Here is a 144,179-nt window from a genome sequence, read left to right on the forward strand (position 1 = left end):
CGAAAGAAGTGAGTGGGAGGAAAGTAGAACTTGATGAGGTAACTTTACCTGCTCCCTTATTGGAAAGTAGTTCATCACAGAAATCTGTTCCTGTGACTCCTACACCAATTAGTGAGGAAGCTAATGATGATGATCATGTAACTTCAGATCAAGTTACTACCGAACCTCGTAGATAAACCAGAGTGAGATCCGCACCAGAGTGGTACGGTAATCCTGTTTTGGAGGTCATGTTACTTGACCATGACGAACCTACGAACTATGAGGAAGCGATGATGAGCCCAAATTCCGCGAAATGGTTTGAGGCCATGAAATCTGAGATAGGATCCATGTATGAGAACAAAGTGTGGAGTTTGGTTGACTTGCCCGATGATCGGCAAGCCATAGAAAATAAATGGATCTTCAAGAGGAAGACGGATGCTGATAGTAGTGTTACTATCTACAAAGCTAGACTTGTCGAAAAAAGTTTTTTTTGAAAAAGTTCAAGGTGTTGACTACGATGAGATTTTCTCACTCGTATTGATGCTTAAAGTCTGTCCGAATCATGTTAGCAATTGCCACATTTTATGAAATCTGGCAAATGGATAGCAAAACTGCAATCCTTAATGGATTTATTAAAGAAGAGTTGTATATGATGCAACCAGAAGGTTTTGTCAATCATAAAGGTGCTAACAAAATATGCAAGCTCCAGCAATCCATCTATGGACTGGTGCAAGCATCTCGGAGTTGGAATATACGCTTTGATAAGTTGATCAAAGCATATAGTTTTATACAGACTTGCGGTGAAGCCTGTATTTACAAGAAAGTGAGTGGGAGCACTACAGCATTTCTGTTAAGTATATGTGAATGACATATTTTTGATCAGAAATAATGTAGAATTTTCTGGAAAGCATAAAGGAGTATCTGAAAGGAGTTTTTCAAAGAAAGACCTCGGTGAAGCTGCTTACATATTGAGCATCAAGATCTATAGAGATAGATCAAGACGCTTGATAAGTTTTTTCAATGAGTACATACCTTAACAAGATTTTGAAGTAGTTCAAAATGGAACAGTCAAAGAAAGAGTTCTTGCCTGTGTTACAAGGTGTGAAATTGAGTAAGACTCAAAGCCTGACCACGGCAGAAGATAGAAAGAGAATGAAAGTCATTCCCTATGCCTCAGCCATAGGTTCTATAAAGTATGCCATGCTGTGTACCAGATCTATTGTATACCCTACATTGAGTTTTGCAAGGGAGTACAATAGTGATCTAGGAGTAGATCACTGGACAACGGTCAAAATTATCCTTTGTGGAATAAGGATATGTTTCTTGATTATGGAGGTGACAAAAAGGTTCGTCGTAAAGGGTTACGTCGATGCAAATTTTGACACTGATCCAGATGACTCTAAGTCTCAATCTGGATACATATTGAAAGTGGGAGCAATTAGCTAGAGTAGCTCCGTGCAGAGCATTGTTGACATAGAAATTTGGAAAATACATACGGATCTAAATGTGGCAGACCCGTTGACTAAACTTCTCTCACAAGCAAAACATGATCACACCGTAGTACTCTTTGGGTGTTAATCACATAGCGATGTGAACTAGATTATTGACTCTAGTAAACCCTTTGGGTGTTGGTCACATGAGATGTGAACTGTGGGTGTTAATCACATGGTGATGTGAACTATTGGTTTAAATCACATGGCGATTATTGACTCTAGTGCAAGTGGGAGACTGAAGGAAATGTACCCTAGAGGCAATAATAAAGTTATTATTTATTTCCTTATATCATGATAAATGTTTATTATTCATGCTAGAATTGTATTAACCGGAAACATAATACTTGTGTGAATACATAGACAAATAGAGTGTCACTAGTATGCCTCTACTTGATTAGCTCGTTGATCAAAGATGGTTATGTTTCCTAGCCATTGACATGAGTTGTCATTTGATTAACGGGATCACATCATTAGGAGAATGATGTGATTGACTTGACCCATTCCGTTAGCTTAGCACACGATCGCTTAGTATTCTACTATTGCTTTCTTCATGACTTATACATGTTCCTATGACTATGAGATTATGCAACTCCCGTTTACCGGAGGAACACTTTGTGTGCTACCAAACGTCACAACGTAACTGGGTGATTTTAAAGGTGCTCTACAGGTGTCTCCAAAGGTATTTGTTGGGTTGGCGTATTTCGAGATTAGGATTTGTCACTCCGATTGTCGGAGAGGTATCTTTGGGCCCACTCGGTAATGCACATCACTATGAGCCTTGCAAGCACTGCAACTAATGAGTTAGTTGCGGGATGATGTATTACGGAACGAGTAAAGAGACTTGCCGATAACGAGATTGAACTAGGTATTGAGATACCGACGATCGAATCTCGGGCAAGTAACATACCGATGACAAAGGGAACAATGTAGTTATGCGGTTTGACCGATAAAGATCTTCGTAGAATATGTGGGAGCCAATATGAGCATCCAGGTTCCGCTATTGGTTATTGACCGGAGACGTGTCTCGGTCATGTCTACATTGTTCTCGAACCCGTAGGGTCCGCACGCTTAAAGTTCGATGACGGTTATATTATGAGTTTATGTGTTTTGATGTAACGAAGGTAGTTCGGAGTTCCGGATGAGATCGGGGACATGACGAGGAGTCTCGAAATGGTGGAGACGTAAAGATCGATATATTGGACGACTATATTCGGACATCGGAAAGGTTTCGAGTGATTCGGGTATTTTTCGGAGTACCGGAGAGTTACGGGAATTCGCCGGGGAGTATATGGGCCTTATTGGGCTTTAGGGGAAAGAGAGAGGAGAGGCTGCGTGCTCCCCCAAGGCCTAGTTCGAATTGGACTAGGGGAAGGGGCTGCACCCCCTCCTTCCTTCTCTTCTCTCTCCCCTTTCCTTGACTTCTACTCCTACTACTTGGAAGGGGGGAATCCTACTCCCGGTGGGAGTAGGACTCCTCCTAGGGCGCGCCATAGAGAGGGCCGGCCCTCCCCCTCCTCCACTCCTTTATATACAGGGAGTGGGGCACCCCTTGCAGACACAACAATTGATTATTGATCTTTTAGCCGTGCGCGGTGCCCCCCTCGACCATAGTCCACCTCGATAATACTGTAGCGGTGCTTAGGCGAAGCCCTGCGTCGGTAGAACATCATCATCGCCGCCACACCGTCGTGCTGACGAAACTCTCCCTCAACACTCGGCTGGATCGGAGTTCGAGGGATGTCATCGGGCTGAACGTGTGCTGAACTCGGAGGTGCCGTGCGTTCGGTACTTGATCGGTCGGATCGTGAAGACGTACGACTACATCAACCGCGTTGTGCTAACGCTTCCGCTTTTGGTCTACGAGGGTACGTGGACACACTCTCCCCTCTCGTTGCTATGCATCACCATGATCTTGCATGTGCGTAGGAATTTTTTTGAAATTACTACGTTCCCCAACAGAACTTGCATGGATGGAACTTGTTATATGGATGGATGGATATAGGTGTTGGATGAACAATGTGAAACTTATGTAATATGTATGGATGGAACTATGTGCTGGTTATGTATGTATATATGATGAAACTTGTGTGTTGGATATGTCTTCTGTGAAATTTGTGTGTTGAAATTTGTTTGTTGATACTTGTGTGTTGAAATTGAATGAATTTAAGAAAAAAACAGGGGCTATACAGGATCTTTGTCGTCCGCTGGCAGACGGCAAAGAGATTTGCCATAAGCCAGCAGACGGCAATGATGCCACATGGCTGCTACCTGTGCAACCTAGGGGCTGGCCTATTTGGTTACTTTCTCGTCCGCTGGCAGACGACAAAGGTGCAATGGTCTTTGTCGTCTGCCAGCGGACGGCAAAGCACACCGTTAACCCCCTAACGGCCATAAGCTGTCACTTGTGCCGTCCAGGACTTTGCCATCTGCCGGCGGACGGCAAAGACCATTTCATCTTTGCCGTCCGCCAACGGACGGCAAAGAAGCCTTCGTCGTAGCCTATTCACCCGGACTTGTTGCCGTCTGCTAACGGACGGCGAAGGCCTTTTGATGAGGACATCCCAACCATGGGCACCACACCACCAACCATCAACGGTCCAATCACAATAAGTCCCGCAATGCAAATACATGATCAGGTTAACGCTAACTTAAGTCTATCATTTGACCTTGAAAACATGGTTCTGCCTTCACCTCCTTTGTTGTTGGTTGAACTCAGGTGCGATGTCGAAGAAGGCCAAACACATTTCAGTCCGTGCAAAACAATGTTTTATGGCGAGGAAACAAAGTTAGGAATTCATGAAGAATGAGTTGTCTGCTGAAGAAACATTGTTCCGATTTTGACGAAACAATGTTTTGCACGAGTTTGGATATCCCAACTTGCGAAAGGTTTCCAGAACTCGAGTTTTCTACTGAAGGAAACATTGTTCGACCCGAGTGAACAATGTTTGGTCGGGAACTGCCAACCACCTCCAACGAGAGTTTTCCAGAAGCTACCTCATTAAGTCTTCAAGCCATTTGGTCAAATAAAGCTGGTTCACTATCACACCTAAGCTGGTTCCAGAAGCTAGTTCTCTTTCACACCTATCCAGGGGGGTTGTCCCGATTATAAATAGGCTAGCTCTTCCCTTCGTTGGGGACTTTTGCCATTTCTATCAAAGACCAAAGACATAGACTCCTCCTGAGATTGGAGAGCTCTTGTTATCCTTATTCTCGTGATTCCTTGAGAAATTGCTCCTAATTGGTGCCTCATGACTAGATCGTGTTGTGTGGGTTAGAGTTCGTGGTTTCCCTTGCGGATTGCACCTATCCCGTGCTCCACGACTTGAGCATGGTTGTGTGGGGTAGTATTGCGGGTTATGGATCGGCGAATGTTCGGATTGCAGGCTTGGGTAAGCATCCTCCTCGTCGGGTCATAATCTCTTATTCCATTTTCCAGCTGCTTGCAGCTAGTTATCCCCATCCTTTTTATCGATCCTACGCCATGAAGATCAGACCTCCCCTTGTACTCCCTCTTCTCCGAAGACGGGGTCGCATCATCTGGTATTCAAAGCAAGGTTTACACGGCAGGATCTGTATCTTTGTTGCTAAATCTATCCTTTTTAGTTCGGTTTTCCCCGTCCTAGAGTCCAAAGCCAAAAAAGCCACAAAAAATCCAAGCCTTTGTTGCTGAGATCTAGTTGTTTGCTTTCCTCTTTGTGTTTGCACCAAGTTCTATCCAAAGTTGCTGTTGTTTTTCTTTGAGTCTTGTTGTTGGATCTATTGTGCTGCAAAAAAAGAGAGAAAAAAAGCGAGAAAAAAGAGTGAAAAAAGAGCAAAAAAAAGAGAAGGGAAAGTGTTGAGCAATTGTGCAATCATATTCAGTTTGGTGAGAAATTTCAGAAGTTGAAGTGGCAAGTGTTGTAGCTCAAACGTGGTGCAAGGATCTACAAATTTTTTTCTTGTTCATTTGTTTGCATCGATTGGATCTCAGCACTAGCCCTCCCTTTTTACCCCACCCAGATCCACCTAGAAACCGTCACCTTCCTTCCTTTCATTCGCCCGTCCACTCCTGATTTGCTACTTCCGCACAGCCGCCAAGGAATCATTAAAATTTGGGTAAGCAAGAAGGTGAGCTGAGTGTTTTCCACATATATTTTTCTTTTTCCACTTGTTTCCAAGAGTTAACATGACAGGGTCCAACTCGAGTGTATATGGACATCAACATGTGGAAGATGATCTCCCAAAAACTCGCGCAACACTTGGTGATATGATTGAGGAGAGTATAGTTGCAGCTATGCCAAGGATGTTCGGTGGTCGTCTTCCTATCGCGGGTAATGGGGATCAACACCAACACAGCCCCGCTGCCTCGCTGGCTGCCGACAACCGGCAACGTCAAGGAAACGATGATCGCCATGTTGGTCGTGGAAGACCGGCAGGAGCTGCTGCCCATGGCGCCCCTGCTATTGGTGCTGAACGGAGGCGTGGCGACTTTGCTGCCCCCTGTGAGGGTGGGCTGCATGGAGGAGAAGCTTGCGGGTGAGGCCATGACCCCCGCGGGTTTGCTGCGGATCACCGGCGACGAGCAACACATGATGGTGATGCCATCTTCCTTAAAGATCTCTCCAAGCATGGTGACGAAGATGAAGGCATGGGGGACTATGAACCCTACTCCCCGCCTCGCCGCAGTGCTGCTTTTGGTCACAATTAATGGTCATCATTATGACCGTCGTGATCAGGATGACCGTGACAACCAAGCGAGAGTGAAGCTACATGTGCCATCATTCATGGGAAAAGAGGATCCACATGCATATATTGAGTGGGAAGAGAAGTGTGATCAAATATTTCGCATCCATGGTTTTTCTGAAGCCAAGAGAGTTGATCTTGCTGTTATGGAGTTCTCTGGTTATGCTCTTACATGGTGGAATTAGCTGCAAGATGATTGGTTGATGTCCGGCAATAATCATATCCGAAGCTGGACTTTGATGAAGGAAGTCATGAGGCGCCGTTTTGTTCCATCATACTATGAGAGGAAATTGTACAAGTAGTTGCAGGGGCTCACTCAAGGTTCCCGCACTGTTGAGGAGTACTATAAAGAGATGGAGGTGCTGCTAATTCGGACAAGAACCCGTGAAAGTGATGATGCGAAAATGGCAAGATTTTTACTTGGGCTGAATGATGAAATATCAGATTTTGTGGAGATGTTTCCTTATGATACAATAAAAGATGTGGTACATCAAGCTATAAGAGTTGAGAAGAAGAATATGCGTAATGGTCGTACTCATGCTTTCTAAGGCCGCACCACCACACGCTCATGGCAGCGAACACAACAGCCATATGGTTCTCAGTTTGAGGGTGCACCACCTAGGCACCCACATGCCTTGACGGCTTCCTCACCTGCTATTCGCAATCAAGATAAGAGGCCATCAGCTACAGTGGGAGTATCCTCTGCTCCACCTCCAGAAAAGAGTTCTACATGCAACAGCGACATTCAATGCCACAAGTGCAAAGGAAGAGGTCATATTTCTTCGAATGTCCATGCAAACGAACTATGATAATCAATCAACAAGGTGAATGGGAATCTGAAAGTGACCTTGAAGGTGGGAATAATGAAGTGGAAGAGGAGCAAGGTTGGGAAGTAGGAGGAACTATTTTATCTCACGAAGAACTTCATGGTGAAGCTTTGGTTGTATGTCGTTCAATTAATGCCCAAGTTGTGGAGGAGGAAAAGGGGCAGCGGCATAATCATTTCCACTCAAAGATATGTCGAGTGATTGTTGATAGTGGCAGCTGCAACAATATTGCAAGCACGGAGATGGTCAAGAAGCTTCAATTGCAAACAAAACATCACCCACATCCATACTGCATGCAATGGCTGAATGATTGTGGCGCAATTAAGGTGATTAGCAGCATGCGAATACCATTTTCAGTAGGGACATATACAGATGATGTTGAGTGTGATGTGGCGCCAATGCACGCTTGTCACTTGCTTCTTGGACGACCGTGGTTGCATGACCGTGATGTGCAAATCAGTGGGCGTGCGAATCGCTTACGTTTTGTCCATAGAGGAGAAAAGTTCACTTGGCTGCCCATGACACCCGAGGAAGTCCATCTTGATGAGATGAAACGAAAAGGAAAGAATAAGGGAGAGAGTGATCATACACAACGAGCGAGCCACCAACATAGTGAGGGAGTGTTTCCACAGCCAAAAGCTCCACAGCGAAATATGGCCAAGCCCCGGGAAAAAGAGGGATTAGTTATGACAGCTAGGAAAAGGGATATGCGGGAATAGAGAGAACCTAAACTCCATTCTTTGTACTCCTGTACAAGGAAACTTTATTGGCTACTAACGATTTACCCTCGCCTCTTCCTAGTGCTGTTTTTGATCTTTTGCAGGAGTATGAGGATGTGTTTCGCAAGGAGGTACCACCTGGTTTGCCACCGAAGCTGGGCATTGAGCACCAAATCAACTTGGTTCCGGGTGCCCCACTACCAAACCGGCCACCATATTGAGCAAACCCAGAGGAGATGAAGGAAATTCAGAGGCAAGTAGAAGATCTTCTTAACAGAGGGTATGTAAGGGAAAGTCTTTCTCCTTGTGTTGTTCCCATACTTTCAGTTCCAAAGAAAGATGGTACCATGCGCATGTGCAATGATTGTAGATCCGTTAACAACATAACTGTGAGATATCGGCACCCTATTCCTAGGCTCGATGACATGCTTGATGAACTTTGTGGCTCCACCATATTTTCCAAAATTGATTTGCGAAGTGGTTACCATCAAAGGATGAAAGAGGGTGACGAATGGAAAATTGCATTTAAGACAAAATTTGGCTTGTATGAATGGTTGGTTATGCCTTTTGGATTAACAAACGGACCTAGTACTTTCATGCGATTGATGAATCATGTGCTTAGATCCTTCATTAGCAAGTTTGTAGTGGTTTACTTTGATGACATATTGATTTATAGCAAAACTTTGGAGGATCATGTTGTACATATAAAATGTGTGCTTGCTGTCCTACGGGAGGAAAAGTTGTATGCTAACGTGGAAAAGTGCACATTTTGCGCAAACAAGGTTGTGTTTCTTGGCTTTGTTGTTTCAGCAAAAGGTGTGGAGGGCGATGAAGAGAATATCAAGGCTATTCGTGAGTGGATGCCTCCACAAAATGTGAGCCAAGTACGTAGCTTCCTCGGACTTGCAGGTTTCTACTGCCGGTTCATGAAGGATTTCAGCACCATTGCTGCACCAATGAATGAGTTAACGAAGAAAGACACTCCATTCCAATGGGGTGATGCCCAAGACAAGTCCTTCCAAGAACTGAAGATGAGATTGACATCAGCCCCATTGCTTTCACTTCCTGATTTTGGTAAGACATTTGAGATTGAATGTGATGCAAGTGGTGTTGGCATTGGTGGAGTACTTATGCAAGAAGGTAAACCCATCGCCTATTTTAGTGAGAAGCTTAATGGTCCAACTCATAATTATTCTGTCTATGATAAAGAATTGTATGCACTTGTTCGATCTTTGGAAACGTGGCAGCATTACTTGTGGCCAAAAGAGTTTGTAATGCATTCTGACCATGAATCTTTAAAACATCTAAAGGGCCAACTAAAACTGAACCGTAGACATGCAAAATGGAGTGAGTTCATAGAGTCTTTTCCTTATGTTGTCAATTACAAGAAAGGGAAGGATAACGTTGTTGCCGACGCGTTGTCTAGGCGTCACATTTTACTTTCCCAACTTGATGTTAAAATCCTTGGTTTAGAAAGCATCAAAGAATTGTATGCTACCGAATCATACTTTGCTGAACCATTTTCAAAGTGTAACAAGGGAAAAGGATGGGAGAAGTTTCACTTGCATGCTGGATTTCTATTTCGAGCTAACAAATTGTGCATCCCAGATTGTTATGTTCGTTTGTTGCTCTTTCAGGAGGCTCATGCTGGTGGTCTCATGGGACATTTTGGAGCCAAGAAAACTGAAAGTGTGCTCGTTGATCACTTCTTTTGGCCGCGCATGAGACGTGACGTGGAACGCTACGTGATGAGATGCGAGATTTGTCACAAAGCTAAGTCTCGCTTGAATCCTCATGGTTTATATACTCCTCTATCTATTCCGAATAATCCATGGGAAGATATTTCTATGGATTTTGTTCTTGGTTTACCACGGACTAAGAGGGGGAGTGACTCGGTGTTTGTGGTAGTTGATTGTTTTAGCAAAATGGCACATTTTATCCCATGTCATAAGAACGACGATGCTTCACACATTGGTGATCTGTTTTTCAGGGAAGTTGTGCGGCTACATGGAGTACCACGCATGATTGTGTCAGACCGTGACACCAAATTTCTGAGCTACTTTTGGAAGACCTTGTGGGGAAAACTCGGCACCAAGCTTCTATTTTCCACGACATGCCACCCAGAAACTGATGGACAGACTGAAGTTGTCAATCGGACGTTGTCCATGATGCTGCGAGCAGTCCTGAAGAAGAATTTGAAGATGTGGAAAGATTTCCTACCTCATGTGGAGTTCGCGTATAACAAGGCTGTACATTCGACCACTAAATTTTGCCCATTTGAACTTGTTTATGGCTTCAAACCTATTTCTCGCATCGATCTTTTGCCTTTGCCACTACAGGAACGAACTAGCCTTGATGCCAGTAAGCGTGCTGATTCATCAAGAAACTTCATGCCCAGGCAAAGGAGAACATTGAGAAAATGACTGAACACTATGCGAAGCGGGTAAACAAGACCAGGAAGAAGCTGGTGTTCGAGTAGGGCGATTTGGTATGGGTACACCTTCGAAAGGACCGTTTTCCTGAGCAACGCAAGTGCGAGTTGCAGCCACGCGGTGATGGACCATTTGCGGTGCTCGAGCGAATCAACAACAATGCTTACAAGATCGATCTTCCAGAAGAATATGGTGTTAGCCCAACCTTCAATGTCTCCGATCTTTCCCCATACTTTGGGCCTTTAGAGTCGAGGACGACTCCTTCTCAAGAGGGGGAGGATGATGAGGACATCCCAACCATCGGCACCACACCACCAACCACCAACGGTCCAATCACAAGAAGTCGCGTAATGCAAATACATGATCAGGTTAACGCTAACTTAAGTCTATCATTTGACCTTGAAAACATGGTTGTGTCTTCACCTCCTTTGTTGTTGGTTGAACTCAGGTGCGATGTCGTAGAAGGCCAAACACATTTTAGTTCGTGCAAAATAATGTTTTATGGCGAGGAAACAAAGTTAGGAATTCATGAAGAATGAGTCGTCTGCTGAAGAAACATTGTTCCAATTCTGACGAAACAATGTTTTTCACGAGTTTGGATATCCCAACTTGTGAAAGGTTTCCAGAACTCAAGTTTTCTGCTGAAGGAAACATCGTTCGACCCCAGTGAACAATGTTTGGTCGAGAACTGCCAACCACCTCCAACGAGAGTTTTCCAGAAGCTACCTCATTAAGTCTTGAAGCCATTTAGTCAAACAAAGCTGGTTCACTTTCACACCTAAGCTGGTTCCAGAAGCTAGTTCTCTTTCACACCTATCCAGGGGGGTTGTCCCGATTATAAATAGGCTAGCTCTTCCCTTCGTTGGGGACTTCTGCCATTTCTATCAAAGACCAAAGACATAGACTCCTACTGAGATTGGAGAGCTCTTGTTATCCTTATTCTCGTGATTCCTTGATAAATTGCTCCTAATTCGTGCCTCACGACTAGATCGTGTTGTGTGGGTTAGAATTCGTGGTTTCCCTTGCGATTGCACCTATCCCGTGCTCCATGACTTGAGTGTGGTTGTGTGGGGTAGTATTGCGGGTTGTGGATCGGCGAATGTTCGGATTGCAGGCTTTGGTAAGCATCCTCCTCGTCGGGTCATAATATCTTATTTTCTATTTTCCGGCTGCTTACAGCTAGTTATCCCCATCCTTTTACAGATCCTACGCCGTGAAGATCGGACCTCCCCTTGTACTCCCTCTTCTCCGAAGACGGGGTCGCATCACCTTTGCCGTCCACCAGGTATGCCTTTGCCGTCCTCCATGGCGGACGGCAAAGTGCCTGATTCCTGTAGTGTATGTGCTTCACTTATATCTTTTGAGCTAGGCAATTTTGCTCTAGTGCTTCACTTATATCTTTTTAGAGCACGGCGGTGGTTTTATTTTATAGAAATTAATGAACTCCATGCTTCACCTATATTATTTTGAGATTGTCTAAACAACATGGTAATTTGCTTTGCTTATAATATTAGTCCTAATATGATAGACATTTAAGAGGGATATAATAAAAACTTTCATATAAACTGCTATCTTGAGAGAAGCCTCTAGTCAAACCTATGGCCCCCGGGTCTATTTTCCATCATATAAGTTTCCGATCTACTATTTTTTAACCTTCTACTTTCCGATCTATAAACCAAAATACCAAAAATATTTACTTTATCGTTTGTTACTATCATCTATCTCTATCAAATCTAACTTTTGCAAGTAACCGTGAAGGGATTGACAACCCTTTATCGCGTTGGGTGAGAGTTGTTTGATTGTTTGTGCAGGTATTCGTTGATTTGTGCGTAGTCTCCTACTGGATCGATACCTTGGTTCTCGAAGTGAGGGAAATACTTATCTCTACTTTGCTGCATCACGCTTTCCTCTTCAAGGTAAAAATCAATGCAAGCTGAAGAAGTAGCATAGTACCGCCCTAGTACTACTCCGCGGCAGGAGGCCGGGTAGTACCGCTCGAGCGGTAGTACCGTGGGGCTCGGCGGTAGTACCACCCAGACCCCACCGGTAGTATCGCGCAGACGAGAGCAAGCAAGATCAAGGTAAAAGGGTGGCTTATGCAAACTATAGAGAGGCTTGGGATGGAGACTCGGAAACACCAGCATAAGGGAAGAGGCACTCCGTGTTCAAAAAAGGCAAACAAAGAGAGAGCAAACTTGGAGTGGCTCAAATCACGATCAAAGCCCTAATGACTAGACAAAACCAAATAGAACCGAAATGAGGAACCACCTCTCAACAAGAGGGCGGTGGCCGAAGCCACCTGTGTTCGAGTCAATTAGTATGGCACCGCGAAGATTTTAACCTTGGGCCCATGACCAAAACTCATCTTTGCAGCACAAGTACCACTAAAATGGTAATGCGAAAGACTTGATTGATTTATGCATAATGGGGGGATGGAGAGTTCATTGAGAGAACAACACTGCCCCTATGTCCATGCCTACATCTAGAACAAGTTAAAATGATGAATGTGGTGGAGTGTGCCTAGATTCAAGCCACATTGCTCGAATCAATGATATTTAGCTCATGCCTTAGGTTGCAAAATCTTTGCTTCATCCAAAGGCTACGTGAAGAAATCCGCTAGTTTCTCATTAGTGTTGACATAGATAATCTCAATCTCCCCACGCTTGATATGATCCCGGATGAAATGACGATGAATCTCAATATGCTTCGTCTTACTATGTTGAACCGGATTGTAGGAGATCTTGATAGAACTCTTATTTTCACATACAAGAGGCACTTTGTCACAAGTGACACCATAATCCTTTAAAGTTTGCCTCATCCATAGCAATTGTGCACACCAATTTGCGGTTGCTACATACTCTCCTCGGTGGAGGAGAGAGACACACAATTTTGCTTCTTCGAAGACCAACTTACCAAAGAGCGACCAAGAAATTGGCACCCCGCGGAGGTTGACTTCCTATCCACAACATCTCTCTCCCAATCCGAGTCTGAATAACCCATTGATACGTCTCCAACGTATCTATAATTTTTGATTGCTCCATAATATATTATCTTCTGTTTTGGACATTATTGGGCTTTATTATTCACTTTTATATTATTTTTGGGACTAACCTATTAACCGGGGGCCCAGCCCAGAATTGCTGTTTTTTGCCTATTTCAGAGTTTCGCAGTAAAAGAATATCAAACGGAGTCCAAACGGAATGAAACCTTCGGGAACGTGATTTTCGGAACGAACATGATCCAGAGGACTTGGACCCTACGTCAAGAAAGCTACCAGGAAGCCACGAGGTAGGCGGCGTGCCTATCCCCCCCCCCCCCCCGGCGCGCCCTCCACCCTCGTGGGCCCCATGTACCTCCACCGACGTACTCCTTCCTCCTATATATACCTACGTACCCCCAAACGATCAGATACGGAGCCAAAAACCTAATTCCACCGCCGCAACCTTTTGTACCCATGAGATCCCATCTTGGGGCCTGTTCTGAAGCTCCGCTGGAGGGGGCATCGATCACGGAGGGCTTCTACCTCAAAACCATAGCCTCTCCAATGAAGTGTGAGTAGTTTACCTCAGACCTTCGGGTCCATATTTATTAGCTAGATGGCTTCCTCTCTCTTTTTGGATCTCAATACAATGTTCTCCCCCTCTCTTGTGGAGATCTATTCGACGTAATCTTCTTTTGCAGTGTGTTTGTTGAGACCGATGAATTGTGGGTTTATGATTAAGTTTATCTATGAACAATATTTGAATCTTCTGAATTCTTTTATGTATGATTGGTTATCTTTGCAAGTCTCTTTGAATTATCAGTTTGGTTTGGCCTACTAGATTGATCTTTCTTGCAATGGGAGAAGTGCTTAGCTTTGGGTTAAATGTTGCGGTGTCCTTTCCCAGTGACAGTAGGGGCAGCAAGGCACGTATTGTATTGTTGCCATCGAGGATAACAAGATGGGTTTTTTTATCATATTGCATGAATTTATCCCTCTACATCATGTCATCTTGCTTAAAGCGTTACTCTGTTCTTATGAACTTAATACTCTAGATGCATGCTGGATAGCGGTCGATGTGTGCAGTAATAGTACTAGATGCACGCAGGAGTCGGTCTACTTGTCTCGGACGTGATGCCTATATACATGATCATACCTAGATATTCTCATAACTATGCTCAATTCTATCAATTGCTCAACAGTAATTTGTTCAGCCACCGTAAAATACTTATGCTCTTGAGAGAAGCCACTAGTGAAACTTATGGCCCCCGGGTCTACTTTCCATCATATTAATCTTCCAACACTTAGTTATTTCCGTTGCTTTTATTTTACTTTGCATCTTTATCATAAAAATACCAAAAATATTATCTTATCATATCTATCAGATCTCACTCTCGTAAGTGACCATGTAGGGATTGACAACCCCTTATCGTGTTGGTTGCGAGGATTTATTTGTTTGGGTAGGTGCGAGGGACTCGCGTGTAGCCTCCTACTGGATTGATACCTTGGTTCTCAAAAACTAAGGGAAATACTTACGCTACTTTGCTGCATCACCCTTTACTCTTCAAGGGAAAACCAACGCAGTGCTCAAGAGGTAGCAAGAAGGATTTCTGGCGCCGTTGTCGGGGAGGTCTACGCAAAAGTCAACATATCAAGTACCCATCACAAACCCTTATCTCCCGCATTACATTATTTGCCATTTTCCTCTCGTTTTCCTCTCCCCCACTTCACCCTTGCCGTTTTATTCGCCCTCTCTTTTCCGTTTGCCTTCTTCTTTCCTTTTTGCCCCTCGCTCTTTCTGCCGTTATGTCTGAAATTGGGGAAATTATTTTCGATATGGACAATAATAATATCATGGAAAATTTTGATGCTCCTGCTGAAGAACCCCTACCTTGCATACAAAAAGATTTCGAATTGGTAGTGCTAATATTATTGGTAAAGGAGTTATTCAAGATTTCTTTACTTGTGTCGGTGCTTTGCCTTCTATGGGTAGTTCCATTATTCATGGAACTAGTAGTCTTGCGGACGCTATTGCCATGCTTATAGTTGAACTTGAAAGGCAATTTATGCAGTTGCACCCTTGCATACAAAGGATTTTCCTAGAATTTTCTAATATAGAGCATTCTTCTGTTAAGCGTGCCGCTACTATCTTTTTGGCTTATGAGTTCAGATTTATAATAAAAGAGGCCAAAGAAATCTTTGCGCATTATAGGGTGGACGCTGGCCATCCTCCCATAGAGGCTATCCTCTTTGATCAAGAAGAAATAATGCGTTTTCAATCTCTAGACTATGTTGCTTTCAATGAAAACCTTAGAAAAAAGGTCCCTACCAATGTTCTAGTTGATAAAATTTCTGAACTTAATGATGATTTGGCTATTACAAATAATGAGCTAGGATATTCTCTCGAGTATAGGCTCACAAAGTTCTGTCAAAAGAATGCTTATAATGATGAATTGGTTGTGCAATACGAAGGGCCGAAGGAGGAACCTATACCTCCTAAAATTGATCTTGGGGACTTTTGTCCCATTAAATTTAGCCCTTTTGATTACTTTTGCTTGCCTCAAAGGAAATTTGCTGCTGAACGTAGAGAATACAAAATGAGTTTTAATGATCTATCCTATTACTATGGCACTACCTAGACCTATCCTTGCTTTTATGCCTAGCTAGGGGTGTTAAACGATAGCGCTTGTTGGGAGGCAACCCAATTTTATTTTTTAGTTTTTTTCTTTTTGCTTCTGTTTAGGAATAAATTTTTGCTCTAGCCTCTGGTTAGATGTGTTTTTATGTTTTAATTAGTGTTTTTGCCAAGTTAAACCTATAGGATCTTCCTGGATGATAGTTATTTGATCTTGCAGAAAATTCCAGAAACTTTCCGTTCACGAAAATAATTGTTAAAAATCACCAGAACGTGATAAAATATTGATTCAAATTTCTGCTGATCAATAAACAAATTGTATAGGTCTTATTATTTTGGCTGATTTTTTGGAGTTCCAGAAGTTTGCGTTAGTTACAAATTACTACAGACTGTTCTGTTTTTGACAGATTCTGTTTTTCGTGTGTTGTTTGGTTATTTTGATGAGTCTATGGCTAGTAAAAGAGTTTATAAACCATAGAGAAGTTGGAATACAGTAGGTTTAACACCAATATAAATAAAGAATGAGTTCATTACAGTACCTTGAAGTGGTCTTTTGTTTTCTTTCGCTAACGGAGCTCACGAGATTTTCTGTTAAGTTTTGTGTTGTGAAGTTTTCAAGTTTTGGGTGAAAGATTTGATGGATTATGGAACAGGGAGTGGCAAGAGCCTAAGCTTGGGGATGCCCATGGCACCCCCAAGAAAATCTAAGGACACCAAAAAGCCAAAGCTTGGGGATGCCCCGGAAGGCATCCCCTCTTTCGTCTACTTCCATCGATAACTTTACATGGAGCTATATTTTTATTCACCACATGATATGTGTTTTGCTTGGAGCGTCTTATATGATTTGAGTCTTTTATTTTTAGTTTACCACAATCATCCTTGCTGTACACACCTTTTGAGAGAGACACACATGATTCGGAAATTATTAGAATACTCTATGTGCTTCACTTATATCTTTTGAGTTATATAGTTTTTGCTCTAGTACTTCACTTATATCTTTTAGAGCACGGTGGCGGATTTGTTTTATAGAAACTATTGATCTCTCATGCTTCACTTAGATTATTTTGAGAGTCTTAAATAGCATGGTAATTTGCTTAAATAATCCTAATATGCTAGGTATTCAAGATTAGTAAAAACTTTCTTATGAGTGTGTTGAATACTAAGAGAAGTTTGATGCTTGATGATTGTTTTGAGACATGGAGGTAGTGATATTAAAGTTGTGCTAGTTGAGTAGTTGTGAATTTGAGAAATACTTGTGTTGAAGTTTTCAAGTCCCGTAGCATGCACGTATGGTAAACTTTATGTAACAAATTTGAAACATGAGGTGTTCTTTGATTGTCCTCCTTATGAGTGGCGGTCGGGGACGAGCGATGGTCTTTTCCTACCAATCTATCCCCCTAGGAGCATGCGCGTAGTGCTTGGTTTTTGATGACTTGTAGATTTTTGCAATAAGTATGTGAGTTCTTTATGACTAATGTTGAGTCCATGGATTATACGCACTCTTACCTTTCCATCATTGCTAGCCTCTTCGGTACCGTGCATTGCCCTTTCTCACATTGAGAGTTGGTGCAAACTTCGCCGGTGCATCCAAACCCCGTGATATGATACGCTCTTTCACACATAAACCTCCTTATATCTTCCTCAAAACAGCCACCATACCTACCTATTATGGCATTTCCATAGCCATTCCGAGATATATTGCCATGCAACTTTCCACCATTCCGTTTATCATGACACGTTCATCATTGTCATATTGCTTTGCATGATCATGTAGTTGACATAGTATTTGTGGCAAAGCCACCATTCATAATTCTATCATACATGTCACTCTTGGTTCATTGCATATCCCGGCACACCGCCGGAGGCATTCATATAGAGTCATACTTTGTTCTAGTATCGAGTTGTAATCATTGAGTTGTAAATAAATAGAAGTGTGATGATCATCATTTTCTAGAGCATTGTCCCAAGTGAGGAATAAAAAAAGAGAGACAAAGGCCATAAAAAAGAGAGAAGGCCCCAAAAAAATGAGAGAAAAAGAGAGAAGGGACAATGTTACTATCCTTTACCACACTTGTGCTTCAAAGTAGCACCATAATCTTCATGATAGAGAGTCTCTTGTTTTGTCACTTTCATATACTAGTGGGAATTTTTCATTATAGAACTTGGCTTGTATATTCCAACAATGGGCCTCCTCAAGTGCCCTAGGTCTTCGTGAGCAAGCAAGTTGGATGCACACCCACTTAGTTTCTTTTGTTGAGCTTTCATATATTTATAGCTCTAGTGCATCCGTTGCATGGCAATCCCTACTCCTCGCATTAACATCAATCGATGGGCATCTCCATAGCCCATTGATTAGCCTTGTTGATGTGAGACTTTCTCCTTTTTTCTCTTCTCCACATAACCCCCATCATCATATTCTATTCCACCCATACTGCTATATCCATGGCTCACGCTCATGTATTGCGTGAAGGTTGAAAAAGTTTGATATTACTAAAGTATGAAACAATTGCTTGGCTTGTCATTGGGGTTGTGCATGATGAGAGCATTCTTGTGTGGCGAAAATGGAGCATGACTAAACTATATGATTTTGTAGGGATGAACTTTCTTTGGCCATGTTATTTTGAGAGGACATAATTGCTTAGTTAGTATGCTTGAAGTATTATTATTTTTATGTCAATATTGAACTTTTATCTTGAATCTTTCGAATCTGAATATTCATACCACAATTAAGAAGAATTACATTGAAATTATGCCAAGTAGCATTCCACATCAAAAATTATGTTTTTATCATTTACCTACTCGAGGACGAGCAGGAATTAAGCTTGGGGATGCTTGATACGTCTCCAACGTATCTATACATTTTTATTGCTCCATGCTATATTATCTTCTGTTTTGGACATTATTGGGCTTTATTATTCACTTTTATATTATTTTTGGGACTAACCTATTAACCGTAGGCCCAACCCAGAATTGCTGTTTTTTTTGCCTATTTCAGAGTTTCGCAGAAAAAGAATATCAAACGGAGTCCAAACAGAATGAAACCTTCGGGAACGTGATTTTCGGAACGAACATGATCCAGAGGACTTGGACCCTACGTCAAGAAAGCTACCAGGAAGCCACGAGGTAGGGGGCACGCCTACCCCCCCCAGGCGCGCCCTCCACCCTCGTGGGCCCCACGTTGCTCCACCGACGTACTCCTTCCTCCTATATATACCTACGTAACCCCAAACGATCAGATACGGAGCCAAAAACCTAATTCCACCGCCGCAACCTTTTGTACCCACGAGATCCCATCTTGGGGCCTGTTCCGAAGCTCCGCTTGAGGGGGCATCGATCACGGAGGGCTTCTACCTCAACACCATAGCCTCTCCAATGAAGTGTGAGTAGTTTACCTCAGACCTTCGGGTCCATATTTATTAGCTAGATGGCTTCCTCTCTCTTTTTGGATCTCAATACAATGTTCTCCCCGTCTCGTAAGTGACCGTTTAGGGATTGACAACCCCTTATCGCGTTGGTTGCGAGGATTTATTTGTTTGTGTAGGTGCGAGGGACTCGCGCGTAGCCTCCTACTGGATTGATACCTTGGTTCTCAAAAACTGAGGGAAATACTTATATAGCAACCCCTTATATTGCGAGAAAGAAACAGTTAGTGTGAGTTTTGGGGATATGTCTCATGATTTTAATTTCTCCAAGACAACCCCGTGATAAAGAATTGCCTAGTAAGGATGAAATTATTGGTCTTGCTTCTATTGTCGTACCCCCTACTGATCCCTTAGAACAATATTTGCTAGATCATGAAAAATGATATGTTCATGAATGAAAGAAAGGAATTAGACGAGATTTTCTTTAAATAGATGCCTGTTTTGAAACACAATTTGCAAGTTGAGACTCTTGGAGATCCTCAACCACCCAAGAGTGATCCTGTGTTTGATCTTAAACAATTACCTGATACTTTGAAATATGCCTATCTGGATGAGAAAAAGATATATCCTGTTATTATTAGTGCTAACCATTCAGAGCATGAAGAAAAGAAATTATTGAAAACTCTGAAAAAGCACCGTGCTGCTATTGGATATACTCTGGAGGATCTTAAGGGCATTAGTCCCACTCTATGTCAGCACAAAATTAATATGGAGCCCGATGCTAAACCAGTTGTTGATCATCAGCGACGGTTAAATCCTAAGATGAAGGAAGTGGTAAGAAATGAAATACTAAACCTCCTGGAAGCAGGTATAATATATCCTATTGCTGATAGTAGATGGGTAAGTCCTGTTCATTGTGTCCCAAAGAAGGGAGGTGCTGGGGATATAACTACTGGGTATGACCTGCCCAGGAGGGGCCCGGTCATGCCACTGGCGGCTTAAGATGAAGAGGCCCAAGAAGATATGAAGATGGAGGTTCATAGAGCAAGCTTATTGAAGGCCCAAGACCTGGGGATGACTTGAGGCCCACAGGTGTGAGCCGACATATGTTTAACTTGTATTGTAAGGCAAGCTTAGTTAGTTACTGAGCCAGACACATTGTGTATGAGCCGACCGAGACTCTGTAAGCCCCTGGGTATCAACCTGTATATAAAGGGGTGACCCGGCGGCGGGTTAACTCAAGAAACAACTGATCGAGAACTAGGTTAAGCATATTCGTGAAGGAAATATGCCCTAGAGGCAATAATAAAGTTATTATTTATTTCCTTATATCATGATAAATGTTTATTATTCATGCTAGAATTGTATTAACCGGAAACTTGATACATGTGTGAATACATAGACAAACAGAGTGTCACTAGTATGCCTCTACTTGACTAGCTCGTTGATCAAAGATGGTTATGTTTCCTAGCCATAGACATGAGTTGTCATTTGATTAACGGGATCACATCATTAGGAGAATGATGTGATTGACTTGACCCATTCCGTTAGCTTAGCACTCGATCGTTTAGTATGTTGCTATTGCTTTCTTCATGACTTATACATGTTCCTATGACTATGAGATTATGCAACTCCCGTTTACCGGAGGAACACTTTGTGTGCTACCAAACGTCACAACGTAACTGGGTGATTATAAAGGTGCTCTACAGGTGTCTCCAAAGGTACTTGTTGGGTTGGCGTATTTCGAGATTAGGATTTGTCACTCTGATTGTCGGAGAGGTATCTCTGGGCCCACTCGGTAATGCACATCACTATAAGCCTTGCAAGCATTGTAACTAATGAGTTAGTTGCGGGATGATGTATTACGGAACGAGTAAAGAGACTTGCCGGTAACGAGATTGAACTAGGTATTGAGATACCGACGATCGAATCTCGGGCGAGTAACATACCGATGACAAAGGGAACAACGTATGTTGTTATGCGGTTTGACCGATAAAGATCTTCGTAGAATATGTGGGAGCCAATATAAGCATCCAGGTTCCGCTATTGGTTATTGACCGGAGAGGTTTCTCGGTCATGTCTACATAGTTCTCGAACCCGTAGGGTCCGCACGCTTAACGTTACGATGACAGTTATATTATGACTTTATATGTTTTGATGTACCGAAGGAGTTCGGAGTCCCGAATGAGATCAGGGACTTGACGAGGAGTCTCGAAATGGTCGAGACGTAAATATCGATATATTGGACGACTATATTCGGACTTCGGAAAGGTTCCGAGTGATTCGGGTATTTTTCGGAGTACCGGAGAGTTACGGGAATTCGTATTGGGCCTTAATGGGCCATACGGGAAAGGAGAGAAAGGCCACAAAGGGTGGCCGCACCCCTCCCCATGGACTAGTCCGTATTGGACTAGGGAGAGGGGGCGCCCCCTTCCTTCTTTCTCCTTCTCCCTTCCCTTTTCCTACTCCAACAAGGAAAGGAGGAGTCCTACTCCCGGTGGGAGTAGGACTCCCCCCTTGGCGCGCCCTCCTCCTTGGCCGGCGGCCTCCCCCTTGCTCCTTTATATGCGGGGGCAAGGGGGCACCCCATAGACACAACAATTGATCATTGATCTCTTAGCCGTGTGCGGTGCCCCCTTCCACCATATTACACCTCGATAATATCGTAGCGGTGCTTAGGCGAAGCCCTGCGTCGGTAGAACATCAACATTGTCACCACGCCGTCGTGCTGACGAAACTCTCCCTCAACACTCGGCTGGATCGGAGTTCGAGGGACGTCATCGAGCTGAACGTGTGCTGAACTCGGAGGTGCCGTGCGTTCGGTACTTGATCGGTCGGATCGTGAAGACGTACGACTACATCAACCGCGTTGTGATAACGCTTCCGCTTTCGGTCTACGAGGGTACGTGGACAACACTCTCCCCTCTCGTTGCTATGCATCACCATGATCTTGTGTGTGCGTAGGAATTTTTTTGAAATTACTACGTTCCCCAACAATTCGCATCCTGGTAATCGAAACTCAAGCAATACAACTTAATGCAGGAGTAGGTTTTTACCTCATTGAGAGGGGCCGAAGCTGGGTAAACTCTCTGTGTCCTTTGTCCCGTTTAACCCCTTAAAAAGCTAACCTAGCTACGATGGCTCCACACCTAAGTCCTTTCGCTAGGGCATCTGCCGTGTTAAGTCCACGACAGTTGGCGCCCACAATGGGGCCAACGCACAGTGGTTTCGAGTTCTTGAAGGGCAGCTTCGCAAAGATCAAGGGATACGCCGTTGGCCGAATGGCTAAAAGCCGCCGCGGCAAGCTCTACATCAACGATGCAGGCTGGGGCCCCGAGGCCGGCTCAATCGAGTACGAGTACCGGGTCCCCTTTGGCGGAATCCATGTCTTCATCGGCAAGATCGGCGAGTCGGATCCTGAGCCGGACACCTGCACCGACATCGTCAAGACGGCTCAGCGCGCATGACCTGCCAAGGTTCAAGCCGCCGCGAAGCATGCCTTTGTTGGTTTCATCCATGGGGCGGATCTTGAGGAAGAATCTGTGTCCAGGGGAGAGACGGTAATCTATTCTGATGGTGAGTCTTCAACTGGTGAGACCAATTCAATGTATCAACTGCAGGACGGCAGGCTTGGGGGCTTTTCTGATGGTGACAGTATTCCGGACCCCTATGAGCCGCCGAACAGGGTTGCGATCTTCATGGCCGGCACACAACCGGTGCTCGGTTCGACACCTAGTGCGACTATGACCTCCAGCTCAACGGCTGCAGCGACGGCTTGTGCTAGCGGCTCTGTGCGCCCGTTGGCTTAGGTATTATTCGAGCTCTTGGAGGCTTTGGCGACCTTATATGCCACGGAGGTGACACCAGAGAATCAAGCACATCATAAGGTGGATGTTGCGAAATTGCGAGATGAGGTAGCTCAAGCCAAGGAGGAATTCAATGCTGAGAATGCTAGGATGGCAATGGAACGAGCTGATTTGGACGCTCAGGCACAACGGATTTAGGCAGAATCGTTCCGGCTTACCTTGGATCAGAACGCTTCAAACGCCGTTATGAGGAGGAGGCATCAGACCCGTCTACCCACAGAGTTTGAAGCTAGGAACCTTTTCAATACGCCTGGGGTAGGAACTAGTGACCCGCCCGTGGTAAACCGGGTTGTTGAGGCACCCGTGACCAGAGCACCGGTTCAGCCACGTGTTGTAGACCCGCCTCGTTTGAATTTGACTCTGCCTCAACATGTTCCGACACCACTGGGTCATTATTCTAACCCTCTGGACAATATGATTGCTGCAGCTACGCGATTGGCAACTCACCCCGTTGAAGGCAAGTCTCCAGCCTCGATGGAGATACGGAGGGCTGGAGAGCTTCTTCAGACAGCGGTGGCTCAACAGGCGGCTTACTCATACAGTCGCGAGCGGGTTCATTCAACCATGCGTCCAAGCCGGAGTTATAGCACACATATTGATTTGCCAGCAGTTTCAAGCAGTGAGCGGCACCATAACCAGCCTCATAGGCATGACCCACCACGTGCTGGTAACGATGCTCAGGCTTTGGTGGATCAGGGCAGGGCGCGTCGGGAGGCTGAGCTGGCGGCTCAGTTGGCGGCTCAACAACAATCTCCGGCTTACCCAACAGTGTCTGTGGAGGTAGGAGTGACCTCTAGAACCCTTGGTGTGCCATGTTTAGTGTCGGCTCTATGTAACGAGTGCTTGCCTAAGGATTTTAAGGGCCCCCACAAGGTGCCTAATTACACAGCGGATCAGTCCCCGGAGGCCTGGGTTGAGAGCTATGAGATGGCCATGGAGATATTGGATGTTAGTGATGCTGCGTGTGCTAAATACTTCACCATGATGTTGGATGGGCCGGCACGCACTTGGCTGAAAGGATTGCGCCCTAATTCTATCAGATCATGGGCTGAATTGAAGACGCATTTTGTCCAAAATTTCAAGGACAAGTGCAAGCAGCCTATGTCGATTCTTGACTTAGAATCTTGCGTCCATGGTGAGAGCGAGTCAACAACCAATTGGGTGCGTCAGATCTCGGCCGTCATACACTCATTGGATAGAATCAATGTCGGTTCAGCCATCCTAATGTTGGAAAATAATTGTCGTTTCCTCCCCCTTAAGCAGAAGCTGGGGCGGCTTAAGCGCCACTGCAATGATATGGGAGAGCTCATGGCGGCTCTCGCTAAATACGCCGACTCTGATTGTACTAAAGACCCCAAGTCTGATGAGGAGAAGGCTGGCAAGGGGAAGAAGAGTGGCAATGCAAAGGGATAACAGCATAATATGGCGGGTCAAGGTGGTAACGGTAAGCGCAAAGCTGACGACGGTTTAGACTTTGTGGCTAACACCAATACACAGAATAATAATCAGCATCTTAAGGGGAAGTCGTCAGTGCCCTGGTTTGGCGGGCCAAAGTTCAACCTTGAGGCGATGATGAATCAGCCTTGCCCGAAGCGCGGTAAGCAAGAGAAGCCAGCCAGTCATCTATGGAAGGATTGCTTCATCATGAGGGAGTACAGAAATTCTAGTTTTTTCCAGAATAATCATGGCCCGAATGGCGGCTCACGGACCTGGCTTTGGGGGTGGTGGCTCAAGCTCTGTTTTTCAGGGCCAAGGCAATCAAGGTGGTTTTAAACAGCAATCTGGTCAAGGGAAACAGCAGCAGCAGTCTGGTTATCAGAGCAATCCGAAACAGCTGAATAGTGGTTAGTATCATGTGTTTACCACGAGCTTGTGCAGACGAGATCAGAAGATTCATAAGCGGGCAGTGAACGCCATTGAGCCGGCAGTCCCTCGATACTTGCGATGGTCTGAACATCCTATTGTATGGAGCCGTGAGGATCACCCACCCTGGGTTGACAATCTGGGTCAATTGGCTTTGGTGGTTGCTCCTCAGGTTGGAGGGTACAAGTTTACCAAGGTGCTTATGGATGGAGGTAGTATCAATATGCTTTACTATGATAATTTTCGCTGTATGAATTTGACTGACAAAGATCTTAAGCCATCTTCTACTATTTTCCATGGGGTGGTGCCTGGTAAGTCGGCATACCCGATGGGTAAGATAGCTTTGGAAGTAGCCTTTGGCGATGATCATGAATACAGAGCTGGGACATTGACTTTTGAAGTAGTCAAGATCAAGAGCTCTTATCACGCCCTATTTGGACGGCCGGCTTATGCTAAATTCACGGCACGACCTTGTTATGTTTATCTGCAGCTTAAGATGCCAGGTCGTAAGGGCACTATCACGGTACACAACAATAGGAATATAGCTTTGGAGTGTGAAGAGGGCGATGCTGCATATGCTGAGTTTGTTTGTGCAACAGAGGAGTTGAAGTTCTACAAGGATAATGTTGACACGGCAGATATGACACCTTTGAAAAAGCCAACCACAGAGCATGACCCATGTTGAAGTTTAAGTCGGCAGATGACACTAAGATGGTTGACTTTGTTCCTGGCCACTCATCCAAGCAGTTCAGTATCAGTGCTAATATGGATCCGAAATAGGAAAGCGCGCTCATCGAGTTCATCCGTGAGAACCGGGACATCTTTGCATGGAAGCCTTCGGACATGCCAGGTGTACCGAGGGAACTCGCTGAGCACACTCTCAATGTTGATCCAAAGTTTAAACCGGTCAAGCAATTCCTTCATCGTTTTAATGAAGAGAGGCGTAAGGCCATTGGTGAAGAAGTGGCCTAGGTCTTGGCGGCTGGGTTCATCATTGAAGTTTTTCATCCTGAATGGTTGGCTAACCCGGTGCTGGTACTTAAGAAAAATGGCACCTGGCGTATGTGTGTGGATTATACATATCTTAATAAGGCTTGCCCGGCTGACCCTTTTGCTCTCTCTCGTATTGATCAGATTATTGATGCTACGGCGAGTTGTGAGCGTTTGAGTTTTCTGGATGCTAATTCCGGTTATCATCAGATCAAGATGGCAGTTAAGGACCAGGAGAAGACAGCTTTCATCACTCCCTTTGGAGCCTTCTGCTATGTGTCTATGCCTTTTGGGCTCAAGAGTGCCCAGGCGACTTATCAACAGTGTGTTCAGAATTGCCTTCATGACCAGATTGGGCCCTATGTTCATGCTTATGTGGATGATATTGTTGTGAAATCCAGGAAGAAGGAGACCTTGATAGATGATTTGAAAGAGATCTTTGACAATATCCGGGTCTATAAGATGATGCTTAACCTGGCCAAGTGTGTGTTTGCTGTGCCAGTAGGCAAGCTCTTGGGTTTCTTGGTTTCTGAAAGAGGCATTGAAGCTAACCCGGAGAAAATCAAGGCTATCACTTCTTTGGCTAAACCGGTGTGTATTAATGACGTCCAGCGTCTGGCGGGTCGTATTGCGGCTTTAAGCCGGTTTATAAGCCGTTTGGGCGAAAAGGCTATCCCTCTGTATCAGATGATGAAGAAAACAGATCATTTTGTTTGGAGTGATGCTGCCAATCAGGCGTTTGAGGAGTTGAAAAAGCATTTGGCTAAGCCGCCAATCCTTGCAGCTCCTATTGATAAGGAGCCCTTGCTATTATATGTAGCTGCTAATAGCAGAGCCGTCAGTGTAGCGGTTGTTGTGGAAAGGAAAGAATCAGGCATGGAACATCTGGTTCAGCGGCCGATTTATTATGTCAGTGAGGTACTCATTGAATCCAAGCAGAGATACCCACATTGCCAAAAGCTAGTTTATGGAGTGTTCATGGCTAGTCATAAGTTAAAGCAGTATTTCCTTGGTCATCCCATCACTGTGGTCAGTTCTGCTCCTTTAGGGGATATTATTCAAAACAGAGAAGCCACAGGCCAGGTGGCCAAGTGGGCCATTGAGCTTGGACCCCATGGTTTGAAATATATGCCTCGTACAGCTATCAAGTCTCAAGCACTTGTGGATTTCATCGATGACTGGACAGAGCTGCAAATGCCTGAGGAGAAGCCGGATAACACATATTGGACTATTCATTTTGATGGATCCATGCAATTAGAGGGCTCGGGGGCTAGAGTTATTTTGACTCCCCCACGAGGTGATAAATTTTGTTATGTGTAAAGGTTGATGTTCCCTTGTACTAACAATGCAGCTGAGTATGAAGCCTTGCTCCATGGTCTTCGGATGGCTAAAGAGATGAATCTAAGCCGGGTGAGGTGCTTTGGCGACTCAGATTTGGTGGCTCAGCAAGTTTCAGGAACTTGGGATTCCAAGGATCCACTCATGGCGGCTTATCACCGCGAGGTTGATGCTATTGCTGGTCATTTCAAAGGCTATCAAGTGGAACATGTTGATCGCAGGAAAAATGAGGCAGCTGATGCTTTAAGCCGGCTAGGGTCCCAGCGTAAGCCGATACCGCCTAATGTTTTCCTTGATGCTTTGCATAATCCTTCAGTTAAATTGCCTACGGAGGAAGATCTTGCTGTTCCTGACCCGGAGGCACAGTTGGTGGTTGCTCTTCATGCTATTCCTGATTGGATAGTTCCATATTTGGCTTATATGACCCGCGTGAGTTACCTGAAGACGAAACTTTAGCCAAACAGATAACCCGGCAGTCTAAATCAATGACTATTGTCAATGGAGAGTTGCACCGATGCATTGTCACAGGGGCGTTTCAGCGTTGTGTTTCTCCTGAGGGTCGTGAGATTCTATGAGAGATTCATGAAGGCGATTATGGTCATCATGCCGACTCTAAGTCTCTCATGGCTAAGGCTTTTCTTCATGGGTTCTATTGGCTGACGGCTCATGCTGATGCAGAGGATTTGGTGAGCAAGTGTGATGGTTGCCAGAAATTTTCAAGACGAGATCATGTGCCAGCTCAAGAATTGAGGACGATTCCAATTACTTGGCCGTTTGCAGTTTGGGGGCTGGATATGGTCGGGCCTTTTAAGCGATCCAAAGACAAAAAGACTCACCTCTTGGTGGTGGTTGACAAGTTTACAAAGTGGGTTGAGGTAGAGCCGGTCAGCAAGTGTGACGCGGCAACATCGGTTCAATTCATCAAAAAGGTGATTTTCCATTTTGGCTACCCTCACAGCATCATAACTTATAATGGCACTAATTTGTCTAAGGGTGCTATGAAAGAATTCTTTCAACGAGAGCATATTCGTCTTGACATTTCATCAGTGGCTCATCCCCAGTCCAATGGTCAAGCTGAAAGAGCCAATCAAGAAATCTTGAGAGGTATAAAACCCCGGCTTATGGTCCCTTTGCAGAGGACACCGGGTTGTTGGGTGGAGGATTTTCCCTCAGTGTTATGGAGTATCAATACTACCCCCAACGGATCTACGGGTTACACGCCTTTCTTCATGGTTTACGGAGCAGAGGCGGTTCTCCCTAGTGACATCCGTCACGACTCGCCCCATGTGGCGGCTTATGTTGAAGCTGATAATGAAAAAGCACGTCAGGATGCTCTTGACCTTCTAGATGAGGAGCGTGACCTTGTAGCGGCTCGTTCGACAATTTACCAGCAAGATCTGCGTCGTTATCATAGCCGCCGGGTTAAAACTCGGACCTTTCAAGAAGGTGACTTGGTGCTCCGGCTTATCCAGGATCAGACAGACATGCACAAGTTTTCCCCACCTTGGGAAGGGCCCTTTGTGGTCAGTAAATATCTGAACAATGGGTCATACTACCTCATTGATATTCGAGAGCACAAGGACTCACACAAGTCTGAGGAGGAGACCCGTCGGCTGTGGAATATTGCTCATCTTCGGCCTTATTACACCTGAGCCACCGGCTCTTGTGATGTACATATTTCTACCAATGTATATACTATGATTAGTATAATAAAGCCGACATCCCTGATAATTCAGGGCCTCTGTTGTTTCATTTCTGAAAATCTGAGTCTTTATTGTCAATTCATAAGATCACTTGGGGGCTTCCTGCTCATTGAGCATAGCTGTGACTACCCTCTTGATCTGGCTTGTACGCCTTGATAAAAATTACTTGGGGGCTTCCTGCACATTGAGCATAGCTGTGACTACCCTACTGATCTGGCTTGTGTGCCTTGATTACAAAATACTTGGGGGCTTCCTGTTCAATGAACATAGCTTTATTTACCCTTGTGATCGGCTTGGACGCCAGGTATATTCACCAAAAATCCGGGTTATCCTGCCTTTGTATGTCTGCCACTCCGCCCAGTTAATCCTGGAATGACTCGCTGAACTCTTGACAGTCAATCTTATAAAGACCCTGAACTTGTCAAAGTTAAAACAACGATTGGTCATGTGAGGCCCGGCTTACAAGTTTGAATAAAGGTTTAACTCAGTGGTTGTGTGGCCCTTGAATAACACTTGATATTGAGGTTTGGCAACCTATGAAAGCCTTGTTTTTTCTTGTTTGTTTTTATGTGAACATTTTTTGGGTTCATCTTTTGTACCATATTGACATATGGTTTAAAACGATTCAGGCCATGTACCCTTAATCTTTGTGGCTCATATTTGAGCATATCTGAGGGCTTTGATAACCCAGCCTGGCTTTGGACAATAAGTCGCCAGTATGTTTTGATTGTGCATTCAGAGTGTTGCACTCTAAGTCTTTGGGCTGTTACCCTTGCTGCATATGGCGTGGTAAGCCAGCAGTGTGAACAAATATAATGGGTATGTTATTCGTTTAATCTATGAATATGCGAGGTTTTGATAACCCGCCCTGGTTATGGACTATGCTAGTCACCAGCGGCTTTCATATGGGACATCATGACCCGCCCTGGTGTGAACCGCCAGGGCACATGTTGTTTACTTGTGTACAGGGATTATGATAACATGATCAACATGGTTGATAAAAATTATGAGCATACGCAGAGGATCTTCAACATCAGATTGGGCGGCTCAAAATGTTATACGCTTAAACATGCATGATGGCATGACAGATCATGGTTTTTCATCTAGCCTATTACATGGCTCCCTGACCCCAAATGATTAAGTGTTTTTTCAAGCACAATACGGTGCTGCAGATTAAGGTACCGCCCCACGGATCAAGTCTCCTGGTCTTGGCGGGTTGAGACTTCCGGGTCATCCTGCGCCGGTTCTTTTTCTTCCTCCGTCTTCTGGAAGTTAGGAGATGACCAATCGATCCTAGTCAAAGCTTTGAAAACAGCTTCATCATCTATAAGGGTTGACGGGTCAATGTCAGGAGCGAAGGTGTGCTTACGTGTTGGCGGGATAAGGTCCTTGGCCTCATGAACCGGCGCCTTCACTTTGGCATTTTCAGCATCATAAACCGGATGATATTTGGAGAGATTAGTTTCTTCGGCCAACTTGCTTGCGAAGGGACGCATCTCCCTTACTATTTTTGTGAAGTCCTCGGTGCTGAAGGGAGACCCGTCTTCTTTTAAACTCGGGCAGCTGGTGGCTAATTCTTCCGCATCAAGCTCTGGTTGCCATGCTTTTGCCCGGCTCAGGGCAGTGATGGCACCGGCTCTGGCAGCTGATCATTTCAATTCTTCAACTCTTTGTGGCAGCACAGATAGCTTCTCCAACACTTCCTTGATGAGGGAAGGCAATTGTTTCTTGTGGGTGGCAGCAGAGATAGCCCGTTGAGCACCAGTGTACAACTGCTCCACAAGAGTATATACGGCTTTAAGCCTGATGCGCATATCTTGACCCAGCTTGGAGCTTCTGGAGCCTGCGTTACCAAAGATATGTATAAACCGGCTCAATGGTTGATCAATGTTGATGATGAAAGACTAAAAACAATGTTACTTACCAAAGATGTCCACTGTCATGCTGTTGATTTGATACTTTAAACCAGACAACTCGACGGTTACCGGCTTAAGGGCAGCTTCGGCATCTTCGGCTCTTTTCATTAGAGTTTCCTTCTCGGTCTCCCAGCTGGTTCTATCAGCACTGAAATCCTTTTGCCTTTGAAGTCTTCCCAAGCGGTCTTCAGCTCTGATTTTGCCTTTGAAGTCTCAGATTGCTAGGTTTGAATGTTTTGCCTCAGATCATTGACTTGGGATTCCTTCATATTTAGTTCGGCCTGCAACATGAACAAGATAGGCAACATTATGATCATCTTATTTGAAGTCCCAAGCACAATACAAGTATTTTCACTAGTACAACGAGGTGCTATTGCTACCTCTTGAGCACTGCGTTGCTTTTCACTTGAAGAGGAAAGGGTGATGCAGCAAAGTTGCGTAAGTATTTCCCTTAGTTTTTGAGAACCAAGGTATCAATCCAGTAGGAGACTACACGCAAGTCGCCACATACCTACACAAACAAATAAGAACCTTGCAACCAACGCGATAAAGGGGTTGTCAATCCCTTCACGGCCACTTGCAAAAGTGAGATCTGAAAGGGATAATAAGATAAATATTTTTGGTATTTTTATGGTATAGATTGAAAGTAAAGATTGCAAAGTAAAATAGATTGGAAACTTATATGATGGAAAGTAGACTCGGGGGCCATAGATTTCACTAGTGGCTTCTCTCAAGATAGCATAAGTATTACGGTGGGTGAACAAATTACTGTCAAGCAATTGATAGAAAAGTGCATAGTTATGAGAATATCTAGGCATGATCATGTATATAGGCATCACGTCCGCGACAAGTAGACCGAAACGATTCTGCATCTACTACTATTACTCCACACATCGACCGCTATCCAGCATGCATCTAGAGTATTAAGTTCATAAGAACAGAGTAACGCATTAGGCAAGATGACATGATGTAGAGGGATAAACTCAAGCAATATGATATAAACCCCATCTTTTTATCCTCAATGTCAACAATACAATACGTGCCTTGCTACCCCTGCTGTCACTGGGAAAGGACACCGCAAGATTGAAACCAAAGCTAAGCACTTCTCCCATTGCAAGAAAGATCAATCTAGTAGGCCAAACCAAACTGATAATTCGAAGAGACTTGCAAAGATAACAAATCATACATAAAAGAATTCAGAGGAGACTCAAATATTGTTCATAGATAATCTTGATCAAAAACCCACAATTCATCAGATCTCGACAAACACACCGCAAAAAGAATTACATCGAATAGATCTCCAAGAAGATCGAGGAGAACTTTGTATTGAGATCCAAAGAGAGAGAAGAAGCCATCTAGCTAATAACTATGGACCCGAAGGTCTGTGGTAAACTACTCACACATCATCGGAGAGGCTATGGTGTTGATGTAGAAGCCCTCCGTGATCGATTCCCCCTCCGGCGGAGCGCCGGAAAAGGCCCCAAGATGGGATCTCACGGGTACAAAAGGTTGCGGCGATGGAAATAGGGTTTCGTGGTGCTCTCGGATGTTTTCAGGGTATATGAGTATATATAGGCGAAAGAAGTCGGTCAGGGGAGCCACGAGGGGCCCACGAGGGTGGGGGTGTGCCTACCCCCTGGGCGCGCCCTCTTGCCTCGTGGCCTCCTCGTTTCTTTCTTGACGTCCACTCCAAGTCTCCTGGATTGCGTTTGTTCCAAAAATCACTCTCCTGAAGGTTTCATTCCGTTTGGATTCCGTTTGATACTCCTTTTCTGCGAAACACTAAAATAGGCAAAAAACAACAATTTGCACTGGGCCTTTGGTTAGTAGGTTAGTCCCAAAAATAATATAAAAGTGTACAATAAAGCCCATGAAACATCCAAAACGGATAATATAATAGCATGGAACAATCAAAAAGTATAGATACGTTGGAGACGTAACATCCCACACAGTCAGTCCCCGCTAAATGTTTCCGTTCGTATGTACATCCCACACTGTCGCTCGAAGGGAAACGTTTCCGTTCACAGGTACATCACACTCAATTTTCCCCGTTAAATCGTTTGTGATAGCATTGCCATTGCACACGATATTAACAATTTAATCGTTTGCATTATTGAATGCATCACAGACGGTGCGTAGAAGAAACTGTGTGGCAAAGGCTGTCCATCACACAAAGTTTTTATGTGGTAAACGTTTGCGCAAGGTGGCCTAACACAAACAGTTTTCAAGAGAAGGTCGTGTGTATTGATCCAACACGGTTTATTCCTAGAAACTGTGTGCGTTGCCTGAGGTCATAGCCCACGGTATTCTCTCAATAACTGTTTGCAATAGCAAAACCCAATTAGCAGGCTAATTGCCCTATTATTAATAATCCATTTATTAATCTAATTGACATTCATATTAAGCACATAATGTATTCCATTTCCATATTAAGGAAGCAGGATTTCATAATTGAAAAACATCAGAGTACAACATGATATAGCTTCAGCACTCAGCTACCCCATTACACAACTGCACCAGCACCAAGTTTCAAATGTAGCATGTACAACCTTTCGAAATTAGCATCATAGACGGTACATAGACAGATGCATCTCATCTGGAAAACTGCTGAAGCGGAAGGCGAATATTGAGCCTTCATTCATGTTGAAGGTCTTTGCAACTTTAGGCCAGTGCCTGTGGATGATTGACCGTCCGTCCTTCGTCCTCTTCAGGAACACTTCAATATTGAACCATGGGTGTTGTATGAAAACCTTCCTCGCCTCCTGACCATAGAGGTGGTTTGAGAGGTAATCATCAGTGAACTGCTTTGGAAAGGCCTGAAAACAAGGATGTGCATAAATATCTTCTCTATATTGGAAATGGGGCAAAGGAATAAAAAAAGGCAAGGTATAATAGTTAGTACCATCTTGTAGTGAACTGATGTCTTCTTCATTGTGCAGACAAAGATCTTGTTGTTTTTTGTCGCTAATTTCTTTATCCTAACAATCTTTCTGAGTTTCTTGACTTGATAGATATTCATGGACAACTCATTTCCTCATATGCAAAAAGGGTCGAATGGTGGGTCAAAACCTCTGACAGCAGGACCTACATGTGCAAGACCAAATTGTTAAAAACCTAAATATTAGAAAGGTTCCTGCAATTGCACAATAATGTGCTATTAGACAACGGACCATGCACGTGCTAACCTTGATTGTAAACCTCGGTGCTTCCCATTGTTTCCCTGCAACACATATAAGGTAGTTAGTCATCAGATTAAGTAAGGGTTCGCATGCTATCAGTAAAATATGTGGATGAAAAATAAGCACATTGCAGATTCATCAAATTAATTCAAGCCACATGGAAAACCCATTTATCCAAACCAAGCATGATTAAGAACTAGGAAATATAGCACTTGTATATGTTTCTCATGTATTAAGTGCAGCCAAATTCGATTTATTCCTCACATACACAACAATACAAAATTCTACCCACGACAATTGGACATCGCATTGCAGAATTGAACCAAGCAATTAACTAAACACCACAACAAATGAACCAAACATTAACTGAGCACCACATTGCACAATATAACATACTCCTAATAGAAGATCAGATAGTTAACCAAACCAAGCATCCTTAACAACTTGGAAATATTGCAACTGTATTTGTTTCTCATGTATTTACTACAGCCAAAATGAATTTATTTCTCACATGGTATACAATAACAGAATGCAGCCACAACAATTGAACATCGCATTGCAGAATTGAACCAAGCAGTTAACTAAACACCACAACAAATGAACCAAACATTAACTGAGCACCACATTGCACAATATAACATACTCCTAATAGAAGATCAGACAGTTAATCAAACCAAGCATGCTTAACAACTTGGAAATATAGCGATTGTATTTGTTTCTCATGTATTTAGTATAGCCGAATTTGATTTACTTCTCACATGGTATACAATAACAGAATGCACCCACAACTATTGAACACCGCATTGCAGAATTGAACCAAACAGTTAACTAAACACCACAACACAAATGAACCAAACGTTAACTGAGCACCACATTGCACAATGTATAACCAAACCAAGAATGCTTGACAACTTGGAAATATAGCAATTGTATTCGTTTCTCATGTATTTTGTAAAGATAAATTTGATTTATTTCTCACATGGAAGACAATGCAAAATTGTAGCCTGAAGAATTGAACATCACATTTGCATAATTGAACCAAACAGTTAACTGAAGACGACAACTAATTAACCAAAGAGTTAATAAGTGAGCACCACACTACACGACATATAGAACATATACACTAGAGCAACAGATTGCATGGTAAAATTAGATAGCACAATTCACTAGAATTTGTTAAGGAAAGGCAGGAGCAGCACATGCAACGGGTAAACTGAGCATGCTTAACCGGCGTAGCTAGAAAATGGCAAGGTGCTCCTCCAAGATCTGGGGGCCGGCACAAATGGCAGCCGTCACGACCTCATCCGCGCGTGCGGCCGCGATTTGCTTCTCCGCTGCCAAATGCTCCTTGAGCTCCTGGCTATACGACGTGCATCATGGCTTAGGGCGGCGCTTATTTGGTGGAGGGGTCGGTGATTTGGGTGGAAGGTGTCGCGCCGGTGGTCGGGGCATGTGGGATGTGGAAGGAGGAGGAGGATGGGGGTCGGGTGTGGATTACCTGCCTGGATAGACGAGGCCGAGCAGCGTGAAGGAGGGTCGCCGGCGAGGAGGTGATACGTCTCCAACGTATCTATAATTTTTTATGTATTCATGACATGTTTATAATATTTTTACATGATTTTGGTATGATTTGGTTAGAACTAACCCGGACTGACGCTGTTTTCAGCAGAACTACCGTTGTGTTGTTTTTGTGCAGAAATAAAAGTTCTCGGAATGCGCTGAAAATCAACGGAGATTTTTTCTGGAAAATATAAAAAGTACTGGAACGAAGAGTTACCGGAGGGGAGTCCCGTGGGCCCCATGAGGGTGGACGGCACGCCCACCCCCTGGGGCACGCCCCTGTGCCTCGTGGACTCTCCGTGGGGCCACCTGACTTGTTCTCGACGCCAACCTCTCCTATAAATCCCCAAACCTCCAGAAAATAACCTAGATCTGGAGTTCTGCCGCCGCAAGCCTCTGTAGCCACCAAAAACCAATCGAGATCATGTTCCGGCACCCTACCGGAGGGGGGAATCATCACCGTTGCCCATCTTCATCATCCCGGCGCTCTCCATGACGAGGAGGGAGTAATTCACCCTCGAGGCTGAGGGTATGTACCAGTAGCTTTGTGTTTGATCTCTCTCTCTCATGTTCTTGATATGACACGATCTTGATGTATCGCGAGCTTTGCTATTATAGTTGGATCTTATGATGTTTCTCCCCATCTATCTCCTTGTGATGGATTGAGTTTTCCCTTTGAAGTTATCTTGTCGGATTGAGTCTTTAAGGATTTGAGAACACTTGATGTATGTCTTGCGTGGGATACCTGTGGTGACAATGGGGTATTCTATTGATTCACTTGATGTATGTTTTGGTGATCAACTTGCGGGTTCCGTTACCTTGGGAACTTATGCATAGGGGTTGGCACACGTTTTCGTCTTGACTCCCCGGTAGAAACTTTGGGGCACTCTTTGGAGTGACTCTTTGTTGCATGTTGAGGGATAGTTATATGATCTAATTATGTTATCCTTTTTGAGAGAACTTGCACTAGTGAAAGTATGAACCCTAGGCCTTGTTTCAACGCATTGCAATACCGTTTGTGCTCACTTTTATCATTAGTTACCTTGTCGTTTTTATATTTTCAGATTACAAAAACCGATATCTACCATCCATATTGCACTTGTATCACCATCTCTTCGCCGAACTAGTGCACCTATACAATTTACCATTGTATTGGGTGTGTTGGGGACACAAGAGACTCTTTGTTATTTGGTTGCAAGGTTCTTTGAGAGAGACCATCTTCATCCTACGCCTCCCACGGATTGATAAACCTTAGGTCATCCACTTGAGGGAAATTTGCTACTATCCTACAAACCTCTGCACTTGGAGGCCCAACAACGTCTACAAGAAGAAGGTTGTGTAGTAGACATCAAGCTCTTTTCTGGCGCCGTTGCCGGGGAGGTTAGTGCTTGAAGGTATATCTTTAGATCTTGCAATCGAATATTTTAGTTTCTTGTTTTATCACTAGTTTAGTTTATAAAAGAACACTACAAACAATGGAATTGAGGGTGCCTCATATGCTTCATCTTTTAATATCTTTCGTGAAAATGATGGAAAGGAAAATTGTGCTCAAGTGTTAGAAGAAGAATGCATTAAAATGTTTGGCACTAAATATTTGAATGATGAGCATGATTGCAATGTTGTTAGTATGAATTCTTTGAATATCCATGATGCTAATGATATGCAAAGCCACAAGCTTGGGGATGCTATGTTTGATGAAGATGATATTTTTAGTCCCCCAAGTTTTGATGAGCAAATTTATTATGATGATAGCATGCCTCCTTTTTATGATGATTATGTTGATGAAAGTGGTTTCGGAAAGGTCATGACTTTATTTAGTGATGAATCCACTATTTCGGAAGAGGTTCCAATTGATTATGAGAACAAGTTGCTATCTATGATGATTATTGTAATGACATGTATGCTATAAAGAACAATGATAACCATGAAACTTGTCATCTTGATTTTAATTTTCAATTGGATTATGCCTCACATGATAGTTATTTTGTTGAGTTTGCTCCCACTACTATTCATGAGAAGAAATTTGCTTATGTGGAGAGTAATAAAAATTCTATGCTTGTAGATCATGAAAATAATGTTTTATGTGATGGTTATATTGTTGAATTCATTCATGATGCTACTGAAAATTATTATGAGGGAGGAATATATGCTTGTAGGAATTGCAATAATATCAAGTTTCCTCTCTATGTGCTTAAAATCTTGAAGTTATGCTTGTTTTGCATTCCTATGCTAGTTGATTCTTGTTCCCATAAATTGTTTGCTCACAAAATCCCTATGCATAGGAAGTGGGTTAGACTTAAATGTGCTAGTCATATTCTTCATGATGCTCTCTTTATGTTTCAATCCTTATCTTTTATGTGAGCATCATTGAAATCATCATGCCTAGCTAGGGGCGTTAAACGTTAGCGCTTGTTGGGAGGCAACCCAATTTTATTTTTGTTCTTTGCCTTTTGCTCCTGTTTAGTAATAAATAATCTATCTACCCTATGGTTATATGTGGTTTTTATGTTTCAATTAGTGTTTGTGCCAAGTAGAACCTTTGGGAAGACTTGGGTGAAAGTTAATGCGATCTTGCTGTAAAAAACAGAAACTTTGCACTCACGAGATTAGCTGTCATTTTTTTTAGAAGAGTGCTTTTAAGTTGATTCTTTTTGAAGATGATTAATAGACAAATTCCTCACGTCCACCAATTTATTTCAGAATTTTTGGAGTTACAGAAGTATTCTAGAGCTACAGATTACTACAGACTGTTCTGTTTTTGAAAGATTATGTTTTCTATGTGTTGCTTGCTTATTTTGATGAATCTATGAGTAGTATCGGAGGGTATGAACCATCGAGAAGTTGGAATAAAGTAGATATTACACCAATGTAAATAAAGAATGAGTTCACAACGGTACCAAAAGTGGTGATTTTATTTCCTTATACTAACGGAGCTTACGAGTTTTCTCTTGAGTTTTGTGTTGTAAAGTTTTCAAGTTTTGGGTAAAGATTCAATGGACTATGGAATAAGGAGTGGCAAGAGCCTAAGCATGGGGATGCCCAAGGCACCCCAAGATAATATTCAAGGACAACCAAGTGCCTAAGCTTGGGGATGCCCCGGAAGGCATCCCCTCTTTCGTCTTCGTTCATCGGTAACCTTACTTGGAGCTATATTTTTATTCACCACATGATATGTGTTCTGCTTGGAGCGTCATTTTATTTTCTTTTGTTTTGCTTGATGTTTGAATAAAATACCAAGATTTGAAATTCTTAAATGTTAGAGAGTCTTCACATAGTTGCATAATTATTCGACTACTCATTGATCTCCACTTATATCTTTCGGAGTAGTTTGTCATTTGCTCTAGTGCTTCACTTATATCTTTTTAGAGCACGACGGTGGTTTTATTTTGAAGAAATTGGTGAACTCTCATGATTCACTTATATTATTTTGAGAGTCTTGAACAGCATGGTAATTTTCTTAGGTTATCAATTTAGTCCTAATATGATAGGCATCCAAGAGGGATATAATAAAAACTTTCATATAAAGTGCATTGAATACTATGAGAAGTTTGATTCTTTATGATTGTTTTGAGATATGAAGATGGTGATATTAGAGACATGCTAGTGGAGTAGTTGTGAATTTGAGAGATACTTGCGTTAAAGTTTGTGATTCCCGTAGCATGTACGCATGGTGAACCGTTATGTGATGAAGTCGGAGCATGATTTATTTTTTATTGTCTTCCTTATGAGTGGTGGTCGGGGATGAGCGATGGTCTTTTCCTACCAATCTATCCCCCTAGGAGCATGCGCGTGGTACTTCATTTCGATAACTCATAGATTTTTGCAATAAGTACGTGAGTTCTTTATGACTAATGTTGAGTCCATGGATTATACGCACTCTCACCCTTCCACCATTGCTAGCCTCTCATGCGCCGCGCAACTTTCGCCGGTGCCATAACACCCACCATTACCTTCCTCAAAACAGCCACCATACCTACCTATTATGGCATTTCCATAGCCATTCCGAGATATATTGCCATGCAACTTTCCACCGTTCCGTTTATTATGACGCGCTCCATCATTGTCATATTGCTTTGCATGATCATGTAGTTGACATCATATTTGTGGTAAAGCCACCGTTCATAATTCTTTCATACATGTCACTCTTGATTCATTGCACATCTCGGTACACCGCCGGAGGCATTCATATAGAGGTATATTTTGTTCTAAGTATTGAGTTGTAAGTAAATAAAAGTGTGATGATCATCATTATTAGAGCATTGTCCCAGTGAGGAAAGGATGATGGAGACTATGATTCCCCACAAGGTGGGATGAGATTCCGGACAAAAAATAAAAAAAGGGAAAAAAGAGGCCATAAAAAAGAGAAAGGCCCAAATAAAAAATAAAAAAATAAAAAATGAGAGAAAAATAGAGAAGGGGCAATGCTACTATCCTTTTTCCACACTTGTGCTTCAAAGTAGCACCATGATCTTCATGATAGAGAGTCTCCTATTTTGTCACTTTCATATAATAGTGGGAATTTTTCATTATAGAACTTGGCTTCTATATTCCAAAGTTGGGCTTCCTCAAAGTGCCCTAGGTCTTCGTGACCAAGCAAGTTGGATGCACACCCATTTAGTTTCCTTTTGAGCTTTCATACACTTATAGCTCTAGTGCATCCATTGCATGGCAATCCCTACTCACTCACATTTATATCTATTGATGGGAATCTCCATAGCCCATTGATACGCCTAGTTGATGTGAGACTATCTTCTCCTTTTTGTCTTCTCCGCAACCACCATTCTATTCCACCTTTAGTGCTATATCCACGGCTCATGCTCATGTATTGCGTGAAGATTGAAAAAGTCTGAGGACATCAAAAGTATGAAACAATTGCTTGGCTTGTCATCGGGGTTGTGCATGATTAAATACTTTGTGTGATGAAGATAGAGCATAGCCAGACTATATGATTTTGTAGGGATAACTTTCTTTGGCCATGTTATTTTGAGAAGACATGATTGCTTTGTTAGTATGCTTGAAGTATTATTATTTTTATGTCAATATTAAACTTTAGTTTTGAATCTTATGGATCTGAATATTCTTGCCACGATAAAGAGAATTACATGGATAAATATGTTAGGTACCATTCCACATCAAAAATTATGTTTTTATCATTTACCTACTCGAGGACGAGCAGGAATTAAGCTTGGGGATGCTGATACGTCTCCAACGTATCTATAATTTTTTATGTATTCATGCCATGTTTATAATATTTTTACATGATTTTGGTATGATTGGTTAGAACTAACCCGGACTGACGTTGTTTTCACCAGAACTACTGTGGCGTTGTTTTTGTGCAGAAATAAAAGTTCTCGGAATGCGCTAAAAATCAACGGAGATTTTTTCTGGAAAATGTAAAAAATACTGGAATGAAGAGTTACCGGAGGGGAGTATCATGGGCCCCACGAGGGTGGAGGGTGCGCCCCTGTGCCTCGTGGACTCTCCGTGGGGCCCCCTGACTTGTTCTTGACGCCAACCTCTCCTATAAATCCCCAAACCTCCAGAAAATAACCTAGATCGGGTGTTCCGCCACCGCAAGCCTCTGTAGCCACCAAAAACCAATCGGGACCCTGTTCCGGCACCCTGCGGGAGGGGGGAATCATCACCGTTGGCATCTTCATCATCCCGGTGCTCTCCATGACGAGGAGGGAGTAGTTCACCCTCGGGGCTGAGGGTATGTACTAGTAGCTATGTGTTTGATCTCTCTTTCTCTCTCGTGTTCTTGATATGACACGATCTTGATGCATCGCGAGCTTTGCTATTATAGTTGGATCTTATGATGTTTCTCCCCCTCTATCTCCTTGTGATGGAATGAGTTTTCCCTTTGAAGTTATCTTATCGGATTGAGTATTTAAGGATTCGAGAACACTTGATGTATGTCTTGCGTGGGATACCTGTGGTGACAATGGGGTATTCTATTGATTCACTTGATGTATGTTTTGGTTATCAACTTGCGGGTTCCGTGACCTTCGGAACTTATGCATAGGGGTTGGCACACGTTTTCATCTTGACTCCCCGGTAGAAACTTTGGGGCACTCTATGTAGTGACTCTTTGTTGCATGTTGAGGGATAGTTATATGATCTAATTATGTTATCCTTGTTGAGAGAACTTGCACTAGTGAAAGTATGAACCCTAGGCCTTGTTTCAATGCATTGCAATACCATTTGTGCTCACTTTTATCATTAGTTACCTTGCTGTTTTTATATTTTCAGATTACAAAAACCTATATCTACCATCCATATTGCACTTGTATCACCATCTCTTCGCCGAACTAGTGCACCTATACAATTTACCATTGTATTGGGTGTGTTGGGGACACAAGAGACTCTTTGTTATTTGGTTGCAGGGTTGTTTGAGAGAGACCATGTTCATCTTACGCCTCCCACGGATTGATAAACCTTAGGTCATCCACTTGAGGGAAATTTGCTACTATCCTACAAACCTCTGCACTTGGAGGCCCAACAACGTCTACAAGAAGAAGGTTGTGTAGTAGACATCAGGAGGCAGCGCTGCAAGCAAGGAGTGAAGGTTTCAACTTGGAAAGGAAGGCGGGAATAGGGGAAATGTGGATTTTGGTAAGGGGGAGGGGGCGGGGAGGTAGATATTTCCGCGGAAGCTGAAAATTTGGAATTGCTTCAGCGAAAAAACTGGCGCGCAAAGTGTCATGAGACACGGTCCCTTATTCGGAACTATGTATGATATGTGAACATCACAAACGATTCAGATAGCTTAACCCGTGTGCGATGAGTTTGAACGTCAAAAATTTTGGTTCGAATTTCCCTGGTTACAGTGGTCATCCACGTAATTGTATAATTTGGGTACACAAAGGAGACTACAGCATACCCACACTTCTTAATCGAGCAAGTTTAGCAATTAAACACAGCTAGCTAGCCTAAACATTACTCTAATAAATAAAAGATCGGTGCTCTTAAGTAAACAAAACAAAGAGTACTACTACCGCTGGTGCTCGTCGATCTCCGCCGCCTCCTCCATGTCCAACTCGCGCCCGACGGTCTCCTGGGGAAGGGGCTCCATGGAATCCATCACACCATACTCTGCAAGCATCTCGCCATCCGCTCCGCCATCTCTTTGGAAAAGGCCACCACGAGCTAGGCGTGGGCGGCCGCTATCTGGGCTTGGACGGGCTCCATCGTCGCAAGGTATGCGGCGGAGGAACGGACGGCTGCTCGAACGTTCTCGGCGATTGCCAACTCTTCGGCCGTGGGTTGTTGACCGTTGTCGAAGAAGCTTCGTTCGATTTGTGCGGTGACCGCCACGAGCTGGGCGTGGGCGGCCTCCATCAGGGCTAAGGCCGCCGCTGCAAAACAAACAGCTGTTGTGCTGCTCTCGCCAGTTGCTATCCCTGAGGCAGATGTTGCTACCGCCATCTGAGAAGCAACAGCGGCCGTTTCGGCTGCCTTTGCCACCCGGTCGCAGATTGCGGCCGTGCTCATGCACCTTGTTAGCACGCGCATGGCGGCTGCGGCCGCGCTCTCACCGGAGTGGGCCGCCGAAGTTGCCCTCACGACGCGGGTCCACGTCCCCATCTTTCACCAGCGACGATTGAACAGTGAAATGATATTTTGGGAGCGAGCTAGTGTGCATGACACGCCGGCTGAGGACTGTAGCCGACGCACCTTCTCGCGTAAGCCATAGGCGTACTATACACTGACGGTGCTCCAGGATATTTTGTACTACATCTCACACGGTTGGTGATAACAAACAGTGTGGGATCTACTTGATTTTTCATCTTGATTTGAGTTACGTAATGGGGTCACAGCGGCAATGGATGGTGTTTGAATTGATATACCTTTTATCTGAAGTGAACATGCAACTATATGTGTGTCGTAAAAGAATTGGAATTATTCAGGGTTCGTTTGGACATTTTATACATTAAATTGGTTTTCTAGCCATTTCAGGTGCACAATTCAAAATTAAACTACATGCACATGCTCCGGTGCACCAACATGGGTTGTAAAATCATATATGTGTCAATTGGTTTATGATTATGTCCCATGCAAGAAATGGGGTTGAATTTCAAACACCACGGCAACGTGGCTCTCCGGCAAATGTCGACGTACTTGCTTTTGTAATTCTAGTAAATCCAAAAGTCATCAGAAATTCATGAAACTTGGCATGCTATCATGGAGCGGCATCAACATGCCGTGGTAAAAAAATTATCACATTTTCTGGCAGGTTTGGGTATACGCTTCTCACAAACCAGAGCTTCTCACAACAAGCGTGATGGTTTCGGTAGGGAACGTTTCACCTTTCTGGACGAAACGATGTCCGTTGTCTCTTCTCGATTTCAATTTTTTTCCTAGTGTCAAATAGAACAACAGGAGTGTTGTGTCAATTTTTGGGATTTTTCAGGGTTCGCTTGGACATTTTTATACATTAACTGAGTTTTCTATGCATTCATGTGCATAATTCAAATTTGAACTACAGGCACATGCTCTAATGCATATAAATTGGTTGAAAATTCAAATCTATGTCCTTGGTTGCATGCTTAGGTCCCATGCAAGAAATGGGAATGAATGTCAAACACCTTTCCACCGTCACTCAGCCGCAAACATTGAGATACCTGGTTTTTAAATTCTAGTAAATCCCAAGCTCGTCTGAAATTCATGAAACTTGGCATGCTATCATGGAGCGGCATCAACATGCCATGGCAATTTTTTTCCCATTTGGGGCAGGTTTGGGGATATGCTTCTCACAAACCAGAGCTTCTCACAACAAGCCTAATGGTTTCGGTAGGGAACATCCCACCTTTGGGATAGAAACAATATCCATTACCTATTATTGATTTCAAAAAAATTCTCGTGTCAACATAGAACAACAGGAGTGTTGTGTCAATTTTTGGGATTTTTCGGGGTTCGTTTGGACATTTTTATGCATTAATTGAGTTTTCAACGCATTTATGTGCATAATTCAAATTTGAACTACATGCACATGCTCTAATGCATATAAATTAGTTGAAAATTCAAATCTATGTCCTTAGTTGCATGCATAGGTCCCATGCAAGAATTGGGAATGAATGTCAAACACCCTGCCACCGTCACTCGGCCGCAAACATTGAGATACCTGGTTTTTAAATTCTAGTAAATTCAAAACTCGTCTGAAATTCATGAAACTTGGCATGCTATCATGGAGCAGCATCAACATGTCGTGGTAAATTTTTTGTCCCATTTGGGGCAGGTTTGGGTATATGCTTCTCACAAACCAGAGCTTCTCACAACAAGCATGATGGTTTCGGTAGGGAACGTCCCACCTTTGGGGACTAATGATATCCATTGCCTCTTATTGGTTTCAAAAGTTTTCTCGTGTCAACATAGAATAACAGGATTGTTGTGTCAAATTTTTGGGATTTTTCGGGGTTCTTTTGGACATTTTTATGCATTAATTGAGTTTTCAATGCATTTATGTGCATAATTCAAATTTGAACTACATGCACATGCTCTAGTGCATATAAATTGGTTGAAAAATTAAATCTGTGTCCTTGGTTGCATCGTTAGGTCCCATGCAAGAAATGGGAATGAATGTCAAACACCCTGCCACCGCCACTCGGCCGCAAACATTGAGATACCTGGTTTTTAAATTCTAGTAAATCCAAAACTCGTCTGAAATTCATGAAACTTGGCATGCTATCATGGAGCGGCATCAACATGTCGTGGTAAAGTTTTTGTCCCATTTGGGGCAGGTTTGGGTATATGCTTCTCACAAACCAGAGCTTCTCACAACAAGCATGATGGTTTCGGTAGGGAACGTCCCACCTTTGGGGACGAAACGATATCCATGGCCTCTTATTGCTTTTATTTTTTCTCATGTCAACATAGAACAACAGGAGTGTTGTGTCAATTTTTGGGATTTTCCGGGGTTCGTTTGGACATTTTTATGCATTGATTGAGTTCTCAATGCATTTATGTGCATAATTCAAATTTGAACTACATGCACATGCTCCAGTGCATATAAATTTGTGAAAAATCAAATCTTTGTCCTTGGGTACATGCTTAGGTCCGATGCAAGATATGGGAATGAATTTCAAACACCAGGGCACCGTGGATTGCCAGCAAAATGTTGAGATACTTTGTTTTTAAATTCTAGCAAATCCAAAACTCGTCTGAAATTCATGAAACTTGGCATGCTATCATGGAATGGCACCCGACATGTTGTGGTATTTTTCGTGTCCATTTTGAGAGAAGGCGCACTCGAATAACAACCAACAAAGGCATTTTGAAACAAATAGTTGCCACTCTAACATCGCAAACGTTTGTATAATTCAAATCGTGTGTGTTATGTTAACCATTCACGTGATGCCATGTGTCTTTGTTTTATGGCTATAGGAGGTGCCGTGCGGACAGCTGCTTGACTGAACGGGAGGCGTGCGAGCGTAGTCCGGTGCGCAGGCTGACCGAGAGGCGTGTAAGCTGTCCTCCAATGCGTAGGCTCACCGGGAAGCGTGCAAGCTGTATGCTGCGCAGGCTCACTGGGAAGCGAGCCCTTTGACTTCCATGGCCGCTCGCCTTCCTCTCCATTAATGGCGCCCTAGTCGCTGCTTAATACGGGCGGCCTTACTGTTCGCCTCCCATTCCCTCCCCTCCCTCCCGCAGACCTCCACCAACGCCATGGCGCAGAAGGATCATCTCCCACTAGTCTTCAAGTTTGGTGAAGTCGACTCCGAGCCTGAGGAGATAGAAAATATGGAGGAATGGGGCATCATGGACATGGCCCAGAACGAGCTGGCCGTGGCGGTTGCTGCCCGCGCTCCCGTCCCAGCTCCCATCCCCACGCCCGCGCCGGCGACCATCCCCATAGAATTGACGGGTTGGTCGCCGAGCACTATCACAGAGCTGGAAGCCGCGGGCGTCAGCGAGGTCTCCGCGGACCCGCGCGAGCTCGTGTACATGCCAGCGCCAGCGCGTGTGCCCGTGCCCGTGCGCGCCCCTCCACCCACCGCGGCGCTGGTCCCCGTGCGTTTGGCTGCACCCGCCGCGCCCGTGCCCGTGCGCGCGCCCCACTCAACGGCATGGGACGCCGCCGTCGACCACTACCTCTCAGCGCCGCCAGCTGCCGTCCTCCCGCGCCCCGCCCGTTGATTGCGCGACGACATGATGTTTGATTTACAAGTGAAGAACATTTTGTGCTGCATTGAAGACTTCAACAACGGCGTCTCAGAGGACGACAACGACGGCGTGGCACGCCGCCTCCGCCGCCACCGGAAATAGTTTTTTTCTTGGGTTTAATACTGTATCTCAATCATATGAATATAAATTCGCAGTATTACTGAATGAAAGATATGTTTTGAGCGAACTTGCGTTTTTATCTCTTAATGTACAGACTTATCAAACGATTTTCTTTTGAAAAGAAATGTCAATGGTTTTTAAATATAAAACACTCATTGCAAACATTTTAGTTAGAACACCTGTATGCAAACCGACAGCTTCCCCAGGAAGCCAAGGGGAAATGTGTCGAGCAGGATTTGTCCAGCTCTTGATCACAAACGTTTTAGATAGAACACCCGTATGCAAAGTGAGAGCAGGATTTGTGCATCTCTTCAACGCAAACGGTTCTGTTGGATGAACCATGTGCAACCACGTACAAACAATTTGGTAAGATTTGCATCTGTCATATTGGGTATGTTGCCATTTGTCAAACTGGAAAGATTGACATTTGTTGATCTAATAACATTGCCATTTGTCAACCTTGTAACACTGCGATTTGTCAAAATATGAAGCTAAAAATCGCTAGCAGTATCTAATTTTTGCAACTAAAATTCAGTAATTAAGCATAGATGGAGGCGAGGAGGCGTGTTCAGCCGGGCATGCAGCGGGCGGCGCAGTACTATTCGATTTGACACCGGGCGGTGCAGTTCCCGATACGGCTTTAATGCAGATGAGGGAGAGGGTAGCGGTTCCCGAAATGTTGAACGGCCAATGATGCATCCTCCTTCAATTAGCATCGTGAATGCATGAGGGAAGTAATGCGAGGAGGACCGGGAAAAGAGGTAGCACGATGTCAATGCAACGCAGTTTGCACTCATATAAAGGTGACCCTCCATTCCAATGCATCTACCACATCGTACGCACCTAAGAATTTGCCCAAGCACCTACACTAAGCGCAAAAGTGCTCACTCCAGACCCATGGCGGCGATGCATGGGAACGGCCAGCGGCTGTGCCCACTACTAGGAAAAGGCTAATTAGTGGCACACCTGTTTTGGCCATTAATGGCGCACTATAGGTGCGCCACTATCATCACGCCACTAGTAACAAGTACTAATGGCGCACCCCTGGTGCGCCATTAGTATACCAGACAATAGTGGCGCACCTGGCAGTGCGCCATTACTATGTCCCCTGGTGCGCCATTACTATGCCTCCTACGGGGCCATATTTACCTTCACGTATGCCCCCAAGTGCGCCATTAATATGCCCCACAATGCGCCACTGGTATTTAGCCCTGGTGCACCACTAATGCTCAACAAGGTGCGCCACTAATATGAATATTAGGATTTTTTTTGCTTTTCTGATATTTGCACAGGTTACAAAATACATTACAGCACAGAACATAAACAGCACAACATATAAACAGCAGATTTATCGAATACAATAGAAGATTAGTCTCCGAATACAATTCATCATATTAGTCTCCGAATTCAAAATACTGAACAAAGTTAGAACATTACAAGTCTCGAGACCGCGAGTAGCGAGTTTGTCTTCGCATTACAAGTCGATATCTAAACTACCATCACATAGAAGAGAGTTGCGGTCACGATGAGCATCATCGCGATGAAACTGGTCTTCATCCGGTTCCTCCTCCGCTCCCTCCTCTCTCCCGCTAGATAGCGCGCGTATCTAGCTTCCGCCCTAGTGGTGTACCCTTTGTAACTGTTACCGCTGAAACGGTGAACCTGTCTCCGACACTCCTCCCAGTCGTCGTAGACTCCGGGAACCTTACCCTTGTACACGACATACGACGGCATCTCTATGCACTAGACAAACAAAACGTTAGTAGCAATTCACAGACAATACATAAGCAATATATAAGTATGCAACAAAAGGATCGGAAGAGAAAAGCAACACATTAATAGCACGATTCATGGTCCTACTAATAAATAGCATCGATTACATATAAGTTGAACGACTGTCCAAACCAAAGAGACATACAAGTTCATTAAAGTTTAATTACAACATGAGCTAATCAATATTTCAGAACTACATAACATCACTACTTTCGACTCGACTCAGGGACCGGAGCGTGGGTGGAGCCGCCGTCTTTCGTGATGGTCATGAAATCGCGAGCGTTGTCAGCCTGCATTTGTAGAGTTGTTTCTATTTCACTGTTGGATGGTTGATATTTGAGGTAGAACTGCCCCGAGGTACGAAGGACATCTTGATGGATGATTTCCGCAAACTCCGACTGGATGCGAAAGAATTCTTGTCTGAGGTCCGCGTCCTGGATTGCCGACAAGCGTGCGGCCCAATCTTTGAGACTATTTGGTAGCAGAAGGTGATTATGGTCCCGTACGATCGCCCGCATGTGATGGAGGGCGTAGTAGGCATCCTTCTGACCGCCAGGCGGCGGCTTGACGCGGGGGAACGTCGTTACGTGGGTGAACACGTGCTTGCCGTACCTAAAAATTGGCCCCCTGAAGGTGCCTCCAGATTTGGCGTAGCCGGGGAGAACATCATCAAGAACTTTCTTGATATTTGTGTAGTCTTTCTTCGACTGACGGTCCGAGTCGAAATACGTGGCCATGGAATAGTTCGGGCTTAAGAGGATGAGTGTGCAATGTGTGTCACTGCACAAAACACGGAATGTTAGAAAAAAAAAAAGAACGATCGAAATCTAAGAAATCATATGTTACGGGGCAGTGAGGGGATGACTTACTTGGGAAAGTAAGGCACGAGGAAGTTATCCTTATCTGGGTTCACCAGAATGACGCCTTCGAGGTATGAACTTGCGACTTGCCGGTCCCCAGCGCTGCCCAAGATATTGGCACGCATGTAGAAGGGGTCGACTATCACAATGTCCGGGGTCTTGTCTCTAATGATCCGCATCTCCATACTCAGCGAAAATAGCCGAACGAAGGTGTAGTGCAGCGGATGAAGGTTAAACATAGCGAAGATGTCATCAAACCGCAGGACGATCATACCCCCGATGGCGCTATCCACAAAGCCCTTGCCCTCTGGCACCTTGGCCACGAAAACCGGGTATGCCACATCATTCTCGGAGAGACGCCGCTTCTCCAAAGAAAGAATACTGTCATGCAGACTCCGCATAGCACCGGTTGCAGCATTGAGCAGATTAGTCGGTAGCATCGACCTACCCGCCACATGCACCCTCCTCGAGATATCCTTAGGTGAAGGTGGCCCGTCCTGAGCACGGATCGTACTCGGTGCCGGCTGGCTCGCACCCTTGTTATTCTTTCTTTTTCGTCCCTTCTGCTTCTTCTGCTGTAATGGGATCGAGTTCTGCTCAGAGACCACCTTCTTGAGTGTGTTGGGGCTGATAATATTTCGCACCTCGGCTATCTGAGGCTCGGTGAAGGTGGTAGCTAGAGGCGTCTCCTGAGAACTGAACGCCAGATGACGCCTGTTGCAATTGGGTTTCTCCGCAGTACCAGCTAGATCGCGGTCGTCTTTTGCAGGGTTGGGTTCTTGAGAAGGAGGCCCCAAGAATTCGTCATCGTACCCATGTTCGTTGAAGTACTTATTGACATTGGTAAATGTACCGTCGTCGTCGTCCGGATCCTGTGCCATATGCATGTCCGGATCAGCGGACGGCGGTAGCGTTGCGGTGGTCTTGCCATGGCTTGGCGCTGGCACGACTAGCGTTGTTGTCTGTGGGGTGGTGTCCCCCGCCCCCAAACGAATCTGGCTCTTCGGCCAAAGCATGGGCCAGCTTATGCAGGCGCTGAGGGTCATCACATCATCTTCGTCGGCCCCAGGGGGTCGATACGGAGGTAACAAGTCGTCGAAGCCCCGCAGCACCCGAACCAGTTGAACCCTATACACGGTGGGTGGCATCAGATTACCGTGGAACACGCGGCTGCCCGGTTGAACGATTCTGGCCTTGCCGACATCGATCAACTTGCCATCCACGAAGTGTAGGAGAGTGCATGGAATGTCGGCGGCGCCCTGCGAAAACATGTAGGGCGTCAGGGATGCCCAGTCAAAGGCAAGGAGATTTAGTCATCGGACGAGAGGCTTAATTAGTTACCGTGATGGCGTCGAGCCCGGCTAATGTCGAGGCACCGCCAACGGCGGGAGTGCAAGTGACAGAGGGGCCGCTTGCTGCCGAGGTGCCGGCCGGCGTATTCTTCCCACACCCGGGTGCATTAAGCTCCAATGCCGGCGCCGACGCCGGAGACACCAATGCCGCCTCCGCCGAAGACACCAATGGTGCCGCCGGCGCGTTGTGCGAGTTGCTACCCGTGAAGCTGGGAATCGGGGGTGGCCCCTGTTGGCCGCCCACAATCCACGCCTGCAGCCCCTCAATCAAGGTAGGCACAATGGCGGTGATCGTCGCTCCCAGTTGGTCTCGCACTTTCTCTTCGACTATCTCCGGAATCCGCGCCACTTGTGCCTTGAGTTCTTGAACCTCGCGCTCCTGGCTTTCCGAGCTGGTCTTTCTCTCCTTTCTCCCATCGGTATAGTATTCCGACCATTCGTGGACAAGCCTTTGCCGGCCACACGACCAGCTGACGACGGCTTACTGAGCTTATCCTTGTGTTTCATTACGTTCAACGCCCTATTTAAAGTGGTGTCCAAGGCGAGCTCTTAGACGACCCCGTGCTACTGCTTTCAGTGTCCTGCAGAAGGAACGTGAACCATTTAGAAATTTGGCTTCATTAATTAGAATGCAACCATATGGAGCTAATTACGCGGGGGGTATTCCTTACCAGAACAAGCTCAAGCGCCTTGGCCTTCGGATCCGTGGTAAGCTCCTTTGTTACCGGGTCAATCTTGTACCGGGCCTTGACATAGTTCTCGGTCTGCTTGTCACGGTATTTATCGAAGAGGGGCGGTAGGCCTTGTTCGGCACGCTCCGCGTCCTCCTTGTCCCATATAGGTTCCGCCACTCTGTAACCGCCGGGACCGAGTTTGTGGACCCCTAAGTTCAAGTCCCGCATATCTTTCCCCCACTGACTTGATTCCGCGGTTGCGTTGCTCTCGCACTTGATCTTGAACTCCAGGTAGTCAGCTTCGCTGATCGAAGGATTTGTCTCCTTGATCTTCTCATAACTATCACCTTTTTCAATCCTTCTCTTCACCACGGCTCTCCAAGTAGCCAGGGCCGTGCTCATCTTTATGAGGGCGGCACTGTTCACTTTATTCCCTGAGAGGCGTGTGTTTGCGAAGTCACCGGGGAACTTGTATCGTTCGTGCAACTTCGTGAAGAGGAGGTTGTGCAAATTCCCTCGGTCACTATGCCTTAGGTTCTCGGTGTTGATCGAGACGGTGCTCGGGAGAATGCACCCGAGCTGTCCCGCGTACCCCTTGACTAATTCTTTGGGCGTCGTTGGATGCCCACTGGAGGACACTTCAGTAAATTCCTCCTTGACGGTGCCGAGCACGTTCAGGCGCCGGTCCTTCCGTTGCCTCTTCGGTTGGCTGCCATCTGTGTGTGCGCTGCCATCATCAGTGGTGGCATCCTCGGCGGCACCATCAGTGGTGTCATCCCCGACGCCACTAGGGGTTGTGTAGTCGGGATCGGTGTCTTCCGCGGCGTCCTCATAGTGGTGAGGTTCTTCCTCCATCTCCTAGGACAGCTCCCAGAATGCCTTGCCCGAACCGCCGGCCTCATCATTGTGGGCCATGTTTCACTCTAAATAGGAAAAAAGTTTGGTCAAAAAGTTGGTTATTGTCAAGGAACAAGATCTCTAAGTTGACCAAATAACCTAATTCTCGAGGAATGTCGCCAAAAAGTTGGTTATTGTCAAGGAACAATTGAGAGATGTTTGTGATATTGCCTAGGTGTTTTGGGTGGAACCTGTTAGTGTGTTGTTGCTAGGTGTTTTGGGATGGAACCAGTAGCTTCCTTGCAACCCACAAAAGACAAAGGAAAAGGGGTGAAAAGGGGGAGATGGTTAGCTTTGATGAGAAGGAAGCATCTTCCTAACCCCCTTCTTCTTGTCTCCTCTCACTATCTCTCTCACACACATGGCAAGCAAGGGTGTCTGAGTGTGTGAAAAAAATACTAAACTAATCCAACCACTAAAGCACTAGATCACTACTATTGGTTGATGTCAAGATACATGCTGATTAATTTTTGTTACGGTTGAGAATTGGGCACCTTCTAAGTCAAGAAAATTGGGCATGACCTTTGCTAATTTTCTTGACCTAGGAGTGCCCCAATCTCAACCGAAACGGAAATTAATCAACATTTCAGGAGAAAGGGGTAACGAAGTGATGGGGCAAATGTGCCAGGCACCACAAGGTGATCACAGAAAGAAAGCAGCACCACTCGTGTTGGATTCACAGTGTAAATGATGGATGAAAAGGCCACAGACCATATGGTCCTCTACTTTTATATGGACAAAATGAAAGTTCACATGAATGGCTACTTGACTGAATGGTGCCAGGTAAACAAACTCCCAAAGTCCATATCCATAACAAAATATAGCAAAATATTGAAACCTTTGGTAAGCATTATATTACAAAAAACAAGATATGCAGTACTATACAATATCCATGACCAGAAAACAAGACATGCATATTCTTAGGCAGAGTAAAATAATCCTGCATTCTTGCAAAGGTACTAATCCCCAAGAAAGACACCACAAAGCAACAAATAAACATCACATGCTTTACAGCCTGATGGAGGTCAGCTACTGAATAGTTTAACACACAGATTCTAGTAGCATTCTTGTCAGATCATGCAAGAAGAGTAGAGCACAACCACTTCCAACTAGAGTGTGGCATGATGAGGGCAGGTTTCTTGGAGGTGAACAACTCTGTTTGCATATGTGTTTTGTGAACATGCATCAATACAGAAGAGCCTTGAAGAATTATCACATACTTCAAAGCAGGTTTATATTACATTACATATTTTAGGGACCTAGGCACACTGACTTGCAAATGTCAGGTTTAGGTGACTTAAGCACATAACTATGTGGATGCTTATGTTACAACATATATTTTGTTCCTGTAAGACAACTTATGAAAGTTGCAAACTTATGGATTACCGCAAATGTCGTCCATTTTTGTATATGTTTCAGTTCTAAATATTTGTTTACTGTGATCATAGATAATACAAGGGTAGCATATGCTCCAGTTTTGCAATTCTGTAGATAATACAAGGGTCATAGTGTTCCTTGTGACAAGAAACAGGCTGCGGAAAGGCACATCAGTGCACAGAGCTAGCAATCGGCCAAGCAACGTCTACATGTACACACAAATTGGGAAAAAAATACAGTACAGATTTTACAAAGGAACGGCAGGTTTTACAATCAAGTTCAAAATCATAAAAGGAGCACTTGGGGTATAGATGCAGTTCAGAACTCAGATGCTCGGCACATGAGACAAATTCGTTTTCATGCTCCTTGGCCAAAACTCAGAACAACACAACTACAACCACCATCACCAGCTCTAACCCACTACGTTTTGCATTTCTACCAACTGCCTAACAGAAACACAGGATCATCAGCTCATTGCTGGAAAGAACTGCTGCATTTTTCATTTATACGAAGTGCATCCATCATTCAAAAGAAATGCAAGATCAACTCATCGCAAGCACCAACCACATCATAGAGATGAATGAATTGCAGAAGAGCAACACCCTGACGACTACTATAACCAGTTCACTAAAGAAACAAAAATGATCCATGGAAGAACTCACCTCGATGGACGCGGTCGCAGACGAGGTCGTAGACGGCGGCGGAGCAGAGACGAGGTCGCAGACGCGGTCGTTGTGCTCCGGTGGACGCGGCAGCATCAATCGTTTGAATTGACATTTAATCAAACACCTCACAGGCAAGAACAGAAGGTGGAGACAGAGAAGAGAGAGGATCGAGCAGAGAGGGAGAGGGCAAGGAGGGAGGAGCAGAGAGGGAGAGGGCAGGACGCGGTGGCTCACCGGTGACGCCGGAGGAGAGGCCCCGACAAGCCCGTCTACAGCGGCGAGCACGTCTACTGGGGGCGGGCGAGCATGTCTACAGCGACGAGTTCGGCTCTGCTTTCGCTTCGGCTCTGCTTCCCCGAGGAAGAAGAGGTGGAGGGGGTGGAGGGGTCGAGCGCCATCGCGCCCTGCTTCTGTGGCTCGCCGCCTTGCCTGTTGCCTGTCGCCTCGCACGGTGGAGCTCGAGCGGAGAGGCGCCGTGGGTTTCTAGGGTTTCGGGGGCTGGGAAGGCGAGGGAGGGGGTGGGTGGGTGCGGCGAAGACGAGGGAGGGGTGGGTGGAGGCGGCGGAGCCCGGGAGTGAGGTCGCCGGTGGGTGGCGGCGGCGGTGTGGTGTTCGAAGGGGATCGGCGGCGGTGGCGAGGGGCGAGGGGATGGGAGAAGGACGAACAGTTGGCGAGATGGACATCACACACATAGATACAGAGGGGGGAAGGTTAGCAATGGCACACCTTCTAGGGGTGCGCCATAAGTACCGTGATAGCAATGGCGCACCTTCCCCTGGTGCACCATTACTATTTTTTTTGGATTTTTAGTTGCATCTAATATTTTTTTAGAAAATGACGATCAAATTTGAAAACATTTATGAATGTGAAAAAATATCATCAAATTTGTTATTTGAAAATATTTTTTAATATGAAAAAATATCATCAAATTTGTTATTTGAAAATATATTTTTTGGATTTTTAGTTGCACCTAATAATTTTTTAGAAAACATTTATGAATATGAAAAAATATCATCAAATTTGAATAAAATATTCATGAATTCAAAAAGTGCCCATGAAATTTAAAAATATTCTCGAGTTCAAAAAATATTAACAAATTCATTACTTTTTGTGAGTTAGAAATTCAATACCAGAATAAACCTAAATAAAAATTGGTATACCAATGGCGCACCTCCTAGTGGTGCGCCATAAGTACCATGATAGCAATGGTGCACCTTCTCCTGGTGCGCCATTAGTAACTTTTTTTTGGATTTTTAGTTGCATCTAATAATTTTTAGAAAATGACGATCAAATTTGAAAACACTTATGAATGTGAAAAAATATCATCAAATTTGTTATTTGAAATATTTTTGAATATGAAAAAATATCATCAAATTTTTTATTTGAAAATATTTTTTTTGGATTTTTAGTTGCATCTAATAATTTTTTAGAAAACATTTATGAATATGAAAAAATATCATCAAATTTGAAAAAGTATTCATGAATTCAAAAAGTGCCCATGAAATTTAAAAATATTCATGAGTTCAAAAAATATTAACAAATTCATTACATTTTGTGAGTTAGAAATTCAATACCAGAATAAACATAAATAAATATTCATGAGGACTAGAACAGAAGAAATATCATTTCCATATGTCGAAATACAATCGAGAAATGAAGACTAGAATTTAAATACAATCGAGTTCCATCTTCTTGCCTTTCTTGCCCTTCTTTTTCGCAAATGGAGTTCTTCTCTTGAACGGACGTCCTTTAGGTAGGGTGGTCCTGCTTCTTCTTGTGGTGTATGGCACTTCATCGTCGTCGTCATGTTCCATCTTCGGGTCGCAAACGGGTCGAAGTCTTGCTCATTGGCGACTCCATCCATTCTGATGATCTTCCTTTTGCCTCTCCTCATGACAACACGACTGGGCTTTGACGGGTCGGTAATGAAGAAGCATTGGTCCACTTGAGAAGCCAGTACCCATGGCTCATTTTTCGCGGTGACGTTTGCGCCCACGGTCTTGGATTTGGCTTCGGGTATAACCATGGTGGTGAAATACCGGTCTTCTTTTAGGACGCTCTTGGCCCATCTGACACGGAACATCGGGACCTTCTCTCCAGCATAGCTCAGCTCCCAGATCTCCTCGATCCTTCCGTAGTATTTGTCCTTTACGTTACCAGTGTAGGATTCCATCGTTACCCCGGAGTTCTGATAACCATCGCTCTTCATGTCCTTGTCCTCGGTGTAGAATGTGTAGCCGTTGATATCGTACGCCTCATAGGTCATCAGGTTGTGCTCGGCGCCCTGTGACAAGGCGAATATGAGTTTTTCTTCCGTGGAAGAATCCTCATGTAAAGGGTACGACAGAAGCTTCTTCTTGAACCAACGCGTGAAACATGAGTTGTGCTCTTTGATTATATCTCCGTCCGTCCTCTGTTGGCCTCGGTCATTGTACGTCTTCTCAATAAAGGTTTTGTGCTCTACCACCCAAGGATCGACCACGTCTATGTGTTGTAGCGCGACTAGGTTTGCGCTTTCAAAGTCGGCGAGTCGACCCTTGAAGTCGACATGCATTTCACGGCGACCATCGCAGTGACCCCATCCAGCGAGCCTGCCGAGGTGCCTGTTGACGGGCATACCAACGGGGTTCTCGATGCCTAGATAATTTGTGTAGTAGGAGATGCACTCTACGATCAGAAAGCCCCTGGCTATGCTTCCCTCTGGACGTGACATGTTGCGAACGTATCCTTTGATGACACCATTCATCCTTTCGAACGGCATCATGCTGTGCAGGAACGTCGGCCTGAATTGGATGATATCCTCCACGATATGGACCAGCAGATGCACCATAACATCGAAGAATGCGGGCGGGAAGTACATCTCAAGCTCGCATAGTATCACCACGATCTCTTCCTGTAGCCTTCTGAGTTGCCTCACGCCAACCGACTTCCGAGAGATGACGTCGAAAAAGTTGCATAGGCCAAATAGCGTTTCACGGACGTGCGCGTCCATGATCCCACGGATTGCAACTGGAAGTATCTGCGTCATCAGCACGTGACAGTCGTGAGACTTCATCCCGCTGAACTTCTGCTTCGCTGATTCTAGGTATCTGCTTATCTTCCCCGCGTAACCGTAAGGAAGTTTTACTCCTACGAGGCAGGTGAAAAAGTGCTCGATCTCCTCCTTACTTAGAGTGAAGCACGCGGGAGGGTAGTCATTTCCGATCTTCTTGGCCTTTTTGCCTTTGCAACAACTTTCCGTGTCCTGCTTCGCCTCATCATCATCATCATCATTAGCGTGAAGCTCCTCCCTGATGCCCATTGATTTCAAGTCTGCCCTTGCTTTCGGCCCATCTTTGGTCTGCTCTGGCATGTTGAGCAGGGTACCAAGCTGACTCTCGCACACGTTCTTCGTGATATGCATGACATCAAGGCTGTGAGGCACACGGAGGATCTTCCAGTACGGCAAGTCCCAGAAAACAGACCTCGTTTTCCATACCTTCAGCAGCGGCTCTGGCGCCTTTCGCTTCTTTCCTGGCTCTGGCGCGTTTTGCTTCTTTCCCGGCAGTGGGCAATCTTTCCAATTTTTCAACAGCTCGTCTACTTCCTCGCCGCTCCTCGTACGCGGGCGTCTTCGGGGTTCGGTTGCACCATCGAACAGATCCTTGCGTTTTCTGCATGAGTCATCGTCGCGAAGCCACCTTAGATGTCCCATGAACACGGTTTTCGAAGACCCGGGATCTCTATCTAGCTGGTGATACGTTGTGTCATCCATGCACTTGACGCATCCAGAAAATCCGTGGACCACCTGCCCTGCGACATATCCGTAACCGAGATAGTCGTGCACCGTCGTGAGCAGTGCGGCTCTCATAGGGAAATATTCTTTCTCTGCGGTGTCCCACGTATTGGCTGGCGTTTTCCACAGCGTGTCTAGCTCCTCTTTCAGCAGCCCCAGATACAGATTGATGTCGTTCCCTGGTTGTTTCGGCCCTTCAATTAGCATACTCATGTGAATGTACTTCCTCTTCATGCACAACTAGGGGGAAGGTTGTACATCCACAAAAACACAGGCCAGGTGCTATGTGTGCTTCTCTGGCTGCCAAACGGATTGACTCCATTGGTGCTCGCGCCTAGCACGATGTTCCTTGGATCGTCCCCAAATTCTGGGTGTTCGAAGTTCAACGCTTGCCACTGGCTCGCATCCTTAGGGTGACTCAGCATCTTATCTTTTTATTTATCTCCGGATCATTTCCTTCATCTTCTCGCTTCTTCTCCTCCCTATCCGCGTGCCAACGCAGGAGCTTTGCTAGCTTAGGGTCCGCGAAATACCGCTGCAGACGAGGAGTGATCGGAAAGTACCACACCACTTTTCGAGGAGCTTTCTTCCTCTTCTTGTATCGAGTGACGCCGCACACCGGACATATGGTAGACTCCGTGTGCTCGTCCCAATAAATAATGCAATTGTTCATGCACACATGGTATTTCACGTGCGGTAAATCCAGTGGACACATGATTTTCTTCGCCTCCTCGAAACTGGTCGGACACTTGTTCCCCTTGGGAAGACGTTCGTGCCAGAATGACATGTTCTTGTCGAAGCATGCGTCGGTCATTTTGTGTTTTACCTTCATCTCCAGAGCCATGAGCGTTACTTTCAGGCGGGTATCCTTGGGCCTGCGTCCTTCATACAATGGAGTAACCGCGTCTATCTCCAGTTGATCCAGCTTGGCTTTCTCTCGGGCGGCAGCTCTTGTGTTATCCGTCTGCTTGAGAAGCAGCTCTTGAATATGAGGGTCCTGCACCCAGCCCATCGATGGTCCATCATCGTCTGCTCCGGCATCTTCATCTTCATGATCATGCCCTTCGTCTTGACCTTCCTCATCATCCTGTCCGGAATCTTCTACATGATGACTGTGTACTGCATCTACTTCGTGATCATGTCCTGGAGATTCTTCATCTTCTCGCCCGTCCTCGCTGCGGTTGTCTTGCTGCCCTTCCTCATTTCTTGCCCGGCCCCCATGGATGACTTCGTAGTCATCTTCATCACCTTGCCACCGATAGCCATCCATGAAACCACACAAGAGCAGGTGGTCCCGCACCTGTACGGAATCCGGGTCCATAAGGCTCTTCAGCTTGCATCTTCGACACAGACATGTTACCTCCGTCTTGTTCTTTTGAAGCATCTCTGCCTTCGCGGAGCTCAAAAACCTATTCACAATGCCTTCGGTCATCGTGCGGACCATGGTCGCCTGCGGGCTAGAGCAAAACGATATTTTAGAACCAAAGAAAATTTGGCATGACTTTGCCTAAAAATAGGACCAAAAAGAATGCATAGTGCCAAATTCTCGCCGAAACGGAAATGAATCAACATTCTGGCAAAATATTGGCAACTATCGCATTTCAAATACCGGTACCTGCAAACACAAACATATGCAACACCACAAACATACGTAGATCTAGGCCATAAAAAGTGTGTATGTTCTTGGAGGGAGAAAAAAGTAGATCTAGAACATAAAGAAAGCTTTCCCCTTACTTACCTATCAAAAAAAGGAAATTTAACCACTTAATTTGGGTGAATCTATGGTGCAAATGAGGTGAGGAGGAGGAGGCAGCCGAGACCAAGCTTGGTAGAGGTGGAGAGAATGAAGTGGGGAAAGTGAGTGTGGTAGGTGGCTGTCCAAAATATCTAGCTGCTCCCAGGTTACCAATGGCGCACCAACCCAAAATGCGCCATTAGTAACCAGGGTTACTAATGGTGCACCTAGGGAGTGGTGCGCCATTACTAGTTTTGAAAAAATACCATGTTAGTAGTGGCGCACCAGTGGACAGTGCACCATTACTAGTTAGAACTAGTAATGGCGCACTGTCCCCTGGTGCGCCACTGCTAACAATTTTTTATCTTTTTTTTTAAAATATAGTAGTAGCGCACCACATACATGGTGCGCCATTAATGTCCATATTAGCTATAGCCCTTTTCCTAGTAGTGGCCAGATGGTCCACGACGCCGGCATGTGGCATGGCACCAAGGATCGTCTCCAGACGGTGTTGGCGACCGGCTGGTGGATGGCCTCCGTCGACGCCAGCTACGACTCTCAGTTAGACCAGATGATCGTTGCCACCACCAACAAGTTCACCGCCGTCAAGAAGCTCGCGAACGACATCGTCGTACTCCTCCAGCCCGCTCGCTCGGGCTCCTCATTGCATGCCACCCTAATCGGCCTCCATGGCCAGAACCTCTTTCAAGAACTGGTGGCCTTGCGACTGCTCGCCGACGCCTCAAAGAAGTCCACCTGGAGGTCCCGCTCGCCGCGAGTCACCTCGCCCTGCAAGAATTCATCGACCTACACATCCACGTGTACGGGAAAATCATGTACATAGGTATCTACGAGTCCAGTGAGGACGCTACCATGTTGGCCTTCCTCAACCGGCTGGAAGCCTTTGATGCCTTTGCTAAGAAGCACCTTGACCTCGGCACAAAAGCCGCCGCTCCTTAGCCGCCGGTCGGTGGCCCGGCGCACTGAGTTGAGGAGGAGGAGGTCCTACGTTGATGGATGCATCTTTCTTCTTGCCTCCTGTAACCACCACTGCGATCGCATCATCGTGGCCTTACTTCTTATTGTGCTATTGCATTCTCATTCCAGTCAATACAGACATGTGTGATCCCTTTGCTTAATTATATGCATCACTGTAACTAGTAATCCATCCGTCAATTTAAAAGTTGTGCTACCAGTGTTTGGGGCCGGCGCACGATCACGCACGTTCGTGTGCACGTGGTTGCGACGGGCGTGGCGCGACGATGCAGTTACCCGCTGCAAAAACTGCCATGCGGACGCGGAGAGAATCCAGGCCGCCCGGCCCCCATTAATTGCTGCGGCCATTTACCTTCATCTCTCGCATCACACGACACAATATGCACACCCACGACGACACATACAGAGAGGACATCCTGCGGTTCCAGTGGTGATCCCCGTGGCTCCAATGGCGCTCCCAGCGGCCGACGACGACAACGGCAGGCAGTTCACCACGCATCAAGTAGTGGACACCCACGTGAGGGGGAAGGCCCTCTCGGTGGTGTACACGAATAATCCGGTCTCGGTGGAGAGCTCCATCCAAACTATGAAGCAGTTCCTTGCCGAGGACAAGTACCAAGTGGTCGGCTTCGATCTCGAGTACGCCATCGGTCGTCCCGGGCACGATCAGAAGGTTGTCGTGGCCCAGTTGTGCGTGCGACATGACATCCTCGTCTACCACTACCACCTGGCCACAAGGACTTGCGAGCGTTTCTCCAGGTTTATCAACAACTCCGACTACAGTTTCGCTATGGTGGACACCACCAACGATCTAAAGCGATCAAAATCTTGTCAACATCCAGCACCGCTGCAACGTCTGGGGCAGCGACAAAAACAAACTGAACTCCCTGGTTGACCTCGCCTCAGCCATCATCGACCCCTACTACATGAAGATGAAGAATGAGAGCAAGAAGGACAAGAACGCCTGGCACAGTGTGTGGCATGAGAGACTGGATGAACAACATGTCAAGTACGCGGCCAAGGACGCGTACACAAGCTACGAGATGTACAGGCGGATCATTGACATGAGAAAGTGTCTTCTTCCTGCCCCAGACGAGGGATCGAGCCACAGAGCAGTGGCGGGAGCGTCACAGGAAGTAGATGACTAGATGATCGTTTCTCCTACTTTCGAATGCATGCAATTGTTTATTGAGGTGTGTGCGAATGATCTGTATAGTCACTTATGTAATTGGATGTTTATTTCAGTTATATATATATATAGAGAGAGAGACACACACACACATGTTATTCTTCTGTAGACAGAGCAAATCACACGGCTTATTAGCAGCAATCGTCTGTGTTATTATTGGTCTTCGCACACATTTCTGATTACGGACATGTTTGCCGCGTATCACACACATCTTGTTCAGTTGAAATGTTTCCATTGTGTTTTCTACGTATGTTGTATATCGCACACACCTTCATCTGGCTGCCCATTTCTTTTGTTCCTCCTCATCGCAAACAGTTAACTGAACTGAATCGTATGCCCTACATCGCACACGCAACTAAAATCTGAACCGTGTTTGATGCATCCGTCATCGCAAACATTTTGCACCTTTTTTGATGATTTTTTACACCACCGGTTGCGATTATGGCATCGCACACAGTTTTGTCGAAGGGTCTCTGATCGTAGTGTCGCGTTTGGACCATCCTGCAGCAGTGTTTACTTTGCACTTGGGGGCTAATGCACATTGCTCTTTTTGAAGACAACTCTTTAATGACCCGGCTAAGTTCTCTACGACTATAGCCGGTTCATGGGGGCTACATATTTGTATTTTGTTCATAATTATGGTGATAAATCCCGACTTAACTTATCAGTTTAAGTCAGCCCTTGGGGGTTACAGGTGCAAAATTGAGCACTATTATTTGAAGTCCCGGCTTAACTTGTCAGCTTAAGCCGGCCCTTGGGAGCTATATATGTGAAGTTGAGAACTACAATTTGAAGTCCCGGCTTCAGCTATGCAGCTTAACCCGGCCATTGGGGGCTACATGTGTTGATCTGCAGTTCCAACATGCTATGACATGGATATCAGGTTAAAGAGGCTACCTAAAAGTCTACAACATATACCATTCTATCATATCCAGTAGACTTGGTGGCTGGCAGAGATATATTTAAGTGGAGAAGATTGTAGTGTTTACCTCAAAACATTCCTTTATAAGGTTGACCAGGCCGACTTCAAAGTCACGGCTGGTGTGAAGGCAATTTAAATAGCCGGAGTGAATCTCTTGAGCATTGAATTGGGCATAGCTTTCCAAGTCCAATTTCCACTTGCCCTTATCAACAGCAGAAAATTCTTCATTGGCGTTGTGCTTGGATAGGACAGTGGGATTGCCTGGTGCTGTATAAGTCGTCCCAGTAACCATTATGTCTTCGATCTCTTGAGCCAGCTGAGCGGGACTGGGCGGCTTAGCATTCTCCGAGTCAATATTCATGGGGTCCATGGTGACAGGGTGCTCTTCTGGCAGCGGATCATCCATGGCTGCTTCTGAAGTTTGATGCAAAGACTCAGACATTGTCTGTTTTTCCGGGTCAGCAACCTTGGGATCTTCAGCCATTTTATTAACCTTCAGCTTCTTGCTGGGTTTGGCCATAGCACTGAAAGTAAAACACATGATGAGATTAGTATATCTATTGAGTAAGGTATTAAAGCAAGAAGGCTTAAGTGTTCTTACCCAGGAACAGTATTGAACAAAGGAACCTGAGTTCCAGTGGAGTCACCAGATGAGGAGTGAGATATTCTCCGATAATTTGAGTCGGACGGGTTAAGTGGTTGACGAATAAGACCCACTTTTGGAAAAGAAAAGGATGAAGTTTGTGGCACCTCGTTCCGGCGCTTTCGGGGAGCGGGTGTGTTCGGTAAGCTGGAGAAATGTTTCCCCCTCCACTATTCCGGGTTGTCCGGTGAAGTTTGTGCTGTTGTTTCTTCAAAAGAAAATTGGGATCCAAATAAGCTAAAGGGTGAGAAAATCTTACTTTCCGGCTTGCTTGTCGAGTTTTCCATCTCAGCAGAGGATCTGAGCCGAAAGAAAAAGTAATTACCTCTTCATCGTCAGCACGGGTAGCCTCCGCGTCATCCTGATAGTGATCATTGTCAATAAGATGTACAAAAAAATGAGCCAAGGGAGTCAAGTTCTACCTCCGACTCATCATCATCTGTACCGACCCGACCCGAATGGATCAAGTCTCTGTGCTTAAGTGTCATCCCTGGATCGGTATGCTGACACACACAGTACTCGAGGATTTATAACAGAGGTAAATCACATGTATAAAATAACGTAAATACTATTACCTCAATCCAAATAGCGGAAGTAACAAGGTTGTGGATTCCCATCAACACCAACGGCAAAGTTGAGTGTAGGAATCGTAACCCTAACGAATCACTTACTCGTCGTAAGATATCCTGCAACATGAAACGTTGCAGCCCGAAAACGGGTCAGCACATGGAATATGCTGGCAAATTCACCCCATAGAGAAATGATGAACAAAGGCTATCACTACATGCATATATGGCTGGTGGAAAAGCTCTATGGTTATAATGTTTTTGCGAAAAGCCAATTTTTCCCTACTTCAAAGGAATAAATTTTATTTAACTATCATGGTGGTTGTGAAACATTGAGATGGTTGACAGCATCTCAATCCCAACTAAGTAACATCATTAACCCAACAAGATTAATTAAAGTAACATGATGAGATCAACGGGATAATCCAAGAACTAGATACTCAAGATGTCCATAACCGGGGACACGGCTAACCATGATTAGTTTGTACACTCTGCAGAGGTTTGTGCACTTTTCCCCACAAGACTCGATCTCCTCCGTTGGATTACTCGCACTACATGGTGTTTGAGTAACGGATGACCGAGACACAGTCTTTCAGAAGTGTTATCACCTTACGATGGGTAGACCGGTACACCTACATCCCCTACATCTGCTAGTATACCACTGTAAGAGTTCACACGACTTAATCAACTATGCTAGAGCCCATAATAGCTTGTGGCTGCACACGGAAGTTTCTAGCATGAATAATCTCACGATCCCTTTGAACCTGGGTGGCGGTCCAAAAGAAAAACAGGCAATCCTGGAATACCCAGGTACCTCAATCCACCCAGATGTGTGTTTAAGTTGCCACCTTAGGTAACCATTAATTTACAATCTCACATCTGTCATGGAAATCTCTCAAACCCAATCCACGTCTACGAGCATAGCATAGCAATATAAGCAAACGTGAAGTAACTCCCAAGGGTTTGATAAATAAAACAGGACAATAGGTACTACCTCAACTACTTCCCAATACCCACAATTTAATTAGATCCTAATCATGCAAGTGTTTGAGGAAAATAGATCTAATGCAATAAAAACTGGGTATGGAAGGTATATGATCAAAGTGTGAACTTGCCTGCAATGTTGATGAAGATGATTCGCACTCAAAACTCTTGATAGATCTACTCATCACACTCCGGTCAATCTATCGCAAGCAAGCAATAGTAACCACACATAAGCAATCACTCAAAAGATCAGAGAGAACGAGGAAAACAATTCGGAAAACTTCAAAACCAAGCAATTAACTCTTGCAACATAAAACAATTTCTAACAGTACCAAAATTATGTGAATTTGGCCTTATCAAAAAGTTTAGGTCAAGAGCTTCGATTTGCAAAAAGAATCAACTCAAACGGAGCTACGGAACTCAAGTTATGAACAAAAGAAGTTCAAATACAAATCTGTTTGAAATCAAATTTTAAAACTTTCAAAAACATGTTTAAGTTGTTTTACTGGATAGAGGAGATCATAACGAAGAAGTGGGCGTTGGTTTCGTTGGATTTGGACAAACGAGTAAAAAGTAGTGATCGTTTGAAAATCAAGGACTAATCTGTAAATAAAATAACTGCAACTAGGTCCCTGGCGTAAATAAACAGAAAACGAAAAGACTAAATAACGAACGCTCGTTTATAGGATCTAAACAGTGGACGTTCGCTGTTTAATAAAACCTAAAAAACAGAACTAGGTTTTCTTAATAAAACCAAAAACAAAAAAAAATAAACCGGGGCGGTTCACGGTTTATACCGGTTCGAGGGAAATTAACCCAAGGCGGCGGCTACTCCGGCGAAGTGCGGCGGTGGGGCGGAGCGACGCGGCGGCGGCGGCTCGGGTCCGGCGGCTCCGGTGGCCGACGAGGCCGGCAAAGGGGTCGGGGAGAGGCGGCGCAGTGCGGCGGAGCCGATGGTGGCGACGGCGGTGGTCCACGGCGACGGGACGAAGCGCGGTGGCGGCGGCGGATCTCGTCGGGGCGAGCTCCGGCGAGGGCGGCGGTTGCGGCGGGGAGGAGGAGAGAGGGGTCGGGGTGGCCCGGTATTTAAGGAGAGGCGAGGCGTGGAGGAGGGGGCGGGGCTAGGCGGCGGCGGGGCGTAGCCGAGCCGGACTCGGTGGCGTGCGGCGGCGGGAGTCGTCCCGTGCTAGGGGACGAGGCGGACGAGCAGCATGGGCTGGGCCGTGGCCTGGCCTGGGAGCTGGGCCGGCCCAGTCGGAGGGGAGGGTTGTTTTTTCTTTTCTTTTTTAAAAAAGAGAAAGAATTAATAAAAACAAAAGAAAATGAAAATATTATATAGGCATATAATATATAAAAAAATTCAGAAAAAGATTTCCTACATGAACATTTTTGTTAGAGTCAAATAAAATCCACAAAAATTTTAATAAATCAAACAGTGCTGCTGCCTTAATAAAATCCAATAAAAATCATTTTAAAAATACCAAAATGATTTCAAATTTATTTTTCTCCAATTTTCTGATGTAGGGAATCATTTTACCCTAATTTCTGTATATTTTATTTTTGGAGAAAAATAATTTGAATAAAACTCAAATAACCCCAATATTGAAAAATAATTTCAATGGGACTTTGAATAAATCCTTTAAAACTCCCAACTCATATTTCATATGTTTTGAAGAAGTCATTTTATCTTCGCTCGTGAAAATCATTGAGTTGCATAAAGTTTTAGAATTGGAAATATTCTCAAATGAAATTCAAATATTTTCAACACCCCTTTTCATTTAAATAAATGGAAGAAGTCATGTCATCTTCTCTCCAGGGTTTTGTGATGAAAAGAATTTGAATTCATGGAGACCATAAAAGCAAAATGAAAGTTTGGGAAAGTCCTTTTATTCCCTCTCATTTAACTTTCAAAAGATTTCGAATTCCACTCACTTTCAGTCAATCAGTCAAGCAATCAATCCAATCTATCTGTTTATTTTAACATTCCAAAATTTAGAATTTTGGGATGTTACAAACCTACCACCCTTAAAATAAATCTCGTCCTCGAGATTCGGAGAGGCTAGAAAGAAATAGGTTAGGGTTTGGGGGTCTCCTCAAAATCCATCGATCATCTCAGGGGTCTGGGGTGCTACCACCCTTAGAAGCATGGTTACGGTTCCATCAAAACTCGTATACTCCATCCTTGTTGTTGACAGTGTCAGTCTTCTCAGATTCTCGGAAAAATTCCTTCTCTGGCTCTTTGGGTAGCGGCATAACCTTTTCCTCAATTCTTCTATCTTTCATCTCGGTAAGGTTATTCCATGACTGGGTCTTCATAGCTGACGGGTCTGCCGCCAATACTAAACAACTATCGACAACTCATGGTGGTCAACAATTTACGGTTTCTCCTGCAGGAAAATGGGTCTGGGTTGATCCTCACCGTATAACCTACGATTGGCAAGAGCTGCCTTGTACAAGGGGAAAAAATACTTACACCATTCTAAGGTTTAAATCGCCGTCACTCTACTATAGGCAAGTCACTCAGATTTACCATCCCGTATAGCAAGGCGAACAATAAGAGTAAGTCGGTATGGTGATCAATCCATCCCGCACCCAAATCATTACCTTGTACATGGTTTAGCGAATCTCGCATTCTAACACTCGGTCATCCTCACAAGCATTGCAGAATTTCTCTTGTCAACGAACTAGGTTCGGAAAAATCCAATGATTCTGCAAGCCAAACAAACATCTATCGTTCCTTCACAACTCTCAGGTTTTGCGTTACTCCTATAAAATCATCTGTCGATAAAATCGTAACTTCTTCCAGGGTCTTTCCTTCAGCAAGAATGTGCTTGCTTCTTGGCAGGTCCTGGGGCCTGTGGGTTATGGCCCATCTCATCACTTGTAGTCCTTGAACTTATCATCGAGCAACTGATCATTAATCCAACATCCAACTTCCTAGTATTCTTAAATCCATCCAATTGTACTGTCTTCCTTCCTTCTATTGGCACCACTAGGACATGATTACTCAGGCTCATCATGGAATTTCCATTGGTACATATTTCCAACATCATACCTCCTTTATATCCAATAGTAATTTATCTCTTCATCCTCGGGGGATATCCCACATACTGAGATAAAACTTATACTTATGAAGTCCATACTCCACTTCGTGGGACATCATTATCCTTTCCAGGGTCAAGCGTCCTTACTGGGGAATATTGGCCATATCTGCATGGCACTTCTTCAACTGGGAAAGGTGAAACACATCATGAACTCATGACAGTCCTTCGGGTGACTCCTATTTGTTGGCCACTTCTCCCATACGTTCCAAAACTCGGTATGGTCCTACAATTCTCGGGGCTAACTTTCCCTTAACTCCAAATAGTTTAACTCCTCGCAGGGGGAACACACGAAGACATGCTCTGTCTCCAATTTCATAGACTACCTCCTTTACACCCAATAATACTCCATACCCTCATATTCTTGGGGTATCCAACATATCGAGATAAAACTCATACTTATTTTGTTCTAAATCCACTTCGTGGAATATCATTACCTTTTTCCAAGGGTCAAGTTTCCTCACGGGGTACTACCACCTTTAAGATGCACAATCTTCCATAGACCATATTTCTCATATCCTCGAAAATGGTCAAAATCTTTCTTCATAAAGTAACAACTCATAAAATCCAAATCAGTATCAATGATGCTAACTTTATTGATTCTCAAATATTACAATCTCCTGCATTCCATTACATGCCTCAATCCGACGCCTCACTAATAAAAGAAATGTCCACACTACTACTACGTTTCTCGTTGCACTCAACTATTTATCACAAGTCTTCGTCTCCTTGGGGCATTCTCTGGCAAAGTGCCCTGCTTCATCACAACGGAAACATATTACTTCTAACATATCTCGAGGTTTCCTTGTGATTATATAGCCTCCTGGGGTCCTCATCTTCCCTTTTGGGCAATCATTGAAGTAGTGTCCTGAATTTTTGCACCTGAAACATGTGATATGACTCAGGTCTTTCTTTGTAGAAATTGGGTTGTTCCTGGGATCCAATCTACTTTTCCTCCTGGACGTTTCCGTTCCAATCAGGGCTTCTATTTCCTGTGGGTCATACTCTACTTCCTCTGTCGGGAATTCTACTAAATCCCCATTCAGACAATTTTGGGAGATGTGTCCTTCTTCTCCACATGAATAGCATGACTTGGTGCAGGGTTTAATTGGTTCTTCTTTGGGTGTGTCCTCCACCTCTTCCTTCATCACAGATTCCTCTAAAACTTCCATGAGGGCTCTTTTCATTGGTTCTTTCTTCTGCTGGATGGTCATTTGTACCATGGGGTAGATGTGACACTGAGCAGGGTAGTGGGTAGTCCCTTCACACAAGAAACAAGTGATCTGCCTAGTTGGGCATTCTTCAACTGGGTGACTTCCTTCACAATTAGGGCATTCATCCTTGTGTTCCTTATGGTTGTGTCCTATTTCTCCACAAGGCTTGTATGCACAAGGTTTCTTCATATCCTTTCCATAAGGCCTCAATTTCTGGGACACAAGACGAGATCTTTGTAGAGTCCACTTAAATTCTTTCCAAGTGGTTACTCCTTGCCATCCATTGATGGTTTGGTACATCCTCCACCAAGTAGCAGCACCTCTTTCAAACATTGAAGAGCATGCCGGGTCATATCCTTTCCGACTATAGGGTTATTCTTCATGTGATCCTCCATGTTCTGAATCCATCGGTCCATCTCCAATTGACTCATCGGTCCAGAAAATACAAGCTCATCTCCATTCATCCTCTATTGGGTCCATGGGTTTGGGGTGAGATAAGAGAGGTCGAGAGGGATGCACACAATGCAAACAATAGTTTTGAAAAGACAGATTTTTATTGTGGCTGTCGGAAAAACAACAAACAAATGACAGTACACAAACGTCGCATCTAACGTAGGTATAACAGGGGTTTGGTCTTCTAAAGGTCAATAAGTCTTCAACGTCGCCAAACTCTTCAAGTCTTGTTCATGTCTCCGATGGCTTCTTGCAATCATGCTTGTCCTTCTCAAGTTCTTTTGCCAAATCATCTCTGTTGACGCGAAGTCTCTCGTGACGTCCTTTAAATTTTGGGAGTTACGTTCCAAACTTCTGGGTTTCAACATCCTTGACATGAACCTTGATCCTACTGTCCTTCAGTTCCTGACGAGTCTTTGATGTCTCGAGGTTTTGCTCCTCCATCATGGCTACTTTCAACTTCTGGGTTCTGAGTTCTTCACGAAACGCTTACTTTTCGAATACTGCTTCCTGAAGGTTCATCTTTAAACTTCTTGATGTAATACTCCAGATCCTGGTGATACACCGGCTAAGGTTAAAACTTCGTCTTGCTGATAGGTGCTCCATCAGCCTTCTACCATCCAATCCTTCCATGCATATGCATACTTAACTCAACACGGTGACAATATGATAAGCGGGCGATAACCTCATGGGTATCCGTGTTTCTGCTCTTGTCATTACCATGAGCTATCATTCCATAGTTGATATCTCCTGCCTTAGGGTTTCCTTGACAAAACTTTGAGTTTCTAACTCTCCATGTTTCGGATCTTTCTCCGATACACCTTGATCTCGGGTATTGACAGCTTCCATAGTCTGCCAAGTTCCATAAGGGTAACCTTCCTAGGTCATACACATTTGGCAATTCTTCAGAGCCTTCAAATTCTCCCAGTCTTCGGAGTCTTCAACCGTTGTAGTTTCCATTATCATAATGCACGGTAAAATCCTCTTCATTCCGAATGGTCTTAGTTGTCCGATATCCTGTACTTCTTGGAGTGGTCTCATCAGTCGATTCTTCGTGTGGTCAAAAGGGGAAAGGGGTATGGTCTCACTAAAAGGGAATATTTGAATAAGACTCAGAAAAGGAGAGAGGTAAAAGATCTTTTTGAAAAGGAAAGTTTTGGAGAAAATCCTTCCTACGGGATTGCCAGTTTCTAGGGTCACGTCCTACAGTCAACATGTGCTCTGATACCATCTTGTAGCGACCCGACCCGAATGGATCAAGTCTTTGTGCTTAAGTGTCATCCCTGGATCGGTATGCTGACACACACAGTACTCGAGGATTTATAACAGAGGTAAATCACATGTATAAAATAACGTAAATACTATTACCTCAATCCAAATAGCGGAAATAACAAGGTTGTGGATTCCCACCAACACCAACGGCAAAGTTGAGTGTAGGAATCGTAACCCTAACGAATCACTTACTCGTCGTAAGATATCCTGCAACATGAAACGTTGCAGCCCGAAAACGGGTCAGCACATGGAATACGCTGGCAAATTCACACCATAGAGAAATGATGAACAAAGGCTATCACTACATGCATATATGGCTGGTGGAAAAGCTCTATGGTTATAATGTTTTTGCGAAAAGCCAATTTTTCCCTACTTCAAAGGAATAAATTTTATTTAACTATCATGGTGGTTGTGAAACATTGAGATGGTTGACAGCATCTCAATCCCAATTAAGTAACATCATTAACCCAACAAGATTAATTAAAGTAACATGATGAGATCAACGGGATAATCCAAGAACTAGATACTCAAGATGTCCATAACCGGGGACACGACTAACCATGATTAGTTTGTACACTCTGCAGAGGTTTGTGCACTTTTCCCCACAAGACTCGATCTCCTCCATTGGATTACTCGCACTACATGGTGTTTGAGTAACGGATGACCGAGACACAGTCTTTCAGAAGTGTTAGCACCTTACGATGGGTAGACCGGTACACCTACATCCCCTACATCTGGTAGTCTACCACTGTAAGAGTTCACACGACTTAATCAACTATGCTAGAGCCCATAATAGCGGTCCAAAAGAAAAACAGGCAATCCTGGAATACCCAGGTACCTCAATCCACCCAGATGTGTGTTTAAGTTGCCACCTTAGGTAACCATTAATTTACAATCTCACATCTGTCATGGAAATCTCTCAAACCCAATCCACGTCTACGAGCATAGCATAGCAATATAAGCAAACGTGAAGTAACTCCCAAGGGTTTGATAAATAAAACAGGACAATAGGTACTACCTCAACTACTTCCCAATACCCACAATTTAATTAGATCCTAATCATGCAAGTGTTTGAGGAAAATAGATCTAATGCAATAAAAACTGGGTATGGAAGGTATATGATCAAAGTGTGAACTTGCCTGCAATGTTGATGAAGATGATTCGCACTCAAAACTCTTGATAGATCTACTCATCACACTCCGGTCAATCTATCGCAAGCAAGCAATAGTAACCACACATAAGCAATCACTCAAAAGATCAGAGAGAACGAGGAAAACAATTCGGAAAACTTCAAAACCAAGCAATTAACTCTTGCAACATAAAACAATTTCTAACAGTACCAAAATTATGTGAATTTGGCCTTATCAGAAAGTTTAGGTCAAGAGCTTCGATTTGCAAAAAGAATCAACTCAAACGGAGCTACGGAACTCAAGTTATGAACAAAAGAAGTTCAAATACAAATCTGTTTGAAATCAAATTTTAAAACTTTCAAAAACATGTTTAAGTTGTTTTACTGGATAGAGGAGATCATAACGAAGAAGTGGGCGTTGGTTTCGTTGGATTTGGACAAACGAGTAAAAAGTAGTGATCGTTTGAAAATCAGGGACTAATCTGTAAATAAAATAACTGCAACTAGGTCCCTGGCGTAAATAAACAGAAAACGAAAAGACTAAATAACGAATGCTCGTTTATAGGATCTAAACAGTGGATGTTCGCTGTTTAATAAAACCTAAAAACAGAACTAGGTTTTCTTAATAAAACCAAAAACGAAAAAAAATAAACCGGTGCGGTTCACGGTTTATACCGGTTCGAGGGAAATTAACCCAAGGCGGCGGCTACTCCGGCGAAGTGCGGCGGTGAGGCGGAGCGACGCGGCGGCGGCGGCTCGGGTCCGGCGGCTCCGGTGGTCGACGAGGCCGGCAAAGGGGTCGGGGAGAGGCGGCGCAGTGCGGCGGAGCCGATGGTGGCGACGGCGGTGGTCCACGGCGACGGGACGAAGCGTGGCGGCGGCGGCGGATCTCGTCGGGGCGGGCTCCGGCGAGGGCAGCGGTTGCGGCGGGGAGGAGGAGAGAGGGGTCGGGGTGGCCCGGTATTTAAGGAGAGGCGAGGCGTGGAGGAGGGGGCGGGGCTAGGCGGCGGCGGGGCTAGGCGGCGGCGGGGCGTAGCCGAGCCGGACTCGGTGGCGTGCGGCGGCGGGAGTCGTCCCGTGCTCGGGGACGAGGCGGACGAGCAGCGTGGGCTGGGCCGTGGCCTGGCCTGGGAGCTGGGCCGTGGCCTGGCCTGGGAGCTGGGCCGGCCCGGTCGGAGGGGAGGGTTGTTTTTTCTTTTCTTTTTTAAAAAAGAGAAAGAATTAATAAAAACGAAAGAAAATGCAAAATATTATATAGGCATATAATATATCAAAATTTTCAGAAAAAGATTTCCTACAACATGAACATTTTTGTAGAGTCAAATAAAATCCACAAAAATTTTAATAAATCAAACAGTGCTGCTGCCTTAATAAAATCCAATAAAAATCATTTTAAAAATACCAAAATGATTTCAAAATTATTTTTCTCCAATTTTCTGATGTAGGGAATCATTTTACCCTAATTTCTGTATATTTTATTTTTGGAGAAAAATAATTTGAATAAAACTCAAATAACCCCAATATTGAAAAATAATTTCAATGGGACTTTGAATAAATCCTTTAAAACTCCCAACTCATATTTCATATGTTTTGAAGAAGTCATTTTATCTTCGCTCGTGAAAATCATTGAGTTGCATAAAGTTTTAGAATTGGAAATATTCTCAAATGAAATTCAAATATTTTCAACACCCCTTTTCATTTAAATAAATGGAAGAAGTCATGTCATCTTCTCTCTAGGGTTTTGTGATGAAAAGAATTTGAATTCATGGAGACCATAAAAGCAAAATGAAAGTTTGGGAAAGTCCTTTTATTCCCTCTCATTTAACTTTCAAAAGATTTCGAATTCCACTCACTTTCAGTCAATCAGTCAAACAATCAATCCAATCAATCTGTTTATTATAACATTCCAAAATTTAGAATTTTGGGATGTTACATCATCGTCATCCAACTTAAATAACTCGGAGGGGGTGGTCTTCTTCTTGGCAGGCTTTTTAAGAGCCTTATTCTTAGTCTGGGTCTTCTTGGCCAGCTTATCTTGCAACTTCTTGTTCCACAAAGGAGAATTGGCCTGCGGAAATTTAAATGACTAAGAAGGCGGTTTTAAGTGTATAACTGAGTAAACCAGAAATTGTTTCAAATACTTACAGCTGGAAGTTTGTTAAGGGTGTAAAAAGGACTCAAGCTGGCCTTGCTGCATTTTTTAAAGCTCTCGTTCAGCAGAGTCTTGGTTATATCATTGATGTCTTCATCAGTCAGTTCAGTCTGACAGTGGCGCTGAGGATCTTTGACATTGCCAGTATACTCACACATTAAGTTGGAGCGGCGGCTTAAGGGCAAAATTCTCCAGGCGACCCAACATCGAACTAGGTCGATTCCAGTCAAACCGTTAGCCATCAAGGCTCTGATCTTTGAAAAGATGGGCATATATTTGGCCCGTTCTTCTATGCTAATCCGCTCTGGCAGAGGGTGCCTGCTGCTAAGTCGGCTTTCGAGATAACCCGGCAGAGGATTCTTCCCTTCTGGAGAAGTGTCTTGGCAGTAAAACCAAGTTTGGTTCCAGTCCTTGGGATGACTGGGCAATTTGGAAGCTGGGAAAGTGGCTTATTTCCGCCTCTGAATCGAAATGCCACCTAACTCTAGGCTGGGTCCATCTATGAATTCAGTCTGCCGGTTTAAGTAATAAAATTCTCTGAATAACTCTGCAGTGGGCTCTTGTTGAAGGTATACTTCGCTGAACAATTTAAAGTTGCAGATGTTTGAAACCTAATTGGGCCCAATATCTTGAGGGTGGAGCTTGAAAAAGTGCAGCACATCACGGAAGAGTTTTGAGCCGGGAGGGGTGAAAACTCGGAGCAGATGATTAGTGAAGACAATTACTTCACCTTCCTTGGGCTGAGGAGGGGTTTCTATGCATGGGACCCTCCAATGGATGACATCTTTTTTGGCTAAGATGCCCGTTTGAACATACTCGTTCAATGTTTCCTCGGTGACCCGGGAAACGACCCAGTTGCATGAGGTGACGGTCTTGGCTTTAGAAATTTTTTGACTACAAAGGAAAATATTGCCGGGTTAAGGATTGTGTTGCTAAGCCGACCAATAATCAAAAAGTAAGTGCTATCAAGATTAAACATGATTAAACCGGAAGACAGTACCGGGTTATACGGATGGTGAACAGGTACTGCGGTTTAACAAGGGGACTAATGCTGTATGGCGGGTTATGGTTTATTGTATGAACCGCCCGCACGTTTCCAGTACAGCAAATCTATGAGTGATTTTTGCTAAGTCATGGACAAACAGATTTCATGGATTGGTGCTAAGATTTTGGATCTACAGGGGTTAAAAAAAGAAATAAATCCTAAACCTAAGGTGGCGGCAGCAGAAGTATTCATGTGCTGAGATAAGATCTTCTACACAAGGGATATTTTTCACTACTGAAAATAAAGGCTAAAACTATTACCGCATGTCTTTGAAGTTGAAGTTCAGATCTAATTATGCAAACTAAGGAAGTCAGAGGAAGAACGGCGATGAACTCCAACGAATTGGGAAAACCCTAGCACAGATCTAACACGACTCAAAATATGTACCTGGAGATGCCGATGAATTGCGGAGGGGCGCCGCCGTGCTCTGGTCGAGGTCAGGTTGATTGAGCAGCCAAAGTTGATGCAGTCGACGGGGGCGGCAGAGCTCCAGAGGTGTCGGTCGTCACGAGGAAGGAGAAGAAGAGGCAGAGGCAGGGGTAAAAGTGAAAAGGAGGACCCCCTATCCCTATTTATAAGGAGATGGATAAATGGCATGTGCGGGAATCGAGGAGGCCGGAAAAATGATTATGTGGCTACGTGGACGCCTCGGTTTTCGGGAGGCCCATTAAGGATAAAGATTTGATAAGATGTACAGGGCTTTGTGCGAAGTTAATGCAAGGTGATGTCATGGCGGGTTATAATGAATTGGTAAGAGATTAGCGATGGAAGATTATGCTAAATCAAGTACTGAAGATTGATGTGAACAAGTTCAAATCAACCTGGGGCCTAATGTTGGGGATATAACTACTGGGTATGACCCGCCCAGGAGGGGCCGGGCATGCCACTAGCGGCTTAAGATGAAGATGCCCAAGAAGATATGAAGATGGCGGTTCATAGAGCAAGCTTATTGAAGGACCAAGACCCAGGGACGACTTGAGGCCCACGGGTGTGAGCCGCCATATGTTTAACTTGTATTGTAAGCAAGCTTAGTTAGTTACCGAGCCGGACACGTTGTGTATGAGCCGACCGGGACTCTATAAGCCGCCGGGCATCAACCTGTATATAAAGGGGTGACCCGGCGGCGGGTTAACTCAAGAAACAACTGATCGAGAACTAGTTCAAGCGTATTCGCTCCCTGGTAATCGGAACTCAAGAAATACAACTTAAAGCAGGAGTAGGCTTTTACCTCGTTGAGAGGGGCCAAACCTGGGTAAACTCTCTGTGTCCTTTGTCCCGTTTAACCCCTTCAAGCTAACCTAGCTGCGATGGCCCCACACCTAAGTCCTTTCGCTAGGGCATCTGCCGTGTTAACTCCGCGACAGGAGGTATTACTGTTGTCCCAAATGATAAGAATGAATTGATCCCACAAAGGATTGTTACAGGTTACATAATGGTAATTGATTTTCGTAAATTAAACAAAGCTACTAGGAAAGATCATTACCCTCTACCTTTTATTTATCAAATTCTAGAAAGACTATCCAAACATACACACTTTTGCTTTCCAGGTGGTTATTCTGGTTTTTCCCAAATACCTGTGTCACAAGAGGATCAAGAAAAAACTAATTTTACTTGCCCTTTCGGTACCTTAGCTTATAGATGTATTCCTTTTGGTTTTTGCAATGCACCTGCTACCTTTCAAAGATGTATGATTGCTATATTCTCTGACTTTTGTTAAAAGACTGTTGAGGTTTCCATGGATGATTTCTTCGTTTACGAAACTTCTTTTGACGATTGCTTAAGCAACCTTGATCGAGTTTTGCAGAGATGTGAAGAAACTAATCTTGTCTTGAATTGGGAGAAGTGCCACTTTATGGTTAATGAAGGTATTGTCTTAGGGCATAAAATTTCTGAAAGAGGTATTGAAGTTGATAAAGCTAAAGTTGATGCTAATGAAAAGATGTCGTGTCCTACAGATATCAAAGGTATAAGAAGTTTCCTTGGTCATGCTGGTTTCTATAGGAGGTTTATTAAAGACTTCTCTAAAATTTCTAGGCCTGTGACAAACCTTTTGCAAAAAGATGTTACATTTGTTTTTGATGATAATTGTGTAGAAGCATTTGAAATACTTAAGAAAGCCTTGATTTCTGCACCTGTTATTCAACCACCTGATTGGAACTTTCCCTTTGAAATTATGTGTGATGCTAGTGATTATGTTGTTGGTGCTGTTCTAGGACAAAGAGTTGATAAGAAATTATATGTTATCCATTATGCTAGTAAAACTCTAGACAGTGCTCAAAGAAATTATGCTACTACTAAAAACGAATTTTTAGAAGTTGTATTTGATTATGATAAGTTTAGATCTTATATTGTTCATTCCAAAGTAACTGTTCACACCAATCATGCTGCTATTAAATACCTTATGGAAAAGAAGGATGCTAAACCTAGACTTATTATATGGGTTCTCTTGTTGCAAGAATTTGATTTGCATATTATTGATAGAAAGGGAGCTGAGAACCCTTAGCAGACAACTTGTCTAGGTTAGAAAATGTTCTTGATGACCTACTACCTATTGATGATAGCTTTCCTGATGAACAACAACCTGTCATAAATGCTTCTCATAGTACTCCATGGTATGCTGATTATGCTAATTACATCGTCGCTAAATTTATACCACCTAGTTTCACATACCAGCAAAAGAAAAAGTTTTTCTTTGATTTAAGACATTACTTATGGGATGACCCACACCTTTATAAAGAAGGGTTAGATGGTGTTATTATACGTTGTGTGCCTCAGCATGAACAAGAGCAGATCCTACACAAGTGTCACTCCGAGGCCTACGGAGGACACCATGCTGGAGATAGAATTGCACACAAAGGTATTAAAATCTGGTTTTTATTGGCCTACTCTTCAAGGATGATCGTAAGTTTGTCTTGTCTTGTGATGAATATCAAATAATTGGTAATATTAGTAGACATCAGGAAATGCCTATGAATTACTCACTTGTTATTGAACCATTTGATGTTTGGGGCTTTGATTATATGGGACCTTTTCCTTCCTCCAATGGATATACACATATTTTAGTAGCTATTGATTACGTTAGTAAGTGGGTAGAAGCTATTCCAACTAGTAGTGATGATCATAACACTTCTATTAACATGCTTAAAGAAGTTATTTTTCCGAGGTTTGGAGTCCCTAGATATTTTATGACTGATGGTGGTTCACATTTTATTCATGGTGCTTTTCATAAATTGCTTGCTAAATATGATGTCAACCATAGAATTGCATCAGCTTATCATCCTCAGTCTAGTGGTCAGGTAGAATTCAGCAATAGAGAAATAAAATTGATTTTGCAAAAGACTGTTAATAGATCTAGAAAGAATTGGTCTAAGAAACTTGATGACGCAATATGGGCTTATAGAAATGCTTATAAAAACCCTATGGGTATGTCTCCGTATAAAATGGTTTATGGAAAAGCATGTCACTTACCTCTTGAACTAGAACATAAAGCTTATTGGGCAATTAAAGAGCTCAACTATGATTTCTAAATTGCTGGTGAAAAGAGATTATTTGACATTAACTCACTTGATGAATGGAGAACCCAAGCTTATGAAAATGCCAAGTTGTTTAAACAAAAAGTTAAAAGATGGCATGACAAAAGGATACAAAAGCATGAATTTAATGTAGGTGACCATGTCTTGCTATACAACTATCGTTTAAGATTTTTTTGCAGGAAAGCTTCTCTCTAAATGGGAAGGTCCTTACATTATCGAGGAATTTTATCGTTCCGGTGCCATCAAGATCAACAACACCGAGGGCACCAACCCGAAGGTGGTAAACAGGCAAAGAATCAAACAGTATATCACAGGTACTCCCATAAATGTTGAAACCAATATTATTAATACCATAACACCGAAGGAGTACATAAGGGATATCTACCAAAACATTTCAGACTCCAAAAAGGAATAGGTATGTGGTACGGTAAGTAAACCGACTCCAAAACTTTTCCAATGGCAATTCTACTCCGTTTTGGAATATTTAAAAATTTAGGAAAATAAAAAGTAGTTCGAAAAGTGCACGAGGAGGCGACAAGCCCTGGGGGCGCGCCCTACCCCCCTGGGCGTGCCTCCCTGGCTTGTGACCACCTCGTGTGCCCTCTGGACTCCCTTTTCTTGCAGAACACTTCTGATGGTCGGTAAAAATTCATTATATAATCTCCCGAAAGTTTTCACCACCGTACCACGGCAAAATCCTCTGTTCTTGTTTCGAGTCGTTTTTCTGATAGGTCTAGATCCTATGACGTCCCCAAGCACTTCCAAGGACAAGTTCTTTGAGAAGATCATCAACCCCTACCTTGCGGAGGTGCAGCAACACCCTCAAACCAATGAGATGCATGAGGGGGTGCTACACATCCGCGATGTTCAAGGGCCAAAGAGGACTGGAAGCGTTGATACAAGGCTCAAAGCAATGGAGCAGCAAGTCTTCAAGTACCAAGGGATGGTGGAACACGAACTCGGCGCCAATCACTCAATGATCACGGAATTTACCCGTGACCACAAGCTGGACACCAAGAACATCGGGGAGGCCATCTTCAAGCTTCATGATAAAATCGAGCATCTCCAAGCCCAGATCTATGACCTGCAAAACCAAAACTGTGTGTATGAATTCATATTTAAGAGGATGAGTTTGGCTGCAGATTTGAGGATCCCAGAGACTCATTCATCTTTTTACGATGGTGAACCTATGCCTTGGAAGATGGAGGACAAGCCCACCACATCATCATCAACTTCACCACCATCACCTCCGAAGAAGGAAAACTGAGTACATGGGTATGGGTACTCCCCTTGGCTTGTGCCAAGCTTGGGGGAGGTGTCCTGGTATTGTATCACCATCACATCTTTACCTTTATCATTTTTCTTAGTGTGGTTCTTTTGGTTATATCTTGATCTAGTAGAATAAAATTTTAGCATGATCTAGCTTTGAGTTTTGCTTTGAGTTCCCTCTATGTAATCGAGTCCGAGAGTTATATAATAAAGAGTAGTTTTGATTTCAGGGCTTTTGCTTTCTTGTTATGATCTCAAGAAAAAGAAAAGAATACAAAGAAATAAAAAGATTATATATGATCTTATGGAGAGTGATGACTTCACATATAAATAGTATGATGAATAAAATTTGTTGATAGTTGACAAACATAGTTTTGGTCATTGTTGCAATTATTAGGAAGTAATAAAGAAAGAGGATTTCACAAATAAATATATTATCTTGGACATCTTTTGTGATTAAGAGCACACATTAAAATACTATATGCTAAAGAGTTGAGGTTGGACAAGGAAGACAACATAATGGGTTATGTTTTCTTATATCCGAATAGAAGTTATATTGTCATGGATCCTCCAACATGCTGACCTTGCTTCTCATCCCATTCTAGCCAAATCTTTTGCACCAACTAGAGGTACTACTTGTGCATCCAAACATCCCTTAAAACAGTTTTGCCATGAGAGTCCACTATACCTACCTATGGATTGAGTAAGATCCTTTAAGTAAGTTCTCATCGGTGCAAGCAATAAAAATTGTTCTCTAAATATGTATAATATTTTAGTGCAAAGAAAATAAGGTTTATAAAAACTTGTGTTATGGAAGAAATAAAAGCGACGGGTTGCATAATAAACTTCTCTATAACAACCAGCAATATAAACTGACATTCTTTTGCATTAAGATTTTGTGCATCCAACCATAAAAGCGCATGACAACCTAAGCTTCCCTCTGCGAAGGGCCTATCTTTTACTTTTATCTTCTACCCTTACACAAGAGTCATGGTGATCTTCACCTTTCCTTTTTACATTTTTTTCTTTTTAGCAAGCGCTATGTGTTGGAGAAAGATCCAGATATATATTTCCACTCGGATGTAGGTTATCATAAAGTATTATTGTTGACATTACCATTGAGGTAAAAGGTTGGGAGGTGAAATTATAAGCCCCTATCTTTCTTGGTGTCTGATTGAGGCTTTGAATTCATAAGTATTGCGTGAGTGTTACCAATTGTGAAAGATTAAAAGATGGTTGAGTATGTGGGCTTGCTATACAAAAGCTCTTACATTGACTCTTTCTGATATTGTGATAAATTGCAATTGCTTCAATGACTGAGATCATAGTTTGTTAGTTTTGAGTAAAGTTTCTGATTCATACTTTACCTTGTGAACAAATTGTCACTTTAGCATAAGAAATTATATGACAATATATGTTGTTGTTCCAAAGATGATCATGATGCGCTCATGTCTGTATTTTATTTTATCGACACCTCTATCTCTAAACATGTGGACATATTTATCGATTACGGCTTTCGCTTGAGGACAAGCGAGGTCTAAGCTTGGGGGAGTTGATACGTCCATTTAGCATCATGCTTTTATATTGATATTTATTGCATAATGGGTTTTTATTACACATTATGATACGATTCTTATGCCTTTTCTCTCTTATTTTCCAAGGTTTACACAAAGAGGGAAAATGCCGGCAGCAGGAATTCTGGACCGGAAAGGAGGAAATCTGAGAGACTATTCTACACAACTCCAAAAGTCCTGAAAATTTACGGAGAATTATTTTGGAATATATAAAAAATATTGGGCGAAAAAAATTCCAGAGGGGACCCACCAGGTGGCCACAAGCCTAGGAGCGCGCCCTACCCCCCTAGGTGCGCCCCTAGGGCTTGTGGGCCCCCTGGCAGGTCCTCGGTGCCCATCTTCTACTATATGGTGTCTTTTGACCTGGAAAGAATCATAAGGAAGCTTTCGGGACGAAGCGCCGCCATCTCGAGGCGGAACCTGGGCAGAAGCAATCTAGCGCTTCGGCGGAGCTGTTCTGCCGGGGAAACTTCCCTCCGGGAGGGGGAAATCGAAGCCATCGTCATCACCAACGATCCTCTCATCGAGAGGGGGTCAATCTCCATCAACATCTTCACCAGCACCATCTCCTCTCAAACCCTAGTTCATCTTTTGTATCCGATCTTTGTTTCAAAACCTCAGAATGGTACCTGTGGGTTGCTAGTAGTGTTGATTACTCCTTGTAGTTGATGCTAGTTGCTTTATTCGGAGGAAGATCATATGTTCAGATCCTTAATGATATTTATTACCCCTCTAATTATGAACATGAATATGCTTTGTGAGTAGTAATGTTTGTTCCTGAGGACATGGGAGAAGTCTTGTTATAAGTAATCATGTGAATTTGGTATCCGTTCGATATTTTGATGAGATGTATGTTGTCTTTCCTCTAGTGGTGTTATGTGAACGTCGACTACATGACACTTCACCATGATTTGGGCCTAGGGGAAGGCATTGGGAAGTAATAAGTAGATGATGGGTAGCTAGAGTGACAGAATCTTAAACCCTAGTTTATGTGTTGCTTCGTAAGGGGCTAATTTGGACCCACATGTTTCATGCTATGGTTAGATTTATCTTAATTATTCTTTCGTAGTTGCAGATGCTTGCGGGAGGGGTTAATCATAAGTGCGAGGCTTGTCCAACTAAGGACAACACCCAAGCACCAGTCCACCCACATATCAAATTGTCAAAGTAATGAACGCGAATCATATGAGCATGATGAAACTAACTTGACAATAATTCCCATGTGTCCTCGGGAGCGCTTTGCTTTATATAAGAGTCCGTACATGCTTGTCCTTTGCTATAAAAAGGATTGGGACACCTTGCTGCACCTTAGTTACATTTGTTACTTGTTACCCGTTACGAATTATCTTATCACACAACTATCTCTTACCGATAATTTCAGTGCTTGCAGAGAATACCTTGCTGAAAACCGCTTGTCATTTCCTTTTGCTCCTCATTGGGTTCGACACTCTTACTTATCGAAAGGACTACGATAGATTCCCTATACTTGTGAGTCATCAGGGGATGACACAATGACTTTTGATTACTCTGTTGGAGCCTTTTCCATTTTGCAGTAGTTGCCCGCGCTGATCAACAAACCATTCATTTTTTTGATATAAATGCATGTCCAACCTCATTACCTTCAGCACCCTTGCTCTGACAACAAAGAACCTGGCGAATATAATCTCCGGTAAGGTCCCTCGGTAGGAGTTCAAAGTAAATTTTGAGAGATGCAGATCTAGGCATTCGATGTGATTGTCGTTATATTTTATCACATTATCCACCCCCGAGCCTATTATTATCATATGCAAAAGAAGAAAACGTGTTAGTGCCTACATGCAGTTTTGAATACTACTATAGGCCTATTTGGTTTGCAGGAATTGTAAAACACACCAACGTGCCATCTTCGATCTGACATGATTAACATGGGCATTTTGATAACAATCTAGAAAATGTAGCCTTCTTCACAAGAGGTTGGAGTGGATGAAAAAAATTCCCTAAGAAAACTAGTACAGATGAGTTCAAAGGAGAAATGCTTATGGATTGTAACCATATGAATCAAGCAACCAATATGGGTGTGGGGGTGTATGTCCTAAAATCCTCCAAAATTCCTTCAGAAATCGTAGTACATTGTCATTGTAAACTTGGGAAAAGGTGCCAAAAATTGAACTCCCTTATGGTTAACATTTAACAAGAAAGTAACAGCACCTCTATATACAGCTTCTCCAAGCATGGAAAGCATCTCAGGAAACTGACAACTTCGTACAGGTTGGGGCCGATAGATTCTAGTGCCCAAACCTTCACTGTGCGCAGAATCTAGATCAAGCTTTTCTGGATGACAGACGAATATACAACTTCAAAATTAGAAATAATGTTGATATCAAGAAGGAGAGGTAGAAGGCGACTGTTATACCTGAACGGGTGTGGATCCAATAACAAGTTTGGAGTATTTGACAAACGAGTAGCCCACCACTGTCAATTTCGGCATAGAAATGACATTGATTCTTGTTGGACCTTGTTGATCAACTACAAGTAATCTCTCGAGTGAAGGTGTGTCCTCAATGACCATATTGTGGTCCACCCTTTGTGATCTCTTGTTGCAGCACCAGCAACACACGTAAATAGTCTAGAGGGTCATGGAGGTGATGTGGAAGCTACCCGACCAATTCATTGCCTGAAGACGAAGGAACTCGAGTGCAGTACAAACTCGGAGTAGGCGCTCCATGTCATCCTTTTGGATGCAGACGTCGACGAGCTCGAGGTGCTTCAGTCGTGGTAGAAAAAGAGCGTGCACGTCATTAAGGGGGATGGCAGTTCATGAAATTGGCGAGGCGCAGCGTGGGCGCGAAGGGGAGTGCGGACGTTGGCAGCGAGCGCATATGTCCATCATTAAAACAGAGATCCTCGAGCTGATCAAGGGCGGGGGATCGGAACCACTCCTCAAGCTTGGCTCGGTCATTGCCGTTGGAACAGAACTTGCCGTGCTAAGGCCTCTGATTGGGCCATGGTGACTGCCGAGGATCTGGGAGAACGCATCCAAGCTTTTGCAATAGCCATGGCAGAGCTCGTGGGTGTCAAGGAGGTCGAGATGGGTGGGGAGCCATCGGGGGCGCCACCGCCGGGAAAGGACGGTTGTCCTCGCCCCATATTTGATTGGGAGGAGATTTATGATGACTGTCAACATATCATCGGGGAGGCTGCTGATGAAGTCTAGGCCGGCTGGAGTCGCTTGCGGTTCTTTCTCGACCCACCTCCGCTTGTTGGCAGCCTCATTCTCCACCTCGTCGGTGGTGATGGCAACCTATTTATCCATATTCACATCGTGCTTCGGTGCTTCAGCAGCCCCGGTGTCGCCACTCCCTCTGATGGGGCGCTTCAGCAGCATCGTAATACACTGACATCTTTGAGGACTGAGAGCAGCGTCGAGGATGCGGGCGGAGAGAGAGGATTGTGTGTGTGGCGAGGATGGGGGTGCGGCCGCTCGGGCACGCCATTAATACGGACCAGTGGGAGCGAGGCTCGCGGCGGTCAAAAGGTTATCTCGCCTCCCTTCATTTTTCATTTCTGGACTGGGCATCCCTAATACCTTTGCCTTACTCTCGTGCAATGACAAGTGAATAAACACTCATCTTGAGGAACACATCTAGCATTGAAAATATTAGCCACCCCTCACCACCTCACGAGCGGTACGAACACACAAAAGAGAAGTTTATTTTGAATATTATAGATGGCACATACAAATTTGCTTAAAGCGGCAAAACAATACCGCATATAGGTAGCTATAGTGGACTCATGTGGCAAAACTGGTTTAAAGGTTTTTGGATGCACAAGTACTGATCATACTTAGTGCAAAATGAAGGCTAGCAAAAGATTGAGAAGTGACCAACCAAGAAACGAATAATCTCATAAGCGAGCATTAAGCATAATTAGCACCGAATAATGCACCACAAGTAGGATATAATTTCATTGCATAATTATTGACTTTCGTGCTTGCACAGGGAATCACAAACCTTGACACCAATATTCTTACTAAAGCATAATTACTCATCAACATGACTCACATATCACATCATCATATCTCAAAACTATTACTAAGAAACAAGTTTATTATTTCCAATGATCTTCATGAAATTATATAAGTGAAGCATAGAGAGCAATTTTAGCATGTTAGGGCATAATTTTGGCTCTCTCAAATAGGTGTGTCCAGAGAGGAATCAAGACTTAAAACACAAAATAAAACAATCAAAGACTCATATCATACAAGACGCTCCAAGCAAAACACATAGTATGTGACGAATAAAAATATAGCTTCGAGTAAAATACCGATGGTCGTTAGAAGAAAGAGGGGATGCCACTTGGGGCATCCCCAAGCTTAGTTGCTTGCTCTCTTTGGATAATAGCTTGGGATGCCGAGGCATCCCCAAGCTTAGGCTCTTCTCACTCCTTATTCCTTCATCCATCGTAAGATAACCCAAAACTTGAAAACTTCAATCATACAAAACTCAACAAAACCTTCGTGAGATCCGTTACTATAAGAAAGCAAATCACTACTATAAGTTCTATAGTAAACCAATTCATATTTTATTCTTGCATTATATCTACTGTATTCCAACTTTCCTATGGCAAAAACTCATCACAGAAAATCATAGAATCATCAAAACAAGCACACAACGCAAAGAAAACAGAATCTGTCAAAACAGAACAGTCTGTAGCAATCTGAATATTTTGAATAATTCTGTAACTCCAAAAATCCTGAAAAATAGGACGACCTGAGCAATTTTTATATAAATCTATTGTAAAAAATTCAGAGTTGTTCGTCTCTTTTGTTATTTTAAAAAATTCTAACTCTGGACGCAAAAGTTTCTATTTTTTCCAGCAAGATCAAACAACTATCACCCAAGAAGATCCTATAGGCTTGCTTGGCACAAACACTAATTAAAACACAAAAAACACAATCATAACAGTAGAATATTGTGCAAACATTCAAGAATAGAAAGCAAAAGGCAAAAATAAATTTTATTCATTGGGTTGCCTCCCAACAAGCGCTATAGTTTTACGCCCTTAGCTAGGCATAAAGCAAGGACCTAAGTTTTGTCATCTTTCTTTTTGATCTCTTTAGAGGTATTTTCATTATGAGGCTTTGGAAAAACAACATAAAACATATTGTCCATAGAAAGCTTAGCACTATTAAGTTGCCCATTATCATAACCACATTTATTTCCGGGAACAATCCAAGAGTAATGTTGATTGAATTATTGAAAACTTGTTGGATTACATCTAGAATGGGAACTTCTTTCTTAAGATTCTCATCAAAAAGTTTATTATACCCAAGCAAATGTCTTAACGCATAGTCACTATTGTAAATAATTTCATCTATCACAGGCTTTTCACGATTCATACCATAAAATTCAAAGATTTCCCTAGCTTCCCGTATTATGTAGTCAAATTCATTCATAAGAACGAGAGTGGCCAACTTTTTAGCCTTAGGATTATTTATAACGGGAAGCTCAAAAACCAATCTTTGCAAAGTAGGATGAGTATGGATAAATTTTCTTTCAAGTTTCAGAACTAGTGCTGAAATATCATCCTCATAAGATCTAGTAGTCCTAAGTATAGGAGCATCATCAAGACTTAGATTTCCAACACAGTTGGAAAATTCTTGGATACGTTCTTTTCCCATAACATTCCCTTGCCCCAAGATAAAAGTTTTAGCATTCAGATTGCCCATATGTCCATTCTTAGGAGTTAGGCCATCATCTGTTGTTGCCATACCAAAATCACTCATGATTGCAAGCAAAGGATAGATCGGACGTGGAAACAGCGAACGAAAAAGAGGGCGAATAAAACGGCAAATTTTTGTGAAGTGGGGGAGAGGAAAATGAGAGGCAAATGGCAAATAATGTAAATCGCAAGGAGATGAGATTTGTGATTAGGAACCTAGTTTATGTTGAAGATCCTCCCCGGCAACGGCGCCATAAATAGGCACGTATTCGGGAGACTATCTTGACTTGATCCTCCCCAGCAACGGCGCCAGAAATTCCTTTTGATGCAGCTTGAAGCTACGTCGGTATTTCCCCCAAGAGGAAGGGATGCTGCAGCACAGCGGCGGTAGGTATTTCCCTCAGTGAAGAAACCAAGGTTACCGAACCAGTAGGAGAACCAAGCAACACAAAATAAACAACACCTGCACACACACAACAAATAATCTCAACCCGACGTGTAAAAGGGGTTGTCAATCCCTTTCGGGTAACGGCGCCAGAATTGGCAAACGGACGTGAATAAATTGTAGTGGATTGATAGATCGAACGCCAAATAAAATAAATAATAATAAATTGCAGCAAGGTATTTTTGTATTTTTGGTTTAATAGATATGAAAATAAAAGCAAAGGAAAATAGATCGCAAAGGCAAATAATATGTGAAAGAGACCCGGGGGCCGTAGGTTTCACTAGTGGCTTCTCTCGAGAAAAATAGCAAACGATGGGTAAACAAATTACCGTTGGGCAATTGATAGAACTTCAAATAATCATGATGATATCCATGCAATTATCATTATATAGGCATCACGTCCAATATTAGTACATCGACTCCTACCTGCATCTACTACTATTACTCCACACATCGACCGCTATCCAGCATGCATCTAGTGTATTAAGTTCATGGAGAAACGGAGTAATGCAATAAGAACGATGACATGATGTAGACAAGATCTATTTATGTAGAAATAGACCCCATCGTTTTACCCTTAGTAGCAACAATACATACGTGTCGGTTCCCCTTCTGTCACTAGGGTCAAGCACCGTAAGATCGAACCCACTACAAAGCACCTCTTCCCGTTGCAAGATTAATATATCAAGTTGGCCAAACAAAACCCAAATATCGGAGAAGAAATATGAGGCTATAAGCAATTATGCATATAAGAGATCAAAGAAACTCAAATAACTTTCATGCATATAAAAAGATAGATCTGATCATAAACTCAAAGTTCATCCGATCCCAACAAACACACCGTAAAAAGAGTTACATCATATGGATCTCCAAGAGACCATTGTATTGAGAATCAAACGAGAGAGAAGAAGCCATCTAGCTACTAACTACGGACCCGAAGGTCTACAAAGAACTACTCACGCATCATCGAAGAGGCACCAATGGAAGTGGTGAACCCCTCCATGATGGTGTCTAGATTGGATCTGGTGGTTCTGGACTCTACGGCGGCTGGAATTGATTTTCGTCGACACCCCTAGGATTTCTGGAATATTGGGGTATTTATAGAGTAAAGAGGCAGTCCGGGGGGCACCCAAGGTGGGCACAACCCACCAGGGTGCGCCTGGGCCTCCAGGCATGCCCTGGTGGGTTGTGCTCCCCTCGGAGCAGCCCCCAGGTGCTTCTTCAGCCCATTGGTTGTCTTCTGGTCCAAAAAAGATCTCCAAAAAGTTTTGCTACATTTTGACTCCGTTTGGTATTGATTTCCTACGATGTAAAAAACATGCAGAAAACAAGAACTGGCAATTGGCACTATGTCAATAGGTTAGTACCAAAAAATGATATAAAATGACTATAAAATGATTATAAAACATCCAAGATTGATAATATAACAGCATGGAACAATAAAAAAATTATAGATACGTTGGAGACGTATCAGGGTTCTCATATCCTTTTCTATCAGTAATATGCAAATCAAATTCTTGTAGCAAGAGAACCCATCGAATAAGCCTAGGTTTAGCATCTTTCTTTTCCATAAGATATTTTATTGCAGCATGATCGGTGTGAACAATAACTTTAGAGTCAACAATGTAAGATCTAAATTTATCACAAGCAAATACCACTGCTAGAAATAATTTTTCAGTAGTAGCATAATTTGATTGTGCATTGTCTAGAGTTTTACTAGCACAATGATTAACATTCAGTTTCTTATGAACTCTTTATCCTAGAACAGCACCAACAACATAATCACTAGCATCACACATAATTTCAAAAGGCAAGTTCCAATCAGGTGGTTGAACAATAGGTGCAGAAATTAAGGCTTTCTTGACTGTTTCGAAGTCTTCTAAAGAATCGTCATCAAAAACAAAAGAAATGTCCTTTTGCAAAAGATTCATAAGAGGCCTAGAAATTTTAGAAAAGTCATTGATAAATCTCCTATGGAAACCAGCATGACCTAGGAAACTACGAATAGCTATGATATCTTTAGGACATTGCATTTTCTCAATTGCATCAACCTTAGCTTTGTCCACCTCAATACCTCTTTCAGAAATTTTATGTCCCAAAACAATTCCTTCATTGACCATAAAGTGGCACTTCTCCCAATTCAGGACAAGGTTTGTTTGCTCACATCTCTGCAAAATTCAATCAAGATTGCTAAAACAATCATCAAAACACTTCCCGTAAACAGAAAAGTCATTCATGAAAACCTCAACAATCTTTTCACAAAAGTCAGAGAATATAACAGTCATACATCTTTGAAAGGTAGCAGGTGCATTGCATAAACCAAAAGGCATACGTCTATAAGCATAAGTTCCAAAAGGACAAGGGAAAGTGGTCTTTTCTTGATCAAGTTGAGAGATAGGTATTTGTGAAAAACCAAAATATCCATCAAGGAAGCAAAAATGTGTGTGCTTAGATAATCTTTCTAGCATTTGATCAATAAAAGGCAGAGGTGTCACTGTACAAAAGTAGGGGCTCTCCTTTTTTACCCCTTTACTTGTGCACGGGCAGTCAGAGCCGCGCCCGCGGCCACACTAAGTAGGGTAGAGGAGGGAAGCCAAAGGCACAAGATGGGCAAAGCAATGCCAAGACCAGAGACACAAACAACAAGAGGGCGAGGTGCACTCCCCCGGCAAAACCCTTGCCGTGGCGGCCTCCGCAGCCCCGGCAAGAGCCTTGCCGGGGCAACTTGCCCAACTCCAGCAGAGCGCCCCACCCTTGAACCCAAGGGTTCCAACACCATCAACCACATTGGAACCAAGGCTCGGGAGGCACCTCCATGGTGGCATGCAGATCTTTGTGAAGATCATAAGCACACAAGATCAGATGAGGACCAGAAGACGACGATCCTCGGCAAGATCCTTGCCAAGGAAATCCACGGGACCCCTGGCAAGATCCTTGCCGGGGACGACCGCAATGCCACGGCAAGACCCTAGTCGGGGCCCTAACAAGACCCTTGCCGAGGACACCTGCGGGGCCACAGCCAGGCCCACGTCCGCCAAGACTCCACCGCCGTTCCCATACAGCTGCCAGCTCAACCAGCTGGGCAGGCACCTGCATGGAGACGCGCAGCCTCCAAGCCAACTCAGCAGGCACCTACGTGGTGGCATGCAGATCTTCATGAAGACTCTGCCACCGCGCCAGCCCAGCAGCCAGCCAACGTGGCACCACAACGCCTCATCAGCTCGGACACGCGTCAGAGCCAGGTGAGGCGGCGACAGCTGAGACGAGCTTCCTTGCCATCCATGATAAAGCAAGAAGGGCACATCGGTAGCGCATTAAATGCGTTTGTCCGACAGTACCAGAGGATAGACTTAACCACTGTATACCTTTCCACCTCCCGTGTGCCACTGTGGCGACCCCTTTTGACTATAAAAGGAGGCCCGAGGCATACTGGAGAGGGATTCGGATTTGGACTACGCACGCACCACAGCTAGTTCGAGAGCTCAAGAACACTCAAATATACACCAAAGCAGGACTAGGGTATTACAGATCCTTGCGGCCCGAACCTGGATAAACGATCTTTGTGCTTACTACCAGACCCGCTCTTTGTACAACCCCGCGCCCGCCAACCATAGCAGGGGTCCCAGTGATCCCATAGGTGTCGTTTCCACCGACATCTTTGGCGCGCCAGGTAGGGGGTGGCGCCGTTGTGAAAATCCGATCTAGCAGTTAGTTTAGCAGCTCTTCATCGCCATGGCTCCCAAGAAGAAGAAGACCAAACGTGCGGCGTCATCTGCAGATGCGGTGAATGTCCGTGCAATGACAGAAAAGCTAAGTCATGCAAAGCTTTGAGCAATTCCTTTTTATATATAAGGTTATCGTCCTCGAAGATCTTGCCCTGTGTATGGAAAACCTGCACGCAATGGGGCCCTTCCAATATTGGCAACACCCTTGCTCTGTTTCGAGTCCGCTCAACAGTTCGAGCAGCTGCCTCAAGAACGGCAGGGTGACCTTCTGCAATTGGCAACGCTCTCGTTCTGTCTCAAGTCCACTCGACAGTTCGAGCGGCCGCGTTAAGGGCGGTAAGGTGGTTTGCCTGGCAGCAAGCATACCCGGCAGGCTATTGGGGATCCATCCTCAAGGCGCCGCGGCCTGGGTTTATGCGCCGGCAAGCCTACCCGATTAACGTAGGGTGGGCATACAAAGGGAGATCAAATGGGAAAATAACATGCATCGTTCCAAAGTACTGCAGAGTTATATTGCATCAATTATTGCTGCGGTTCTAACTAAAGATAAAAATTGTCTTGGTCGTGAACCTGCAGCACCGATGAGAAACGGGGTGCCTAGTCCCGGCGCTGGCCTTCTATCCTCTGAACTCCATCGACGCGGCTGATGATGGGCTTGATATGCTCCTCGAGCGCCGCGAGGTCCACATCCTCTTGCAAGCTCTCCAGCGCGGCGACGAAGTCGAGGTTGGGGTTCCAGTACGCTACCTTGGTGAGGACCTTGGTCATGGCGCCCCGGCAAAGCTTTCGGGCCTCATCGGCCAGAGAGGCCGCCCTGTTGGAGCGAAACTGCTCCAGGGCCCCGAGAACACCCTCGAAGAACAGGGTCAGCTTGGCGTCGGGACTCACATTCAGCTTCGGGGCGTACCTCACGTTTGGCATCCCCATGGCGGCCAGCTTCGTGGTGATCCTGTCGGCGACGTCTGCGAGGCGGCTGATCCAGAGGTTTTCACCCTTCACGTAATCCTCGTGGTTGGCGGCGACATTCCTCTGCAGCTGCCTCTCCTCCTCCAGGCCCTTGGTCAGGGTCTCCTCCCGGGCCCTGACCTCCGAAAGTGTCCCCTCAAGACCCTCCAGCTTCAGCTTCAGGTCCTTGATGGAGTCGTTGGCCTTGGAGAGTAGCTCGGCCTTGCCGAGGACTACGGCCTGCGCATCAACCAAAGCTCCTTTGGCCACGTCCCTCTCCCCCGTCAGCTCCAGGACCTGCTTCTTCAGCCCATCCCGCTCCACCTCCAACTCCTTCACCTTGCCAGCGTGGACCTGGGCCTGAGCATTGAGTGCCTCCTTGTGCCTCTGCTCCAGCTCCTGGGTCCGCTGCACGACAAGCTTCTCGACCTCCTCATCCTTGTCGCGGAGTGTCGCGGCGAGCTTCTCCTCGCGAGCGGCAAGGTCCTCCTCCTGGGAGTTCAGCATGGCCTGGTGCTAGTGCCGAGCAGCCTTGTCCTTTGCGGCCTGGTTTTTCGCCGCCTCCTGGGCCTTCTCGATGTCGGCTTTCTTCAGGACAAGCTCCTGCTTGCGCTCGGCCAGCAGATCCTGGGCGGTCTTCAGGTCCTCACAGGCCTGGCGGAACCAAGCCTGCGTCTCGGCGACGCGCCCCTTGAGGTCCGCCTCCGCCTTGTCCACCACCGCCATCCTGGACTTGGCCTTGTCCAGGCGGGCACGGTGAAGCGCCTAGAGCTTCTGGAAGTTGGCGCTCATGCCATGGCGGAGCCGCTCTTCCTGGGAACCGCCGCGGCCGGTGCTCGGTTCGTCAACAACCTCAAGCCGGCGGCGGCAAGCACCTCATCGTCGAACACCCCCCCCCCCCTCGGTGGGCGCCCTGGTGCTCGCCGTCCATGGGAGGTGGACGAACAGGTCGCCGCTCACCTTCAGGTACTTGCCCGAGCCAGAGGCAGCAGAGGAGGAAGGTTGGTCGTCAACCGCCCCCTCCTCGGCAGCGGCCTTGGCGGTCTCCCCGGCCGGCCCCTTGGCGGCATCCTCAGCAGCACCCTTGGCGGCCTCCTTGGCGGCCTCGGCCTCGGCGTCCCTGGCGACCTCCTCAATGACGGTGTCAATATCCTCCCGGTCCGCCTTGGAAGGGTCTGGATACCGAGGAGGAAAATGAGGCAAAGCCAAGACCAAGCTTCGAAAAGAAGAAGCAAGAACAAGGACAGAAGGCAAATAACTCACCCATGCCGGGCTGGGAAGAAGTGGCCCCCTCCTCACCAACATTTGGTGCTTGGACGGAGCCACCGGCGCCCAAGTTCGCCTCCTCCTCCTCCTCCGTGCGCATGGGCTCGGTGCTTGGTGCCCTTGCCGGGGATGCCCCTCGGGGCGGTGTGGTCGATGGGGGTGGCATGTTGGGGGTGGCCCTCAGTGGCTCCTCCTGCTGCCGTCCTCCTCCTGCAACCACGGCAAGGTCAGCGCCAAGGGATCGTACCCCAACACACGTAGATGGGGAGCGAGTGGTGAACGCACGCTGGGGGCTGCACCGGGGGCTGCTATCCGGGCTGCTCTCCACCACCAGCGGCGTACTCGAAGTGCCCGCGAGGGGCTGGCCACCTGTCGAGGCCCTAGCCCTCTTCGCCACCCTCTGGGCTAGCGTCTCCACATCCCTGCAAAGATGAAAACAAGTCAAGATAAGTGGCGCGGTCTGGGGGGACGGAGATGACAAAAGACAAGATACTTACTCATCCTCCGCCTCCTCTTCCACTACCTTCCTCTTCCTCCTCGGGCTGAACGACCCAAAGTCGAAGACGGCCTCCGTGTCGTCATCTGCGGGAGGAGGGGAAGCGAGTGGAGTCCGAGGACGCTTGGACGAAGAAGAGGCGGCCGCTTTCCTCTTCTCCACCGCGGCCTTCACCACCTTCTTTGCTGCCGCGGCCCTCGTCAGGTGCACGGACTCCTCCTGGATCTCTTGCCTCTGCTCGGTCCTGCCAGGCCGGACCGGCTCGTCAGAGCTGGCCCGCCGTAGGACATGCCTTTTTCCCGAGGCCGGAGGGTCGTCGGGCTCGGCCTCTTCTTCGGTCGACTCGTCGACCACATCTTCGATGAGAGGGGCCCCGGTGTCGGCGCTGCTGGCCTCCCCAGCAGATTCCGCCCACTGGGCGAGCTCCCTCTCCTCCGCGGCCACCTCGGCCTTATCCTCCATGCCGCCACTACTGCCGGCCTCCTTGGCGAGCTTCGCCTCTGCCGCCCTGGCGGCGATGTAGTCCAGCTCCGCTTGGGTGGCGTCTTGGATGAGCAGCGGCTCGTTGCGGACGTACTTCTCCGACAGGTTGTCGAAGAACTCCTGCACCTGATCCGCCCCTGGCACGGCCCAATTTGGGTCAAGGCCGTGCGCGTTGAAGTCCGGCATCATGGCGATGATGTCGTTTTGGCGAGAGTTGTTTCTCAGCGGGACCACCCCCGCCGGCAACCCAAACAAGGGCCCCTTGGCGACCTTGCCGGCCTTCGCGGCCTTGCTGGTCCTCTCAGCCCTGCCGTCGCAGTTCACGTCGAGCTGAAAAGCCTCTGGCAAAAGTGGGTGTGCCCCATCACTGTGAAGTTGTGGTTCAAGCCAGGGAAAAGCCTCATGATGCCGGCCGCATTCCTGAAAAGCCAGGCCGGCATCCCCTTGTTGTGCAGCGGAGCGATTCGGCGTCGGATGAAATCAGCCCCAATCATCTTAAGGGTGAGCCCGACCATGGTGAGGCGATGGATCCTGGTGGTGGCGACCGTGAGCTTCTCATCATTGGCGTCGACATCACCCCAATCTTCTCTGCGAACCGGCGGCGCCTCGGACCCGACAAAATTCCTGCGGGTCCTCCTCCTCAATCCAGCACCACCGGCTCTGCCACTCCTCCCACCTCTCCTTCTGAGCGCCCTCCGGATATGTCCCCTTCTCCTGGCTCCTTGGGATCCCGGAGACACAACCGGAGATGGCGCCTCCCTTTTGGATACGAGGATAGAAGTAGTGGTGGAAGAGCGTCATGCTGGGATGCACTCCGGCGAAGCCCTCGCAGAGATGGGCAAAAAGGGCCATGCACGCCACGGGATTTGGAGTGAAATCCAGAAGGTGGAAGCCATAGGTGTGCATGACATCATTGAAGAAATCGGAGAAGGGGGGCAGAGCCCGCAGGAAAAATAATCGACGAAGAATAGGTACCGATTCGGGCCGGCCTCCGCGAAACCGGCGGGGATGATGTGCATGGCGGGGTGCCCCTTCGTCTTGCACCCCCACAGGGGCTTGAAGTAGTCCCGGAGGTGAACCGCGTCGACCATCGAAGGAAAGTAGGCGAGCTGCGTCCGCCGCGCCGCCAACTCGCTCTCCGGCGCGTCCTTCCACCCGGCGTCCTTGGCCACTCCCTTGCCTTTTGCTGGTTTTGGGTGCCATGGCAGTTGAGGGAGACGAGGAATGAGGGACAGCAAAGACGCGGCGGCGGCGAGTGAAAGCAAGAGCTTGAGAAGAAAGAAGGGAGGGACGGCGGTTCCAAGATTGGAGAAGGCACAGAGGGTAAATGGGCGTCGCGCCTGCAGTTTCTCCTTTTTTATGGGGAAGGCGCGGGCCGCTTCGTTACCATTTACCACAATGTGACGCATGAGGGCAGCAACCGTCCCACGCATGACCCCCACATCACGCATTCAACACGGGTTGTCGGGAAGCGCGACGGGCAACGGAATTACCACAGTAAAACTCCGCCCCGCGTGCCCGCGCACCGTTCTGGGCCTGGCCCAACAACACGTTGCGCTTATGTGTGGCCCAGGCCCGGGGGCTCCTGTCGGTGTACAAAAGTAGGGGCTCTCCTTTTTTACCCCTTTAGTTGTGCACGGGCAGTCAGAGTCGCGCCCGCAGCCACACTAAGTAGGGTAGAGGAGGGAAGCCAAAGGCACAAGACGGGCAAAGCAACGCCAAGACTAGAGACACAAAGAGCAAGAGGGCGAGGTGCACTCCCCCGGCAAAACCCTTGCCGGGGCGGCCTCCGCAGCCCCGGCAAGAGCCTTGCCGGGGCAACTTGCCCAACTCCAGCAGAGTGCGCCACCCTTGAGCCCAAAGGTTCCAACACCATCAACCACATTGGAACCAAGGCTCGGGAGGCACCTCCATGGTGGCATGTAGATCTTTGTGAAGATCATAAGCACACAAGATCAGATGAGGACCAGAAGACGATGATCCTTGGCAAGATCTTTGCCAAGGAAATCCACGGGACCCCTGGCAAGATCCTTGCCGGGGACGACCGCAATGCCACGGCAAGACCCTTGTCGGGGCCCCAGCAAGACCCTTGCCGAGGACACCTGCGGGGCCACAGCCAGGCCCACGTCCGCCAAGACTCCACCGCCGTTCCCATACAGCTGCTAGCTCAACCAGCTGGGCAGGCACCTGCGTGGCGACGCGCGGCCTCCAGGCCAACTCAGCAAGCACCTACGTGGTGGCATGCAGATCTTCGTGAAGACTCTGCCACCGTGCCAGCCCAGCAGCCAGACAACGTGGCACCACAATGCCTCATCATCTCGGACGCGCGTCAGAGCCAGGCGAGGCGGCGACAGCTGGGACGAGCTTCCTTGCCATCCCCGATAAAGCAAGAAGGGCACGTCGGCAGCGCATTAAATGCGTCTGTCTGACGGTACGAGAGGATAGACCTAACCACTGTTTACCTTTCCACCTCCTGTGTGCCACTGTGGCGACCCCTTTTGACTATAGAAGGAGGCCCGAGGCATAGTGGAGAGGGATTCAGATCTTTTGGACTAGGCACGCACCACAGCTAGTTCGAGAGCTTAAGAACACTCAAATATACACCAAAGCAGGACTAGGGTATTACGCATCCTTGCGGCCCGAACCAGGGTAAATGATCTTTGTGCTGACTACCAGACCTGCTCTTTGTACAACCCCGCGCCCGCCAACCGTAAAAGGGATCCCAGTGATCCCATAGGTGTCGTTTCCACCGACAAGAGGGTAATGATCTTTTCTCATTGCTTTGTTTAATTTTCTAAAATCAATTACCATTCTATAGCCTGTAACAATTCTTTGTGGAATAAGTTCATTCTTATCATTAGGAACAACAGTAATTCCTCCTTTCTTAGGGACACAATGGACATGACTTACCCATCTACTATCAGCTAAAGGATAGATTATACCTGCTTCCAGAAGTTTTAATATTTCTGTTCTTACCACTTCTTTCATCTTCGGATTTAACCGACGTTGGTGATCAACAACGGGTTTAGCATCAGGTTCCATATTAATCTTGTGCTGACATAGAGTGGGACTAATGCCCTTTAAATCATCAAGAGTATATCTAATAGCAGCCCGGTGCTTCCTTAGAACTTTCAATAATCTTTCTTCTTCATGTTCTGAAAGGTTAGAACTAATAATAAGAGGATATATCTTCTTCTCATCAAGATAAGCATATTTCAAAGTGTCTGGCAATTGTTTTAATTCAAACACAGGATCACCTTTAGGTGGAGGAAGACCTCCTAGAGTTTCAATAGGCAAATTGTGTTTAAGCAGAGGATGTTGTTCAAAGAAAATCTTATCTATTTCATTTCTTTCATACATATGCAAATCATTCTCATAATCTAGCAAATATTGTTCTAAAGGAACAATAGGAGGTACAGCAATAGAAGCAAGACCAATTATTTCATCCTTACTAGGCAATTCTTTATTATGATGCTTTCAACTAAACTTGTAAAAATTAAACTCATGAGACTCATCACCAAAACTAACACCGACAGTTTGTTTCTCACAATCTATTTTAGCATTAACTGTGTTCAAGAAAGGTCTACCAAAGATAATGCGACAAAAATCATCTTGTGGGGAACCAAGAACAAGAAAATCAGTAGGGTATTTTACTTTCCCACACAAGACTTCAACATCCCTAACAATCCCAAGTGGTGTGATGGTGTCTTCAATTTCAGTGAGTGTTGTGTCATTCATAATTTCTTGATATAAGGTAAAAGGAATAGCACTCTAGCTAGCCCCTATGTCACATAAACCATGATACCAGTGATATCCTATTTTAACTGAGACAACATGCATGCCAACAACGGGTCATTGTTTATCCTTTTTATCGGATTTGGCAGTTCTAGCACCTTAATCATGGAAGTAAATTACATGCCCATCTATATTTTCTTCCAGGAGATCTTTAACCATAGCAACACTAGGTTCTTCTTTGATCTGTTCAGCTGGTTTAGGTGTTCTAATATAACTTTTATTGACCATAGTTGAAACTTTAGCATGTTCCTTCATCCTAACAGGGAAAGGTGGTTTCTCAATATAAGCAGTAGGAACAACTGGATCAACATTATAAATAATAGTTTCATTTTTAGCTACTACCGGTTCTTTAATTTCTTATTTAATAGGTGGGTGATATTTAAACCACTTCTCTTTAGGGAGATCAACATGAGTATCAAATGATTCACAAAATGAGGCTACTATCTCAGAGTCAAGTCCATATTTAGTGCTAAACTTTTGAAAAGCATCGGTATGCATTAAAGATTTAACACAATCATACTTAAGCTCAATACCTGAATCTTTACCTTCTCGAGTTCCCAATATTCAGAGTTGCATTTAATTCTTTCTAAAAGATCCCACCGGAATTCAACAGTCTTCTTTATAAAAGAACCAGCACAAGAAGTATCAAGCATGGATCGATCATTATGAGAAAGCTGAGCATAAAAATTATGGATAATAATTTCTCTTGAGAGCTCATGATTGGGGCATGAATACAACATTGACTTAAGCCTCCCCCAAGCTAGAGTGATACTTTCTCCTTCACGAGGCCAAAAATTATATATATAATTCCGATCACGATGAACTAGATGCATAGGATAATATTTTTGGTGAAACTCCAATTTCAATCGATTCCAGTTCCAAGATCCAATATCATCGCATAGCCTATACCATGCCAATGCTTTTCCCTTCAAAGATAAAGGGAAAGCCTTCTTCCTAGTTTCATCTCCGGATAAACCTGCAAGCTTAAATAATCCACAAATTTCATCCACATGTATCAAGTGCATATCAGGATGTTCAGTTCCATCTCCTGCATAAGGATTAGCTAGCAGTTGTTCTATCATACCCGAAGGGGTTTCATATTAAATATTTTCAGTAGGTGCAGTAGGTTGAGGGGTGACTAATTGTGGTTCCGGTCGAGGTGAAGATACCCCAAGAGCGCTTCACTCCCCGGCAACGGCGCCAGAAAAGAGCCTTGATGACCCACAAGTATATGGGATCAATTGTAGCCTTTTCGATAAGTAAGAGTGTCCAACCCAACGAGGAGCAGAAGGAAATGACAAGTGGTTTTCAGCAAGGTAATGTCGGCAAGCGCTGAAATTGTAAGTAACAGAGTAGTTTGATAGCAAGATAATTTGTAACGAGCAAGGAACAAAATTAGTAACAAAACTGCAGCAAGGTAGCCCAATCCTTTTGAGGCAAAGGACAGGCCAAAACGGTCTCTTATAATAAGCAAAGCGTTCTTGAGGGTACACGGGAATTTCATCTAGTCACTTTCATCATGTTGGTTCGATTTCTGTTCGCTACTTTGATAATTTGATATGTGGGTGGACCGGTGCTTAGGTGTTGTTCTTACTTGAACAAAACTCCTACTTATGATTAACCCCCTCGCAAGCATCCACAACTACGGGAAAAGTATTAAGAATAAATTCTAACCATATCATTAATCTTTTGGATCCAATCGTTCCCTTACGAAATAGCGCATAAACTAGGGTTTAAGCTTCTGTCACGCTCGCAACCCATCATCTAATTACTACTCCACAATGCATTCCCTTAGGCCCAAATATGGTGAAGTGTCATGTAGTCGAGGTTCACATGACACCACTAAGGGAATCACAACATACATACTATCAAAATATCGAACACATATCAAGTTCACATGATTACTTGCAACACGATTTCTCCCGTCACCTCAAGAACAAAAGTAACTACCCACAAATGATAATCATGTTCAAGATTAGAGGGGTATTAAATAGCATATTGGATCTGAACATATAATCTTGTTGGGGAACGTAGCATGCAATTTCAAAATTTTCCTATGCTCACGCGAGATCTATCTAGGAGATGCATAGCAATGAGAGGGGAGAGTGTGTCCACGTACCCTCATAGACCGAAAGCGGAAGCATTAGCTTAACGCGGTTGATGTAGTCGAACATCTTCTCGATCCAACCGATCAAGCACCGAACGTACGGCACCTCCGAGTTATGCACACGTTCAGCTCGATGACGTCCCTCGAACTCTTGACCCAGCAAAGTGTCGACGGAGAGTTCCGTCAGCACGACGGCGTGGTGACGGTGACGGTGAAGTGATCCGCGCAGGGCTTCGCCTAAATCACAACGTGAATATGACCGGAGGTGTAAACTGTGGAGGGGGGCGCCGCACACGGCTTGGAACAATTGATTTGTGTTAGAGGCGCCCCCACCCCTGTATATAAAGGAGGGAGAGGGGAGGAGGCCGGCCCTAAGCGCGCCCCAAGTAGGGGGAGTCCTACTTGGGCTCCTAGTAGGATTCGCCCCCCCTTCCTTTTATCGGAGGGGGAAAGGGGGAAGGAGAGAGAGAGAGGGAGAAGGAAAGGGGGGCGCCCTCCCCTAGTCCAATTCAGACTCATTCCCTAGCGGCTTGCCTCCCTCCTATGGCCCATATGGCCCATATCTTCCGGGGGGTTCCGGTAACCCCCCCGGTACTCCGATATGTACCCGATACATTCCGAAACACTTCCGGTGTCTGAATTCTTTCATCCAATATATCAATCTTCACCTCTCGACCATTTCGAGACTCCTCGTCATGTCCATGATCTCATCCGGGACTCCAAACAACTTTCGGTCACCAAATCACATAACTCATATAATACAAATCGTCATCGAATGTTAAGCGTGCGGACCCTACGGGTTTGAGAACTATGTGGACATGACCGAGACACCTCTCCGGTCAATAACCAATAGCGGAACTTGGATGCTCATATTGGTTCCCACATATTCACGAAGATCTTTATCAGTCAAACTGTAATGACAACATACGTCATTCCCTTTGTCATCGGTATGTTACTTGCTCGAGATTCGATCATAGGTATGTTCATACCTAGTTCAATCTCGTTACTGGCAAGTCTCTTTACTCGTTTCATAATGCATCATCCTGCAACTAACTCATTAGTCACGTTGCTTGCAAGGCTTATCATGATGTGCATTACCGAGAGGGCCCGGAGATACCTCTCCGATACTCGGAGTGACAAATCCTAATCTCGATCTATGCCAACCAACAAACACCTTCGGAGATACCTGTAGAGCATCTTTATAATCACCCAGTTACGTTGTAACGTTTGATAGCACACAAGGTATTCCTCCGGTATTCGGGAATTGCATAATCTCATAGTCAAAGGAATATGTATAAGTCATGAAGAAAGCAATAGCAATAAAACTTAATGATCATTATGCTAATCTAACGGATGGGTCTTGTCCATCACATCTCTAATGATGTGATCCCGTTCATCAAATGACAACTCATGTTTATGGTTAGGAAACTTAACCATCTTTGCTTAACGACCTAGTCTAGTTGAGGCTTACTAGGGACACTGTGTTTTGTCTATGTATCCACACATATATCAAGTTTCCGGTTAATACAATTCTAGCATGAATAATAAACATTTATCATGATATAAGTAAATATAAATAGCAACTTTATTATTGCCTCTAGGGCATATTTCCTTCAGTCTCCCACTTGCACTAGAGTCAATAATCTAGATTACATTGTAATGATTCTAACACCCATGGATTCTTGGTGTTGATCATGTTTTGCTCGTGTAAGAGGCTTAGTCAACGGGTCTGCCACATTCAGATCCTTGTGTATTTTGCAAATCTCTATGTCTCCCTCCTTGACTTGATCACGGATGGAGTTGAAGCGTCTCTTGATGTGTTTGGTTCTCTTGTGAAATCTGGATTCCTTCGCCAAGGCAATTGCTCCAGTATTGTCACAAAAGATTTTCATTGGACCCGATGCACTAGGTATTACACCTAGATCGAATATGAACTCCTTCATCCAGACTCCTTCATTCACTGCTTCCGAAGCAGCTATGTACTCCGCTTCACACGTAGATCCTACCACGACGCTGTGCTTGGAACTGCACCAACTGACAGCTCCACCATTCAATATAAATACGTATCTGGTTTGTGACTTAGTCATCCGGATCAATGTCAAAGCTAGCATCGACGTAACCATTTACGACGAGCTCTTTGTCACCTCCATAAACGAGAAACATATCCTTAGTCCTTTTCATGTACTTCAGGATGTTCTTGACCGCTGTCCAGTGATCCACTCATGGATTACTTTGGTACCTCCCTGCTAGACTTATAGCAAGGCACCCATCAGGTCTGGTACACAACATTGCATACATGATAGAACCTATGGTTGAGGCATAGGGAAGGACTTTCATTTTCTCTCTATCTTCTGCAGTGGTCGGACATTGAGTCTGACTCAACTTCACACCTTGTAACACAGGTAAGAACCCTTTCTTTGATTTATCCATTTTGAACTTCTTCAACACTTTATCAAGGTATGTGCTTTGTGAAAATCCAATTAAGCGTCTTGATCTATCTCTATAGATCTTGATGCCCAATATATAAGCAGCTTCACCGAGGTCTTTCATTGAAAAACTCTTATTCAAGTATCCTTTTATGCTATCCAGAAATTCTATATCATTTCTAATCAACAATATGTCATCCACATATAATATTAGAAATGCTATAGAGCTCCCGCTCACTTTCTTGTAAATACAGGCTTCTCCAAAAGTCTGTATAAAACCATATGCTTTGATCACTTCATCAAAGCGTATATTCCAACTCTAAGATGCTTGCACCAGTCCATAAATGGATCGCTGGAGCTTGCACACTTTGTCAGCACCTTTAGGATCGACAAAACCTTCTGGTTGCATCATATACAACTCTTCTTTAACAAATCCATTAAGGAATGCAGTTTTGACATCCATTAGCCAGATTTCATAATCATAAAATGTGGCAATTACTAACATGATTCGGACAGACTTAAGCATCACTACGGGTGAGAAGGTCTCGTCGTAGTCAACTCCTTGAACTTGTCGAAAACCTTTCGCAACAAGTCGAGCTTTGTAGACAGTAACATTACCATCAGCGTCAGTCTTCTTCTTGAAGATCCATTTATTCTCTATGGCTTGCCGATCATCGGGCAAGTCAACCAAAGTCCATACTTTGTTCTCATACATGGATCCCATCTCAGATTTCATGGCCTCAATCCATTTCGCGGAATCTGGGCTCATCATTGCTTCCTCATAGTTCGTAGGTTCGTCATGGTCTAGTAACATGACTTTCAGAACAGGATTACCGTACCACTTTGGTGCGGAACGTACTCTGGTTGACCTACGATCCTCGGTAGTAACTTGATCTGAAGTTTCATGATTATCATCATTAGCTTCCTCACTAATTGGTGTAGGCATCAGTGGAACGGTTTTCTATGATGAGCTACTTTCCAATTCGAGAGAAGGTACAATTACCTCATCAAGTACTACTTTCCTCCCACTCACTTCTTTTGAGAGAAACTCCTTCTCTAGAAAGGATCCATTCTTAGCAACAAATATCTTGCATTGGGATCTGTGATAGAAGGTGTACCCACAATTTCTTTTGGGTATCCTATAAAGATGCACTTCTCCGATTTGGTTTCGAGCTTATCAGGCTGAAGCTTTTTCACATAAGCATCGCAACCCCAAACTTTAAGGGACGGCAGCTTAGGTTTCTTGCCAAACCACAGTTCATACGGTGTTGTCTCAACGCATTTAGATGGTGCCCTATTTAACGTGAATGCAGCTGTCTCTAATGCATAACCCCAAAAAGATAGTGGTAAATCTGTAAGAGACATCATAGATCGCACCATATCTAATAAAGTATGATTATGACGTTCGGACACACCATTACGCTGTGGTGTTCCAGGTGGCGTGAGTTGTGATACTATTCCACATTGTTTTAAATGAAGGCCAAACTCGTAACTCAAATATTCGCCTCCGTGATCAGATCGTAGAAACTTTATTTTCTTGTTATGATGATTCTCCACTTCACTCTGAAATTCTTTGAACTTTTCAAATGTTTCAGACTTGTGTTTCATTAAGTAGATATACCTATATCTGTTCAAATCATCTGTGAAGGTCAGAAAATAACGATACCCACCGCGAGCCTCAACACTCATCGGACCGCATACATCGGTATGTATTATTTCCAATAACTCAGTGCTCGCTCCATTGTTCTGGAGAACGGTGTCTTAGTCATCTTGCCCATAAGGCATGGTTCGCAAGCATCAAATGATTCATAATCAAGTGATTCCATATGTCCATCCGCATGGAGTTTCTTCATGTGCTTTACACCAATATGACCTAAACAGCAGTGCCACAAATATGTTGCACTATCATTATCAACTTTGCATCTTTTGGCATCAATATTATGAATATGTGCACCACGATCGAGATTCAAAAAAAATAGACCACTCTTCAAGGGTGCATGACCATAAAAGATATTACTCATCTAAATAGAACAACCATTATTTTCTGATTTAAATGAATAATCGTCGCGCATCAAACAAGATCTAGATATAATGTTCATGCTCAACGCTGGCACCAAATAACAATTATTCAAGTCTAAAAATAATCCCGAAGGTTGATGTCGAGGCAGCATGCCGACGGCGATCACATCGACCTTGGAACCATTCCCGATGCGCATCGTCACCTCGTCCTTAGCCAATCTCCGTTTAATCTGCAGCCCCTCTTTCGAGTTGCAAATATGAGCAACAGAACCCGTATCAAATACCCAGGCACTACTTCGAGCATTAGTAAGGTACACATCAATAATATGTATATCGAATATACCTTTGTTCACTTTGCCATCCTTCTATCCGCCAAATACTTGGGGCAGTTCCGCTTCCAGTGACTAGTCCCTTTGTAATAGAAGCACTCAGTTTCAGTCTTAGGTCCAGACTTGGGCTTCTTCCCGGGAGTGACAACTTGCTTGCCATTCTTCTTGAAGTTCCCCTTCTATCCCTTGCCCTTTTTCTTGAAACTAGTGGTCTTGTTAACCATCAACACTTGATGCTCTTTCTTGATTTCTACCTCCGCAGCTTTGAGCATAGTGAAGAGCTCGGGAATTGTCTTATCCATCCCTTGCATATTATAGTTCTTCGCGAAGCCTTAGTAGCTTGGTGGCGGTGATTGAAGAACTCTGTCAATAACACTATCATCTCGAGATTAACTCCTAGCTAAGTCAAAGTGGTTATGATACCCAGACATTCTGAGTATTTGTTTACTGACAGAACTGTTCTCCTCCATCTTGCAGCTATAGAACTTATTGGAAACTTCATATCTCTCAACTCGGGCATTTGCTTGAAATATTAACTTCAACTCCTGGAACATCTCATATGGTCCATGACGTTCAAAACATCTTTGAAGTCCCGACTCTAATCCGTAGCATGGTGATAACCCACAAGTATAGGGGATCGCAGCAGTTTTCGAGGGTAGAGTATTCAACCCAAATTTATAGATTCAACACAAGGGGAGCCAAAGAATATTTGAAGGTATTAGCAGCTGAGTTGTCAATTCAACCACACTTGGAGATTAATTATCTACAGCAAAGTGATCAGTAGCAAAGTAGTTCGATAGTATTGATAGTAGTGACAGCAGCATCGGTAACAGTAATAGTGATAGCAGTAATTTTGTAGCAAGTGTAACAGTGATGATAGCAGTAGTAACTTAGCAGAAACAATATAGGATAAATTCGTAGGCATTGGATCGATGACTTGTTGGATGATATTCATCGTGAGACAGTTATAACCTAGGGCGATACGACACTAGCTCCAGTTCGTCAATATAATGTAGTCAAGTATTCCGTAAATAGTCATATGTGCTTTATTAAAAGAACTTGCATGACATCTTTTGTCCTACCCTCCCGTGGCACCGGGGTCCATAGTGGAAATTAAGGGATATTAAGGCCTCCTTTCAATAGAGAACCTGAACAAAGCATTAACACATAGTGAATACATGAACTCCTCAAACTACGGTAATCACCGGAACAAGTCCAGGTTATTGTCACTCCGGGGTTACCGGATCATAACACGTAGTAGGTGACTATAACTTGCAATATCGGATCAAGAACATGGATATAATGGTGATAACATAAATGGTTCAGATCTGAGTTCATGGCACCCGGGCCTAAAGTGACAATCATTAAGCATGGCAAAGTCATAGCAACATCAATCTTAGAACATAGTGGATACTAGGGATCAAGCCCTAACAAAACTAACTCGATTACATGATGAATCTCATCCAACTCCTCACCGACCAGCGAGCCTACGAAGGAATTACTCACTCCCGGTGGGGAGCATCATGGAATTGGTGATGGAGAAGGGTTGGTGATGACGAAGAACGAAGATCCCCCTCTCCGGAGCCCCAAACAGACTCCAGATCTGCCCTCCCGAGGAAGAACAGGGCTTGGCGGCGGCTTCGTCTCATGGATTGCGATAATTCTTTCTCCCTATTTTTTCTGGAAAAATAGGATTTTATAGCATCGAAATCAGGGTGTGCGGGGCCACCAGGTGGGGACAACCCGCCTGGGCGCGCCAGGAGAGGCGGGGCGCACCCTGGTGGGTTGTGCCCACCCAGGGGCCCCTCTCCGGTAGGTCTTGGCTCCAGAAATTCTTATATATTCTATAAAAATTCCTCGCAACATATCGTTCCATTCCGAGAACTTTTATTTCTGCACAAAAACAACACCATGGTAGTTCTGCTGAAAACAACGTCAGTCCGGGGTTAGTTTCATCCAAATCGTGCAAATTAGAGTCCAAAACAAGAGGAAAATCGTTAGGAAAAGTAGATACGTTGGAGACGTATCACATGGCACACTGAACTATAGAGTAGTCATCAGACCGCGTCTGCAGACGTTCAAAGCGTCTACATTAGCGGGAGGGGGCTTGTCACCTAGCGGTGCATCAAGGACATAATTCTTCTGTGCAGCAATGAGGATAATCGTCAACTTATGGACCCAGTCCGTGTAGTTGCTACCATCATCTTTCAACTTAGCTTTCTCTAGGAACGCATTAAAATTCAAGGGAACGGTAGCACGGGCCATAGATCTACAACATTGATATGCAAAAACTATCACGACTAAGTTCATGATAAATTAAGTTCAATTAATCATATTACTTAAGAACTCCCACTTAGATAAACATCCCTCGAGTCATCTAAATGATCAGGTGATCCATATCGACTAAACCATGTCCGATCATCACATGAGATGGAGTAGTTTTCAATGGTGAACATCTCTATGTTGATCATATCTACTATATGATTCATGTTTGACCTTTCGGTCTCCAGTGTTCTGAGGCCATGTCTGTACATGCTAGGCTCGTCAAGTTTAACCCAAGTATTCCGCACGTGCAAAACTGTCTTGCACCCGTTGTATGTGAACGTAGAGCTTATAACACCCGATCATCACGTGGTGTCTCAGCACGACAAACTGTCGCAATGGTGCATACTCAGGCAGAACACTTATACCTTGAAATTTTTAGTGGGGGATCATCTTATAATGCTACTGCCGTACTAAGCAGATGCATAAAGATAAACATCACATGCAATCAAAATATGTGACATGATATGGCCATCATCATCTTGTGCCTTTGATCTCCATCTCCAAAGCACCGTCATGATTTCCATCATCACCGGCTTGACACCTTGATATCCATGGTAGCATCGTTGTCGTCTCTGTTGGTGTCCTGGGAACGGGGGTGCCCAGACTTGCCTGCCTACGGCCCGTGAGCGTGGCTCCATCAATGGCCCGGTACGGCCCAACTTCAGCACCAACAACTCAAGACCCTCACGAGGGGCCAAGCCTCGCGAGGCGGGCTACGCCAGGACCTCCCCGGGGGCAGCCTCACTAGGCTGGCTCCCGAGGAGCAGAGATATCTATGCAAGGGGCACCTCGCGAGGTTCTTGTGATGTCAGCCATGACGACCAAGGCCAGGCGTGCGCAGCGTACCAGTTTCCTCTTTGGTGCTAAGGGGGCAAGCGCAGGCGAGGAGTCCCGAGGAATCAGGCAAAGGTTTCCATATCGTTGCAACAAGACCAAGACCAGCAGGACGGCAGGACGGAGGTCATCGCGGAGCCCACAACAGCGTCACCACCAGAGCCTTTGGCAGACGAAGATCACTTTTGTCAGGATAGCTTGTACTAGTTGTCCCCCTTCAAACTTGGTCGTTGTGGGATCCCTTCCCGCCTAAACATTTGGGAAGAGGACCAAGGCCACTATAAATAGGGCCTAGCCACCACCGTAGCAAAGGACGAATCATTCAGATCACCCTCACACCCACCAGCTCATCAAACTCAAGAACACCTCACCTCCTGAGGCTGTCCATCCATTGTACTAGATCATCCTCAGCCCCTCGAGGCAATCCACCACAAACTGGAGTTGGGTATTACACCGCAAGGTGGCCCGAACCAATATAAACCCCTGTGTCTCTCTGTTCTTCGGGTTCATCGAGCTAGGTGCTACCTCTTGAGCACTGCGTTGGTTTTCCCTTGAAGAGGAAAGGGTGATGCAGCAAAGTAGCGTAAGTATTTCCCTCAGTTTTGAGAACCAAGGTATCAATCCAGTAGGAGGCCACGCACGAGTCCCTCGCACCTACACAAACAAATAAATGCTCGCAACCAACGTGATAAGGGGTTGTCAATCCCTTCACGGTCACTTACAAGAGTGAGATCTGATAGATATGATAGGATAATATTTTTGGTATTTTTATGATAAAGATGCAAAGTAAAATAAAAGGCAATAAAAATAACTAAGTGTTGGAAGATTAATATGATGGAAAATAGACCCGGGGGCCATAGGTTTCACTAGTGGCTTCTCTCAAGAGCATAAGTATTTACGGTGGGTGAAAAAATTACTGTTGAGCAATTGACAGAATCGAGCATAGTTATGAGAATATCTAGGTATGATCATGTATATAGGCATCACGTCCGAGACAAGTAGACCGACTCCTGCCTGCATCTACTACTATAACTCCACACATCGACCGCTATCCAGCATGCATCTAGAGTATTAAGTTCATAAGAACAGAGTAACGCTTTAAGAAAGATGACATGATGTAGAGGGATAAACTCATGCAATATGATATAAACCCCATCTTGTTATCCTCGATGGCAACAATACAATACGTGCCTTGCTGCCCCTACTGTCACTGGGAAAGGACACCGCAAGATTGAACCCAAAGCTAAGCACTTCTCCCATTGCAAGAAAGATCAATCTAGTAGGACAAACCAAACTGATAACTCGAAGAGACTTGCAAACATAACCAATCATACATAAAAGAATTCAGAAGATTCAAATATTGTTCATAGATAAACTTGATCATAAACCCACAATTCATCGATCTCAACAAACACACCGCAAAAGAAGATTACATCGAATAGATCTCCACGAGAGAGGGGGAGAACATTGTATTGAGATCCAAAAAGAGAGAATAAGCCATCTAGCTAATAACTATGGACCCGAAGGTCTGAGGTAAACTACTCACACATCATCGGAGAGGCTATGGTGTTGATGTAGAAGCCCTCCGTGATCGATTCCCCCTCCGGCGGAGCTCTGGAATAGGCCCCAAGATGGGATCTCACAAGTACAGAAGGTTGCGGCGGTGGAATTAGGTTTTTGGCTATGTATCTGGTAGTTTGGGGGTACGTAGGTATATATAGGAGGAAGAAGTACGTCGGTGGAGCAACATGGGGCCCACGAGGGTGGAGGGCGCGCCCAGGGGGTAGGCATGCCCCCCCTATCACGTGGCTTCCTGGTTGATGTCTTGACCTAGGGTCCAAGTCTTGTAGATCACGTTCGTTCCGAAAATCACGTTCCCGAAGGTTTCATTCCGTTTGGACTCCGTTTGATATTCTTTTTCTGCGAAACTCTGAAATAGGCAAAAAACAACAATTCTGGGCTGGGCCTCCGGTTAATAGGTTAGTCCCAAAAATAATATAAAAGTGTATAATAAAGCCCATTAATGTCCAAAACAGAATATAATATAGCATGGAGCAATCAAAAATTATAGATACGTTGGAGACGTATCAAGCATCCCCAAGCTTAATTCCTGCTCGTCCTCGAGTAGGTAAATCATAAAAACAGAATTTTTGATGTGGAATGCTACTTGGCATAATTTCGATGTAATTCTTCTCAATTGTGGTATGAATATTCAGATCGAAAGATTCAAGATAAAAGTTCAATATTGACATAAAAATAATAATACTTCAAGCATACTAACTAAGCAATTATGTCCTCTCAAAATAACATGGCCAAAGAAAGTTCATCCCTACAAAATCATATAGTTTAGTCGTGCTCCATTTTCGTCACACAAGAATGCTCTCATCATGCACAACTCCGATGACAAGCCAAGCAATTGTTTCATACTTTAGTAATCTCAAACTTTTTCAACCTTCACGCAATACATGAGCGTGAGCCATGGATATAGCACTATGGGTGGAATAGAATATTACGATGGGGGTTTTGTGGAGAAGGCAAAAAAGGAGAAAGTCTCACATCAACGAGGCTATCAATGAGCTATGGAGATGCCCATCGATTGATGTTAATGCAAGGAGTAGGGATTGCCATGCAACGGATGCACTGGAGCTATAAATATATGAAAGCTCAACAAAAGAAACTAAGTGGGTGTGCATCCATCTTGCTTGGTCACGAAGACCTAGGGCATTTGAGGAAGCCCATTGTTGGAATATACAAGCCAAGTTCTATAATGAAAAGTTCCCACTAGTATATGAAAGTGACAAAACAAGAGACTCTCTATCATGAAGGTTATGGTGCTACTTTGACGCACAAGTGTGGTAAAAAGGATAGTAACATTGTCCCTTCTCTCTTTTTTCTCTCATTTTTTTGGGCCTTCTCTTTTTTATGGCCTTTCTCTCTTTTTTTACCTCACTTGGGACAATGCTCTAGAAAATGATGATCATCACACTTCTATTTATTTACAACTCAATGATTACAACTCGATACTAGAACAAAGTATGAATCTATATGAATGCCTCCGGCGGTGTACCGGGATATGCAATGAACCAAGAGTGACATGTATGAAAGAATTATGAATGGTGGCTTTGCCATAAATACTATGTCAACTACATGATCATGCAAAGCAATATGACAATGATGAACGTGTCATGATAAACGGAACGGTGGAAAGTTGCATGGCAATATATCTCGGAATGGCTATGGAAATGCCATAATAGGTAGGTATGGTGGCTGTTTTGAGGAAGATATAAGGAGGTTTATGTGTGAAAAAGCGTATCATATCATGGGGTTTGGATGCACCGGCGAAGTTTGCACCAACTCTCAATGTGAGAAAGGGCAATGCACGGTACCGAAGAGGCTAGCTATGATGGAAAGGTGAGGGTGCGTATAATCCATGGACTCAACATTAGTCATAAAGAACTCACATACTTATTGCAAAAATCTAGAAGTCATCAAAAACCAAGCACTACGCGCATGCTCCTAGGGGGATAGATTGGTAGGAAAAGACCATCGCTCGTCCCCGACCGCCACTCATAAGGAGGACAATCAAAGAACACCTCATGTTTCAAATTTGTTACATAACATTTACCATACGTGCATGCTACGGGACTTGCAAACTTCAACACAAGTATTTCTCAAATTCACAACTACTCAACTAGCACAACTTTAATATCACTATCTCCATATCTCAAAACAATCATCAAGCATCAAACTTCTCTTAGTATTCAACACACTCATAAGAATGTTTTTACTAGACTTGAATACCTAGCATATTAGGATTATTTAAGAAAATTACCATGCTATTTAAGACTCTCAAAATAATGTAAGTGAAGCATGAGAGAATAATAGTTTCTATAAAATAAAAGTTACCACCGTGCTCTAAAAGATATAAGTGAAGTACTAGAGCAAAAACTATATAGCTCAAAAGATATAAGTGAAGCACATAGAGTATTCTAATAATTTCCGAATCATGTGTGTCTCTCTCAACAGGTGTGTACAGCAAGGATGATTGTGGTAGAATAAAAAGCAAAGACTCAAATCATACAAGACGCTCCAAGCAAAACACATATCATGTGGTGAATAAAAATATAGCTCCAAGTAAAATTACCGATGGAAGTAGACGAAAGAGGGGATGCCTTCCGGGGCATCCCCAAGCTTTGGCTTTTTGGTGTCCTTATATTATCTTGGGGTGCCATGGGCATCCCCAAGCTTAGGCTCTTGCCACTCCTTGTTCCATAATCCATCAAATCTTTCACCCAAAACTTGAAAACTTCACAACACAAAACTTAACAGAAAATCTCGTGAGCTCCGTTAGCGAAAGAAAACAAAACACCACTTCAAGGTACTGTAATGAACTCATTCTTTATTTATATTTGTGTTAAACATACTGTATTCCAACTTCTCTATGGTTTATAAACTATTTTACTAGCCATAGATTCATCAAAATAAAGCAAACAACACACGAAAAACAGAATCTGTCAAAAACAGAACAGTCTGTAGTAATCTGTAACTAAAGCAAACTTCTAGAACTCCAAAAATTCAGGCAAAATATGAAGACCTAGACAATTTGTTGATTGATCAGCAGCAATTGGAATCAATATTTTATCACGTTCTGGTGATTTTTAACAATTATTTTCGTGAACAGAAAATTTCTGGAATTTTCTGCAAGATCAAATAACTATCATCCAAGAAGATCCTATAGGTTTAACTTGGCACAAACACTAACTAAAACATAAAAACACATCTAACCAGAGGCTAGATCAAATATTTATTCCTAAACAGAAGCAAAAAGCAAAAAACTAAAAATAAAATTGGGTTGCCTCCCAACAAGCGCTATCGTTTAACGCCCCTAGCTAGGCATAAAAGCAAGGATAGATCTAGGTATTGCCATCTTTGGTAGGCAATTCTTTAATTAGACATCTATTACCCTTAGGAGTTTCTTTCTTTTTATTAATTATCAAACTCATAGGCACAAAATCGAAAAATTCATTTGTAGCAAAAGGTTCCTTAATGATAGCAAAAAGATTGGGATGAATACTTATAGATTTGAGATCCGCGGTTTCCTTACTAGAGGATTCACCCTTGTTTTTAGGAACATACATAAGCTTGGAAATTTTAGTTGGAGGACTTGGAGTATTCTTTACGGAAGAAAAAGCGGTTCCCAAGTTGGTAATGATACCCTCAAGTTTATCAATTCTAGTGGAATCTTGATTTATGCTTTCATTAACTATGGGTTCCTTCTCCTTAATATTTTTCAAAGTGACTCCTACTTTAGATCCACATTGGGTAATTTGATTCTTTTTATCCAGATTTTCAATTAACCCTACGGTAGCAACTTTATTTTCAATAATTTCAAGTCTTTGCATTACATGCTCCAAAGTTAACATAGTTCCATTAACCAAAAGAGGTGGTGAGCCAGACAAATCTATCATGGCATTATAAGAATCAAAAGTATGGCTACCCAAGAAATTCCCTCCGGTAATGGTATCAAGGATATATCTGTACCAAGGAGTAGCGCCTACATAAAAATTGCGGAGAAGACCGGAAGTAGATTGCTTCCTGGTAGATCTATTTCGAGCATTGCAAATTCTATACCAAGCGTCTTTTAGATTTTCTCCCTCCCTTTGCTTAAAATTTAGAACTTCATTCTCGGGAGACAACGGAGAAGATAGAGGACTAGCCATAACGACAAAGCTAGCGGAAAAGAAGCAAACGGAAAGGAGAGGGCGAATAAAACAGCAAGGGTGAAGTGGGGGAGAGGAAAACGAGAGGCAAATGGCAAATAATGTAATGTGGGAGATAAGGGTTTGTGATGGGTACTTGGTATGTTGACTTTTGCGTAGACTCCCCGGCAACGGCGCCAGAAATCCTTCTTGCTACCTCTTGAGCACTGCGTTGGTTTTCCCTTGAAGAGGAAAGGGTGATGCAGCAAAGTAGCGTAAGTATTTCCCTCAGTTTCGAGAACCAAGGTATCAATCCAGTAGGAGGCCACGCACGAGCCCCTCGCACCTACACAAACAAATAAATCCTCGCAACCAACGCGATAAGGGGTTGTCAATCCCGTCACGGTCACTTACGAGAGTGAGATCTGATAGATATGATAGGATAATATTTTTGGTATTTTTATGATAAAGATGCAAAGTAAAATAAAAGCAAAGTAAATAACTAAGTGTTGGAAGATTAATATGATGGAAAATAGACCCGGCGGCCATAGGTTTCACTAGTGGCTTCTCTCAAGAGCATAAGTATTTACGGTGGGTGAACAAATTACTGGTGAGCAATTGACAGAATTGAGCATAGTTATGAGAATATCTAGGTATGATCATGTATATAGGCATCACGTCCGAGACAAATAGACCGACTCCTGCCTGCATCTACTACTATTACTCCACACATCGACCGCTATCCAGCATGCATCTAGAGTATTAAGTTCATAAGAACAGAGTAACGCTTTAAGAAAGATGAAATGATGTAGAGGGATAAACTCATGCAATATGATATAAACCCCATCTTGTTATCCTCGATTGCAACAATACAATATGTGCCTTGATGCCCCTACTGTCACTGGGAAAGGACACCGCAAGATTGAACCCAAAGCTAAGCACTTCTCCCATTGCAAGAAAGATCAATCTAGTAGGGCAAACCAAACTGATAATTCGAAGAGACTTGCAAAGATAACCAATCATACATAAAAGAATTCAGAAGATTCAAATATTGTTCATAGATAAACTTGATCATAAACCCACAATTCATCGGTCTCAACAAACACACCACAAAAGATGATTACATCGAATAGATCTCCACGAGAGAGGGGGAGAACATTGTATTGAGATCCAAAAAGAGAGAAGAAGCCATCTAGCTAATAACTATGGACCCGAAGGTCTGAGGTAAACTACTCACACATCATCGGAGAGGCTATGGTGTTGATGTAGAAGCCCTCCGTGATCGATGCCCCATCCGGCGGAGCTCCGGAACAGGCCCCAAGATGGGATCTCACAGGTACAGAAGGTTGCGGCAGTGGAATTAGGTTTTTGGCTCCGTATCAGGTAGTTTGGGGGTACGTAGTTATATATAGGAGGAAGAAGTACGTCGGTGGAGCAACATGGGGCCCACGAGGGTGGAGGGCGCGCCCCCTACCTCGTGGCTTCCTGGTTGATGTCTTGACGTAGGGTCCATGTCCTCTGGATCACGTTCGTTCCGAAAATCACGTTCCCGAAGGTTTCATTCCGTTTGGACTCCGTTTGATATTCTTTTTCTGTGAAACTCTGAAATAGGCAAAAAACAGCAATTCTGGGCTGGGCCTCCGGTTAATAGGTTAGTCCCAAAAATAATATAAAAGTGTATAATAAAGCCCATTAATGTCCAAAACAGAATATAATATAGCATGGAGCAATCAAAAATTATAGATACGTTGGAGATGTATCACTAGGCCATGGGATCGTTGACCGAGCGAGCTGGGAAGAGAGTGTTCTTCGTGCGCACCCTAGAGTTCGAACCTCTCAAGGGTCTGTGAGACCTGTAATCCGACATTTGGTGCGCCGGGTAGGGGTGCGCCGAAACCTCTCTTCCGTCGATCGACGCACCACTGCTCCACCGCCTCCATGGCTGATGCTCATCGGGCCCGCGCCGAGCGCCGGGCTGCTCTTGCTACCCGCGTCGCCCAGAAGGCGCCCGTCGCGGGCCTCCCCATCGCTCTCCGTCACCCGTTGCCAACGCCGCCACCGGCCCGGCAGGGAACGAGCAACAAGCCTCGTCGCTGCACCCCTCCGTGCGGCGGGATGGACGCACCGCCACCCCGTCGCTGACTCCGGCCGACTCATCGTCCCATGCTCGTCGTGGACCCGCGGATGCGCAGGCTGCTCTGCTCATGGCACGCGAGCTCCTACGTTACCGTCCCGTCGACGACCTCTATGAAGTTTGGCTGGACCGCATCCCCGAGCTCGTCAGCACCGCAAGGGGCTCTCCCGCACCATCCCTCTCGCTGCCTCGTCCGCCTTCGGCAGCGGGCGACGTAGCCCATGGAGCACCTCCACCACCTCCATATCAAGACATCACCCTCGCACCAAGACGCGCGGCCCCGCGGCGCAACCCACCGCGCAGGGCGCCCGCGCGTGAAGAAGGAAGCTGTCAGGAAATCCTGCGGCCGCAAGAAGACGCTCCTGCACTACCAGCACCACCATGTCAAGACCGTGCGCTGCCTGCGGCGGCACCACGTGGATGTCAAGACCAGGATCCACCTCCATGATGGGCTCCAGTGACCACCGCGGGCTGCCGCGCCTTCACCCCCGAGCTGCACAGCGTTGTCTGGCCTGGCAAGTTCAAGCCCGACCTGCCTCCGCGCTACGACGGCACCCCCGGCCCTAATGACTTCTTGCAGCTCTACGAGCTAAGCATCGAGGAGGCCAACGGCGACGAGAAGGTCATGGCAAACTGGTTTCCCATGGTTCTCAAAGATGGCGCGTGCTCGTGGCTCCTGAACCTGCCCGCGGGATCGATCTCCTCCTGGGGCGAGATGCGCGAGCGCTTCGTCGCCAACTTCCAAGGAACTCGCGACCACCCTCCTGCCACTGGTGACCTGCGATGCGTCAAGCATCAGCCAAGGGAGACCCTGCAGAAGTACATCCAACATTTCAACAGTGTTTGCCTCAAGATCCCCAAGGTGACGAACGAGGCCATCATCTCGGCATTCTCCGACGGCGTCCGTGATGTCAAGATGAAGGAGGAGCTCGCCATACACGAGGACCTGTGCATGGCTCTAGAGATGTTCAACATGGCGACCAAGTGCGCGAGAGCTGAGGAGGGACGCCTCTCCCTCCTCGAGCTTCCAGCTGCCGACCAGGAAGACAAGAAGGCCAAGACCAAGGAAGTGAAGCGCAAGGGGATGGCCGTGCTCGTGGCTGAGCCAGAAATGAAGCACGGCTGCGACCACCCAGAGTCATCCAAGGCCAACCACCCATTCTGCGCCTTCCACAACTTACACAACCACAACACCAACGACTGTCAGGAGCTCAGGGCCATCCGTGACGGGCGCTTTGGACGATTCCCCGAGCGCATTGACCGAGGCTACGGCCGTGCAGGAGGCAGAAGTGGAGGGCGCTGGGATGAACGCGGCCCCCGCCAGGAGTGGCGCGACTGACCTCGTGAGGGACCGATGGCAGGACCAGTCTCGCGAGGGTGCCTGGAGGGACCAGCCTCATGAGGACCGCCCTCAGGGCAACGTTGGCCTCCCTCCACTGCCGCCACCACCATGGAGGAAAGACGACCACCACTAGGACGAGGGGGTTGGGGGCTTCCAGGAGCCTTGTGCCATCGCTTGGATCTTGGCTGGCGCTCAGGCCCCAGCCTCTCAGCACATCTTCAAGCATTTCGCTCGTGAGGTGAACGCGGCCCTCCCCAGGCTCAAAGCCGCGCGCCCGCTCAGGTGGTCCAAGTACACCATCACCTTCAGCTCGTCTGACCAGCTCAAGTGCGCGGCAACTGTCGGCGCCCTCCCGATGCTCTGCTCGCCCATCATCAGCAATGTCCTTGTCACCAAGACCCTCATCGACGGCGGTGCAGGGCTCAATGTTCTCTCCGTCGAGATGTTCGACCGCCTCCAAGTGCCATATGATCAGCTGCAGCCAACCAAGCCCTTCTCGGGAGTGTCCTATAGCTCCACCACCCCGATAGGGCAAATCCGCCTCCCTGTCACCTTCGGTACCCGCGAAAACTACCGCACCGAGCTCATCAACTTTGACGTCGCCCATATTCGCCTTCCGTACAACGCCATCCTTGGGTATCCGGCCCTGGCCAAGTTCATGGCGGTGACCCATCATGGTTACAATGTCCTCAAGATGCCAAGGAGCTGCGGCGTCATCACGGTCGCTTGTGAGGAGAAGGATGCGGTGTGCTCTCTCGAGCGCGCCTAATAGGCTGCGGCGGCCGAAGACCCGGACAACGAAGGTGCCATCTACCCTCCTGACGCTGTCCCCAAGAAGAAGAAGCAGCTGCACTGCCAAGAGCCTCAGGAGAGTGGTGTTTCCAGTGGCACCACCTCAGGACATGCGCCCACGGATGGGGCGCCTCCCTCCCTCGCATAGGAAGGCACGCCCAGCGCCCTCCTCAGGCTGGGCTCGGGGGCTCCCTTTCGGAGGGCCACTGACTTAGTTAATGTCACGAGGGAGGCGCTCGGGCACCACGTGGAGGCATGCTTTACCGCACGCTTCCCTCATGAGGGCACAAGGCATGGAGTGCCTCGTGCTCAAGAGTTCATCACCAAGGCGACCGAGGAGCTTCGAGAGGCAAGAGCCATGCGCGGTGACCGCCGCCCACCACCTGGCGCAGCTCCTTGTCCTAGTGAGGGCAACGAGCTGTGCGTCTGCGTCAACATCCCAGGGCTCAACAAGGCCGCATTCCAGGAGCAGTTCTGGCCTTCGCGCATTGGTCGGTGCAAGGGTCCACCTCACAGCTATGTTCGCATGCCGTTCGGCCTGCCGAACGCAGCTGTCACCTTCCAACGCCACCAGCGGAGCTTTCTGGCGGCTCAGGAGGCCAGGCATCACACAGTCCTAGCGGAGATGGCGACGGTTCTTCATGAGCCTTCCGGGCCCCTAAAGCCTCCCGAGGCTCAGGACCCAGGCGACTCGTGAGGAGCAACTTCTTCAACATGCGTCTTAAGCTGCGTCAACATCCCTCAGGCAACGGTGCCAGGTGACTCTTTCCGGTTCATTCAGCTGGGGGCGCCCCTCGGGCAGCATTATCCCCAAGTCGCACGGGCATGTCCCTGCGACGTGTATCCTTTTGCATCTTTAATTCACCCTGTTGGGGGCGCCCCTCGGGCTGCATCATCCCCAGGCCGAGTGGGTCCATCCCTGCGGCATGTATCGTTCTTGCATTTATCCAAGCTAGCTTGCCTCCTACCATGAATTACTTTATGACTATCATCTACCAGTCCGGCACTTCGATGCCATGAACGGCGTGCGCCCTTGCGAACCCACCCACGACCGCCCCATGATTAAGGGCCGGCACGGCGTCTGTGCTCGGGTCCATCCCTGCAGCGTCGCTAAATCCAAGAGGCTGAGCTCTGGCTCGCGGGCAAGCTCCCGTGTACATCACCTCCCATGGTCCTTGGTGCTTGGTTCTCACATGAGCTAATCGCGGACGGATGAGCTAGGGCGCACGACCCGATGCCTCGCCACCATGGGAGTCGCGCGCCGGCTGTCTTTCTTTCGGATTTTTCGCATGAGAAGACTGGTCACGACGTCTGTGCTCGGGTCCGTCCCTGCAGCATCGATAAACCCAATGACTGAGCTCTGTCTGGCGGGCCGGCCCTGTTCATGTCACCTCCTAGGGTCGTTGGTGTTTGGCCTTCTCATGTGATCGCCTTAGGAGATTCATTCGGTGCAGGTTGTCTAACCATCTCGCAGGACCACCACAGCTGACAAGAATCAAGATCAGGCGCAACCCGCCTTGAGGTAGGGCCTCGTGAGTCCCGCGCTGGCTCACGAGTGCCCAGGCACACCTCGTCTAGCCCTACCGTGCAAGCCACATGTCAGGGCGGGGCTATAGAAGCCCCGTGGGTTCCACTCAGAGGGAGCCCCACCCCATGCACCAGTGGAAGCACCATGCTCCGCGCTGGCAGTCGACGCGGTCGAGGAGCGGCTATGCCCGTGCAAGTGCGGAAGCGCTATGCTCCGTGATGGTGATAAACAACTGGGGGTGGCCCCATGGCCGCATCAACCTCAGGGAGCCACCACACTCAGTGTCTAGCCTCTTCGCAACACTTTCCCCTCGGGAGAGTCATGCGAGGGGGCTGGGCACAGGGGGCTACGCTCAGGTCTTCCGTGGCGTACGGCACCTTGCCAGGTCCCCCGGACCTGGTAGTCGCGCCCCCTCCCGAGCAGGACCTCGGCGAGGACAAGTATGAAGGCCGATCCGTACGTCAAGGGGGACTCTTGAGCATTGCGGCTCAGGAGCTTAACTGGTCACGTAGCCCCTCACCCCTTGGTCTCATCCTGGTGATCCGGACGACCCAACGGCCGCTGAGGCATGCGCGGGACCGGGCCCTGCCACGCAGAACGCTAAGGCCTACTCTCGCATTCCCTTCCCGAGGGATGTTTGTACGTCAAGGGGGACTCCTGAGCATCGCGACTCAGGAGCCAAACTGGTCACGTAGCCCCTCACCCCTTGATCTCGTCCTGGTGATCCTGACGACCCAATGGCGACTGAGGTACGCGCGGGGCCGGGCTCTACTGACGCAGAACAGTAAAGCAACGGGAAGGAAATCGCGGAACCTTAACAAATTATTACAAGACATACTGTTCTTCAAATACCAAACACAAGTTTTAACGCCTCCATGAGGCACGGTGCATGTTGCAGGAAATAAAAGTGGAGGGAAGCGCCGCCAACAAGCCTCCTCTTCAGCCTTGGGCGCTGCCATCGCCTGCAAGGAGCGCCCCTTCGTCGACAACGTTCCCGTCGCCCGTGCCGTCTGCCGGGGCCACAGGGTCGACAGCACCATCAGCCAGGGGCACGGGGTCGACGGCGAGGAATTTCTCTAGCAGGGCCTCCACCTGATCCTTCACAGCTTCGGCGGCAGCCTCGCAGTGCTCCTCATCCACAGGCTCAAGCAGGGCGTCGAGGTCGACGTTGGGGTCGCGAAGATGAAGATGACTGAAGACACGCGTCAGAGCTGAGCAGAGAGCGCGTGGGCTTCCCCCTCCACCATGGGGCCGATCCCATCAACAACGCCCTCGAGCGTCGTGACAAGCCGAGGGAGCAGCTCGGCGGGGCCTTCCTCATCAGTCACCAGCGGCTTCTTCAAGCCCTTCCCGTAGAGCTCCCGCAGGGCCTCGCGGGACTTTAGCTCAAGGGATTTGAAGACCACACGATCTTCAACAAGAACCTTCGCCTTGGCTTCCAACTGGGCCTTTTCCGCCTCCACCTTCTTCTCCAGTTCCTCTAGGCGGCTGCGCTCTGCGGCCTGCACCCGCGCCGACTGCTCCAGCTCGGTGTCACGGTCGGCGACCGTGTCCTCTCGAGCCTTCATCTTCTCCTCCCACGCCTCGTGATGACGTGCCTTGACGGTGCGCTCATTGTGCATTGTCTCCAGCTCGGCCTCCGCCAACCGGCAGCGCTCTCTGGTAGCCTCAGCATCCTTCAGCGCCATGTCACGGGCAGCTGCGGCCAAGCCAGTGGCCCGCTCACCTTCCTCGGAGGCTTCTATGGCCTGGCTCAATGCCGCCCTGACAAACGCGTCAGATCGCAGCCACCCCGAGATCAACTCCAGGTGCCCCGACGCCAGGTGACGGTCAGCGCCTTGAAGGTCGTCCCAAAGCTGGGTCAGCACGGAAAGAGCCTCCTCCATAGCGTCAGGCGAGGTAGAAGAATCACGGCCCAGCGGCGTGATGGAAAGAGGAGGAGGCAGCATCGGTGCTGCGGCCTGCAGGTTGGCGGCAGCAGAAGTGGCCGGGGGCTCCTGAGCCTTCGGATCCTTAGCAGGCAAGCAGGGGGCAGGCGCCTCCGGAGCCGGCTTGGCCATGGAGATTACCTTCTACTGAGGTCGGGCTTCTGAATATCGGGAGGACGACCCGGCCGCTGAAGCACCGGAACTGCCACCGTCCTTCCGCACCATAGGTGTCGCGACCATGGCAGGCTACTGGGTCCCAAGGGATGTGGCCGTCACCTTCTTCTTCTTCACCGCCGGCGTCGGCCTGATAGTACAAGGGTGAGGCATCAACAAACTACGGCAAGAACAGGAACAAAAGATCAAGATGGAGCACTTACTGGTCCACAGCGGCGTACTCCCTCGCCGCCCTCTTCTGGAGCACCAAGCCCGAAGCCTTCGTAGGCTCGGGCACCGGCGTGCAAGCCCCATGGGCCGATAAGGGGACGACAGCTGGGTCCGCAGCAACGCCAGCCGGCGACAAAGCGGAGGCGCCCACGTCCCATCAATCACCACGCGTCAATCAAGGCTGTAGGCGGTTGGGGCCCGAGGCGCTCCGCACTTGCCCCTTGGCTTCGCCTCGAAGCCAAGTTCGAGCGCGCCTTGGGCCCGGGGGCTACTGTCGACGTCCTGGGAATGGGGGTGCCTGGACTTGCCTGCCTGCAGCTCGCGAGCGTGGCTCCATCAACGGCCCGGTACGGCCTAGCTTCAGCAGCAAAAAATCAAGACCCTCGCGAGGGGCCAAGCCTTGCGAGGCGGGCGATGCCAGGACCTCCCTGGGGGCAGCCTCACTAGGCTGGCTCCCGAGGTGCGGAGATATCTATGCAAGGGGCACCTTGCGAGGTTCCTGTGATGTGAGCCATGACGACCAATGTCGGGGGAAACGACACCTACGGGATCACGAGGAATCCCTTTTGCTACGGTTCGCGGGCGCGGGGCTGTGGAAAGAGCGGGATTGAGAGATCAACGCGGGGGGATTATCCAGGTTCGGGCTGCAAGTGATGCGTAATACCCTACTCCTGCTGGTTTCTGTTTATCTGGTGTTCTTGGACTAGCTACAAGGCGTGCAGGGTCCAAAAAGTCTAAATCCTCTCCCAGTATGCCGCGGGCCTCCTTCTATAGACAAAGGGGCTGCCACAGTGGCACACAGGAGGTGAAAAGCTATACAGTGGTCGAGTCTATCCTCTCGCACCATAGGACAAACGCATTTAATGCGCTGCCGACGTGCCCTTCTTGCTTTATCGGGGACGGCAAGGAAGCTCGTCCTAGCTGTTGCCGCCTCGCTTGGCTTCGACGCGCGTACGAACTGATGAGGCGGTAGTGCAACGTTTGCTGGCTGGCTGCTGAGTTGGTGCGGTGGCAGAGCCTTCATGAAGATATGTATGCCACCACGCAGGTGCTTCCTGAGTTGGCCTAGAGGCCACACGTCGCCACGCACGTGTTCGCCTGGTTGGTGGGCTGGCAGCTGCATGGGAACGGCGGCGGAGCTTTGGCAGATGTGGGCCTGGCTGCGGCCCCGCGGATGTCTTCGGCAAGAGTCTTGCCAGGGCCCCGGCAAGGGTCTTGCCGCGGCATTGTGGTCGTCACCGGCAAGGGTCTTGCCGGGGGTCTCGTGGGTATCCTCGGCAAGGATCTTGCCGAGGATCGTCGTCTTCTGGTTATCATCTAGTCTTGTATGCTTCTGGTCTTCACAAAGATCTACATGCCACCATGGAGGCGCCTCCCGAGCCTTGGTTCCAATGTGGTCGAGGGCGTCGGTACTCTCAGGCTCAAGGGTTGCAGCCCTGCTGGCGTTGGGTAAGTTGCCCCGACAAGGTTCTTGCTGGGGCTGTGGAGGCCGCCCCGGCAAGGGCCTTGCCGAGGGAGTCCACCTCGCCCTTCTGCTCTTTGTGTTTCAGGCTTGGCGTTGGTTCGCCCGTCTTGTGTCTTTGCTTCCTCTGCCCCACCAAGCATGGCCAGGGGCGTGGGGCTACGACTCCCCGCGCACAAGTAAAGGGGTGAAAAAGGGACCCCTACTTTTGTACACCGACAGGAGCCCCCGGGCCTGGGCCATATATAAGCGCGGGGCGTTATTGGGCCAGGCCCAGAACGGCCCGCGGGCGCGCGTGCGGCGGAGTTTTTACCGCAGTAACTCCCTTGCTCGTTGCGCTTCCCCACGACCCACGTCGAAGGCGCGACGTGGGGGTCATGCATGGGGCGGTTGCTGCCCCCATGCGTCACATCACGGTAAATGGTAAAGAGGCGGCCCGCGCCTTCCCCATAAACAGGAAAAACCGCAGGCGCGCTGCTCATTTACCCTCTGCGCCTCTTCCAGTCTCGGAACCGCCGTTCCTCTCTTCTTCCTTTGGGCGAAAGATTCAAAGATCTTGCCTCCGCTTGCTGCCGCTGCGCCCCCATTGCTCTTGATCCTCCGCCCCCTTCCAGCTGCCATGGCCCAAAACCAGCAGGGGCAAGGGAGCGGCCAAGGACGCCGGGGAGAGGGAGGCGCCAGAGAGCGAGTCGGCGGTGCGGCGGACGCAGCTCGCCTACTTCCCTTCGACGGTTGATGCAATCCACCTCATGAACTTCTTCTTGCCCCTGTGGGGGAGGGAGACGACGGGGCACCCTGCCACGCGCGTCGTCCCCGCCGAATTCGCCAAGGCCGGCCCAGATCGGTACCCCTTTTTCGTCGATTTCTTGTCTTGCGGGCTCTGCCCCCCTTTCTCTGATTTCTTCAACGACGTCATGCACACATACGGCTTCCATCTCCTGGATCTCATGCCGAATGCCGTGGCGTGCATGGCTCTCTTTGCCCACCTCTGCGAGGGCTTTGCCAAGGTGCTGCCTAGCAAGGCGCTCTGCCGCCACTACTTCTCCCCTTGCCTCCAACCAGGGGGCGCCATCTCTGGGAGCATCGCCTCGATCCCGAGGACCCAGGAGAAAGGCACGTACCCGGAGGGTTCCAGAAGGAGAGGTGGGAGGAGTGGCGGGGCCGGTGGTGCTGGATCGAGGAGAAGGACCCGCAGGAGTTCTGTCGGGTTCATCAGTGCCCCCCGACTCGCCGCGGGGACTGGAGCAACCTCAACCCCAACGACAAGAAGCTCTCGATCTCCACCACCAGGATCCATCGCCTCACCACGGCCGGGCTCACCCTCGAGATGATTGGGGCGGACTTCATCTATCGCCGAATCGCCCCGCTGCACAACAAGGGGAGGCCGGCCTGGGACTTCAGCAATGCGGCCGACGTCATGAGGCTTCGTCCTGGCCTGAAGCATAACTTCACGGTGATGGGGCACGCCCACTTCTTGTTGGGGAACGTAGTAATTTCAAAAAAATCCTACGCACACGCAAGATCATGGTGATGCATAGCAACGAGAGGGGAGAGTGTTGTCCACGTACCCTCGTAGACCGAAAGCGGAAGCGTTAGCACAACACGGTTGATGTAGTCGTACGTCTTCAGGATCCGATCGATCAAGTACCGAACGCACGGCACCTCCGAGTTCAGCACACGTTCAGCCCGATGACATCCCTCGAACTTCGATCCAGCCGAGAGTTGAGGGAGAGTTTCGTCAGCACGACGGCGTGGTGACGATGATGATGTTCTACCGACGCAGGGCTTCGCCTAAGCACTGCTACAGTATTATCGAGGTGGACTATGGTGGAGGGGGGCACCGCACACGGCTAAAAGATCAAACGATCAATTGTTGTGTCTCTAGGGTGCCCCCTGCCCCCGTATATAAAGGAGCAAGGGGGAGAGGTGCGGTCGGCCAGAAGGGGCACGCCAGGAGGAGTCCTACTCCCACCGGGAGTAGGACTCCCTCCCTTTTCCTTGTTGGACTAGGAGTGGAGGGGGAAAGAGGAGGGAGAGAGGAAGGAAAGGGGGGCGCCGCCCCCCTCTCCTTGTCCTATTCGGACTAGGGGGAGGGACGTGCGGCCCTGCCCTGGCTGCCTCTCCTCTCTTCCACTAAGGCCCACTATGGCCCATTAAGCCCCCGCGGGGTTCCGGTAACCTCCCGGTACTCCGGTAAAATTCCGATTTCACCTGGAACACTTCCGATATCCAAACATAGGCTTCCAATATATCAATCTTCATGTCTCGACCATTTCGAGACTCCTCGTCATGTCCGTGATCACATCCGGGACTCCGAACAACCTTCGGTACATCAAAACATATAAACTCATAATATAACTGTCATCGAAACTTTAAGCGTGCGGACCCTACGGGTTTGAGAACTATGTAGACATGACCGAGACACGTCTCCGGTCAATAACCAATAGCGGAACCTGGATGCTCATATTGGCTCCCACATATTCTACGAAGATCTTTATCGGTCAGACCGCATAACAACATACATTGTTCCCTTTGTCATCGGTATGTTACTTGCCCGAGATTCGATCGTCGGTATCTCAATACCTAGTTCAATCTCGTTACCGGAAAGTCTCTGTACTCGTTCCGTAATACATCATCCCGCAACAAACTCATTAGTTGCAATGCTTGCAAGGCTTAAGTGATGTGCATTACCGAGAGGGCCCAGAGATACCTCTCCGACAATCGGAGTGACAAATCCTAATCTCGAAATACACCAACCCAACAAGTACCTTCGGAGACACCTGTAGAGCACCTTTATAATCACCCAGTTACGTTGTGACGTTTGGTAGCACACAAAGTGTTCCTCCGGTAAACGGGAGTTGCATAATCTCATAGTCATAGGAACATGTCTAAGTCATGAAGAAAGCAATAGTAACATACTAAACGATCGAGTGCTAAGCTAACGGAATGGGTCAAGTCAATCACATCATTCTCCTAATGATGTGATCCCGTTAATCAAATGACAACTCATGTCTATGGCTAGGAAACATAACCATCTTTGATCAACGAGCTAGTCAAGTAGAGGCATACTAGTGACACTCTGTTTGCATATGTATTCACACATGTATTATGTTTCCGGTTAATACAATTCTAGCATGAATAATAAACATTTATCATGATATAAGGAAATAAATAATAACTTTATTATTGCCTCTAGGGCATATTTCCTTCAGTCTCCCACTTGCACTAGAGTCAATAATCTAGATTACACAGTAATGATTCTAACACCCATGGAGCCTTGGTGCTGATCATGTTTTGCTCGTGGAAGAGCCTTAGTCAACGGGTCTGCAACATTCAGATCCGTATGTATCTTGCAAATTTCTATGTCTCCCACCTGGACTAAATCCCGGATGGAATTGAAGCGTCTCTTGATGTGCTTGGTTCTCTTGTGAAATCTGGATTCCTTCATCAAGGCAATTGCACCAGTATTGTCACAAAAGATTTTCATTGGACCCGATGCACTAGGTATGACACCTAGATCGGATATGAACTCCTTCATCCAGACTCCTTCATTTGCTGCTTCCAAAGCAGCTATGTATTCTGCTTCACACGTAGATCCCGCCACGACGCTTTGTTTAGAACTGCACCAACTGACAGCTCCACTGTTCAATGTAAACATGTATACGGTTTGCGATTTAGAATCGTCCGGATCAGTGTCAAAGCTTGCATCAACGTAACCATTTACGATGAGCTCTTTGTCACCTCCATAAACGAGAAACATATCCTTAGTCCTTTTCAGGTATTTCAGGATGTTCTTGACCGCTGTCCAGTGATCCACTCCTAGATTACTTTGGTACCTCCCTGCTAGACTTATAGCAAGGCACACATCAGGTCTGGTACACAGCATTGCATACATGATAAAGCCTATGGTTGAAGCATAGGGAACATCTTTCATCTTCTCTCTATCTTCTGCAGTGGTCGGGCATTGAGTCTTACTCAACTTCACACCTTGTAACACAGGCAAGAACCCTTTCTTTGCTTGATCCATTTTGAACTTCTTCAAAACTTTGTCAAGGTATGTGCTTTGTGAAAGTCCAATTAACCGTCTTGATCTATCTCTATAGATCTTGATGCCCAATATATACGCAGCTTCACCGAGGTCTTTCATTGAAAAACTCTTATTCAAGTATCCCTTTATGTTATCCAGAAATTCTATATCAATTCCAATCAGCAATATGTCATCCACATATAATATCAGAAATGCTACAGAGCTCCCACTCACTTTCTTGTAAATACAGGCTTCTCCAAAAGTCTGTACAAAACCAAATGCTTTGATCACACTATCAAAGCGTTTATTCCAACTCCGAGAGGCTTGCACCAGTCCATAAATGGATCGCTGGAGCTTGCACACTTTGTTAGCTCCCTTTGGATCGACAAAACCTTCCGGTTGCATCATATACAACTCTTCTTCCAGAAATCCATTCAGGAATGCAGTTTTGACATCCATTTGCCAAATTTCATAATCATAAAATGCGGCAATTGCAAACATGATTCGGACAGACTTAAGCATCGCTACGGGTGAGAAGGTCTCATCGTAGTCAATCCCTTGAACTTGTCGAAAACCTTTTGCAACAAGTTGAGCTTTATAGACGGTAACATTACCGTCAGCGTCAGTCTTCTTCTTGAAGATCCATTTATTCTCAATTGCTTGCCGATCATCGGGCAAGTCAACCAAAGTCCACACTTTGTTCTCATACATGGATCCCATCTCAGATTTCATGGCTTCAAGCCATTTTGCGGAATCTGGGCTCACCATCGCTTCTTCATAGTTCATAGGTTCGTCATGGTCTAGTAACATAACCTCCAGAATAGGATTACCGTACCACTCTGGTGCGGATCTTACTCTGGTTGACCTACGAGGTTCAGTAATAACTTGATCTGAAGTTCCATGATCATCATCATTAACTTCCTCACAAATTGGTATAGGCGTCGCAGAAACTGGTTTCTGCGATGAACTACTTTCCAATAAGGGAGTAGGTACAATTACCTCATCAAGTTCTACTTTCCTCCCACTCACTTCTTTCGAGAGAAACTCCTTCTCCAGAAAAATTCCGAATTTAGCAACAAAAGTCTTGCCTTCGGATCTGTGATAGAAGGTGTACCCAACAGTCTCCTTTGGGTATCCTATGAAGACACATTTCTCCGATTTGGGTTCGAGCTTATTAGGTTGAAGCTTTTTCACATAAGCATCGCAGCCCCAAACTTTAAGAAACGACAACTTTGGTTTCTTGCCAAACCACAGTTCATAAGGCGTCGTCTCAATGGATTTTGATGGTGCCCTATTTAATGTGAATGCGGCCGTCTCTAAAGCATAACCCCAAAACGATAGCGGTAAATCAGTAAGAGACATCATAGATCGCACCATATCTAGTAAAATACGATTACGACGTTCGGACACACCATTACGCTGTGGTGTTCCGGGTGTTGGGGAACGTAGCAGAAATTCAAAATTTTCTAGGCATCACCAAGATCAATATATTGAGTTTACTAGCAACGAGAGGGAAGGAGTGCATCTACATACCCTTGTAGATCGCGAGCGGAAGCGTTCAAGAGAACGGGGTTGATGGAGTCGTACTCGTCGTGATCCAAATCACCGATGATCCTAGCGCCGAACGGACGGCACCTCCGCGTTCAACACACGTACGGAGCAGCGATGTCTCCTCCTTCTTGATCCAACAAGGGGGGAGGAGAGGTTGATGGAGATCCAGCAGCATGACAGCGTGGTGGTGGAAGTAGCGGGATTCCAACAGGGCTTCGCCAAGTGCTGCGGGAGGAGGGAGATGTGCCACGGGAGGGAGAGGGAGGCGCCAGGGCTTGGGGTTTTGCTCCCATGCGCCTCCCCACTATATATAGGGGTGGAGGGGGCTGGTTTCTTGCCCTCCAAGTCCATTGGGGCGTTGGAAAAGGTGGGGGAAAGAAATCCCATCATTTCCCTTCCCCACCGATTGTTATCCCCCTTTTTTAGGGATCTTGATCTTATCCCTTCGGGATATGATCTTATTCCTTCTAAGGTGGGATCTTGGTGCGCCTTGACTAGCGGTGTGGGGCCTTGCCCCAACTACCCACGTTCATGTGGGTCCCCCCATGCAGGTGGGCCCCACTTCGGAACCTTCTAGAACCTTCCCGGTACAATACCGAAAAATCCCGAACATTTTCCGGTGGCCAAAATAGGACTTCCCATATATAAATCTTTACCTCCGGACCATTCCGGAACTCCTCGTGACATCCGGGATCTCATCCGGGACTCTGAACAACTTTCGATTAACCGCATACTAATATCTCTACAACCCTAGCGTCACCGAACCTTAAGTGTGTAGACCCTACGGGTTCGGGAGACATGCAGACATGACCGAGACGACTCTCCGGTCAATAACCAACAGCGGGATCTGGATACCCATGTTGGCTCCCACATGTTCCACGATGATCTCATCGGATGAACCACGATGTCGAGGATTCAATCAATCCCGTATACAATTCCCTTTGCCAATCGGTACGTTACTTGCCCGAGATTCGATCGTCGGTATCCCAATACCTTGTTCAATCTCGTTACTGGCAAGTCACTTTACTTGTACCGTAATGCATGATCCCGTGGCTAACTCCTTAGTCACATTGAGCTCATTATGATGATGCATTACCGAGTGGGCCCAGAGATACCTCTCCGTCATACGGAGTGACAAATCCCAGTCTCGATTCGTGCCAACCCAACAGACACTTTCGGAGATACCTGTAGTGCACCTTTATAGCCACCCAGTTACGTTGTGACATTTGGTACACCCAAAGCATTCCTACGGTATCCGGGAGTTGCACAATCTCATGGTCTAAGGAAATGATACTTGACATTAGAAAAGCGCTTAGCAAACGAACTACACGATCTTGTGCTATGCTTAGGATTGGGTCTTGTCCATCACATCATTCTCCTAATGATGTGATCCCGCTATCAATGACATCCAATGTCCATGGTCAGGAAACCATAACCATCTATTAATCAACGAGCTAGTCAACTAGAGGCTTACTAGGGACATGTTGTGGTCTATGTATTCACACATGTATTACGGTTTCCAGTTAATACAATTATAGCATGAACAATAGACAATTATCATGAACAAGGAAATATAATAATAACCATTTTATTATTGCCTCTAGGGCATATTTCCAACAGTCTCCCACTTGCACTAGAGTCAATAATCTAGTTCACATCACCATGTGATTAACACTCAAAGTTCACATCGCCATGTGACTAATACCCAAGAGTTTACTAGAGTCAATAATCTAGTCCACATCACTGTGTGATTAACAGTCAATGAGTTCTAGGGTTTGATCATGTTATGCTTACGAGAGAGGTTTTAGTCAACGGGTCTGCAACATTCAGATCCGTGTGTGCTTTACAAATCTCTATGTCATCTTGTAGATGTAGCTACCACGCGCCACTTGGAACTATTCCAAATAACAGCTCTACTATACGAATCCGGTTTACTACTCAGAGTCATTCGGATTAGTGTCAAAGTTTGCATCGACTTAACCCCTTACGACGAACTCTTTTACCACCTCCATAATCGAGAAAATTCCTTTGTCCACTAGATACTAAGGATAAGTTCGACCGCTATCATGTGATCCATTCCTAGATCACTCTTGTACCCCTTGACTGACTCATGGCAAGGTACACTTCAGGTGCGGTACACCGCATAGCATACTGTAGAGCCTATGTCTAAAGCATAGGGGACGACCTTCGTCCTTTCTTTCTCTTCTGCCGTGGTCAGGTCTTGAGTCTTACTCAATACTCACACCTTGTAACACAGCCAAGAACTCCTTCTTTGCTGATCTATTTTGAACTCCTTCAAAATCCTGTCACGGTATGTATTCATTTGAAAGTACTATTAAGCGTTTTTGATCTATCCTTATAGATCTTGATGCTCAATGTTCAAGTAGCTTAATCCAGGTTTTCCATTGAAAAACACTTTTCAAATAACCCTGGATGCTTTCCAGAAATTCTACATCATTTCTGATCAACAATATGTTAACAACATATACTCATCAAAAATTCTATAGTGCTCCCACTCACTTCTTTGGAAATACAAGTTTCTCATAAACTTTGTATAAACCCAAAATCTTTGATCATCTCATCAAAGCGTACATTCCAACTCCGAGATGCTTACTCCAGTCCTTAGAAGGATTGCTGGAGCTTTGCATACTTGTTAGCATCTTTCAGGATTGACAAAACCTTCTGGTTGTATCACATACAACCTTTCCTTAAGAAAATCGTCGAGGAAACAATGTTTTGACATCCTATCTGCAAGATTTCATAAATAATGCAGTAACTGCTAATATAATTCCAACAGACTCTTAGCATCGCTACGAGTGAGAAAGTCTCATCGCAGTCAACTCCTTGTACTTGCCGGAGAACATCTTAACGACAAGTCGAGCTTTCTTAATGGTGACATATTTACCATTATTGTCTGTCTTCCTTTTAAAATCCATCTGCACCCAACAGCCTTACGACCATCAAGTAGTTCTTCCAAAGTCTATACTTTGTTTTTATACATGGATCCTTTCTCGGATTTTATGGCCTCGAGCCATTCGTCGGAATCTGGGCCCACCATCGCTTCTCCATAGCTCGTAGGTTCATTGTTGTCTAGCAACATGACTTGCAAGACAGGATTACGTACCACTCTGAAGTAGTACGCATCCTTGTCGTCCTACGAGGTTTGGTAGTGACTTGATCTGAAGTTTCATGATCACTATCATAAGCTTCCACTTCAATTGGTGTAGGTGCCACAGGAACAACTTCTTGTGCCCTGCTACACACTAGTTGAAGTGACAGTTCAATAACCTCATCAAGTCTCCAACATCCTCCCACTCAATTCTTTCGAGAGAAACTTTTCCTCGAGAAAGGACCTGTTTCTAGAAACAATCACTTTTGCTTCCAGATCTGAAATAGGAGGTATACCCAACTGTTTTGGGTATTCTATGAAGATGCATTTATCCGCTTTGGGTTCGAGCTTATCAGCCTGAAACTTTTTCACATAAGCATCGCAGCCCCAAACTTTTAAGAAACGACAGCTTAGGTTTCTCTAAACGATAGTTCATATGGTGTCGTCTCATCGGAATTGCGTGGTGCCCTATTTAAAGTAAATGCGGTTGTCTCTAATGCCTAACCCATAAACGATAGTGGTAATTCGAAAAGAGACATCATGGTATGCACCATATCCAATAGGGTGCAGTTATGATGTTCGGACACACCATCACACTATGGTGTTCCAGGCGGTATTAGTCGTGAAACAATTTCCACAATTTCTTAATTGTGTGCCAAACTCGTAACTCAGATATTCATCTCTATGATCATATCACAGACATTTTATCCTCTTGTCACGACGATCTTCAACTTCACTATGAAATTACTTGAACCTTTCAATAATTCAGACTTGTGTTTCATCAAGTAAACATACTCAGCATCTACTCAAATCATCTATGAAGCAAGAACATAACGATATCCACTGCATGCCTCAGCACTCATTGGACTGCACACATCAAAATGTATTACTTCCAACAAGTTGCTTTCTTGTTCCATCTTACTGAAAACGAGGTCTTTCAGTCATCTTGCCCATGTGGTATGATTTGCATGTCTCAAGTGATTCAAAATCAAGTGAGTCCAAACGATCCATCTGTATGGAGTTTCTTCATGCATATCTACCAATAGACATGGTTCGCATGTCTCAATCTTTTCAAAAACGAGTGAGTCCAAAGATCCATCTACATGGAGCTTCTTCATGCGTTTTATACCAATATGACTCAAATGGCAGTGCCACAATTATGTGGTACTATTTTATATCTTTTGGCATGAACATGTGTATCACTACGATGAGATTCAATGAACCATTCATTTTAGGTGCAAGACCATTGAAGGTATTACTCAAATAAACAGAGTAACCATTATTCTCCTTAAATGAATTACCGTATTGCGATAAACATAATCCAATCATGTCTATGCTCAACGCAAACACCAAATAACGATTATTTAGGTTTAACGCCAATGTCGATGGTAGAGGGAGCGTGCGATGTTTGATCACATCAACCTTGGAAACACTTCCAACACATATCGTCATCTCACCTTTAGCTAGTCTCCGTAGCCTTTTATTTCGAGTTACCAACACTTAGCAACCGAACCGGTATCTAATACCCTGGTGCTACTAGGAGTACGAGTAAAGTACACATTAATATAATGTATATCCAATATACTTTTGTCGACCTTGCCTGCCTTCTCATCTACCAAGTATCTAGGGTAGTTCTGCTTCAGTGACCGTTCCCCTCATTACAGAAGCACTTAGTCTCGGGTTTGGGTTCAACCTTGGGTTTCTTCACTAGAGCAGCAACTGATATGCCGTTTCATGAAGTATCCCTTCTTTCCCTTGCCCTTCTTGAAACTAGTGGTTTTACTAACCATCAACAATTGATGCTCCTACTTGATTTCTACTTTTGCGGTGTCAAACATCGCGAGTTGCTCAAGGATCACCATGTCTATCCCTGATATCTTTATAGTTCATCACGAAGCTCTAGTAGCTTGGTTGAAATGACTTTGGAGAACCATCACTATCTCATCTGGAAGACAACTCCCACTCGATTCAAGCGATTGTAGTACTCAGACAATCCGACCACATGCTCAACGATTGAGCTTTTCTCCCTTAGTTTGCAGGCTTAAGAAACTTGTCGGAGGTCTCATACCTCTTGACGTGGGCACTAGTCTGAAATCCCAATTTCAGTCTTTGGAACATCTCATATGTTCTGCGACGTTTCAAAAACGTCTTTGGCGCCTCAATTCTAAACCATTAGCATTACGCACTGAACTATCACGTAGTCATCAAAATGTGTATGTCAGATGTTCGCAACATCCACAGACGACGCTCGAGGTTCAGCACACCGAGCGGTGCATTAAGGACATAAGCCTTCTGCGCAGCAATGAGGATAATCCTCAGTTTACCGACCCAGTCCGCATAATTTCTACTATCAACTTTCAACTAAATTTTCTCTAGGAACATATCTTAGTAGAACTAAAGCGTAAGCTATGACATTATTTGCAAAGACCTTTTGACTATGTTCATGATAATTAAGTTCATCTGATTATTTAATGAACTCCCACTTAGATAGACATCCCTCTAGTCATCTAAGTGATACATCATCCGAATCGACTAGGCCGTGTCCGATCATCACGTGAGACGGACTAGTCATCATCGGTGAACATCTCCATGTTTATCGTATCTACTATATGACTCATGTTCGACCTTTCGGTCTCTTGTGTTCCGAGGCCATGTCTGTACATGCTAGGCTCGTCAAGTCAACCTAAGTGTTTTGCTTGTGTTCCGAGGCCATGTCTATACATGCTAGGCTCGTCAACACCCGTTGTATGCGAACATTAGAATCTATCACACCCGATCATCACGTGGTGCTTCGAAACAACGAACCTTCGCAACGGTGCACAGTTAGGGGGAACACATCTCTTGAAACTTTAGTGAGGGATCATCTTATTTATGCTACCGTCGTTCTAAGCAAATAAGATGTAAACATGACAAACATCACATGCAAATCATAAAGTGACATGATATGGCCAATATCATCTTGCGCCTTTTGATCTCCATCTTCGAGGCGCGGCATGATCACCTTCGTCACCGGCATGACACCATGATCTCCATCATCATGATCTCCATCATCGTGTCTTCATGAAGTTGTCTCGCCAACTATTACTTCTACTACTATGGCTAACGGTTAGCAATAAAGTAAAGTAATTACATGGCGTTTTTCATTGACACGCAGGTCATACAATAAATTAAGACAACTCCTATGGCTCCTGCCGGTTGTCATACTCATCGACATGCAAGTCGTGATTCCTATTACAAGAACATGATCAATCTCATACATCACATATATCATTCATCACATCCTTTTGGCCATATCACATCACATAGCATACCCTGCAAAAACAAGTTAGACGTCCTCTAATTGTTGTTGCATGTTTTACGTGGCTGCTATGGGTTTCTAGCAAGAACGTTTCTTACCTACACAAAAGCCACAACGGTGATATGCCAATTTCTATTTACCCTTCATAAGGACCCTTTTCATCGAATCTGATCCGACTAAAGTGGGAGAGACAGACACCCGCTAGCCACCTTATGCATCAAGTGCATGTCAGTCGGTGGAACCTGTCTCACGTAAGAGTACGTGTAAGGTCGGTCCGGGCCGCTTCATCCCACAATGTCGCCGAATCAAGATAAGACTAGTAACGGTAAGCAAATTGAACAAATCGTCACCCACAACTACTTTGTGTTCTACTCGTGCATAGAATCTACGCATAAACCTAGCTCTGATACCACTGTTGGGGAACGTAGCAGAAATTCAAAATTTTCTACGCATCACCAAGATCAATCTATGGAGTTTACTAGCAACGAGAGGGAAGGAGTGCATCTACATACCCTTGTAGATCGCGAGCGGAAGCGTTCAAGAGAACGGGGTTGATGGAGTCGTACTCGTCGTGATCCAAATCACCGATGATCCTAGCGCCGAACGGACGGCACCTCCGCGTTCAACACACGTACGGAGCAGTGACGTCTCCTCCTTCTTGATCCAGCAAGGGGGGGGAGAGGTTGATGGAGATCCAGCAGCACGACGGCGTGGTGGTGGAAGTAGCGGGATTCCAACAGGGCTTCGCCAAGCGCTGCGGGAGGAGGGAGATGTGTCACGGGAGGGAGAGGGAGGCGCCAGGGCTTGGGGTTTTGCTCCCATGCGCCTCCCCACTATATATAGGGGTGGAGGGGGCTGGTTTCTTGCCCTCCAAGTCCATTGGGGCGTTGGCAAAGGTGGGGGAAAGAAATCCCATCATTTCCCTTCCCCACCGATTGTTATCCCCCTTTTTTAGGGATCTTGATCTTATCCCTTCGGGATATGATCTTATTCCTTCTAAGGTGGGATCTTGGTGCGCCTTGACCAGGGGTGTGGGGCCTTGCCCCCACTACCCACGTTCATGTGGGTCCCCCCATGCAGGTGGGCCCCACTTCGGAACCTTCTAGAACCTTCCCAGTACAATACCGAAAAATCCCGAACATTTTCCAGTGGCCAAAATAGGACTTCCCATATATAAATCTTTACCTCCGGACCATTCCGGAACTCCTCGTGACGTCCGGGATCTCATCCGGGACTCCGAACAACTTTCGGTTAACCGCATACTAATATCTCTACAACCCTAGCGTCACCGAACCTTAAGTGTGTAGACCCTACGTGTTCGGGAGACATGCAGACATGACCGAGACGACTCTCCGGTCAATAACCAGCAGCGGGATCTGGATACCCATGTTGGCCCCCACATGTTCCACGATAATCTCATTGGATGAACCACGATGTCGAGGATTCAATCAATCCCGTATACAATTCCCTTTGTCAATCGGTACGTTACTTGCCCGAGATTCGATCGTCGGTATCCCAATACCTTGTTCAATCTCGTTACCGGCAAGTCACTTTACTCGTACCGTAATGCATGATCCCGTGGCTAACTCCTTAGTCACATTGAGCTCATTATGATGATGCATTACCGAGTGGGCCCAGAGATACCTCTCCGTCATACGGAGTGACAAATCCCAGTCTCGATTCATGCCAACCCAACAGACACTTTCGGAGATACCTGTAGTGCACCTTTATAGCCACCCAGTTACGTTGTGACGTTTGGTACACCCAAAGCATTCCTACGGTATCCGGGAGTTGCACAATCTCATGGTCTAAGGAAATGATACTTGACATTAGAAAAGCTCTTAGCAAATGAACTACACGATCTTGTGCTATGCTTAGGATTGGGTCTTGTCCATCACATCATTCTCCTAATGATGTGATCCCGTTATCAATGACATCCAATGTCCATGGTCAGGAAACCATAACCATCTATTGATCAACGAGCTAGTCAACTAGAGGCTTACTAGGGACATGTTGTGGTCTATGTATTCACACATGTATTACGGTTTCCAGTTAATACAATTATAGCATGAACAATAGACAATTATCATGAACAAGGAAATATAATAATAACCATTTTATTATTGCCTCTAGGGCATATTTCCAACACTGGGTGGCGTGAGTTGCGAAACTATTCCGCATTGTTTCAAATGAAGACCAAACTCATAACTCAAATATTCTCCTCCATGATCAGATCGTAGAAACTTTATTTTCTTGTTACGATGATTTTCAACATCACTCTAAAATTCTTTGAACTTTTCAAATGTTTCAGACTTATGTTTCATTAAGTAGATATACCCATATCTGCTTAAATCATCTGTGAAGGTGAGAAAATAATGATATCCGCCACGAGCTTCAACATTCATCGGACCACATACATCTGTATGTATGATTTCCAACAAATCTGTTGCTCTCTCCATAGTTCCGGAGAACGGCGTTTTAGTCATCTTGCCCATGAGGCACGGTTCGCAAGTACCAAGTGATTCATAATCAAGTGGTTCCAAAAGTCCATCAGTATGGAGTTTCTTCATGCGCTTTACACCGATATGACCTAAACGGCAGTGCCACAAATAAGTTGCACTATCATTATCAACTCTGTATCTTTTGGCTTCAATACTATGAATATGTGTATCACCACTATCGAGATTCAACAAAAATAGACCACTCTTCAAGGGTGCATGACCATAAAAGATATTACTCATATAAATAGAACAACCATTATTCTCTGATTTAAATGAATAACCATCTCGCATCAAACAAGATCCAGATATAATGTTCATGCTTAACGCTGGCACCAAATAACAATTATTTAGGTCTAAAACTAATCCCGAAGGTAGATGTAGAGGTAGCGTGCCGACCGCGATCACATTGACTTTGGAGCCATTTCCCACGCGCATCGTCACCTCGTCATTAGCCAATCTTCGCTTAATCTGTAGCCCCTGCTTCGAGTTGCAAATATTAGCAACAGAACCAGTATCAAATACCCAGGTGCTACTACGAGCATTAGTAAGGTACACATCAATAACATGTATATCACATATACCTTTGTTCACCTTGCCATCCTTCTTATCCGCCAAATACTTGAGGCAGTTCCGCTTCCAGTGACCAGTCTGCTTGCAGTAGAAACACTCAGTCTCAGGCTTAGGTCCAAACTTGGGTTTCTTCTCCTGAACAGCAACTTGCTTGCTGTTCTTCTTGAAGTTGCCCTTCTTCTTCCCTTTGCCCTTTTTCTTGAAACTGGTGGTCTTATTGACCATCAACACTTGATGCTCCTTTTTGATTTCTACCTCCGCAGCCTTTAGCATTGCGAAGAGCTCGGGAATCGTCTTATCCATCCCTTGCATGTTATAGTTCATCACGAAGCTCTTGTAGCTTGGTGGCAGTGATTGAAGAATTTTGTCAATGACGCTATCATCCGGAAGATTAACTCCTAGTTGAATCAAGTGATTGTTATACCCAGACATTTTGAGTATATGCTCACTGACAGAACTATTCTCTTCCATCTTGCAGCTGTAGAACTTATTGGAGACTTCATATCTCTCAATCCGGGCATTTGCTTGAAATATTAACTTCAACTCCTGGAACATCTCATATGCTCCATGTCGTTCAAAACTTCGTTGAAGACCCGGTTCTAAGCCGTAAAGCATGGCACACTGAACTATCGAGTAGTCATCAGCTTTGCTCTGCCAGACGTTCATAACGTCCGGCGTTGCTCCTGCAGCGGATCTTGAACCTAGCGGTGCTTCCAGGACGTAATTCTTCTATGCAGCAATGAGGATAATCCTCAAGTTACAGACCCAGTCCGTGTAGTTGCTACAATCATCTTTCAACTTAGCTTTCTCTAGGAACGCATTAAAATTCAACGGAACAGTAGCACGGGCCATTTATCTACAACAACATAGACATGCAAAATACTATCAGGTACTAAGTTCATGATAAATTAAAGTTTAATTAATCATATTACTTAAGAACTCCCACTTAGATAGACATCCCTCTAATCATCTAAGTGATCACATGATCCATATCAACTAAACCATGTCCGATCATCATGTGACATGGAGTAGCTTTCAACGGTGAACATCACTATGTTGATCATATCTACTATACGATTCATGTTCGACCTTTCGGTCTGAGTGTTCTGAGGCCATATCTGCATATGCTAGGCTCGTCAAGTTTAACCTGAGTATTCTGCGTGTGCAAAACTGGCTTGCACCCATTGTATGTGAACGTAGAGCTTATCACACCCGATCATCACGTGGTGTCTCGGCACGACGAACTGTAGCAACGGTGCATACTGAGGTAGATTACTTATACCTTGAAATTTAGTGAGAGATCATCTTATAATGCTACCGCCGTACTAAGCAAAATAATATGCACAAAAAGATAAACATCACATGCAATAAAATAAGTGATATGATATGGCCATCATCATCTTGTGCCTTTGATCTCCATCTCCAAAGCACTGTCATGATCACCATCGTCACTGGCTTGACACCTTAAACTCCATCGAAGCATCGTTGTCATCTCGCCAACTATTGCTTCTACGACTATCGCTACCGCTTAGTGATAAAGTAAAGCATTACAGGGCGATTGCATTGCATACAATAAAGCGACAACCATATGGCTCCTGCCAGTTGCCGATAACTCGGTTACAAAACATGATCATCTCATACAATAAAATTTAGCATCATGTCTTGACCATATCACATCACAACATGCCCTGCAAAAACAAGTTAGACGTCCTCTGCTTTGTTGTTGCAAGTTTTACGTGGCTGCTACGGGCTTAGCAAGAACCGTTCTCACCTACGCATCAAAACCACAACGATAGTTTGTCAAGTTGGTGTTGTTTTAACCTTCGCAAGGACCGGGCATAGCCACACTTGGTTCAACTAAAGTTGGAGAAACTGACACCCGCCAGCCACCTCTGTGTAAAGCACGTCGGAAGAACCAGTCTCGCGTAAGCGTACGCGTAATGTCGGTCCGGGCTGCTTCATCCAACAATACCGCTGAACCAAAGTATGACATGCTGGTAAGCAGTATGACTTATATCGCCCACAACTCACTTGTGTTCTACTCGTGCATATAACATCAACGCATAAAACCAGGCTCGGATGCCACTGTTGGGGAACGTAGTAATTTCAAAAAAAAATTCCTACGCACACGCAAGATCATGGTGATGCATAGCAACGAGAGGGGAGAGTGTTGTCCATGTACCCTCATAGACCGAAAGCGGAAGCGTTAGCACAACGCGGTTGATGTAGTCGTACGTCTTCACGATCCGACCGATCAAGTACCGAACGCACGGCACCTCCGAGTTCAGCACACGTTCAGCCCGATGACGTCCCTCGAACTCCGATCCAGCCGAGTGTTGAGGGAGAGTTTTGTCAGCACGACGGCGTGGAGATGATGATGATGTTCTACCGACGCAGGGCTCCGCCTAAGCACCGCTACAGTATTATCGAGGTGGACTATGGTGGAGGGGGCACCGCACACGGCTAAAAGATCAAACGATCAATTGTTGTGTCTCTAGGGTGCCCCTGCCCTCGTATATAAAGGAGCAAGGGGGAGAGGTGCGGCCGGCCAGAAGGGCGCGCCAGGAGGAGTCCTACTCCCACCGGGAGTAGGACTCCCTCCCTTTTCCTTGTTGGACTAGGAGTGGACGGGGAAAGAGGAGGGAGAGAGGAAGGAAAGGGGGGCGCCGCCCCCCTCTCCTTGTCCTATTCGGACTAGGGGGGAGGGGCGCGCGGCCCTGCCCTGCCCGCCTCTCCTCTCTTCCACTATGGCCCATTAAGCCCCCGGGGGGTTCCGGTAACCTCCCGGTACTCCGGTAAAATTCTGATTTCACCCGGAAAACTTCCGATATCCAAACATAGGCTTCCAATATATCAATCTTCATGTCTCGGCCATTTCGAGACTCATCGTCATGTCTGTGATCACATCCGGGACTCCGAACAACCTTCGGTACATCAAAACATATAAACTCACAATATTACTGTCATCGAAACTTTAAGCGTGCGGACCCTACGGGTTCGAGAACTATGTAGACATGACCAAGACACGTCTCCGGTCAATAACCAATAGCGGAACCTGGATGCTCATATTGGCTCCCACATATTCTACGAAGATCTTTATCGGTCAGACCGCATAACAACATACATTGTTCCCTTTGTCATCGGTATGTTACTTGCCCAAGATTCGATCGTCGGTATCTCAATACCTAGTTCAATCTTGTTACCGGCATGTCTCTGTACTCGTTCCGTAATACATCATCCCGCAACAAACTCATTAGTTGCAATGCTTGTAAGGCTTAAGTGATGTGCATTACCGAGAGGGCCCAGAGATACCTCTCCGACAATCGGAGTGACAAATCCTAATCTCGAAATACACCAACCCAACAAGTACCTTCGGAGACACCTGTAGATCACCTTTATAATCACCCAGCGTTGTGACGTTTGGTAGCACACAAAGTGTTCCTCCGGTAAACGGGAGTTGCATAATCTCATAGTCATAGGAACATGTATAAGTCATGAAGAAAGAAATAGTAACATACTAAACGATCGAGTGCTAAGCTAACGGAATGGGTCAAGTCAATCACATCATTCTCCTAATGATGTGATCCCGTTAATCATTTGACAACTCATGTCTATGGCTAGGAAACATAACCATCTTTGATCAATGAGCTAGTCAAGTAGAGGCATACTAGTGACACTCTGTTTGCATATGTATTCACACATGTATTATGTTTCCGGTTAATACAATTCTAGCATGAATAATAAACATTTATCATGATATAAGGAAATAAATAATAACTTTATTATTGCCTCTAGGGCATATTTCCTTCACTTCTGTCAAAGGCTCTTTCAGCTCGACGTGGATGGCGACGGCAGGGCTAAGAGGACCGGCAGGGCCGCGAAGGCCGGCAAGGCCGTCAAGGGGCCCCTGTTTGGGTTGCCGGCGGGAGTGTTTCCGCTGAGCAACAACTCCCGCCAGTCCGCCATCATCGCCATGATGCCGGACTTCAACGCACATGGCCTTGACCCGGGCTGGGCTGAGCCGCCGGCGGAGAAGGCGTAGGAGTTCTTCGACACTTTGTCGGAGGCTTATGTCCGCGAAGAGCCGCTGGTCATCCAGGACACCACCAAGGCGGAGCTGGACTACATTGCCGCCAGGGCGGTGGAGGCGGCGCTGGCCTGGGAAGCCGCCAGTGCTGGCGGCATGGAGGATGAGGACGACACGGCCGTGGAGGAGAAGGAGCTCACCTAGTGGGCGGAGTCTGCTGAGGAGGCCAGCAGCGCCGGCGATGGGGCTCCCCTCGTTGAAGATGCGGGTGACGAGTCGTCCGGAGAGGGGGTCGAGGTGAATGACCCCCCCCCCCCGCCACGGGGAGGCAGCGCGTCCTGCGGCGGGCTACCTCTGGCGAGCCGGTCCGGCCCGGCAGGATCACGCAGCGGCAGCCGTCCCAGGAGTAGCTCGTGCGCGAGACGAGCGCGATGAAGGTCGCGGCAGCGAAGAAGACGGCGAAGGTCGCGATGGCGAAGAAGATGGCGACTGCTTCCTCCTCGTCCAAGCGGTACTGGACCCCACCCCCTTCCCCTTCGGACAGTACCTTGGAGGCCGAGTTTGACCTCGGATCTTTCAACCCGGCAAGGAAGAGGAAGCTAGTGGAGGAAGAGTAAGTATTTCACCCCCCACATTTCTGACTTTACTCCTGTGTTATCCTTCTTTGATTTGGCGTCATCTTCATAGGGACACGGAGACGCTGGCGCAGAGGGTGGCGAAGAGGGCCGGGGCCTCGACGGACGGCAAGCTCCCGGAGGGTACTTCGGGTACGCCATTGTTGGTGGAGAGCAGCCCCGACAGCAGCCCCCGACACAGCCCCCGCCTCAGCCCCCAACGTAAGCTCATCACTCACTCCCCCATTGATGAACCTTGGGGTGTGAATCCTTGATGCTGCTCTTGCCGGGTTTGCAGGAGAAGAACGGCAGCAGGAGGAG

Source organism: Aegilops tauschii, chromosome 2 (genome assembly GCF_002575655.3).
Source record: "Aegilops tauschii subsp. strangulata cultivar AL8/78 chromosome 2, Aet v6.0, whole genome shotgun sequence".
NCBI lineage: Eukaryota > Viridiplantae > Streptophyta > Magnoliopsida > Poales > Poaceae > Aegilops > Aegilops tauschii.